Source organism: Patiria miniata, unplaced genomic scaffold (assembly GCF_015706575.1).
Source record: "Patiria miniata isolate m_02_andy unplaced genomic scaffold, ASM1570657v1 HiC_scaffold_7, whole genome shotgun sequence".
NCBI classification, from domain to species: Eukaryota; Metazoa; Echinodermata; class Asteroidea; order Valvatida; family Asterinidae; genus Patiria; species Patiria miniata.
Genome location: NW_024037074.1, coordinates 20625349 through 20763104, shown reverse-complemented (window position 1 = coordinate 20763104; position 137756 = coordinate 20625349). Strand labels below are relative to the sequence as shown.

The following is a 137756-nucleotide window of genomic DNA, read 5'->3' as shown; positions in this document are numbered from 1 at the left end:
ATGCATATGCAACACCATCTCTATGCATATGCAGCAACATCCCTTGACCAATCAAAGCAGCCAATTTTTGAAGACTCGTTTATTATTTTCAGTAGGTAAAAGTTTAAAAAATGTAATCTGAACTTGTAGATTTCAAACACATTATATTTGGATGATAATGCATAGATCAGCTGCTCTTGGGTTGAATTTATTGAGAACATGACTTTCAAATGTTATTAAAAACAAAAGGGGATTTTTATTGGGGTTAACCTGTAAAAGATGTTTAGATCCATTGATTCCGCTGCGTGTTGTGCGTACTCAGCTGAGCCGCTACAAAGCATTCGAACGTATACGCGTGCGTACCCGTGTATCTGTTTCTACTCCTCACATGGGATGGGATGCGAAACTTTGGATGCGCGAATACGCAGACAACTATGATTTTGCATATTGACTAATTCGCCCCATCATCTCATCTCATCTAGGCGCTTGCGTCCAATAGATCTGACATCGCGCTCTCTATAAGTGTCCTCCGCTGCTCTCTGTCTGATGCCACGTGCCAGGTGTGTCGATCTTTGATGTTGACCCCCGTGGTTGTCAGGCCCTTGTTTACTCTCTTCAGCCATGTGGTTCGTTGTCCCCCTCTTGGTTGCTTGTTCTTGCGGATTGCCTCTAGAAGTGCTTGGCAGGAGTTTCCTCAGGTAGTCTCAGGAGATGGCCTGTCCACCTAAGACGTCTTCGGGTAATGGCAGTACTCCAAGGGATCTCGTTGGTTCTCTTGTACAGTTCTTTATTGGTGATTTTCTTTGGCCATTTTATGCCAAGGATTGAACGCAAGAGCCTTCTGTGAAATGCATCAATGTTCTCTTCTAGTGACTTAGTCAATGTCCATAGTTCACTGTTGTATAGAAATACAGATGCTATGAATGCGCGGAATGTTTTGAGTTTCGTGTTGTTAGAGATTGCATCACTGTTGAAGACATTCCTGAATTTGTTGAAAGATGCCATCGAAAGAATTTTCCTCCTGGTAATATCTTGCTCAGTGTCGAGTAAAGATCCCAAGTATTTGCATTTCTTCCAACTGGTGTTGTTTCCATTTCTACTGATGTGGTGTTTCTCTGTCTTAGACATGTTTACTGTGAGGTTTCGCTCTTTTAGTACCTCGGGTGCCTTCCTCTCCACAGTTGCTATCGGGAAATATTGTTACTTGCCCAAGTGATGTCATCAGCATACTGTAACCCCATCTCAAAGTATACCGGTGGGCAAACAGCGTAGCTGTGGTTCTCGAGTTCCACAGAAAGGGATTGGGACTGTGTCTGCGTGCAGTAATATTGTGATCATGAGAGTGAATGGTGTCTCGGGTGTTTCCTGGTCAAGTTGTCTCAGTGCTTTTGCCAGGTATAGAGTGAAGAGAATGGGACTTAGGCAGTCTCCTTGAGGCACGCCGATGTTGGTTTTGAACGGCTTACCCAAGACAGTTCCCACTCTGACTTGTAATCGGACGTCTCTAAGCAAGATTGCTAGTAAGTGGAGTTCGTCTTGCTCTAGTATCTCTTTGAGATCCTCAAAGAGAACTACTCTCCTCACCGAGTCAAAAGCCTTTGACATGTCCAGCAGCAGTAGGTGACGTTCATAGCTATCGGCTGGGATGGCCTTCTCTGCTAGGATCTTTAAGGCAAAACTGCTCAGTGGTGCCTCTGCCGTGTCGATAGGCTGCTTGGGAAGCTGGTATGTGGTCGTCTAATCTGTCGGCGATTCTCTTCGTCAAACAAATGACCATTATTTTCCGGATAATGGTCAGGAGAACGATTGGCCTTATGTTAACTGGGGGTCCCTTTGGTTTGCCTGGCTTAGGAAGAGGAACGAGAATACCTTCTTTGATATCGTCAGGGTAGATGCCAGTGCTAGCGGTTTCATTCAGAGTTCTGGCAATTTCTTGAGCAATCATCTCGGGTCCATACTTCAGCAACTCGGCACTGAGATTATCTTTTCCAGCACTTTTGCAATTTTTAAGTGATTAGATCGCCTTTTTTACTTCTATCTTGGTGAAGGGCTTGCTCATCATCCGTGGTTGAAATTCTTCAATTAGGCCTATATTCATCATCCAAATCAAACTTGCTTTGAAACCAGTTTCTGATGATCTGTTCTTGGCCAGCTGTATCGATGACCATGTTACCGCCTTCGTCTGCAACCAAGATCCTATTGGGTTGCCTCTGCTGTATATTTCTGATAGCCTTGAAATATTTAGAGTGTCTTTCTGGTTTTCAATTCCTTCAGCTTTTCTTCTCAGTTCTTGTTCATGTATCTCTTTTTTGTGTTATGGAGTTTGGTGAGGACGCTATTTCTTTCCTTCCTCAGTTCGTTTCTTTTATCCTTGTTTTGTGTCGCCTGAATTGTTTGAAAGAGACTCTTTTGCTTTGACGACAGTTCAGTGATAACAGGGTGTGTGACTTTAGTAGATTTGCTTACATACCCAAGGGTCTCAGAAGCTGCTGACAGGCATGCTTTCTTGATGTTGTTCCATCGTTTGTTGCTGTCTGTTAAGTCTCTGCCCTCTAGAATTTTCTAGTATGCCGGGATGCTTTCTTCTTTGGAGACAGCAACAAAAGAGTTCAAAATCTAATGAAGGATACTGAGCAACTAACCTGATGAAGTTTCAGCTAAGCTTCAGCTGTATATTCCGAGAAAAACAGCATTCTAAGATCTCAATTTCAAATCAAAAGTTACTGAATCATGTTTTGAATTGTTTTGAATTGCAGCTATACGCGATGTAGACTTGACTCAAGTCGGAATTGCCTGAAGTCGGTATCTTATTATTTTTTTTAAAGTAGCAAAAATCACTTAGTTTACGTCTTTCCAGAAGCCCGACAAGCAGTGACAAGGTACACTTCAGCGCGCGTTCCACTTCAGTGCCGTAAAACAATGCGCACACACTGTATGTACATTGTACAATACGCGTATTATACGTACATGTGTGTGCATGTGTTTCAGAGCATGTGCATACATGTGGTGCAAAAGTTAGCAATTCCGACTTGATCAATCTGCCATCAGCACCCCCCCCCCTCGCGTGCGCGCGCCTGTATTCATCAGTGCATATGCAACACCATCTCTATGCATATGCAGCAACATCGCTTGACCAATCAAAGTAACCGTCTCTTACCTCCGGGTGTTTTTCACTTTTTGGAAGTGTTGGAGCATATGCATTGATGAGATTAACAGTTGTGTCATCGTTCAAAGCAATAAAAGCCGTTGCTATCCGTTGACTTGTAATGTTGATCTTTGCATCGAGGCCGGAATCAATGAAGAATCCTATTCCTTGGTATGAATTGTCCGATGGTCCCGTGTAGAAAAAGTTGTATTTGTTTCTTCCATCGCTGGTAGTCACTGCGCGTGATCCAGAATCGCGTAAATGCGTTTCCTGAACTGCTAGTGCACATAGTGAATATGTTTGCATGTCATTTGCAACATATTCCAGGCGATCATGCTTCAGAATTCCTTGCAGGTTCAAGGTTCCAATGTTACACACTTCATGAAGATAGCTTTCTGAGAACAGTGGAATACTCAAAACAGAGTAAAACTGCCACAACCGAAGATGGCCGCGTATAATACGAACGTTCTACGCGTATATACGCGCGCGTTGTATCAATAGTTGACGCGCATTTTGGTCACGTACACATTATTATGATGTTCTAAAAGGGACACATTTCCGTAGTGATTATTATTTCCAAAACGCCGAAAAAGAGAACTGCGGCATTAAAAAAGTAAACCACGACGTTACAAAAATTGTAAACTTTGGTCAGTGGTGGTGGTCATAATAAGTCAAGTGAACCGCGATGTTTACGAAAGAAATCATGCTGTCTATAAAGACGGCAACTTGTCCTTTGTAGATCACCAGCCGGTCTCACCGGTCTCACCAATATGGCGTCAAATTCATTCATTATGCGGCTCTTTATCACTGATATCTATATAAAGACTGGATAGCGGATATCAATACACCGTTCACACAGTAGACTTTGCATATTGACCAATTCGCCCCCCGGTCTCACGAAGATGGCCGCGTATAAAATACGAACGTTCTACGCGTATATACAGAGATCAGTGGTATATACAGCGCGCGTTGTATCAACAGTTGACGCGCATTTTGGTCACGTACACAACGATGTTCTAAAAAGGACACATTTCCGTAGTGATTATTATTTCCAAAACGCAGAAAAAGTGAACTGCGGCATTAAAAAAAGTAAAACCACGACGTTAGAAAAATTGTAAACCTTGGTCAGTGGTGGTGGTCAAAACATAAGTCAAGTTAACCGCGAAGTTACAAAAGAAATAATGCTGTCTATAAAAGACGGCAACTTGTCCTTTGTAGATCACCAGCCGGTCTCACCGGTCTCACCAAAATGGCGTCAAATTCATTCATTATAGGTGGCAGACCAGTAAATAAACTTCCATAGACCCCAATGGTAAATGCTCCCACTTCAAAAATTCGGGAAAAATACTCACAACTCTCCAAGGTGTTCGAGACACACATCAAATTAAAGCTTATTTCATCATCTTTCATTTTCTTTTCAATTTTCGGGGGGTCAACTGATGACTTTTAGGAGAAATTTCCATCTGAAGATGATCACCCCTGAAAATAGTCCTGAAGCCCATCGCCATTTTGAAAAACGATGCCTACTCTCCATTGCAAAATAGAGCGCTTTTAGGATCCAAATTACATCAAAATTACACAGAACTGCAAGCTCCCAGTCCTGTGCACGGCTTCCACTCATATTTTTTACAAACCCTCAAGTTCATGGCCCACAGCATGCTCAAATACCGAAGATTTTGAGGGCATGCAAATCGTGATTTGGCCGGCGCAGGCAATTTCGGACCCATTTACTGGTCTGCACCCTTATGCGGCTCTTTATCCGCTATCCAGTCTTTATAGAGATCAGCTGGGCCCAATTTCACGGCGCTGCTTAACAGTTAGCAGATAAGTTGTGTTTAGCATAGTAGAAAAATGTGCTAACCTTAAGCACTATTTCACGGCGTGTGTGTGCTAACGGTCGCGCGTGCATGGAGATTTATATTGTTACGTCACTAAATTTGTCCTCTGAAGTAAGCGTGCCTTTTGCTGTGCTTATGCTTACGGTCTCCATGAAATAGACGGATGCTCTGTTAGCAGAAAACAGAAAATCGTGTGCTTACCAGCGCCGTGAAATTGGGCCAAGTGCTCTTTCATCCGCTATCCAGTGAACGACATCCGCGCATGGTTGTTTAGCGCCCTCTACGATACTTTTATGATACGCACGCAGGTCAACCTCGTGCCCCGTGGGTACGATCTTGCTGCGCCATGTTGTTTTCCATCATGCCTTGCGCGATCGTAACCCCTGGAATTGTGTAATTTAAATGTGTCAAAATATGGTACATTATAATGAGGCTGCAGTTTATCCGTTTTACGCGCCGACGCCATCTTTAAAATGTTGAAAGTTGTGTTTTTGAAAAATCAATGCTTTCAAACATAAGGTTTGGACATTGTGTTTTTTAGCAAATATTTGTATCAAAGATACCGTCACCGACACCACGAACTGACACCCGGTGTTCAGCGTTGCAGAAATACAAATCGGAGAAAACCGCTTTTTAAGGTTTGACACGAATTTACTCAGTAAAATATTCCATCTATCTTAGAGGTTTTAGTATCACTTAACGTAAAAATGCTTACACTACTCAATTATAAACTTTATATTGTAAAAATATGCTTATTTAATAAGCAATTAAGTGATTAAGATTGGTGTCAGTTCGTGCAAACCAAAATTTACGTGTAGTTTTGGAGAGTGCGCGCATGCGCGCGCTCTCCAAAAACACGTCAATTTTCGTTTTCACGAACTGACACTCCCTAACGCTATTGCATGCGCGCACTCTCCGAAAACACGTAAATTTTGGTTTTCACGAACTGACACCCTGTGCAGGGTCACTTCTTGGTAACCAAAAATACCAGAATGGACCAATTTCTTGAAAATTCATTAGTAAAATTTGCTTATTTTAGATGATTTCAGCAATTTTAACCTCGTCATGTTAAACTTCATGATACAACCTGCTAATATGTGCACAAAAAGAAAATTTGAATTTTTAAAATTGTTTGTACACATGTGATGCAGAGGGTGTCAGTTCGTGGTGTCGGTGACGATACGTACCCCTTTCGTCCCTTTACAACCGCAGATACAGGTTTTTGTTAGCAAAAAAAAGGGGCTGCCATAATCCATAACGTACAGGCATCGCACAGTTTTGAATATTCGTACGTGACGAGACGTGCAAAGCACGCGAGCGTATTATGGGCGCGGCGCGCCCGGCGTGCATTCTTCGAAATGCGCGCGCAGTACGCTCTGAATAGCCAGTCAGCGTCATTTACGTCATCACGGCCAGGGGTTAGTGTAAGGAACGCAGCCAACGCGCACGCGCCCCTGGAGTCGAGGCTGCACGCAGGTATATAATTATTTGTTTTCCCCTGTGCGAGTAGTGCGACAGCTCAGTCGAAAGAGGATAGGATTTTGCACCGCGAGGTTGCGGGTTCGAAATTCAGTTTTGCACCCGAATTTTTTTCCTTTTCTAACCTGAGGCTTTGGGGGATTTTTTTTGAAAGGGAAATTAAGTCCGAATTTCATTAACGTTCAAATTCATTTTTTTCCCCTCATTTTATATTTTCTTCTCATGTTTTTATAAAGTCCAAAACGCCATAGTATGAAGCCCGGGAAGGGACAGGGTGGATTTTTTTTTGTAATTTGCTAATTCGTTCCCACGAATTGCTAACTCGTTCGCACGAATTGCTATATCGTTCGCACGAATAGCTATTTTGTTAGCACGAATTGCTATTTCGTTCGCACGAATTGCTATTTCGTTCGCACGAATTGTTAATTCGTTCCCACGAATTGCTATTTCGTTCGCAAGATTTCCTAATTCGTGGGAACGAATTGCTAACTCGTGCATCCGGGAACGCGTTACTAATTCGTGGGAAGGAGTTGGTCATTCGTGGGAACGAATTAGCAACTCGTGGGAACGAAATAGCAATTCGTGCGAACGAAATAGCAATTCGTGCGAACGAGTTAGCAATTCGTGCGCACGAACTAGATTATTGTTTGATTCCCCCGCCGCTGAATATTGTCCGATTTTCCTGCAAAATACTGTCCGATTTTCCTGCAAAATACTGTCCGATTTTTCCTGCAAAACACTGTCCGATTTTTCCTGCCAAATACTGTCCGATTCCCCGCCCTGCCAAATATTGTCCGATTTTCCTGCCAAACGCTGTCCGATTTTCGATTTCCTGCAAAATACTACCCGATTTTTCCAGCATAATTATACTGTCCGGCAGGACGTACGTGCGCCCTTGTGCTCGCTCTATCGACGCCGCCCGGACACTATTTGGCACAGGACGGTTTTTGGCACGAGACCGGCTGTCACTAGCCTTTCGCCAAGGCCACCGTTGCTTAACTTGCTGGCATTAGACAAAGCGGCGAAAACTGCGAAAAGGTAGCAAAATTCCAACCAATCAGGGCGCGCGTGGCTACTACCCGGATGCGCGGGGGAGCCCCGGATGCTTGCACAAAAATTAAAAAACAAAAAATGCGAGTTATGTAAGTCTAGTTTTCCACGAGATCGTGACTGCGTCAGTGTTCTTTCATTATCTTATTTTAATTTTACTTATAAAAGTATTTCAAGAAATAATTCGAGTGTGTGAACTTATTTTTTCATCTGAACTTATAGTTATTTACCCTTACGTTTTCATTACTCACCCTTCTTTCACAAAATTAATGGAAGCAACTAGGCAAAACTCGCGCTGTGATTGGTTAACCTTTCAGCACTCTACTTTTTTGCATAAACAATATGAATAATTCAACAAAATCAAGTTAGAATAGGCCTCGTGGCTTCTCCACTCGTCCGTGCTGACTTAAAGGGAATGTACAACATTTGCCTTTGCTGCAATTTTCAGGAAAAAATGGATTTGGAGGACTCATGTTATAGCAAATATTGTTAAACTGACTTGTTTCACTTTTTGTAGTCTTTGGGCTTGTAGATGCTGGGAAAACCAATCATATTCTTGTAGTCTGGTTCCCTGACACCGTAAGATGAAACGGAGCAATTTATAGACTTTGGGGAATTGTAAGGTATATAGAATCAGTCTAGAAGGCTTGTACCCTTTTACTAGGTGTGTAATCAATATTATTGCAAACAAAATGCGGAATAACTAAACATACCTGCGTTGAAAAAATACAATTTTTCTTGAAAATGTCAGCACACCAGGAGCCACGATTTTACAGGATGCTCTAGACTGTCATTCCCTAACAATTCAGTAAGATATTCCATGATACATTTTGATCATTTCGTTTTTTGATGTTTGCAAATATTGTATCTTCCCTTTAATCTTTGCTCAGGTCGCTTCATGCTTTCGCAGCTCCGCCGCTCTAAGCCACAATGGCCTTGGCGAAAGGCTAGGCTGTCACCGGCCGCGAATCTTTTTTTCCCAAACGACATCCGCTTTCCATCTTCTGATTGGTCCATTACATGTATTCTAATGCCTTGTTCTCCATAACACAAACCCAAGATATGCTTCACGTCTTGTGAGAAATGTTCCTACCTCACTTTAGTTATTTAAAAGGAAAAATAAGAAGTGAAAAACGCTCACCGAGATTCGAACTCGGATCACCTGATTAGAAGTCAGGACTTCTTCCAACCAGTCCACGAATGAGCTGCAAATCTTCGGTGATTAAATACTATTATTCCCTGTTATTATAACTTATTCTCAAATTTCCCTACCCTGGACATCATGAATGTGCATAACGCAGAGAGAGCGCCCTCTTTTGATATTGTCCGATCTAGTTTGGGAATTTCGCTCGTATCCCCCCACTCTGTTTGCACGGCGGGGGGTACGAGCGAAGTTTGGGAATTCGCTCGTACCCGCCGCCCGCCCTGCAAACAGGGCGCTCGGAAGGGCAGATGAGCTTCACAGAATCTTGTGAACAAAACAGCTCAATTTTATAGAGTTTCCTACATTATTATGCTTTTCAACCCAAAAAAGGGCGCCGCATTTATGAATGGGAATAAAAAAGTGACGAATGACTCGGTCTTAACGGCCGTTTCAAACCTTGCAGGGTCGTGGCCGTGACGCCTTGCCGGTCACAGGTCACGCAAAATCTATCCAATCAGAGCGTTAATCCGTCAGCCCTTCCCAGGCCCAGCGTCCTGTTTGCAGGGCGGGGGTACGAGCGAAGTTTGGGAAAAGAAGAAATTTCGCTCACCGGCCGCGTCATCAACGACCCCTGTCACGGTCTCACTCACTTCTCCGGTGTCACGGTCTCACTTCTCCGCGGCGTGCTAGCTTCTCCGAAAGGGAAATTTTGCTTCAACACGCATGCACAATGCGCAGTAGTGTATTTTTTCGTCAACTTTATTTGTGCGCTGAGTTCTTCGGGGTTGTATGTGAAAACAGTAATCTGGACACAGACGACATGATACATGTTTTTTGGGGTTCTTTGCACAAACAACGTATACAATTTGGGTAAAAAAAAGTGAAAAAGGGCATATATCATTTTTTTGAGGTGTACATTCGATTCTTAAAGAAAGACCGAAAGAAACGGCATGGATCAGTAGGTAGAGGAAAGTATATACGCTTCATTTTCATGTGAAACACGTGTAGGAGACTTCTAACGTTTGGTCCAAATCGCCGGTTGAAAAATGAAGACTTTTGCGAGATTTCATGATTTGCAATCACAATGTACACGTGTAAACGAACGTAAGTACGCCGACGTACGTTGGCCTGAAAACATTGTGGATAGCACGTGCTAACGCGCAATGAATGAATTATGAATATTAAACAGGCCATACTGGAGCTCGACCAATCAGTGGGCGTATGGGTCACAAGGTCACACCAAGATAGGGTTCCTCGCTCTATGCTTTACAATGGCGACGACCTTTTCGCGTTGTGAAAAATGGAAGTTGTTGGAAACATTAGGTGTCATCGAATTCTTAAAATATTAACGACATCGCGTTCACGAGATTTTTTTGTAGATGAAGGGTCACTCTTTCCTTTGATTACCTCAACATATGGGAGACTTTCGTCGTTCTCGAAAAAAAAAACCACGGAAATTTTATAACCTAATTTTTAGTCGATTTGTCCGTGAAATAATATCGTCAAAATGCATCGAAATCCTTTTTTTGAGAAAAAATACCTTGATGGATGTATGAAGCAGGTCTTTAACTACCTAAAACAACTTTGTTTGTTTGAATCGGTTGTGGTTTGCCATGAAAATTGCGAATTTTCTGAAGCTCTTTTTACGGCCATCGTTCGCTGGCCTCGTATTGCTGTCAGTTGTGTGGACGAGAAAATAGAGCAGCTACGCGTGACATGGCAACTGACTGAGTATCCCAGCGTCCTGTTTGTAGGGCGGGGGGTACGAGCGAAAGTTAGCTAATGCGCGTAAATGCTATCCGAAAACTTTCTTATAGAAATGTACACAATCCATACCGGATGTGATTTCTTTTTCTTTGCGGACTATGTGGATACATTTTGAGCGTCGCATAATGCAGTCATTGACCGTTCGTGAATTCAAAACGGAGCCTGAGCTGAGCAAGTGACGGGAATAGCAAATTTACAACACATATAAGTGTTACAGATTTTCCAACATTATTACGCTTAAAAAAAAAAGCATCTATAAATTGGAATAAAAGAGAAATGACTTCAGTCTTGACGGCTGTTTAAAACCTTGCAGAGTCATTGCCGTGTGACTTGCAGGTCACAGGTCACGCAAAATCCAACCAATCAGAGCGTGAATTCATCAGAGTATCCCAGCGTCCTGTTTGCAGGGCGGGCGGTACGAGCGAACGATAACGGGTGATATGAGAGTACCGAAGTGTGACGTCATTTAGAACTATAAAATGTAGTGCAAACGAATGGAGTATGCGCGTGTGTTGGTTGACGGACCGTGAATAGGGCGCTAATGGACACATTTTGTGCGCGTGATGTATTCACTTCGGTACTCCATAGGGCTCGCTCAAAACACGTACTGCACGTTGTGAATAACAACACCAAGTACACGATATAAATCCATTTCTAGCCACTTGCGGTATCGAATCAGGACACAGGAAGAAAGTGACCAATGCTGTCAAGCCAAGCTTTTTCCCTGAACAAACGGAGTCCGGCAGCCGTTTTACCCTACTTGTCACGGCACACGTATACCGCGCGCTTTGCTGGTACGTATTATACTGTACATGTACACAGGCGCACGTTTCCGGTACGTATCCAATATACAAATATAACATGGTTTGAGGGTGGACAGTCGATATTCGCTCCCCGAGGTATTGGAAGTTTTTGTCAACTTCAAATACCGAGGAAACGCGGATGTACTGCACCACGCTTCTGGTCTGTGTATCGCTTGTACTTTGTCTGAGTACTGTGAACGCGATCACGAATATCAGCTGGTTCTTCTTGGCTGATCTCTGTAGGTCGACTGTTCAGAGTAGTTGTCATTCGGCGACTGTGCAAGAGTTCTGCTGGCGATTTACCTGTAGTTGCATGAGCGGTGGATCTGTATGCTATGCTGTCAGTAACTCAAGCGTTGCAGTTTTCGGTCGGTGTTCGCGAGTTGCGATTTGGAGAGTTTGTTTGAGAACGCGATTAAATCGCTCGACGAGTCCGTTTGCCTGCGGATGGTAAAGTGAAGTGCGGATGTGCTTAATTCCTCGCTGGATCAAATATGACTCGAACTCTGTGGAGACGAACTGGCTCCCATTGTCAGAAACCAACTCGATAGGCAACCCTTCCCTCGCAAAAATAGAATCAAGCATGGGGCAGACGGAATGTGAAGTGGCATCAGCGGCAAACGCGACTTCCGGCCACTTACTGTAGTAGTCCATCAAGACGATTGCAAATCGGCAGTTTTGTGGACCATGCTCAAAGGGACCACAAATGTCAATGGCAATCTTTTGCCATGGATGAGCTGGAAGAGGTACTGGTTGCAATGGTGGAGTGCGAATGTATGCTGTCTTATCACTAACTTGACAAGCTGCGCATCATGCAGTGACGAACTTGGTGTTCTATCTGTTTGTCCATGCCTGGTCACCAATAGCAGTCACGAAGTCGTTGCTTGGTGCGTACAATTCCCTGATGTCCTTACACTTACACTTAAGGTATGATGGGAATAGAATAGGCTTAAGCCTTTAAGACCCCATATCCGATTTGGCTCCAGTAGGAATCTAGCTTATTCTTGAATAGGTTGATTGACTTGGCATCCACTACATGTGCTGGGAGACTGTTCCACTCGTTGACTATTCGGAGAGAGAAAAAATTCTTCCTGCAGTTCAGTTCCTTCTTTAGTGCTGGCTTGAACAATTTGTGACTGTGACCCCTGAGCTGATTTGCATTCCTAGTAAATAGCTTGCCTTCTTCAATACCTTCCAATCCATTGAGGATTTTGAATGCCTCTATCAGGTCTCCTCTTATTCTCCTTCTCTCCAGAGTGGTTAGTTTTAACTCGGCCATTCTCTCGGAGTAGGGTTTGGACTTCAAACAGGGAATTAGCTTGGTTGCTCTGCATTGAACCTTCTCTAACATTTCAATATCCTTCTTTAAACTAGGTCTCCATGCTTGGATGCAGTACTCTACGTGGGGTCGTATGTAGGTCTTATATAACACAGCAAAACATTTCACGTCAAAGTGCTTGAAGGTTCTTATAATTATCCTTAGCTTAGCCATAGCCTTGTTTGTGGCCGCTGCACACTGTCTGCTGGTTTTGCAGTCTTCTGTTATTATGACATCCAAGTCCTTCTCTTCTGTGTCATGCGGTATTATTTCCCCTCCAAGTTGGTATTCTTCCCCATGTATCGTTTGAGTGACCCATGTGCATTCTTTTTACATTTGCTTGTGTTGAACCTCAACAGCCAAGTTTCTGACCACGTTTGCAGTGCATTGAGGTCGTTTTGGAGTATGGTCCTGTCTTCTTCCTTTTCAATGTGTCTGTACAACTTGGTATCGTCAGCAAACATTTTCACCTTGGACTTAACATTCTCAGGCAAGTCGTTGATATACAGGACGAACAGGATGGGGCCTAATACCGAGCCCTGTGGTACTCCACTAGCCACTGCTGTCCAGTCAGACTCCACATCCCCTACTGTGACCATCTGATTTCTTCCAATGAGGAAGTCCTCTATCCATCGCCATACTTTCTTCTCCACTCCATATGATCTTAGTTTGGACAGCAACCTCCTATGTGGGACCGAGTCAAATGCCTTGGAGTAATCAAGGTACACCATGTCGACGCCACCTCCTTCATCTATCATGCTTGTCACTTCCTCAAGGGTCTCCAGCAAGTTAGTTAGGCAAGATCGGCCCTTCATGAATCCATGTTGGTCTTTCGAGAGCAGATCAAGCTCCTCAACATGCTTCAAGATTGCTTTTCGGACAATTACTTCCATTATTTTGCATGGGATAGACGTTAGACAAATAGGCCTGTAGTTTCCCGGTGACTTTTTGGATCCTTTCTTAAAGATGGGGACCACCCTGGCTGTCTTCCACTCCTTAGGTAATCTTCCTTCATCTAGGGACTTTCGGTATATGATGAACAGGGGTTTGGCCATCTCTTCGGCACACAGGTTCAAGACGCAAGGATGGATACCGTCTAGGCCAGGTGATTTGTCATGCTTCAGCCTTTTCATCTGTTCCTTGACGTCATCGGTGGTAAACTCAAGGTCGGTTAGATCTGTTTCCCCATTCCTTGGTTCTAGCCCTGGAACATCTCCATCTGGTTCATGGGTAAATACAGATTCAAAGAACCTATTCAAGACATTCGCTGCCTCTTCCTCTGTCTCCGTTAATTCTCCGTCCTCTCCTTCCAGTCTGGAAATTCCAACTTTAACTTTTTGTTTAGCTCTTACATAGTTGAACAGTTGCTTCGGCTTCTCCTTGAATTCTTTCATTAGCTTTCTTTCATAGGCAGCCAGGCCTTTTTCCACTATCTTCTTTGTTTCATTCCTCTGCTTAGCATATTCTTTGTAGTCTTTGTACCGTTGAGTCATCCTATACTTCATGTATAGTTTGTGTTTCTTCTTTACCGATTTCTTCACATTTGCTTTCATCCATAGTGGCTTGTTTCTATTCCTAGGCTTTCTTGTTGGGACACATTTCTTGACTGTGCTATGATATTCCTCCTTAAAAATATGACATGCTCCTTCGCAATCTGATGCTTCTAGCTTGGAATCCCAGTCTATATTGGCAAAATTTCTCTTGATTGTTATATAATCACCTTTGGCATAGTTCAGTCTTTCTCTACTTGAGCAGATTGTGTCAGAGTGGCAAATATATGTCCAAAGTAAGCTGTCATGGTCACTTCTGCCCACTGCTGCTGCGTGTGTAACACTATCGATGGAGTTTTCGTCATTGCTGAATACAAGGTCCAGTAGTGACGATTTTTGACCTACTCGGCTTCTTGTGGCATCTTCTACATGTTGAACCAGCAACAGATCTTGCGTTGTGTCCATGAATAGCTGTGGTTCGGAGTTAATCCCGGCATTGACGGCATTAGTGGTCCAGTTTATTCCTGGATAGTTAAAGTCTCCAAAGACTAGCTTGTGAGTGATATGAGGAATGGATTCCATCATCAGTAGCTGTTGCCTCAATGCTTCATTGTTTTGGTTGGTACTGTTTGGGCTTCTGTACATACCCCACTAGCAGATTCTCCTTCTCACTGAGCTTTACCTCACACCATATCGATGTTTCCATCTCAATCTCTTCCAATTTGTAACACTGTGCCGCATCAAGGGATTTGTGAATGTTCAACAAGACTCCACCTCCTACTCCATTCCTTCCTTCTTTATCTTTCCTGAACAGATTGTATCCTTCAAGTGTTATTTCACTATTGCACCACGACTCTACAATTCCTATGACCTTTGGTTGGTAGATCTCAATATTTGCTTCTAGTTCATGTCTTTTGTTTATTACACTATTGGCATTTGTGTAATAACATCCTATGCCACATACTACGTCTTGTATATCCTCCTTACCGCCTGTGCTTTCAGGCTCTTTGGTACCTGTACTTTCAGGCTGCGTTGCCTCATCAAGTGTATCGTGCACGGTGCTATGTGCATTTCTTACGTTGATATGGAATGTGCTGTGGGCTGTCTTTTCTCGAAGGCCTTTAGACCTGTCACCTCTGCTTGATGTGACATCTGGGATTGGTCTACTCCTGGTAGCATCCTTGGGTCTATTTCTATTGGACTCCGTTGTGTGCTCTTTGTTATTGCTGTGCTTCTTTGCATCAGCAATTGAATCAGACCTATAGCTTTTAGGTACTGTAGTGCAGGTCCGTGCAATAGGTGCAATGGTACTCTTTTTGTATGTACATTCCTCATGATGACTTGATTGCTGATTAATCTTCTGCAGACGGTGTGATGTCTCTCCGTCTTTCAGATGGCTGCCCACGAAAGGATTGGTCACTCCTCACAATTCTTCCATTGCGGATGACGATGTCATTCTCTCCCCTTTCTCTTCTGGTAGCCAACTCTGCACGTAATTTCCTGTTCTCCTCCCTCTCTTTGTACGTCAAATCTGGAGTAATGAATACTTTGTTCCATGACTTATTATCACTTGTCTTCAGTTGTCTGGCCTTAGTTAGTGCTAGTTTCTTCACTTTTCCATTACTGACTGTAACTCTCAGCAATCTAGGTTTCCCTCGTCCTTCTGCGGTAGTCACTCTCTTGCCTAGCCGGGTTGGTTGCAATACCTCGGTGTAATCTAGCTCAAGGTCACCCAAGATATTTTTAACTTGATCCACATCATGTGACTTTCGGTCATCTATGTCATCACTTTCGGACTCTGGAATGTTATGGAATATTCGATTACTCTGTCTATCTTCCCTCTGTTTTTGTTCGTTCAAATACTTATTCACTTTCTCTTCAATCAGGTCTTCCATTCTGTTTTCTTTGGTGACCATGGCTTTCTCAAGTCGCATGAAACCCTCAATCACTGCATCCAACTTTTGATTCATGTCCGTACTGCTTTGTCTTGATCTTGGTGACATCATAGGTGATCTATCTTGTAGGAAACGTGACCACAGGGAGGCACGCGTCACAGATCCATAGGAGGTTGTCCTTGTTCTTTTTTGTCAATGTCTTGAACTCTGTCATGTTGAGGCCTGAACAAACTTCTTTTTGACATGCAATATGTAGACAACTTGCTATGTTACCTTCTGCCTGGGTGGTCTTTTGTTTATTTTGAGGATCAGACTCACTATCATTCTTAAATGCGTGGCTCTCGGGACTCCCACCGGTACTGGCGGTAGCATTGTTTACATCGGCCGCCATCTTGGATTTCTTGACTTTGGTCTTGCCATGGCCATGATGGCCACCTGATTTTTTCAGCATTTTCAGCAGTTCCAGAGGCCATCCTCGATGCCGAACCATTGTTAGAATATGGGGTCTAGGCTAAGCACTAATACTACACCACACCAACCTTTTTGGTCCTCTTCTCTCCTCCAATCTTGAATTTTCACTCACTCAACAGCTACAGTCTACAGCTAGGGCCAGCTTATATCATCATTATTTGGTTCAGACTTTTATAATCAGCAAGAACACATTGAAAAGAAAATCTCACCAGTTTAGCTGGCATGATCTTGGATCGTTAAAGGTCTAAAGTTTGCAATGGTAATCAGGCTAGACTGAAGAGCAGTAGGTATGACAAAACGGTCACCTCGCATAATACAGTTATCAGCAACTGAAAGTTCATCCTGGAGGTGGAAGTAGGGTTGTAGTTCAGTTGTAATGTGCTGTTTAGCAGGCCAACCTGGCCTCTACTTTTAGTACCCATTTTGTTCAACATTGTGAGATTCTTGCGCCTTCTTGAAGATTTTCAGATGCTGGATACGCCACAAGAGGTCTAGAGCAAAATAAGACAAATGTATTTGTTCCATTTTTTAAATGTTAGTGAAGGGCTGGGGGAGGGGCGTGCATCCCCGGCCCCCCAGTACAAAACTGCATCTGATATACGACATATGTCATACCCTGAAGAGGGACAATGGAGAAAAAAATATTTTGGGTGTTGTCCCTTAAAAGCTGCCGTGAATTTAAATTAAAGGACAGCGCAACAACTGCGAGAATATTCTGTTTGTTGATGAAGAAAATAGCACTCAAACAACTGGATGCAAGGGTTTTTTAAGCAACGCGCACCAGCATTTTAAAACGGGAAATAAATCCGAGAAATAAAATGGACCAAACTTCGAAATGAACATGCAGCTTGATAACCCATTTTGAATTTTGTTGGGGAAATAACTGCTACAGGTCAAAAATATCACTTTTACGGACATAACAATATATCTTTCCATACAAACCTACGGGTAAAAAGGTGCGCGTTACGCAACTTTTGCCCCACGCGCTAAAAAAATGGCGCCGCCCATGGCAGAACGCGCGTCTGTACGCACTGCCGATCTAGTCTTTTTATTCTAAATTTTCAACTCCCGTCAGTTGCTCAGGCTCCGTTTCGAATTCACGAAGGGTCGAAATGCATATGATTCGACGCTCACAATATTGTCCACATGCAGTGGTCGACCGCAATGAAAAAGGAATCACATATCCGGTATTGTGTGTATGCATTTCTATGGCAAACCTTTCGGATAGTATTTGTGCGCATTGGCTAACCGCAGTCTACAGCTGCAGCCAGTGCTTTTACACATAGGTCATGATAAATTACCCACAATGCCATCCCCACTTCCTTCACAAGATCCTGTGAAGCTCATCTGCCCTTTCCAGCGCCCTGTTTGCAGGGCGGGGGTACGAGCGACTACCCAAAAAGCACGTACATGTATATTTGTTTTATGTACCAACTTGCATTTCATTAGTAAATTTGTTTTAAAAAAGTGCAATGTCGTGTTATAAATTATTTAAACCTTTGATGTCCGTTCTAGTCCACTGTAATATGTCTCATATGTCTCACTAACGAAATTTCGTTGCACCAAAAACAAAACAAATCTGCAAAATCGTTCAAACAAAATGCGATGTTGGGAAATAAATTATTTACACCTTTGATGTCCTTTCAGGGCCACCATACTATCCAGCTGTTGCCTCGCAACGCACACACTAGTCGTTGGTCGTCAGATATACGTACTGTCGAGCGCGCCATGTGTACGCCGCGCTGCGAGATCGGTGTCGAAAGTACCTGGACCTGCTAATTGCTAATTTTACTGTGTGGAATCAACCAGAAAACTTAGTGAAACTTTGATGTAGACTTATTTGAAATTGTTCATTATATTAGCTTGCATTTTTTTTTTTACCATCAAGCCGACGAATGAGATACCCGTTCAACACCGGCAATCTATGTAAGTTTCTAGGAACTACTGGCCCTAGGGCCGGGCTAGCCCAGGTTGGACTACCATTTTTGTTAATTCAGAATGTGTTTTGGATGTGTTGACGGTGTGTTGACGCTTCTGTCATGTGTTGACGTAGCCCCACTAGTGTGGCCGTCGGTATGCTGCGCTGAACCTAAGGCCACACACCGTGGTCCGCGCACTACTGAGGACGTTTTCATAAAAATTGCAGGGAATTTCTTACATATGGTTGTATTCTACGATGTCCCATCTATCACTTCTGGGATGCTTAGGTGTAATGATGTTCAATTTTCCGAGATATTCTTGAATCTTTCTGAATTCTGGAGCCCATATGCACTCGTGAAACGTCCGGTGATGGCAGCCATTTTGAATGTGACAAGAGATGACCTCAAGCTGTGACGTCGCGTTTATGCAAATTGCTTGTCGAGCGAGCGCGCGAGGGCGCGAGTTGCAAATGCGACGGCTGTTTCCTGTACCATGCATTTATCGTCTATCTACGGCACAGGAAATAGCCGTCGCATTTGCAACTCGCGCCCTCGCTCGACAAGCAATTTGCATAAACGCGACGTCACAGCTTGAGGTCATCTCTTGTCACATTCAAAATGGCTGCCATCACCGGACGTTTCACGAGTGCATATGGGCTCCAGAATTCAGAAAGATTCAAGAATATCTCGGAAAATTGAACATCATTACACCTAAGCATCCCAGAAGTGATAGATGGGACATCGTAGAATACAACCATATGTAAGAAATTCCCTGCAATTTTTATGAAAACGTCCTCAGTAGTGCGCGGACCACGGTGTGTGGCCTTAGGTTCAGCGCAGCATACCGACGGCCACACTAGTGGGGCTAGTGTTGACGCTGTGTTGACGCTTTTTAGTGCGACCCCTACCGTGCTGGCGTGCTGTAAACCAGGACATATGATCTGATGTACATGTATTATGTTGGAGACGTCCATGCCGCAGAGAACAAAGACCCTTCACTACATTGAAAGTTTTAAATCTCCTGCAATCGAGGACGCCTATTGTCTCTTTTTTGTTTGGGAGACCTTTTCAGGGAGACCTAGTAGCCCTGGTGGACTCACTTTCCTCCCTACGTATTGCAATGAAGACTTCGTCCAACCTGGGCTAGGAGACCTAGCTATCTCCCACATGTTTTGTACACGATTGTAAATATGGGACCTCTCGGGAATTGGGGACCCTATTGTCCTCTATTGTTCAACATCCCATACTGAATGCAGAAACGAACTCATGTACATGTATGTATTTTGGAAGATGTTAAGTACCTTTTTTGAAATACATGTATTTTATAAATCAGATGACTGGTTCTGATCACTTTATTTAACGTGTGGTAAAACCAAACGAAAATAATTATTGTATTTCAACTTTTCCTCTGAAAGCTGTTAATTATATGATCAGTTTCATGTGTTGTTTTGTCCTGAAACAAACTGCAAGTATTAAATTAACTCTTTTCAGCCTACTTTTACTGTCCTGGCATCCATTAATTGTTGAGGTGTCATTTTTAAAAAATATTTATTTCATCAGCAAACACAAGATTTTTTTGTTAGTCATGGGTTTTCATAGATGTTTAGCAACGAGCATGTCTATTTATGATGTAGGTTTATAAGAAAAGTATTACAATATTTTTACAATTTTATAAGATGTTTAACATCATCTTGTAAGATTTTAAAAACTTTAAAAGATTTTTATAAGATTCTGTGACTATTCTTATAAGATTGTTATAAGATTCTGACAAGATTCTTATAAGATTCTTATAAGAGTATTTTGTAGACCACGCCTGGATTCTTATAAGAATCTTATAAGAATCTTATAAGAATATTATAAGATCTTACTAATTTGCATATAAAATACTTATAAGAATCTTATAAGATTCTTATAAGATTCTTATAAGAAGGTTCTCAGATTCTTATAAGATTCTTACAAAATTCTTATAAGATTCTTGTAAGATTCTTATAAGATTCTTATAAGAGTATTTCGTAGGGGCGCGGCTATTGTGTGATTGATATGGTCAAAAGCTTTGCTAAAGTCTACTGCACATAAATTTACAAATTTACAAGCCTTATCAAGGCCATTGTGAATAGTATCAAGCATGCTAATGAGATAATGGTCAGTGGAGCTACCTTTCATATTCCCAAATTGTTGTGTATCAATAGCCAGTCTAATGTCCCTCATAATCCAGTCTGCCAAGAAACCTTCAAAGATTCGGCTATCACAGACGTTATGGAGATAGGGTGAAGTTGGTCGAAACTGGTGACTCGGGTTGTTTTAGGAACAGGGCAAACTGAAGCATTTTTCCAAATATTTGGAAAAATCCCAGAACTGAGACAAGAGTTAAAAATAATGGTAAGTGGCTTAGACAGTTCAAATGCAAATTCCTTCAAAAGTCTTGTGGGACAGTCATCAGGATGAGAGGCTTTGGATGTGTTCAGCTTACCAAGAGGAGTGTATATCTGATTCCGGTGTATTACAGGTACAGGCGGTGCTGGCAGGTATGGGGTTAATGTACATGTAGAAGTGTCAAGTGGAGGAAGCCTTGAACATATCTCAGCAAAATGGAAATTGATCTCGTTGGCTACCTGTAGGGGTGGATTGTTGCATCCAGGAAGGCATAAAGGTCGTTTAGTTAGCCCTGTCAAATGACGGATCTGCTGGTGCCACTATTTCCTGGTTTGGATTGTTTCAAGTGCTCTATTTTACGACTGTAAAATTGTGTTTTGCCAGATCTAATCATCCGTTGGACTCTATTCCTTAAATTTCTATAAGTACCATCTCCTCTTTTAAAGGCTCTATCACGTTGCATTATTAGCCTCCGTATAAGTGATTGTTTATCCAAGGTTTGTCATTTTGGCGCCGTTTAAAGCTGACAAGTTTAAAATGTTGTCGGTATCGGCCATTGATTAGTTGTCGAAAATGCACAGTCATGCGGTCAGGGTTTTCATTGAACTCATATAACACTGACCAGTCCATTTGCGTTATCCATTGCCCAAACTCACGGATGGATGAATCATGAAAAGGTCGAAATGAGATTGTAGATGGTTCTATTGGGGCAATAGTACGAAAGGGGAGAACCGTTATCACCGAATGGTCACTGGATGAGATTGGAGCTGAGATGACTGGATCTAAGTACCTATCATGAAGATCGGTTAAAAAATTTTCCAGAATCAAGTTACCTCGGGTGGGTTGTTTGACGATTGGTACCAATGCAGTGTGTCGCTCAATCAGGTGTGTTGGGAGGTCATTGAAGTCACCCATAATGATAAAGGAGGCATGTTCATTTGTCAGTCGGATGTTGTCAACCATAGTAATGATGTGGTCGTGGAGTTAATCCTCGTACTGTGACTGAGGCGGCGAGTATAAGACACAAATATAAATGTTTCTCATCAGCCGAGTAGACCTTGATGATGTCAGGTTAACCCATAAGACTTAGATGGGGAGGAACGATGTCGGCAAAAAGTTCCCTTGCATTAATGCTGTCACGAATGTAGAGAGCAACACCCCCACTGATGCGTTCGTCACGGTCGCGGTGGAATTGTTGAAATGACAACAGTTTGCATGCAGAGGCAGGGTTTGTAGCAGAAAATCAGGTTTCAGTAACTGCGATAACATGGGTGTTGTTGTTCTGTGAGATGAGTGTGGCTTCAAAGTCATTGAATTTGTTGCTCAGTGATCGGGCATTGAACAACATCACGGATGGTAAACATGGTTGGATATTCAGTGTTCGGGTGTTAATGAGCACTGATCTATTAGACAGTCCAAATCTTGGTCTATTCGATTGCACAACAGGAACGTGAGACTGCAGGTGACTATCGTTATGTTCATTTGCATGAGTTCGGCGACCTGCTCTTTTTCCTCTGTATCGATGTAAGCCATTGTTTTTGAGTAATTGAAGAGTTTCATGGCAAAGGAAGGTGCGAGCCAGTCTGCAGTATGCAAATAGTTGATCACGACAATATGTGATACAGTGACTGTTATGCAGATCAATTAACTCAACAGGCTCAATATTACAAGGTCGGGGGTTAATCGAAATATCCATGAATATATAGTGATATCTGTTGGGGGGTCACATCCAGGTACAAGCAAGCATGTTTGTCCCCGTTTGGTCCATTTCATTATAGGAATTCTTGTAGGATGAAAACCGATTGGGCATAAACCCAGAGTTAGTTTGGGGTGATGTATACAAATTGGAGGTTGTACATACCAGGGTTGAAAGGCACTGAATGGACTGGTGAAATGTCTTTGTGGTAATGCTCCATTGTCAATCTTATTAAAGATGGAGATCCTTGAAGAAGTTCCAAGGCAAATATATAGTAGCACAACTAGTCGCACAGAAAAGGCAGCCATGATGTGTTCACAATTTCACTCACATGGTTGGCTGGAAATGAAACTCACTCGAAAAGCTTGCATTTCCAAGATAAAACTACTGTCAAAGTTACTCAGAAGATCTCATAAAGTCCTCAGTAGAAATGTGGTTGTAAAAACTAGGATGGATGATGACAAAAACAGGTGATAAAACTCGATTAAAAATCAGAAGCTACGATGCAAAATTGTAAGATATGGCAGCTATAAACAGCGCCCTCTATTTTTATTTTTTTTAATTTTTATGTAAGAACAAAGGATCACGAAATTAAATCCCTTATAGTACAATCAATTATTTTGTGATAAAATTCAGTAAACATTCTATGTACACATTTAAGTTATTTCTGGCTTGATGACATCATTATTCAAAAACGGGAAGTGAATACTGATTTAGTTCGGAGAGTATACATGTTCATTGTGCAGAAGTTAAATAATGTATGAAAATATGAAAAATGTAAGTGTATGCATTCATAACATCTAACTTCCGGTTTGATATCACAGTATTTGGAAGCAAAAAATGAACATTGTAATGGATATCGTTATTTGGGCTGCTAAGATATTCGACATGGATCGAATGATATAAAAAAGACTGAAAATGCGGGTAGTTTTCAAATTCTCAAGTAATTACTTCTGGTCTGATGACTTCATGAATTTGAAACCTTGCCAAGTTATTTGTGGTTATTCGAAGAATATCACAGGGCGATTTGATAAAATTTGAACAGATGGTTTTCAAATTAAAGAAAGCAAACACTGTTTTATGTGCCGCTAGGGGCGCCCTTTTGAAAGATGACGTCATCACACTGCGTTTTTGTCTGGCATTCTTCATTGAACACTTTCATAATTTATATTTGTGTGGTAAAATGGTTTCGCTTTTGAGTTATATTCGGTTTTTATTGCACTTCCGGTAACACCGGAAGTGAAGGTCAAGCGGTTTTGTGTCCGGGAACAAGAAATGTTTCTCACGGCATAGTCTACAACCTCACGAAAAAAATGAACACGATTCTCCATTTAGTTCAAAAGATAATGGGCAAACTATTTTCTCAAAATATGCCCTTAAATCGCTTGTAATCTGATAAATATGATGAAGTCATGATGACGTACGTGTAACAAAGTTTATAACATCTTTGTTACATGATACGAGTTCACACTAAGTTTTATGATCATACCGTAAACCGTTTGGAAGAAATTTTGCTTTGTTTTGATTTCAGGCTTAAGTCTTCGATTTGAATTGACCTAACTTTGACCTTCCAGTAGACCCGGAAGTAAAGGGCAAGCGAGTTCACGTACACGACATAAAATGTTTATCAATTAATGGTTTATCTGACTACATGTACAAGGTTGGAAAATAATTGATAATTTTGTTCAAGAGTTATACGTGAAAGAATATCATTTTTTCAACGAAAATCGTTTGTAATTTGACACCTGATGATGTCATCATGACGTAATCATGACATCAGAGTAATATGCACCACTAGGGATGAAGGTCGATATATGTTGAAAGTTACAAGTTCATACCATATACCGTTTAGGAGAAAACCAGCGGAGAAGTATTGTCCGGAAAAAAAAGAAAGATTTATCAGAACAATAACAGAGAGTGGTCGGGTTGTGCCCGACCACTCAAAGAAAGAAAGATTAATCGTAACAACTCCAAAGAGTGGTCAGGTTGTGCCCGACCACTCAATTAGAGCTATACGCATGTAAATGAATTGCCAAGTTTTGCCTCATACGAATTAACTACAATCTGCAAGGATTGAAAATAACAAAAATGAAAGCGCGATTTTTATTTGGATCTCCTGAAAACTTTTTCTCTACAACATTGCTTTTCCGTTGAGGGCATGTGTGACGTCACTATTGAAGAAAAACAAGTCACGCTTAATCAATGACTGTTTTATGTTATGGTATGTGCCCCGCGCCAAAAGCCCATACTGTCATACGGCGAGGGACACATGTCACTACACATTCAGCGCACTTATTTTTCTTCGATCGCCGACGGTGACGTCACACACGCCCTCAAGGGAAGAGCAATGAAATGGATGGAACAACTCGACAGATACATTTAATTGTGAGCAGTAAGTTTATCAAGAATTTTGGTGTTTTTTTCAAAATTGCCACTTGTTGGGATTAGGCCAAAAAAAAAAAAGTCTCCGGTTTCTGGTATGTGCGCGCGTCGCCGCAGCCATGCGCGTCGGCAAAATGAAAAAGTTTTTTTTTCAATACAAGATGATGTCTCAAAACCGCCAAACTCACTGGTTTGACTGGAATCCTGCTGCTGCGCAATTTTAACGTGTTTTTAGATGGGGTTATGATCGAGAATAAGCTTTATGTGGCCTCTCTGGACTCCCATATATTTGCACTAAGTTTAGTCGGGCACCATTTGCAGTCATCAGCCGACATTTGAAGCCAAAAAAAAAAAAAAAAAACAGGTAAAAAAAAAAAAAAAGCCGCATCGCCGCACCACTTTTGGGGCAAGCTCCATACCAGAAACCGGAGACTTTTTTTTTTTGGCCTTAAAAGGTCTTATGGAATGTCAATTTCATGTCTATGTATTCTATGTGCCCTTATCTACGGGAATGGTGGGTTGAAAACTTCCATAAGCCAAGGAGGACAAAATAATCCAGGAAAATAAGCTCCAAAACTACTTCAAGTTGTGTCATGGTTGTAGACTAATTTCATCCGCTAAACAGAGTTCGTACACTGTGCGTATGCAAACCTAGATTTTATCTGTGCTTCGTGTAACGCAATACTTACTGTATCAGTTTGATTAATTACAATGTAAAGGAGCTTTAAATACCAGTGCAAGTTTGTAGCTTTGTAAGTTATTTTGTCAAATTGCCTATCATCTTTTCAAGTGAGTACTGGGATACATGTCAGGCTGTAAATGGATTTTTCTTACATCTTGAAGTTTCCTTTTAAATTTCAGGAAGTCCGAGTGCTGTATACATTCAAACGTGTCAAAAGTGCCAAAACATGAGCAGTAGGCTGAGTACAAAGCCCTCCAGGAAGGACAGACCTCGCTCTAGTGGTAAGTATAGCTAAAATGGTTCAAGTTAAAATGGTCGCTCACCGTGGGGTGGGGGGGGGGGGCCATATAGCGTACGGATTAGGTTGGACCATGGAGCTAAGCATAGCTACCAACTATTATGAATTTTTCGTAATTATTACAAATTGTTTTGTTAAATTATTAAAATACGAATTGCCACCAAAAAATTACGAATTTCCCATTTTCGCAAAAAAAACAACACTTGTTAAGTATCGTTTTTGTGAATATTCAGATAAAATCACGTACACTGATAGTCAAAATAAAAATCGATACCAGTACCGAATATTTTTGTACATGTAGTCATGGTTGTATACTTTAAAAAGATGTTTTGACTAACCGAAAAGATTTGTAGTTCTCGAATAGTAAGAATTGATATTTTGTCAATAGGGGTTCCAACCTGTGCAATGTTGTAATGGGTAATAAGAGGAACTAGTTACGAGTGAGACTCGCATTTCAAGATGGCGTCCAAAAGATTGCCATGTGAGTCCGAAGTTTTCATCATGTTTGTAGTATTCATGAAACATTTTTCGAACTTTATGTGACATCATCATGACTTCCAAGACAACAAAAAAGGGCCAATTCTTAGTAACAAGTACTGAACAATTTTGACACTTGGCCGTCAGACGCCACGTTGAATTCAAAATCATGACATTGTTATGACAAGTAGAAACTTGTCCATGTACACGTGAGCGAATAAAGTGTAGGCTGGTGTGATATGAAAATCAGACTCCAATGAAAATCGGACTCATTTTCCATTATTGGTGAAATCCTCTCACGTAATATGTATGACCGTGCGTAAGTAATATCCCAGGAAAGAGTCTATTTATTTATAGTGTTTGATTGATGATCCTTCATACAAGGTGGATTACAGAAATCAGGCCTTCACCTTTAAAAGGTATTATATAAATCTAAACCTAACTTTTTATGGAGAAATGTTACAATGTACATGTAGGTATAAGACTATCAATTGGGACTTTAATTAATACACCTTCAGGTGCAGGTTCAGTTAAGCCTACACCAGCACAGTTGATTCACAATATTACTGTAATTACCGTACATGTAGATCAAGGAATGATTAAAGCAAATGTGAGTTTGCTGTCTTCAAACTTCAAAGAAAAACTTTTAAACTCAGATATTGACTATAATCAAAACAATGATATTGGGTAATTATGCAAAACCTAAATGTAAGTTTAGTCGCTGCTGATGAAGGGGTGTTTGAATGTGTAAACAACATCTTACACCTTGGAATTAGGTGAAATCAGTTGATTTAAATGATTAATGACCCTCAATTTATATATTTTGCCAAAAATAGACTTTACAAAAAAAGCGATGTATATCAGTGATTTTGTAAAAGTAATCAGTTGATTTAAATCCAGATTTAAATCAGTATGTAAAAAAAGGAATGTTTCTTTTAATTAGACAAGCTGAAAGCTGGACGAAAACGTGATGGAACCCCTGAGAAACCAGTGAGTCCCAATCAATCTCAGTCACAAATGGAGGAAGACATTGTTCCTGTCAGTAAGAAGATTCTAGACGGTGAAGACATCAGAGCTTTGGCCATTGATCATCAGGAGTTGGCTAAAGTAAGTACAGTACTTACATGAATTTAACTTCTCAAGTCATTAATTAATGAATACATTTATGATATTTAGCCAAAGTCAACCTTTCTGTTGTGCATAATACTGAGGTCGCTGTGCATTTTATCCAAGGTGAAAATAATTTAATAGTTACATGTAAATTCACAATTGTAAAAGTGGAGGTTTTTTATAAACCTTTTCTTGTGCACACTTGTGTATTGTGTGGCCCTTTTTAAACTCATTGATAACCCATATATCTATTTCTTTAAATGTCCGATTTTTAAAACGTGAGGCAGCGGAATAACTCACGCGGAATAAGTCATGACCATAATGAGTACCGGTAACTGTAATTAGAAATAAAATTCCAAAAAATGCAGTGTAGGCCTAGTCCCAGAAATGAGAAATCCCTAGGTTTTGTGAACCCCCCCCCCCAAAAAAGGAGAGTGACGAAGACAAGCAAACTTAACTACCACAGGCAGTAACTATGGACCATGTGTGGATGTCCATAGATATAGTCGTAAGTGTATAGGAAGTGTCATGAATCTGTGTGGGAAAAATTTACTTGAAAGACGAAATGCAGTTTGTGAGAAAAGGCAAAAAACGACAAAACCTGAGTTAAAAACATTCGATTGTAAATAGTTTGGGACAATTAGTTGAAATAACTGTTTAGCTGTACATTGAACTTTCGGTAGTTAGCCAATGGTTATGTTTTAAAAGATGGCAGGTTTTGTTGTGTTTTTTGTGTGTGTAAGAAAGTAGGGTTTAATATGAAGACATTGATGAAAAGTCACGGCACAAAATAAAGATGGTGATATTGCTGAAACAACGGATTTGTGCCTTGTCAGTGCCGTTGCACCTTCCAACAACTGCGACTGATTGTTCAGTATTATTCAGCACTCTTGGGCATCGCCACCCAATTTAGTTCATCATTGCGATTTGTAAAGCACGTGCCTCCGTAGGAGTGGTATACAACAGTATTAATGATCTGCAACCTCTGAAAATATCGCTACATGTGGATTTTACTCTAGCCGCAACACACGTGCAAAAGCTGGCCAAAACACCGCTCAGGCGCTGACAATATCACACAACACACTCTAGATGAAAGATCGCACGTTGCGCACATAGTGGTCGACAGACAGGTTGTGGCAGTTTAAGCAATGAATGTCACCCCTCTGTACCTGTAAAAAAAAACACACACCTGCACACTGGAGGGAAAAGATTATCGGAGGAAAAAGAAAAGAGTTACGTAAGAGCAGCATGCACCACAGACCCTTTTACGGATAGCCCGGAAGTGTGCAGTGTACATGTAGGCTTTTGATTGGTTACACCGTGAGCACCATGGACCCTTTTACGGATAGCCCGGAAGTGTGCAGTGTAGGCTTTTGATTGGTTACACCGTGAGCACCATGGACCCTTTTACGGATAGCCCGGAAGGGTGCAGTGTAGGCTTTTGATTGGTTACACCGTGAGCACCATGGACCCTTTTACGGATAGCCCGGAAGTGTGCAGTGTAGGCTTTTGATTGGTTACACCGTGAGCACCATGGACCCTTTTACGGATAGTCCGGAAGGGTGCAGTGTAGGCTTTTGATTGGTTACACTGTGAGCACCATGGATCATTTTACGGATAGCCCGGGAGTGTGCAGCGTAGGCTTTTGATTGGTTACACTGTGAGCACCATGGATCCTTTTACGGATAGCCCGGAAGTGTGCAGTGTAATTGAAGCAATGCATCAACAGTGTTGTAGAACTCGTACTCGGTACTCGTACTCGAGTACTACTCAAGTACTTTTTTTCTCGTACTCGTACTCGAATGTCAAAGTATTCGTACTTGAAATGACAGTACACATGTCGAAATTGTACTTGATCATCAAAGTACTTGTACTCAAATAGCAGAAATGATATAGCTTGACTTTATATACCACGGCCTTATTTCATCGATACTTTCAGTTTGAAATGGTTGATTGGCTTGTGGAGAAACACCGGACAAACACATTTTACAGCTAGCCGTGAGTGGGTCCGTGTATCAGTCTGACTGGGCTTGGGGCAATTACGCACAATGAACCATTTGCCGTATGGCCGTATTTGGGAAATACAACTACTCGTACTCGGAAGTACAGTACTCGTACTCGGAAGTAAGAGTACTCATACTCGGAGACCTGTTCTTGTACTCGGAGGTACAAGTACTCGTACTCGTACTCGGCAACCTAAGTACTCGGCAGTACCGGTACTCGGTACTCGGAAAAAAGTACTTGACTACAACACTGTCAGCATCGATCCCTCGTTGATCCCAAAACAGTTGATCTCAAAATAACGCAACACTGAATTGTACGTGGCGGGCAGCAAACTGACACAACGTCAGCCATGGTGGAATTAACACCACTCACACGCATCATCATGTATGCAACATACCGGTACATTGTATGTTCATATTGACATGGCGAGCACCATAGACCCAATTAACCTCGTGTGTCAAGCAGTAAGCGTTGCCATTGACCATTTTATGGATAGCCCGGAAGTGTGCAGTGTATGGCCAAGGTCACTACTGTTTAGTGAACAACGCCCAAGTAGAACACGGAAATGGAACCCATATGTTCAAGCCGTTGACCACGCACAACCTTGACTCGCAGAAAAGCAAACACAAAGGGCATCCAGGCAATCAACGTGAAAGTGCACACGAAGGCCAAATTGTGGTCTGCGGGTAAAGCTGCAGGTTGGGGGTTTGAGTCCTGCCTGGGGTCATGGTGCTGTGCTCTTGGGCAAGGCACTTTGTCACTCATTGCTTCTCTCCACCTAGGAGTAAATCGGAACCTGTGAGGGCAGAGATGGTTATTGTGTTTGATTTAGCTTCCTTGCGCCTAACAGGCAGCTTAGAGCTGTATACTCCCCAGGGAGCTGACATGGTATTTTGAATGTTTCAGCAGGGGTAATGAGCAGGGGTAATAATGATGTAGCGCCTTGAGCACCAGGCCTGGTGGATACGTGCGCTTTATAAATACCCACTATTATTAAATACCCACTATTATTAAATACGTACCCACTATTAAAAAACGCAGTTACAAAAAATTTACAAAACTGATCGCCCATTTGGACGCAGAAATTAGGACAACCTGAAAGTCTCCGAACCTGCGGAAGACACCCTCCACATTTTTCCACGGACGTGGAGCATATTTGGTGCGCGGGAGCCGGCACTCTCGGATGCTTTGGGAAACAAAAGGAAGATCCATTTAAAGGACATGCAAATGTCTGTCCATTTTTGTTAACATTAACTAGTGTTACAATGTATGTTAGTCTTATGATTGTACGTATAACAAAGATGTGTGCAATGCAGAAAATGTGCAGTGTTAGAAAAGTTTGTGCATTTTGTTGAACGAAGAATGAGAAGTATGTCTGTCCTCATCTCATGGGAAAGTGACATACGTGATCTTACATTGTATAGTGCATGTATGTGTCTGTCCTTGTAATAATCATTGTCTGTCCATGTTACAAATGTTATTCAGTGAAATAAAATTATAAGGTTGCAATCTAATTTGACAGATCCATGTACAATTATTATAGTACTACTGTACCTCCTTCAAGTACCGGGGTACAGTGTATATATATCTTTTCTTCAAAACAAGGATAGAGAAACCACCTATAGAGTACATAAGTGTGACATCATTTAGAACCAGGAAGTGTAGTGCAAACGAATGGAGTACTCGCGCATGTTGATTCACAGGCTGAATCACGCGCTGACAAGTCTTTTACACACATAATTGTGCGCATGATGTATTCTCTTCAGTACCCTAAACAGAGGGAATGGCCAGCATCTGAAGGTCAATACTTACATTTCAAGCCATTTTCTCCAGTCTTTGTTATATTACTTTTCATGCCAATTTACATATCTGGCAAGTCATTTTAGTTTTGTGTGCCATGGAACATCTACTCTTTAATTCAGTAAATTAGGACCAAAATCACCAATTTTGTTTGGATGGCTCTGGACTCAAACAGTGACACAGCAGTGACAATAATTGCCTCCCTCAAGTGTTTCAGATTTGTCTATATTTTCATGATAAAAAGTAGTTTTTTATTTTTTTTATTTTTTTTAAATAGTCCTACCGGTACCTACACACTTTGGGGGGGGGGGGGGGGGGAGGGGCAGTGTAACCAGAACAACAGGTACATGTGTAACCAGGACAACAGGTACATGTAAACCCTAAAGTTATTAGAAATTGTGATAATTAAAATGAATTTATATATCTCTGCATCAGTAACTCTGTACCATACAAGATTCCAATCGAAAGGAAATGCAGCACATGTACCTTGTTACCAAAATTATGATCTCGAAATTTAAAGTGTGTGATATCCATGGATGAAGATCCTGCGTGTATATTTGAAAGACCAGTCAGTTCCATATTGTGGAACTTTATCAGGTAAGGACATGTTCACTTTGTTATATACTGTGGAATTGACCCTAAACAAAGCTTTGGTGAAGGGTATTGTGGAAATGTCTTTCTGGGCTTTCTTTTTTGAGAAAGATGAAACTAGGGTTGAAATACCAGCACCTAAAACCTTTTCATAACCAAACACACAGATACGTGCAACCAAACAACTTTCAGCTAGCTACAGCAAAGAGATTGTAAGCAACAAAGTCACTGTGCGGAAGCTACAGCCTCAAGCAGAGTCAGATAAACCAAGAACAAAAAACATCTTGATTGCCAAGCCAGCTCCACCTAATGCTTCTCTCAAACAGGAGGATTTCACAGGTAAAAATTTGTAATGATTGTGATAAGCTCATGTAACTCTTTTTTTTTATGGATTTCTAAACTTATTTTGATATTGCAAAACAATTACAATGCAGAATCAATGTGTAATTAACAAGCACGAGTCTTAAAAATGTACACGTACTTTGCATAGCCATGGTGGAGCCATGGTGGAGCCAGAGGGGGCCATGGCCCCTGCCTGTTCCCTATGCCTTAAAAAGACGGCTGGCCTCGGCTATTCGTTGTGCACAGGCTGTTTTAAAAATAATTGCAAAATCCCACCGTACCTACCTTAAGCATGTACAAGAAGCCTTACTGTATATCCATGCTATCATGTATGCATTCTCTACGAACACGTGCAGTACGCGTACGATGTACTTCGCTGGTGCATGATATAGGTAGCCACTCCACATCCCCTATGCATATTCTCAGCTTGATCATCATCATCGACATCATCGTCATCTATGGTGTATGTTGTACATTAAAAAGTGATATGGTGCTTCCTTCAAGTTGTGCAAATTACAATCACTGATGATTATATTCTGTTGGACACCAGAAGTAAAGCCTACACACACTAGTAACAATAACTCTTGCACAATTTGACTGCCAATGGTTTGGCCTAAAATGAATCTGAACCTAACATTAGGCATTCAAATTTAAATTGGACTGAATTAAAATCGAGAAAATTTCAGGAACTTTTTTCATGGAAACATTTCATTTTTGTAGTAATAACATGGCTAAAAACTAGTGTTAAGATGTGCAATGTTTTGCTCTTCTGCTTTTACTTTGATTTAAATTAGGGCCTACACTGATTTTGACAAAACATTGAGAAAGGGATTTAAAGATTATGTCAAAAATATAATCCTTTTTTCCAAAACTAAAACTATGGAAATGGAAAATGCTTGGTTTATCTGGTGCAGGCAGTTTGTGATCGGAGTAGGGCTTTATTGGCAGTGTGTATGATTCGAGCAGAATTTCCTTTGATCACCCCTGTTGATTGGCTCAAACGTTCACCGAGGTTTTCACTGATGGTGGGTGGAATGAACGAGCATTGAGGTATTGGTCTGTATGTGTAGGTTTCCTGTATACAGAGTGCCCAAGTGAACCATCGGCCCGTTTGGAAATGAGTACATCAAGGAAAGGCAATGAATCGGATGCTAAGCCTCAAATCTTATATCATTATTACTATGTTGCCGTGACATGATGAACGCTATCACTTCAATTACATTATTAAACGCACGGACCCGGTTTGTAAAGGTTGGCTGGACTTAGCCGCCCTTGTTTAAAATTCCTGTGTGGACCTTAAAAATTCAAGAAAATAGTATTGTGAAGTTACCATATTTATCTTCTCTATGAGCACTTAAACTCATTCATCTGTGTCTGTAAGATTTCTTTCACTTGTCATTGTCATTGATCGAGAGGACTTTGTCTTTGCTTCATTATTACCAGCATACTCTCGAAAAAGTGGCCGGCCACCATTCTATACCAAACCTCATTGGCCGTGGGTTTTGTGCGTAAACCTTATCAGTCAGCCGATCACACTCAATTGACTTCGGCACAACCGCAAGTTCCATCATAAAGAATAAGTTAACCTGACCATTTTTTACGAGAGAGTGTTTCTAATGGCTATAGTGGGCTTTCAAAGAGAACTTTTGCAAATGGGAAAGACACTTCGGAAACATCCAATCAGTTTAGATATTAACAGTATTTAATTACTATTATTTTTCGGTGTGGTGGTGGGGGGGGGGGGCTAGACAGACGATATATTCGAATGGCGCAATAAGACCGACAGCGGGCACAATAAATTCGCGATTGATTTGGGTTTCAAAAATTTCTACGTGAGTCATTTGCATAAAAAGTGACCCCACAAATTTTTGTGAAAAAAGAGACCGTCTAGTTTAAAAATCGGTGGAATCGTGCAAATATAGCCGAAGATCCTCTCCCTAGCTTTTGGGCTATTATGTAAGAGCAAATTTGATAAAATTAAGGTAAAAAAATGGGTCCTATTTGCACGAGAAAATGTAGGGATGCCATTGGTGAATTTGGCAGCACGCAGGCTCAGCCATTACCAGCATACTCTCGTAAAAAGTGGTCCGGCCACCATTCTATACAAAACCGCATTGGCCGAGGGTTTTGTGCGTAAACCTTAGGCCGAAAAAAAAGTAGTTCTGCTCCTGATTACATGCCTTTCAAAAACAGGGTCGGTCGGTCGGAATTTTTTATATTTTTTTTGGCCAATTTTTTTTTTTATGCAGATTGAATGGGATATTCAATTATATGCGAAGTTTTAGCCTGAACTATTTCCATTGCACTACGAAAGCTATACACACAAAATGGGCACAAAAAGTGAATAAAACCTACATGTACCTTGATTATTGTCAATATATTTAAGTTTGTGATTCTTTAAAAATAATGGAAAATTCAGGTCGTTTGCACCATATGCACAACGCTAGTCCAGACGTGCAACTGGCCAAAACTCCGTAGTGTGTGATGCACTGTGCATGTGTGGCGTGCGGCCGACAGACCTTGTTTTTACTGTCGAAAATTTCGGGAAACACGCTGCATGTACATGTACATGTATCAATCCAAATACGAGTAGTGCGATCTCAAAATGAACTCTTGAACACGGAAAATACATACACAGACAAGCTAGATCAATTCTGTGAATTAACTTGCAAAAATGTTCTTTCTCCATCGGTGTTTTCTTGGCATTTTTACAATGTCGAATCCGACCAGTTGACAGTGCACCGGCCTGCAATGCATAGCCATGCTAGCGCTATAGATCGCATAGCCATGCACAGACTGGTTACCGCATTTTCATATTGTCTTCTATATTGGCCCCTGCGCGGCGCGGCGGGAACCAGTCATCCCTGCATTGAGCTAGGTTTACGCTCGTGACTATATAGTCACCGTGACATCGAATTGCGAAGATGTTACATCGCGAAGCAAATTTGTAAAAATAATGGAGCTTTCTTTTGAAAAAAAATAGCGAATAAGTAAGAAAACAAATAAATACAAGCATTTTTGATGCAAAAGGGTTGTTGAGAGGTATTTTGTGAAGACAGAAAAGACAACAAGATTTTATTTTGATTAATTCAATCATTAATTTTTTATATTTTTTTTTGGAATTTCCGATAAAATTTTTTGGGTCGCAGCCTAAAAATAGGGTCGGTCGGGTAACCGGAAGCCGAAGTATTTGATCACACTCAATTGACTTTGGCAAAACCGCAAGTCCCATCATCAAGAATATAAGTTAACCAGACCATTTTTTACGAGAGCGTGTTTCTAATGAAGATAGGTTTACATGGGTCTTGAGGGGAAGATGACTCAATTAGCCAAGACTTCACATCTGAAGGTTTTTTCCCCTAACCATAATTATTACTTCCTTTTGGTAATATGTGTTATAATTTATACTTTAACTTAAAAAACATTTTCTTCTCTGCTTTGCTTAGTCATTGTTTTACACATTGTACCAGGTCTCACTCTTAAACCTATTGTCCTGTCTTAGTCCGTGTGTAGTTGTTTAAGTTTTGTCCTGTCCCAGGGAAAGGTACAAAACGGTGCTTCACCTTTTTCCTTTATGTTGACTGTTCATTTAATATTTACACTTAATTACATACTGTCTGTGAAGAATGTTTTGTTTATACATATACTGTTTTCTGTCTGAATTGTTACCGAGGATGTCAATGTGAAAATAAATGTCAAATTGATTTGATTTGAATTGTGGATAAGGGCTTTGTGGATACATTGCACATAACAGTGACAGAATAACGATTGTTATGGAATGTTTGTCTATTTTGTAGGTTGTGTAGGACCTCGGTTTAATAACGATGGTGGCATCATTCCACATAGTATTCTTGGAAAAGTGGAAGACTTCAAGCTAGAAGCTGTGAAACATGGTCATTTTGAGGTATGGATTTTTCAGTTTGTCAATTAAGATCGTGTACATGCGTTTTCTCAGAATGTGTGTATACATGTGCAATTGCCTCATGCACTGTATTATTGTTGCCTGAGAACAAGAAAAGAATAGGGGTAGATAAACAGTGTATAAACAGGCTCATCACAAGAGGTCGGTGCCAATTTTAATAATTTGCCTCTATCATGTAACCATTTGACATGTCCATGAACAACCAGAAAAATGAATGCACAGTGATTGACATGTGTGCACACTTTTTCAATACATGTACAAGTTGTAAACCGAATGGATGCATTTCAGACAATTATTGGATGTAAATTGCAAATATTTCCACATACTAATCTTAGAAAAAATGCAATTAATAAATTTCTTGTTGAAAAACAACTGAATGTTTGCATTCGTTTTGGGGATTAATTATTTCGTTAAAAAAAACACACAAAAAACAACACAACAATTGTGCATAATGTACAGGTGATGTGTTATACAATGTGTAGTGAAAATTGACTGCTGTAACGTGGAGCTCAATAAAACTGTTCATCCAAGTGATCATTTGTAGAGCATTCTATTGCCCACCTGCTAAGTGAAAGCATGGAACAGTGAGAGGGGAAAATATTGAGAGAACTTCCTGCTTGTCAACTTGACCACGCATACTGAAATTTGTATCCTTGTGGAGACATTTCTTTGCTCTCATGTTCTGAAGTTTTCGAGTTTGAATGTACAGTTTTAAAATGCTCTTATTTTAACCAATATTAATTTCCTTGGCTGAAATTCGGACTTAATATCTCTTTTCTAAAACTCTGCCATTTGCGACAGATCAATACACCGTACCTTGGAAATTCCTAGTTTTTAAGTAAAATCCATATATGTATTTCGTGAAGACCTTGTGGAGATGTATTCATCTATAGAAATTGCCCTGTGGAGACGTATACAATCTTTTGTTCCCTATTGTGTGCATGTCTCCAGAGGGCACGGTGTATCAGATCAGCTGTGTTCATTAAGTTTGTACACATTTGTTTATTATATGTGTTTGTATTTGTGTTAATTTAACTAGACAAAGATAGACTCCATTCCAATCAGGCCAAAGACTCCAAGCTTGAAGTATGAGAAGAAACAGAAGAATGAACCTAAGCCACGAGACCCCTTCCTGGATGAAAATAATGCCCTGGTCAATTGGCAACTTAAGATGATAGAGAGGAAAAAGCAACAGGGCTTCATATCAAGTGAGAGCAATAGCATGATAATTTGGTTAATGCAGTTACATTATGCAGAAGAATGCTGCTTTACCTTATAACTTGCTTTTGGGTACTATTTTTCGTGAAAGTGGACTTGGACGAAAAGTGGAAATTTATGACATTTTCAGAACTACATACATCACAGCCTTGAATGTGGTATCAAATATTATTTGTGTGGTGTGCCAGTAAGTTGAACTATATAAAATAAATCCGCCAAATTTGTTTTGGCTAAATTAATGCGGTTTTAGGTAGTCATTTTGGCAATCATATTCTTTGTTTAAATTATTTTCTCTGTTTTTTGTGTGCGTTTTTTTGGGGGGAGGGTGTTTGTTTTTATTTGGCTTATTCTTGTAATTTATTGTCTCGCCCGAACGGAGTTCAGGAAAGAGACCATGCAATCACTACATGTCTGTACGTATGTCTGTACGTGCTGACCATAACCCGCATGTGGGGTGATGGTCCTTTCAGAACATCACCCCACTTGTGAAACCTATAGAAAAACATCACCCCGGATGTGAAATCTTTAGAAAAAGGGATAAAAGGAACACAATGCCATCACCCCACATGTCCTTTCCAATGAGTCGTCTGTATGTCAATATGTCCTTCCGTATACATTGTACATGTATGTGTGTGGTACATTGGTTAAAAACACACCGGTAATTTTTCCATTTTTCTAGCATCATATTGAGCATGTGTGCTTTAGAAACATGAAATACATGTTAACAATTGAAAAGGACCGGTGTGTTTGCTGCCACCACCATCTCAAAAGTCTCTTATTGGAACCAAACTTGAGTCATAGATGTAATATGGCAATCTTCATGATAATACTGTCAAAGGTCACATACCAAGGTCAAAGGTCATCTAAGGTTGAGTTGTCCACTAGACTGAAAATGTAAAATTGGTCTCATTTGAAAAGTTGATGTCCAATTTGAACAAAACTTAAGTCGTAGCAATGGCAACCTTCATATGATAATTATGTCAAAGGTAACATGCCAAGGTCAAAGGTCATTTGAGGTCAAGTTGTCAAATTGGTAGAAATTGTAAAATTGGTCTCATTTGAAAAGTTTAAGTCAAATGGGAACTAAACGTGAGTCATAGATGCAACATATGGCAACCTTCATACGATAATGATGTCAAAGGTCAAATACCAACTTCAGTTTTATTTTTACAGACCACATTCTCCAAGCTTAAATGTGCCACTTGATTCTCCACTTCTTGCTGCAGTTCACCGCAGTTCACTGTAATGTTTCCATCATGAGCAGTTCATACAATTCCACCCTCATTATAAACTAGACGTGTTGATTGTTTACAAACAATGCAGCTGGCTTTTCTGCCTTTCAAGATGTTAATTATCAGAAATACTCTTTCATTCAAAAAAATGAACACAAATGATATATACGGTACGTTTGGAAGATCATAAAGTTTCAGTTAAAATGTGTCAAATCTACCGATCTGCAGAATATTATCATGTCAGAAAACTAGTTAAATAGATGGACTTTTTCTTTGACATTAAATCTCATTAAAACACATTGATGGTGTACGTTTATCACAAATTTAGCAGTAAATTTTCCAACATAAATCGTGTTAGACAATGTTCAATCAGAATTTTGAGCCAATCAGACTAATAATTTCCTCAATGCAAGACTTTCAGATTTTGTGCAAGTAAACTCCGGCTAAACGGACATCATACAACTCGTCAAATCGTTCAAGTCGGCCGTCTGAATAAAGTCCCGATTGTCCGTAATGCATTTCCATTGAATTTTTTATTTCTAAGTTTGCATTTATAAGTCGCCATTTCGCTCAAGACGTCGTGTTACTGTCGGTCCCGTTTCCATAAAAAGCATTACAAAATCCTTTGCGTAAGTCGGCATTCAACAAATCACGCATTAGCATCGACTTCCTGTGCTGCGGTTTCCAAGAAGTGTCTAGTGAAAAGTGGTTTGGCACGGCCCGTGCCGTGATCGCTGCATATAGTGCATGTATCGGTGTCGAAAAAGGGTGTCCTACTGCATACATCCCATATATGCATTGTGAGCATATCAATACCAGTACCCCCTCTAGTCTATATGCATGCGCTCTGTCCATTTTGGGGGTCATCTTATGGAATGACTAGTGCTGCAGTCAATGCGTGCGTGGTATATACCGGACCACGCACGCATTTAATTTGTTACATGCGTGCACGTACATATGTTCGTGGTCTCCACTATATCAATACCCCAAACGTGATGATACAATTCGAGGATTAATTTGCTGGATTCAACTCAAGCATTACCCTTACCAAACTTGACTGCAGTCATTTGGCATTCCTTTAGCATGCAACTAACATGCGAATGCTATGAGAACTGCCATTTGATAGCATTCACAAAAAGCCATGTCTGTACTTCCTAAAGCATTTTTCATAGCATTCCTTGAGGATAGCAATCAGATAGCAGTTTTATAGCATGTCAGAAGCCCGAATTATGTAAATAAGCTGTAGCATTCGCATGCTATGGAGAATGCTATTTAGGCATGCAAACGTGAATGCTATAACAGCATTCGCATGCTATGAGAATAGCATTCGCATGCTATGAGAATAGCATTCGCATGCTATGAGAATAGCATTCGCATGCTATGAGAATAGCATTCGCATGCTATGATGCATGCTATGTGAATGCTATCATGACTGCTATATCGTGACATGGACACGGGCATCCTACAACATACATTTTCAATGTCACAATTTATACCAAAAATTACTTGTGTTATATCAGCTTTAATAATTTCATGTATTGAACCATATTTAACACAGCTAACACCATTTTGAAATTTAATAGACCTATGTATACAGACTAGCTGTGATCAAAATATATGAAATAAGAAAATTGTTCTTTAAGACTTTATCAGCCTCAGAATTGCTGTACAAACATGGGGACACTCTTTGTTTTTGTCTAACATTGTCATGCTTATAAAAGCAATGGCCAGAAATTTAATGCATCAATTCTCTGCTTATAATTTGAATTATCTTTGAAGCAACCAGTAGTCACTTTTATGCCAGTTGGCATCACAATTAAAAACATTTATCATCCGATATCCAGCTGATTCAAAAATTCAATCAATTGGATGAAGGAATGTTCAACATCACATACACCATGAACACTAACATACTCAAAGCCAGAATAAAATTGTCTTTATCTAGCCAAAAACTGAATACCCACCATGTAGGAATATAGACCCATTGGTAGAACAAACTGTAGACTTACCAAATACAAGCAATTTGTGAGTGTGTTGCATACATGTGTATGGAGGCTCCATATTGCTTGGTTCAACTGTTGCTTTTAAGTTGTCAATTCCAAAGACTTTCAGCCAGTCATCCAGTGTATTTTGTCATGTACATGTACAACAATGTACAGGTTGAGTGCATGCATGTGAACATGAAATTATATCCACAAGCATTCATGCCATAAGGTAATGTCCATGCTTTCTACAATTTCTTGCAAAACTATGTGCAGCCTATACTGCACTCTGCACTGACGATATTCAACTGACTGCAGTTTTCAAATTTCCCACACTGACTGTTAATCTGTGGAATGCACAAGGCCATCACTGATCATGTGACTTGTAGTCCATGATATGATTGGCTTATATATTGAAGTGCTATTGTGCAGGCTATGCTTAGCCACGGAATGCTATACTTTAAAATTATTTTACAATTGACTGCTAAATTGGAATGCTGTACTCAATTTGCAGTCCTCCCTCTTTCACTTGCATGCTATGCAGAATGCTTTGAAGCCCGCATGCTATTTGGAATGCTATTTTCATTCTGCATGCTATTGAGAATGCTATATGGACTGCTAAAGTTAGCAGTCATCCAGTCATCATCTTCTGTGAATGCTATGTGGATGCTATAATAGCATGCACATGCTGTTTAAATGCTATTGAACTGCTATGCACATGCTATTATAGCAGTCTAGTTTGGTAAGGGTAAGGAGATACACCAGGGTAAATCGAAGCCAATTAGTGCAATGAATCATGTGTGCAAAAGGCCATTCATATAAGTCGGCAAAATGACGACTTACAGCAGATCTCGGCATTAGTAGCCGTCACAATTTCTCAGGTCCCGAGAGTGCCGACTTAGCCGGAGTTTACTGTACTATTATCTACCCACCCAATTGGATACTGTTTTGGGTCGACAAATATTTTGTCTTTGTCTGATTCGTGACTCTGGAGGATTGTTTTCTTTGTATAAACTCATACATTAAAAAAAACCAGCAATCAAAATCGTATAAAATCAATCACACATGTAGGTGTAGCCTAACATATGATGACGTCATCAAGATGACACTTGAAAACAATCACACGTATAATTTCTTAGTTTGTGTCAAATCTGGTCTTGATCTGATGATCAAAGCAGTGGCAACTTTCCTCAGCAAGGTTTCAAAATCATGACGTCATCAGACCGGAAGTTACTTGCAGGGAGAATTTGAAAATGATAATTTGTTATTTAATTCTATCATTCGATCCCTGTGTTATGATTATGTTCCCAGTCAAAATAATGATCTGTTACAATGTTGATCTTTGGATCTCTAATGTTGTCTGCCCGACCACTCTGCATTTGTAACTCAACAAATGCGAACCTCTTGTTTATTATGATGTTTCAAAATGGTCAGTAGGCTTTGAATATAGTAACTTCCATTACAATGACGATGTGATAAGCCATTTGCGAGTGACCTATACCCTTTGGGATTTAAAATTGAAAAAACATCTGGTACACCGACTTGCTCAGAATGTTTGGCACATTTTAACTTTGAATTCTCCAGACCAAAGACACTGTTTCTAAAATCACATGATTTGGGGCAAGCTCTTGCATAGTTGCGTAAGAGACGCTCAGCACCAATACATCGTTCACAATGGGTGAGAATGGCACAAGACACCAGAGCATGCCAGAGCTGAGGGTTGCTAGCGTAAGGCTTGCCTTGAATCACGTGATATAGTAACAGTCTCTTTGGTCGGCGGTCGGGAGAATTATGCAAAGTTTAAACATGCAAAGCATTGAATGAAGTCAGCGTTCCAGATTTAATTCAAATTTAACTTGCAAATTGCTTATTGCCCACTTGCAAAATGTCACAATACCCATGTTATCAACGTGCATATTGCCATGAATTATGTTTAAAAGCTTTTACAATTGTAAGAAATTTAATGTATTCAGTGTGTGTGGTCCAACTTCAAGTTTTGACAGTTATTAAGTTTTACAGGAATCCACTTTAAATCCAGGCTTCTGGCAGAAGTGAGATTTATGTCAGTTGTATTTTTGGGGATTTATAGTGGTTATTAACAGTCAGTAACATTGGGCCAAAAATGGGGATTGACATTGTTGAGTGCATGTGGTTTGAGTGCATGTGGTTTGAGGAATCAGATTACTTTCATCAAGATATTAAAAACTGTGCAAGATACCAGGGTAATTTACAGTTGTGTTACGCTAGCATTGTGTTCTTATTCCAGTCTCTGCTAGATTTAAAGTAGTTTCCTAAAAATAGGTACGCAACAATGATTCAGATTTACTTTTTGGTGAAATGTAATGTGTGTTTCTTAAATTTATTTTTCAATGTGTTAACACAATTGTATGTATTTACAGAGTTACTAGAGAAGCCAGTGTCATCTTTAGTGATGAACCATGGTGATGATTACCGTAAAGTACAGGAAGATCGCTACCTCATCGAAAGGTCAATTCCAGCAGTAGACTATGGACGAGGATGTAAGTAAACATGCACAGATGATTAAAAAAAAAAGTCCAATTTTCATTTTGTCCACGGTCTTTATTGTCATTTATTAGGAATGTAATGGATTTGGGGTGAGGGTAGTTTTGCTCTCTGTCGTGTTTCTTTATATGGTTCTTTTTTGGTTTTAACTCTTTTTTTTTTAACAATGGTTATTTCTCCTTGTGGAAGAAATATTAGTCCTGAAAAGGACAGTTTGGTTAAACTTCTTACGTTTACTCTTCTGCTCTGCCCTCTGTTAGTAGCCTCTTTCAGGGATGCAATCTCCGGCCCGTGTTCTTATTGCAGCAGTCAAATATCACTCGCCGTGGACAAAATAAAAAAAACGGCACTTGTTTTCAATTGGCCAGATATCAATAATATTTATCCAATTAGAAACATGTTTTCGTTGTTAAAAAACTAATGAACTATACACATACTCTCCAAATGTGTATTGATATTTGTGATTTATCATTTTATATGCTGTAAAAAAGATGGCACTTTGAGGGGTTGGGGGGGGGGGTTTGGGGGGGACACTGAAGTGCAAAAGGCACAATTTTGCAGTGGGTGTTTGATGCAATTCTGTGAGCTGCTGCTATCACAAACAGAGCCATCCTTTGTTAAAAGCGATCTAATAATGTGTGGGGGGGGGGGGGTTGTTTAAATTGAGGGACTAAGGTTTTGCTTTAAACATGTGAGATAAAGGTATAAATTATATTAAATTCACCTCTTGGAAAAATTTGGTGTTTTGTTATGCAGTCTGCAAATTACAGGTAATTGGCTGTAATTGTTCATTCTGTAGGTGGATATTTTTTTGAGTAGGTACTAAATTTCAGTGCCTGTCCTTCTTTGCTAAAGGCTTTAGAACTTCCTTGATGTCCAATGTCCACAACAAAAAACTATTTGTTTGTTTCAATGAACTACCATTGGACTACTGTTTGGTTCCATCTCGATGATCATTTACTAGAGTGAATGGGCAGTACTAGGAGAAACAGAATTGGGTCTTGCAGACAAGGAGCTGCCATGATGAATGATGATGAATGACTGGGCAGAGACTGCTAAAGAGTTTTGCATTACCCTGGACAATGATAGCACACAATATTCATGACCTGCACCCGATTTCACGAAGCGCTGCGACGCGTCGCAACTCGAGTTACGACGTGAAACACGTCGCAACTCGCGACGCGTCGTATCTTCCATTTCACGAAAGTTGCGATGTGTTGAAGGCGTCGTAAGTTCCTTGACAACGGCTTAAAACACGTCGCAAGTTAAGACGTGTCTAGTGGTCGTCGCAAAATAAGAAGAGTCATTTCTAAGCCAGTTTTATGCCATAAACATTACATTAACGAGATTATAATACCGAGGCAATGTGTGTAAAGTTGTAAATAGAAAATTCATTGAATAATTATGAATTAGACCGGAATATTAGAATTGAAATTTCAAAGTAGCTATACAGTCCAATGAGAGTTTGTTTTCCTTCAAAGTTGCATCGCACGGCCGCCATTTTGTTTTACGTTTTAACAAATTTCGAGCTGAGATCCGACGACTGTTTGTTGAATATCAGACGACTATTTACTGTACGCTGACTAAATACATAAAACAGTCACCGAGTTGTGCTATAAATACACCTACGACGCGTCGCACTTACGACGTGTTTTGTGAAATGGATCGCAGGACGCGTCGCAGCTGCGACGCATCGTAGAGATACGACGCGTCGCATCGCTGCGATGCATCGTAAGTTACGAAGAGTTTGATGAAATCGGGTGCAGGGCTCGTGGATTATGGCTCCTGAGCTGTTGTGAAGTGGCATTGTGTGCGAATTATCTTGGCAGAGTCTTACGGGCATGGATATAACAATACTGAGAAATTTAAGAAACCATCTGATAATTGAAACAAGCCTTATATTTACATCCACATACCGGTACCTTTTGTATCTTGCCACTCAGGTAAAATGCAACAACGATTTAGAGGTTGTTTAGCAATAAAATTGTTAGCTCCAATGTTTACTTAATTATACCTTACTCCCTAGTGTCTTTTACTGGGAACTGGAGCAAGTCCATAAAAATCCATCAATCACTGTGGTTCCAATACAAAACTGTGCATGACATAATGGAATCCACCGACCCACTGGTTGACATTCATGGACTTGCTACACATGGCTTTTATCACAATAGCAATACAGGAAGCTAGATAAAATCAATCGATACCCCTAGCACTGCTTCAGGCCATTAGGCCCAAGTCCATCATACTCCATCAATATTAAGTTACACCAGGCCTGCAAAACCAATGCCCCCAATTCCACCAAAATGTGGGGATGGATTTGGATGGAGTTGGGGTGGTTAGGGTTAAATAGGAATGCACAGCCCTAATGGTTGGCTAAGCTTTTGATTTAATAGGATTGAAGACACCAGTCCATGAGAAGTCCTAGCCTTTGATTTGTTAACCCTCCTGCTGTTTGAACAGTCACAGACAGTAAAAAAATATCATTCCGCTCCCCTGCCATGCCTTTTACACAGGCAAGTCACCAACGGTCAGATCATATTTCATACTGTGACTAGTCAAATTCAGTCAACAGACAAAAGCAGGCAAGAAGAAGGCACAGCTGACTTCAATCACCTACAGTCAAAGCATAGCTGTGTCAAGTTACAAAACAGTCATAGCAAATCAGTTCTGTTTAAAATGTAGTCTTGGAGTTCTTAAGGACAACTTTGCACAGAATGTATGTTTGCATAGGAGGTGTTAAGGTTTTTTTTTTTATTGTTACTAGAAAGATGCGTAAAAGTGGAATAAAACAAAAATGACTTGAAATTCATTTTTTTAGAACATGTTTGACAATGTTGTTTGACTTTGTAGATCGTATTGGCAGTGAGTTCTGGAATCAACAGGAAAGAATTGGAGATGACATATCAGGGATTCAGTAAGTTATATTCCGTATACATTTACAATGGGCAATTTTTTTTTTAAAAGGTCTAATCGATGGGTTGGGTGATAATTTCTTTGCCTTCATGAGTCGGCCATCTTGATTCGAAAGTGCATGAGGAGCTCCCGTTGGCATTGACCTCAACAATACACAACTTGGCTATGAGCTCTGGTGTAATTAACGAAAACAATACAAACACCGTTTGTGCAGGTACGGATCCAGAGAGGGAGTTTTGGGGGTGGACCCCCCTCCCCCTGCTCTGACACCCAAAACAATTTTTACTGGCAATAATATATGCCTGTGCACACAATTCAGACAGAGAGGGCTGGGTGACGGGCATATTTGCATGGGCGTGTAAGGGGGGTATTTAATTATTGTTTTTAATTTCACGTCTGTATCGCTCTGAAAAGCACCATATATTGTCTGTTAGTGTGCATAATCGTCCTCCCCCCCCCCCCCCACTATATTATTTTACGGAGGCAAAGTGTCTTGAAAAAAATAACGTGTCTACATTTCAGTATGGATGTGCAAGTGCCCTTTTCAAGAAATATTTATCCCCTTCCCTCAATAAAAATGACCTTGCTACGCCACTGATTTGATGACACTATTCTGTAATAAAGTGTTAATAATTGTTGGATTTGAACACCACCCCTATTGAAAGTATGGTATAAAGTATGGTACGCCGCCACCCCCACCCCCCCCCCCCATTCATGTAAATGAAATCATTGAGTGTGCGTGTATGTTTTGTCTAAAATGCTCGTGTATTTCTGAGTATTTAATGTTATTGTTTGTTGTAACAAATGTATCCCGAAAAATGAAATAAATGAAATAAATGAAATACATGAAATACATGAAATACATGAAATACATGAAATACATGAAATAAATTAAATAAATTAAATAAATTAAATAAATTAAATAAATTAAATAAATTAAATAAATTAAATAAATTAAATAAATTAAATAAATTAAATAAGTTAAATAAGTCAAATAAGTCCAATAAATCAATTAAATCAAATAAATCAAATAAATCAAATAAATCAAATAAAATGAAATGAAACTCTCCGTGTTCCAAGCCATATGCTGTGTCACGGGGTGGTGGATCACGGTGTGAGCTTGCCACATGCATGTGCTGCCGGAATGTTTGGGGAAATCATGCAGACTACTCAAAACATTACAAATCCGAGTTTCATTAGTGCTTGGAATAAATACATAGAAACAGAAAACAAATATGTGCACTAGCTGAAAAGAAATTTTCCAGTATTGTGAGATTACTAGCTGAATGGAAATTTTACTTTTAGATACATGTCTTTGTATTTTTCTGGCAGTAGATGTTGTTGCCAAGTTAGACTTGAAAACAAGTTGGTGGTTTGCCAGGTTTAGTGTGCGTGCTGTGCCGCGTACCACCGGCATTGACTATACTAGCCGCATGCTTACGCTCTGGTGTCAATTGTATATTACATTAAAAGAAGTGATTCACAATACCGCTTAACTGTCGTTAGAGGGCTCAAATCAACAGAAACCCACATTGCATTGTGGGAAAAAGTCAACATCATGTGACTCTGTTCTATAGCAATCACGTGCAGCACTAAAACATCATGCCTTGTCCAAGCTTTCTCAACCAAATCTTGCAACTCTCCCTTCTTGTCATTACATGGGATGCCGCAATTATTCCAATATTTCTTCAGTTCGTTGACTCACATCGATCTTACTTGCTGAATGTCTGCCATCTTGAAAGTGCGGTAATGCGTTGTGTAGGCCCTAGTTACCAATGTCAACCTGAGAGCCGGAAATGCAGTTTTTTTGGGATCATATTGGGGGGAAAGGGGTGAGGATGTGCTGGGGTGCACTAGAGAACTGAGCAGCTCCTTCTCCACTGAAATAACCCATTGCATAGCACAGCGTCTCAAGTCCTACTGTCTGGCTTCCCGTGCCGACGCTGTTTTTACTGAATGATGGAGGATGCAAGCGGGTCCCTTGCGCTATAACCAGGTACTCCGGGTAGGTGGAGCTCGTTAGTCTTGGTTTACAATCCACCTAGGAGAAGGACAACTCTGTTCACAAACCCGAGTAGGTAGAATTTGTCAGTCTAGGTCGGCAGTCTGCCTTGGAGAAGGAGAACTGATCGAGGTAGAACTCGTCAGCCTTTGCAAATGCCACCACCTCAAAACCCGCTGTCCTGTGGGATAGGTGCAACACAAAGGGCGGATGATTGCCAGGAACCCCCGGCATCCTCCGGCTAGCCACTGCAGGGTCTAAAGTTCATGCCTGTCTTGACATGTTCTTGCCAGTGTGAGATAACTCTAGCTCCAAGAGAGAGTGCTGATCGTAACTTGCAAAAGCTATCAGCACTTTAACATTCTTGCAAGCAGCTTTCATGAAATGTACAAAAGCAATTATCTCCATACCAGCTCGGTGGGTATGGAGATAAGCTAGGAAGTAAAACATTCGGAGAGGAGAATGTCTCTGAAGGTTGCTCAATGGAACGTTAGGACTCTTCTCGACAGAGAAGCAACTGGCCGACCTGGAAGACGTACAGCATTGGGTAGCGATGGAGCTTGAGAAATACCAAGTTGACATTGCCGCCTTATGTGAAACACGTTTTTCTGAGTCTGGCAGACTCAATGACCTGGAGTACACCTTCTAGAGTGGCAAGTCTGATGGCGAATGCAGAGAATCTGGAGTTGGATTTGTCATCAGGAAAGACATAGTATCCAGACTTTTGCCTAAACCAGTGAGTGACAGGACTACAATGATGAGACTACCACCAAAAAATAACTGCAGTGCCCCTATAATCAGTGTATATGCACCAACTATGACAAACCCAGATGAATCAATTTTTTAGGAAGCCTTCTACAACCAGCTGGCTTTCATGCTACAAAACACCCTTTGCACGGACAAGCTGCTACTCAGATTGGGGACTTCAATGCCAGAATAGGAAAAGACCACAGTAAATGGTCCATGGTCATAGGTAAACATGGTATTGGCAGTTGCAACACGAATGGTGAACTCTTACTAGCTCTTTGCTCTGAATTTAAGTTGATAGTAACAAACACAATGTTTAAACAGAGGGACAACCACAAAACCACCTCGATGCACCCTCGTTCCAGACATTGGTACATGATCAATTACATCATTACAAGGCAAAGAGACAAGTTGGATATCCATAGCACCCGAGCTATGCGTGGAGCTAATTGCTGGACTGATCACCAGCTTCTAAGATCCAAAGTCAGCTAAGAAGCCAAAGACAGCTTATTACAGGAAAACGTTAGAACAGGAGATGGAAAAGGCACTAGACAAATGGGAGATGCGAGAAAGTTTGTGGCTGGACCAGGAGTGGACGTCTCTCAGAAAAGTTGTGTATGACCAACACATATCTGCTTTTGGTAAAACCAATCAAAAACATCAAGATTGGTTTGATCCTGAAGATTCCACACTGAAACAACTTGAGAAGAAAGACCAGGCCCACCAAAGAGTGTTACAGACTAGAAGTACTAGATCTACTGTGACAGCTTATAAAGATGCTTGCAGGCTGTTACAAAAGTACACTAGAAAACTGAAATCAAACTGGTGGGAGCAGAAGGCACAAGATCTACAGCGGGCAGCAGACAGGAATGATATGAAATATTCCTATCAGGAACTCAAAGAAGTTTGGGGTGCACAGAAAAAAGGCTTGGTTCACCTGAAGTCATCTGATGGAAAGGAGATCTCAGACAGTAAGAGAGTCCTAGAGAGATGGACGGAGCATTTTCAGAAGCTACTCCATGTACCTGGTGATATTGAACCCATACATGGCGATCGTTCTATCCACTCTTTTGTATGGTGCTGAAACATGGACGCTGTACAGAAGACATGTGAAGAAACGTACTACACACCTTTATGATGAAACACCTCAGATCAATAATGAAAATCACCTGGAAGGACATGGTAACAAACAGGGAGGTCCTCGAGCGAGCAGATCTGCCCTCTATGGAAGATCTCCTTATAAGAAAGAACCCCCGGTGGGCAGGACACCTGCTGAGAATGCCACATGAACGGCTACCAAAACAGATCCTCTACTCTCAACTCCCTGTTTGGGTGAGAAGACGAGGCTGCCCTTGCCTACGTTACAAGGATACTATCAAGAGGAATCTTGAACAGAGGAAAATTCCTGGTCATCCACCCAAAGAGATTGCTGAAGAGCGGCTGTCAAATGATATGGAAGCAGTCTTTGTCGGTACGCCACTGACAGCATGATGATGATGATTGGGGGCATGCCATATTGTGAATTGCTTGTATTGGCAACATTGCACAGAGAAATTGGCATAAATCATATGGAGGGGAATCAAATTGGTGTATAAATCTTTGGAAAACTTTTTTTTTTTAGCTGCAAAAAAATGGTTGTAACTTTTTTCTTAAAAAAGAATTTAACCCCTCAAAAGTATGCAACAAAAACATTTGCAAAAACAAACTAAACAGCACTAACGTGACTGCAGACGTTATGAGACTTTCCAAGAAAAAGAAATTACACTCTAGATTTCAACAATATGACACAAGAAATAATGTCAGCATGCATATGCTTCCTGAAAAAGACCCAAAATGGGAATGTCCCGTGGAGCTTATCCCATTTGCCACACACTTCAACATTTCAACAACAATGGGGCTTTTTTATAGTTACTATCAGTGATAGGTATGTAAAGTAGGGTATGTTAACTAATAACATCAGAAAAACCCTTATCACTTCAAAGGTTGGTTTACCTTTTTGAAAAGCCTCCTTTAAACTCAAGGAGAATTTTCACATGGTGCTTCTGTAAACTTCATCCTATTGCTGTCTTCACCATGCAAACCTTATCTCACATTTATCAGCTTTAATTATAACCATTTTAAAAAAATATTGTAAAAATTGTATTGGATTGCAGTGTTTGTAGTCGAATTGCTTGAGTCAAGTGTGAGTGTCTGAGTCATTTAGTTCTAGTCCTAGTCACAAGAAGTCATGAGTCATGTTTGAATCAAGTCCAAGTCCAGCCATGACAGTTCAAATATCCATGTGCGTGTAATGGTAATGCATGCAAACTGCAAACAATGTACACAAAACCCGAAGTGATACTCATATCTATCAGCACTTCTGCTTAAAGAAGTATTACACTCGATCCAGCAAAGGGGGATCGGATCCTGCAGTCGCAATAAAACCACAGGGAAGCTAACTGCAAATAAACTGTACCGTGTTTACACTCGATTCCGATCTTGCTTCGATCCCCAATTTTACAAGAGAAGGAAGGTCATTGAGTGTACGCAGAAGATTTTTCGCGCGTGAATCGGTGCAGAAACATATGATTGTTGTTCATTATTGATGATGCTATTGCAACTCTGTTGCTCTCATTGGTTGCCTACTGTTACGGTGAATCAAAAAGGCGGCTTTAGTTAGTATTTTAATCACGATGGTCCCCCGAATTTTGTCCTAATCTTCATCAGTCCTCCACCCATTGTCTACACTAGTCCTCGAATGACATCGCTGTACCGTGACGTAGAAGCCATGACCAAATGACAAAGTTCAGTTGCCTTTCAGAGCACTTGTTTATACACTATTTAGTGGTATTTAACTCCCCCCCCCAAAAAAAAAATTCAACAATTTACTGGGAATATAAAAAGATCTAGCGAATCAAATCACGAATCTAAAACAACATACATGTGGCATAAACAGGAATAGATAAATTATCAGATTTGGGAACTTGTCGTGGTTAGCGATTTCATGACGATTGTGTATAGTTGCGGGCCCCGTTCTGGTCTTAGTAAAGAAAACGTAAACCACATATCCAGGCTATTGGAGTTACCCTACTAGTAGTCGATTAGGGTTTGAATTTAGGGAGTCTTTGGGGGTAAAATAGCGACGAAGATGACTAAACGCAACACAAAAATAACTAGGCCCTAAACCGCATTGCTTCGCATGGCATCAACAGAAAAATGCATAAGAAAATTGCTTTTTCTACCCAAGGATTATGTTCAAAATTACAAAAAATAGGTTTCACAGAATTTTAAAAAAGACAACTTAAGGTTGCAGAAATCATTTTGAAATGACCAACACACTTTAAGGACTAAAACAAAAGATGCGCCTATCACTACACATTCTCCGGTTTCATGCACGTGGACGAAACACAGATTAATTCCAGCAAAGTGCAACCATGCATATTTACTGTGCACAGACCATCGCAGCACACACCTCCCTGGGCGGTTCAATAAACAAACTTTTCACTGACTTTTTCTATGCTGACCCAGATGGTTGTGGCAAATTGCAGGGTCTAATCCACCAATTGAGTTTATACTTAGACATTGCAAGATCAGATCTGGATCTGATCTTTCCTGAAAGGGGTATCGAGAAAGGTAGATCTTTCCTGAAAGGGGTATCGAGAAAGGTGGATCAGATCCGGATCAGACGATCCAACCTCGTGGTTACATTTGCCATGAGATCCCCCTTCAATCCCCCTTGCAGGATCCAGTATAAACGGGGTGTGAGTGTAGCATAGGCTCGTGGGATGTTATTGATCACTGCCCATAAACTCAAGCTGAGCATCAAAAGCGAGCCTGGCCTGACCACATCACACCACAAAATGGGGACCCCATCAATCTTGAGTAGGCCCAAAAGTCATATTCCAAAATTAAGCTTATAATCATAATGTCCAATATTATAATTACATGTGTACAATCAAAAGAGCCATGTTCTTCCAGTGTTTCTTAATTCGATCTTCAGTGATCTTGGGATATAAAATGTAGCAAACTGGAACATTACGTAGATAACTCCACACAGTGCAATGTCTCTGTTATGTACACTGTTATATCACAAACATTTGGTCATTACAAACATTCATTTAGTGTCTTTGATCAGTTCAACCAAAAACACGGTTTTTATTTTAGAGTAGGCCGTTTCCCAGTCCCTACATTATCCAATTTGATAGGGGCAGAAACTTGTCTTCCCTTTTGTACAATATTTTATTAAATTATAACAATTTTTGTGTTGCAATAAATTGAAATTTTAAAAAGGCTGACTGCGCTGATTTTGTTCTTAATTTTTATTATAGCATTATGCTTGGTATTGTGGTCTGCTGTTAAAAACAATGCACATTTTTAGTGTTCCCAGTTTCCACATTATCACTTCTGAAAAGGGCAGATACCTATCTACCCTTTTGTAGAATGTTTTATTAAAAAGTGAACAACATTTGTGTTGCTGCAAATTAAAAAAAAAATTGTAATCACTGTGCTGATAGGAGGTTACAAAGGTACAAATACAAAGGTAGAGGTTATTAAAATTGACATTTGACTAACATGCAGCAAATAATGATCTTCATTATTGTATTTATAGCATGACACTTACTGAGACTGAGAGGGGTTACCCCCCACCCATTGAACATGTTGGTCAGCCAGCAGCTGTTAAAATGGAAATGGGTAAGTTTGAACATGTGATGATTAGGGTTTTGTATTTGAATAGTAATACACCCAGCCAATTTAAAAGGTGTTTGAAATGAATTTTTCTTGGGAATATATTTTGTGCAACTGTCTACTCTTAAATGTATGAAAACTATTTGACATCCCTATTCGGTGTAATACTTTTATTGAAAAGTGCATGTCTTTAAACATTTAAAATTGTCCATGATTTCCGGAGGGCGCATTTGCTATGATGTCATTTCAGAAAAACACTGTTCAGTTTTTAGGGGTTTTCAATTTGTGAACCCCAAAAATTGTTCATTAACCCTAACTCCCTAGCATGATTTACTAGGAACCATACCCATCCTGGCAAATTTCAACACCATATGGGAAACTGTGCACACACATTTCTGACTTAGTTTCTGGAGGTGTGCCAACCCAATGTAAAAGACTGTCAGTTTAGGGGTACTGTACCCATCCAGACAGATTCCAACAATTGTACATAGGCCTACTGTTGGGGCTTGATGGGTTGAGTTCTGTTAGGGTTGAAACACCTGGGAGAAAAGTTTGCTCACTGGCTTACCGCCATGTACAGATGAATCACCCCAGAAAAGACAATTTAGGACAGGAAAATATCAAAAATTCTGGCAACTTTTTGTGCTGAAATACAGGTAGTGTAACATTTGAGGTTTCTGCCTGATATATATGACTCAAAGCTTTGCGTGGCGGATGAGATAAATTATAAAGTTTGCGGGTAACACCTAGTCTGAGTATCACCCGTTATCCATGGGCCAAGTCTCCTGCATAACGTCTGATATGTCAAAGCATTGCAGATTTGTGCAATCTCACGCTTCAGCCAATCGGAGTCGACTTTACTAAATTGTGATGTTATTTCATTCCCAAATCAGGACTTAAACTGTGATTGGTCAACTCGCGCGAATCCAGTGTTTCCAGTGAATCGCGTACGTGTCGCGTAACATAATAGTGTGTGACCAAAGCCATTGTTGCTGTGTCTAGCGGGGTTATTTTTATCCATGTCTAGAAGCGACAAAGGTGAATGATCGAACACTCGACATAGAAAGCGCCCACTGATTGGTAAAAATCTAGAGGTCAAGATGCCGTTGTCTTGACTAATTAATCAGCAAATCAGTTCATATGTAATAGACCGTGGCTTTCCCCACGGTCAATTACATAGACTAGGTAACACCATGTGGAAAGAAATCTCTTCTTGGAAGAAGTATTGTTCAGAAAAGAATCGATAAGTTACGGACAGTGTGCTCTGTCCGTCCTCAGGCCCAACCTCCTGACCAACCAGTTCTTTTCAGCACCACACTTCTTCCAAGAAGAGATTTCTTTCCGCATGGTGTTACCCGCAAACTTTATAATTTCTGTTTCTGCCTGAAATGACATCACTCTTTTGCTTATTAATATGATGATGTCATCAAGACATCACTTCAGGGGGGGGGGGGGCATGAAACCTTGTCGCCCCCCCAGTCGCCCCCACTGAGATTTTGAGTTTCTAAAAAAATTATCATTGATCTACATGAAGCCCCCCCCCCCCATGAAATGTACCAGCCCCCCCCCCCCCCCCCCCCCCCCCCAGCTACGCCACTGCTATTTTCTGACGTAAATGTAATACCGGTAATGCATGAGATAAAGGAAATGGATGTACCAGTTGCAGATTCTTTTTTTAATTGAATTGAGCTCACTTTCACAACAAAACGAGAGCCACAAGATCGGTCAATAGGCTTTATTCACTGGTCAGCCATATTAAATTGAAAGCGAGGTAAACTCTTCATTTTTATCCTCTTGGCTGTAAGCTGGAGGGGGATATTGCGATAGCGTATACATGTACATTCCTTCTTTGTGTATATGTGTACCAACCTTGCCATCTTTGTTTGGACCTAACAGCAACAGGTCCACATAATGCAGGTTGTGTTAACGTTAGGTGGACTAAGCCAGGTCCAAATGAGGTTTCGCCCTCTCTGGAAAACAGGTTTAGAGGCATTTTTGGGTTAGGGTCATTTGTTGCAAAATGAAGAGGAACACCCAAAGAAATCAGGATAAATATTTGGTTTGAGAGAGTTTACAAAGTGTGAGTAAAAAAATTTTTCCTCCGGTTTTCCTTTAACTGTGCGAAAACAAGGGAATGTTATGGCTACCGGGAACAAAGGGCAACATTAGGGACAATGGTACCCTGCAAGTACGGTCTCTAGAAATTAAGGTACATGTACCCCATAGCCCTAAGGCTATGTACATTGTATTTTGAGATTTCTAAGGGAACAAAGGAGAATAGAATAAGGGAATCAGGGTCAAACAAAAGTGATACCCCATAAACCCAAAATGCTATTAGTGTGCATTTGTTTATGGTGTAAATCGAGGACACACACGTGCAACATCATTGGTGAATCTACCCCTACCCCTTCCCCCTACCCCCTCCCCCTCCTCGAATCACTGTTCTGCCTACCAGTATCAACTCATGATGATACCTGCTTTGCATCCTCTCATCCAGCATAGATGCCCTGCCACACCTCTTGACAAGCAGCCATGCTGCATTTCCCACTTCACTTAATACTGCCAAGGATCCTGTCTGCTGCAAGCCCCTACAAAAGTGTCCTCCAGCATTGTGATCCCTCTACACCGGCAGGAGTTCAGTCTGTGTTTTACACACTCTCCATGCCCCATGACCACTAGTTTCACTGAATTCAGCGGCTAAAGCCCCACAACACAATATTGCTACTGTCCCTGCATTTTTCAGGGTGCAGTCTTTGGAGCCTAAAATAGTAGCACACTTAGGTCAGCCCAGCATCGGAATTGAGTCAAATTTAGTCCTTCCACAACATCAGCGGTACGTCGACAAAAAACATATTTTCCCGCCCATGTTGGTTCGACTTCGTTAAACAGGGAATATGCAAATCCCGCCTGCGTCGGCTGAACGTCAGGCATCCGCTGTCGGCTGGATAGTGGACCGGCATTGCACCAACCTCACCATTAAAACTGTGGCCCGACATTGATACGATGTTCAGCAGACATCACATTACCGTCCTGCCGACAGAGGCCCTACTTAAAACCGACGTTGTCATACCAACCACAAAACGACTTTCTAACGACGTACTGACATGACAGTGGCCGGACGTCGGTAAACGGGGCATATGCAAATCCCGCATCGGCTCAACATCAGCATCCGCTGTTGGTTGGATATTATTGGACCAATATTGCACCAACCCCACCTTTCACACTGAGACCCAACATCAATACTATGTTTAGCCGACTTCACATTTACATTTTCCTGCCAACAATGGCCCTACCTATAACTGATGTCGTCGTACCAACGTCAAAACGCTTTCAAAATCACGACTTTGTATGGACGTGCAGATCAGCAAACAAACTACGTCGGCACAGTGTATTATAAAGACACACTATCCAACTTCCCCCCAACCTCGTTCCGACTTATTTAGCCCATTTACCAACTTCCAAAATCCATTGGCTCTACATTAATGAGACCCCTTCCCACCTTTCCTCCAACGTCGTACCTATTAACATATTCAGCCCATTTACAGACTTCCAAAAACCGTTGGCCCGACATTAAAAAAATATCTTGACACCTTTCCCCTGACGTCGGCCCAACTGCAATATTACTAGGCCCGACGTTTAAAAGACCCTTTCCGATCTTCTACCCGACGTCGGCCTGAGCTGACTGTGTGATTTAGCCCGTTACACTGACTCCCTAATCTCTGCTTCCAACCTACATCACAGGAACAATGGAATTATATACAGCAACAGATTTAACATTCGGTATACATACAGATTTTAACAACCATAATAATCTGAACATGTTCATTGCGGCGAGATAACAAATGTATCCGTGGGAATTTGTAACACTTGTATTTTGAATTCTGCGTAATAACAGAAGTTGCTCACAATCTCTTTCTCATTTTAAATCTCACGTTGAAATTGATTGATATGCCTGACAAACTTTACATTTGTCCACAATCATTTACAATATCCTTAACCCTCACCTAAATATGCCCATTCCAAATCACAATCCTGCCTGGGATGTCCTCTATTTAAATGTTCAAGTAAGTCCATAGATCGATAATTGTTATGAGCGGTTTGGCCATTCTTTGGCTGCTCAGGATTTTGTTTGCTGCGGCTTAGAAACATTTTCATTTGTCAACGAGAAGTGTACTAGCTTGTTACATATTGAAAACAATTTTAGGATCAAAACTTGGTCACACCTGAGAAATTGCACACAAAGGCTACACTTTTCTTTAGACTATATTCCAACCTGGAGCTAACCCAACTACGTTGCATTTGCCGGACAAAAAAACCCAATCTTATATAGACCAGAGCTGAAAAAATTCAAGCCGGAGCAAAATGTGAGCATTGAGCATTGACCATCCTTCAACCACACCGTAAATGTCGAAGGTGAATCTTCCAATTATTAGGGAAATGCATATCTATTCTGCCAGTTAGAATTAAGATTGGTTGGTTATGGGCATATCTAACAAAACTGAGATGTCAGACACCCACAAATAAAGATTCATCAAACAACTAGACAAATGCGAAAATTAACACGCATACCAAATAAGAACATGTAGTTATAGTGACTACTGCTCAGTTGTAAATATATCTGCCAACTTCCATTCACCATAGCCTTCGGAAGTGTCGGCTGAATGATCATCCTGTCCTGCAAGACGTCAGCAAGATGCTTGGTATATGATGATGCCTGGACATCATAGCACCAGTGGCCACTGGCTAAAAGGCATGACGGCAAGACGTAATTATGACTGACGTCGCCAAGACGTTCTAAAGACAAACTAATGCAGCGAGGCTGTATTGGAAACACAGCCCGACATCATTACCTGGATGTGTCGGATGTAAATCTTCCTGCCGATGTCGGCAAGATACCTACCAGGTATGACGTCGATCGGACGTCATAACACCGGCGCATAGGCCACCTGCCAAAGGGCATGATGGCAAGACACATTGTCACCAACGTCGGCAAGACGTTCTATAAGACCGACATAGGTTTCAAGGTTGATCTTGGAACACTGCCTGACGTCGTTGCTTGGACGTTTCAGCTGTAAATCATCCTGCCGACGGCGGCAAGAAACTTTAGATATGACGTCTGATGGATGTTACGACATCAACGTAGGCTGGCCACCTGCAAAAAAGCGTTACGGCAAGACGCATTATGAATGACGTTGGCAAGATGTTTTAAAACCAACGTAGGTTGCAAAGCTCTTCTAGGAGCTTGGGCCGACGTCGTTGCTTGGACGTGTCAGCTTTAACTCATCCTGCCGACGTTGGCAGGATACCTTAGTTATGATGTCGAATGGACGTCACAACACTGACGTAGGTAGGCCACCTGCTAAAAGGCACAACGGCAAGACTCGCTATGACCAACGTCGGCAAGACATTTTAAAACCGACATTTGCTGAAAGACAAAGACAGATAAACATTTCTGGTGACTTCCTCGTCTAACATCAGTTTTTACACAAAATATTAAATGAACAATTTAACTAGAGCTGTATGTCTGTTTGAAAACAGAACACAGGGCTTTTTCGCATTTTATAAATGCTATGTTTGTCCTTTGCAGTCACTTTTTAGAGTGTTTAATACAGTTGAAGGTTGTTCACAAGGCTTAGAATAATTTAAAAAATAAAGCTTTATCACATGACGTCACATGCCCTGCGATGACGTCATCTTGAAAACCCTTCTCAATCCACATTTTATCATTGTGGTCTTGGTTTAAACCAAGTATACAGTCAATCCGATGAAAGGAAGTGTGCAATTTTGGAAGCAGAATAAAATTATAAATATTAAAAAAATCATAAAAAAATCTACCGATGACGTCATCGTGACGTCACTTCGGACTTTGCATACTAGTACCATTATCTACCTACCCACCAAGTTTCATGACGATCGGATGTTTCCTTATATGTGTTTTGAAAAATCACATTTTTGATGACGTCATGATGACGTCATACACTTTTCAAAATCATGTGCAAATACCTATTACCTAACGAACCAAATACCAAAAGAATTTTGAATTTTTCATGTTGCATTCGTGAGATATGGCTTCAAGGTCCAAAAATTCAAATATTCACATTAAATCGCATGATGACATCATCACGACGTCACATCATTTTTTACCTACAACAGATCCCGGTCTACCCGCATACCAAGTTTCAACCCGATGAAAGGATGTGTGCAATTTTTGAAGCAGAATAAAATTATAAATATTTTTAAAAATCATAAAAAAATCAAACGATGACATCATCGTGACGTCACTTCGGACTTTGCATACTAGTACCATTATCTACCTACCCACCAAGTTTCATGACGAACGGACCTTGCCTTATATGTGTTTTGAAAAATCACATTTTGATGACGTCATGATGACGTCACTCATTTTTCAACATTTTGTGCAATTACCTATTACCTAACAAACCGAATACAAGAAGAATTTTGAATTTTGCATTTTGCGTTCTTGAGAAATGGTTAAAAGGTCCAAAAATTCAAATATTCATATAAAATCGCATGATGACATCATCATGACGTCACCTCATTTTGTTTTATACCTATAACACATCCCAGTCTACCCACATACCAAGTTTCAACCCAATCGGACTTACAGTTCTGTAGATGTGATGACGTCAGGTGACTGCTGATGACGTAATCATGACGTCACTCTTCAGGACACAACTTTGCCATAAGGACAATGCATATGCTTAATTTGAATGATGTATGACAAAGATGCCAAAAAAGGCGTGTACTAAAATCGTGTACAAAGTCTATGGGATTTTGCATGGAACAAAAAGAAGAAAGTAGGGAGAAAAAAAAATCAGAACAAAAACAAAGGCTTTTTCGCAAATTTGCGAAAAAGCCAAAAATGTAACTGGTTGCACAAAACAAATACACAAATCTACACAAATGAAGCTATCCTGGTAAATCTGACATTTACACACAAAAAACTTATGAAACTGAATACATTTATAGAATACTGAAATGTAAAAGAAAATGCAGTTCACGCCAAAAGTCTTATGTAACGGTATCTTCTCTTCAGCTGTATTGTTGGACTCTCTTCCCATCTGGTATCATGCACTGAGGTTGGTCTTCATTACAGCATCTATTGTCAGACCATAACGCTGTACTCTTGAGAAAAGAGGAAAGGCCATGGTATGCGGGCTGCAAGGTACTGTAAGAAATGAATCTTGGGGAATGGGCTGTTTCCTGTAGGGAAATATTGCAAATGTAGTAATGCTCTACGGATAAGTTCTCACTAGCAGAATTAGTTCACACTACTGAAGGAGAGAAATTATATGCATTGTCCTGTATTTAGAAACTGATTGCTTTATCTCTCCTTTAGGAGCTAAGTTGGATTCCTCGAGACCAGGAACTCCTGTAAGTTATCCTTGGCACCAGTCTAAGTATCTAAAGGAGCGGAGACAGCAGCTTAACAAAGTCATGCAGAATTTAGATCCATACATACCTGTAAGTTTTATTGAGTTTTTTTTTTTTTGACACGGCTCAAACCTGATGCTTGAGTTTAGCCCATCGAGTTGGCCGGGGTTTCAGAAATTAAAGATTTTAGAATGGGACTACTTCTTTTGAGAAATATTTTTATCACTCTATTTATCTTATTTTTTTTTAGTTGGGTTCCTTGTTGTGTCATGAATTGTCTCAATAAGAAAATCTACTTGACAGGGTATATGGAACTCAAATTGCATGGGGAGAGAGCCTTTGATATTATTGTGTTGACTACTTTCCCTCTCTAGGTTGACCTTATATCAACTCTAGAGCCATACAAATCATGCTGAGGTCATGTCTACTATGTCTTCAAAGTAACGCTATGTATTTTTTAAAGCACTATCGAAGGAATGATACAATAATAATTGTTATTCAACAAGAAATTGATTGATTTTTAAATCTGCCATGTTTTGCAACCCTCTGTCCGATTTTGTTCCCAATTTCCTGACACCACCTTGCTTGACTTCTGGACCAAATTTTATTATCCTTGAATTATGCACCGGATGTCCATAGCAGATTTCATTACAGTAATTGTACCCTGAGTGAAAACAATTTGAAGCTCTTTAAAAAAAAATAACAGGAAAGGTTGCAGTCGCAATGCTAAAAATCGTACTACACGTATATTATGCATAATACGGACTGCCGTCTTGATGGTGTCATTTGAGCGTGCTCCTAGGATTCTTGGTAATTCCAATTTGTGATCTAGTCAGGGTTCACACTTCCCGAAAAAATACCTAAATTACTGGGTGCGTGTAGTTCGTTGCCGCCACTTACTTTGAAATTTAGGGTCAATCTGCTTGCCTATTATGCATGTGTACTCATTTGTTGAATCAATCTATTTTGTCTTTTTGTATTTCTAACTTATTAGGAGCTGAACAAGTTGCAGATTATCGGAAGAAGCAATCCTTATGAGTTGCAAATGGATAAGCCATCCTGTGAAAATAAGATTCCAGAGACAACGGGCTTAAATCCAGATGTGTAAGCTTCTTGTGTTCTAAATCTTTCAATGTTTATTGACAAAAATGGCAAACGTTTGCCATGTTGGAAGGTTTGTTCAAAACGTGTGAAGCAATTGCTTCTTTGACGTGTTTGAATTAACGCATATCATACAACATTTTACAAAATCTCAAATCTTACTCAGTTGTAATGTAATTGGGAACCTGAATTTGCAAATGTAGGACGCCACAGCAATTGGTTCTGCAAATTTAGTAAGTACAGGTAGAACACATTTTAGCAGTAAATATAAATGTAAATGTATTGTGATGTCACATTCTTTTCAAATTTGCATTCACATTAAGAAAGAATTTGGCTTAAAAATAAAACCTACATAAACCATGACTTGAACCCGCTATCTGTGTTCTTATTATCACAAGTCTTGACTTGTGCTCTCAAATGTTCTGAGATTGCACTGGTTGTTATGTACCTAGTTTTCAAAAACACAGTTCATACCTAGCTGTGCATTATGTGAATATATAAGCTAATCCCATTTAGATGTTATAAGGATACCACATGCTGGCCAGTTTCTGACTATATCTGAGAGACATATGGAGGCTGTATGGTACTGTTTAAGACTTCTTGACTTGTCCTCTCTATCATCATAAGTTGAAAACAAAAACCTTATGTCCTTACTGACCTAATTCCATTAATAATATGATTTAAAGATTTAATTCAATGAGAGAGTAATTTTGTCAAAATTCTGTTTGATGTTACAGAAATCCAGCTTCGTTGGATAATGAAGTGAACGATAAAGGACATACCTTGGGACCATCCTTACAGTTTGATAACTTCATGGCTGCTTGGAGTGGTGATAGCCACAGTAACAAAGGCCTTGTGGCACATGGAGCAAGAGTCACTTTCGAAGTGTATGCTGGTGAAAGAATCACCTCCTATTTGAATCTGGTAAACAAAGGCACAACTACTGTCTACTATGATTGGAAAGTAAGTAATCACAATATTTTTAGTGTTTGGAAATGTAACAGTTGTTGTCTTGTTTGAATATTGCAGTGAAATGAATGGATTTATATGTACATGTACACATGGACATGAAAGTATCAAAATAACTCTTCAAGTTGCTTAATGCAATTATATACATGAATATCACCAAAAACAACCACCACCGATTTATATTCATGTCCAATACATTGCTTGCCATGTGAAAATGCCTGAACCAAGCAGACACTATAAATCGGATCTCTGTTACAGTCCTTCATTTTTAAGGAGCGCGATCGCGCAGGCGCTCCTACTGCGCTCCTCGACTGTCTCGAAGGAGCGCGAAAAATAGAGCTCCTCAGAAATCCAAAAGAGGGCTCGTCAAACACGGGAAGTTTAAAAATAAGAAGTGATAAAAACGCAAAGGATTTTAAGTCTTAAGCTACACGTATTTTTCGTTGGTATAATGCCCAAACTCACGTTAATATGCCGCTGGACATCGCTAAAAATGAACGAACACCGAGCTCGTACGTACTGTTATAAGATCGTGTGTGTACAGCGGTTGTATACTGTGCGTGCACAATCTGCATATCGCATAGAGCTGCATGAAAACACGTGGGCCCGTACGTACGTGCGAGTGCAGCAATGACTGGTTCCCGCTGCGCCGCTCACTAAATCCCAATGAAGGCATGATGAAAATGCGGTAACCAGTCAATGTAATAGTCACGCGCGGTGCAATGCACTGCCTGCCGTACAGTGTTTTGCGTGCAGGCCGGACGGAATAGACATCGTAAAAATGCCAAGAAAATAACGATTGAGAAGGACGATCTTTGCAAGCTTATTCACAAAACTTGATATTTCTTGTCTGTGTATGTATTTCCCGTGTTCGTGAATTTATTTTGAGGAAGTTTTACTGGTATGTGAAGTGAAACGATGCAGCGTGTTTCACCGAAATCCTATACCGTGAAACGAGTCTCATTGCCGGCCCACCACACACAGTGCATCACAAACGCTCGTACTAGTGCGAAGTTCAGACGTTGTTAGCCAGTTTCTCGTCGTGACTAGCATTGTGTATATGGCATACTTGACCTGCATTTTCCATTATTTTTAAGATTATCGACGGCAGATAGTTTCGATAAAACTTAAGGCAAGTTTGTGTCATTTTGAGGCCCTTTTTGTATAGCTTTCGTAGAGCAATTGAAATAGTTCAGGCTGAAAATTTCATATAATTTTAACAAATCTGAAAGCAAATTTTCAGTTGCTTTATGTGCCGTTTATTAACTCTCCATTTTCCAAGTATAATCAAGAGATGAACCAACTGACAACTGTATTAAAAAATGAAAGCCTAAGCAGTAGTCAAACCTTTTATTAATCTCCATTTAGTTAGTTTTTTTAAAATAAATTTTACCTTGTCTTACAGTAACAAAAACGAAAAAAGTAATGCAACTTGAGCACATGTTATTATGCAAAGACTAATAATAATGCAGCCCCTTGAATAAATCCTTATATTCAAAATAAAACAAAAACAATGGTAACCCGTCCTTTTACCGCTGTATATCCGTAGATTTTAAGGAGAGCGATTTGCTCTCCTCAAATATTTGAGGAGAGCGATTTATAGCTCTCCTGGATTTTCTTTAAATGAAGGACTGCTGTTACCATTCGGCATCCTCCTTTTTTTCATTGGGCTTCATGTTACTACCTAATCAGATGTTTCAGACCTTATTTCAAACACTGGGGCGGATTGCAATAAGCAGTCTTAAAGCTGTCCATAGGCCTTTTCACACTGTCCAAATTCTCCGGGTTGGAAGCTGTTCCAACCCCGAGATTTTGTTCAACTCTTTTCCCACTTCTAAAATGTCAACCTGGTTCTGACCCGGGTAGCATGCTCTAGCCGGATCTAAATCAACCCTGGCAGGGACCTGGTGTGCGCTCAGAAAGTGTTACAATGTAACTAAACTGTCCCACATGTGTATGTACATACACATAGCACAATAGCTTGTGATGCACAACTCGTAACTTTTTTCAAAGCCGTTATTCTCGAATTGAGGTCGCGGAAGTTTTGCGACGCACTACTGACTTTCTCACGGCATATCTTTGGAATTAATTGAGCTACAGACATAAAGTTGGTATAATTAGAAAGCTACAGTGTTGCTCTTTTACATGGTATATAAAATTTAAAAAGTCAAGGCTTGGGGTTATTCCTTTGAAATGTATATCATCTTCAATGCTAAGTTGATTTGATGACCTATTTAGTGAGCACTGTGTGCCTCTTCCACTCTTGAAAAAGGGATGTGCAAAATCATGACAAAAAGTATACACTTTTTACAATTAATTCTTAATGCTGTCTTGTTTCTACAAACGTTATTTAAGCTTTTGTTCTACATGTTTATAAAACATGTATATTAGTCGAAAGACCAATTCTAAAAAAATCTGTGTTCACTTTGTTCAATCATGCAGTGAATCCTGCACACGATTATGAGCTCGAATGCACTTGCCATAGATGATAGTAGCACCTTCAATGACGTCCCATTTAATAATACCCGCACAAAAATGATCTATTCTGTGAAAATGATTTTTAACATTTTGTTTTTATTCCTGGAAAGGATCATCAAAGGTCTCGTCTTTACTCTGTAGTCGTTTAAAGGAAATCTGTCAGTTCAACATGACCGTTTTTTGGCCAAATTTGTGAACATGATAAAAGTCAAAAGGGTTTATCTCAAACAGTAGTATCATTGTATCACAGTCTGGTGCCTGGCAGAACAAGTTGGCCGTAATGTTGTTCATAACTATGACCTCATAACCATGTGGTAGGCATGTTCCAGAGTACATGTACATGTACCATGGAAACAGGAGTGCGAATTTATGAATAGGTTTCTGCAATCCAATGTGACAACAATATGAATATCCAATCTGTACGTCCTGTACAAAAGGCAAAACCAGCAGCAAACATTGTCTACTTACGTTATGAACAAATCACTGTGTTCATTTACACATGTATTTACAGCGAATTGCTGAGCTGGAGTCTATGAACATGCTTGTATTCTGAGGAAAAAAGTTAGTGTCAGGCGTGGGCCGGCCAAATACCATACGGCCTCAATGAGCCAGTAAATTTTTCTTTGAAGCTGCAAATCGCTTTGTGGATGAAGAAAAATGAAATAGGTCCATTAGGCAATTGCCTGAACTGATCGCCAGATTTCTCTGCCGTGGTTTACAGAGTGACACTTTGCCACATTGCTTCTTCTTCGCCAACTAAGTTCTGCATAATTAGTGTAGTGTCTTACATGTACAATGTATGTTAATTTTCTAAAATCGTTAGCAATTAAGGTAAAATATTAGGAATTCTGGGGTTTGGCATTACATTTGGATTGACGCATAAGTAAAATCATGATCACCATGCTAGCCTGTTATACGACTGTATGTATTGTACATTCATTGTTGACAAATGTAACGTGTGGTATTGTGACATATGTAATGTATGTATATCGCAAGAATGGCAAATTCTTCTGACCCTTGGGCAACAACCTTCTGGCCTCCCTGAATGTGACCTATCAAACCTGGTACTGGGTGAATCAAAAATGCGGAACCCAAACCCCTAAAATTATATTTCATATTTTAAAAATAATATGTAGCACCAAAATAATTATGACTGGCAAGCCAATTTCATAAGCTACTTTTAGATGAAAAAAAAACCCTCCATCTCCATTTAAACACAGTAACCCTATTGTTTGCCTAACCAGGGTTATTAATAAAGGAATTGTGTATTACAGTTGTTGATAGTTGGTGAAACAAGTATTCTGTGTCATTTTCTTTGTTGTTCCAAACAATAAGAATACACAATAAATTGCTTTTTGTGGACAAAAGAGGTTTAGGGTCATTGCGTTTAAATGGTGATATTCTTTGAACGGATTGAGCAATTTCAGTAATTTTATCATCTTAAGGTAGCTAATATGAAGTTGGCTTTCCAGTCATTATTATTTTTGGTGCTACAGATTGTTTTAAAGATGAAATATAATTTTGGGGGTTTGGGTTCCGCTTTTTGGACTCGCCCTGTACAGAATGATGAATTTACCATGTTTTGTTTCAATTGGAAGATACAAGTTTTTGCTCCTTAAAAAATTCATATAAAATGACACAGTGACACAAATTATTGTGGGGGCAATTTATATTGTGCAGTTCACAATCGTGCACTGAGTACATGAAGGCCTACAGTGCAGTGCATTTGTGTTGTGCATGGTCATCAAAAAACTGGCCCAATTTAGTGCCCTTGATTGTTTGCTACCGGTAGTTACGTATTTCAAAAAGTCTGGGTCACAAGTAATCGACACAGTTTTTTCATTTGAGAAGAAAATCATTTTGGCCTTGCTTATAGGCCTATTCATTTCCAGTATTGATTAAAGCCATCCAATTATGAGCAAAAGCTGTCAATGTCACAATAGCATCATGTACAATGCATACCAAGCAGGTGAATGTTCCCTGTGGGGAATCAAGGATAACAGTACGTGTGTTCGAAGCAAACATTTTGAGAAGAAAAAGTTTGATTTTGAGGACCACATTTTGAACCCCGAAACAAAAACTCCAACTTTAATGGTTACTAGTTCTGTGCAAGTTTATACAGTGATCTTTTATATCTGTATAATCAATTCAGCGTAAATATGTTTTAGAGCCCAAAAAAGCACATTCTAGTCAGAATTGCTCCTTTAATCCACTTACCCTAGCACAGCATAGTATACTTCCTCCTGTGTTACTTCAGCCTGCCTATTGACCAAGTATAAAGACTTGAAATACTTTACATGTACTTACAAGTTTTTTGTGTGCAGCCTATGGCCTAATACTTCCAGTATTGGAAGGGACTTTACTCATTTCTCATCTGACCCTTTCACAAACTTATATCGTCAGACAAGCACTGATTTTGTCGTGTGAATGTATTCTTCCACAGAAAATTCCCAAAATTAACCCATTCGAGGGATGTGCCTCTCCCAAAGTACAGCACTTTTACTTCAACACAAGCAGTGGAGTTCTGTTACCAGGTGAGAGCCTCAAGTTCCCGTTTGTCTTCAAGTCACCAAATGCTGGCATCTTTTCTGAGACATGGCAGTTGGACACAAGACCAGTTTTGTGCGGTGGTGCTGTTTTGCAAGTAACACTGCGTGGAATAGCTCTTCAGGAAGACAAAAATAAAAGACAGCGGTACCAAATTGAGGTAGAGTACATTGCTTATTCATCAGTATTTTTCATTTTGTGGGATTGTTTATCTGTTTACGAATATAAGGTTGCTGGGTGAATCCTGGCACGGTTACACTTTTGCCACATCTAGGCAAGTATCGGTAACTCTCTCCCTATTGGTCACCCACCCTCTAATGGTCACCCACTCTCTATTGCATGTATACCGTCGGCTTCACACTGCAAACGTGGCAATTGCCTGAACTTCCAAGATTTCTCCTCCCTGGTTCAGAGAGTGACACTTTACCACATTGCGGCCACGGGCGTCGCTACGTTGGGGGGGGGGGGGGTCGCACCCCCCACTAGTCAGTTTTGTCACTAAAATTATGGTGCTGTTGGCAAAATAGAAAATGTAGAATGAAGGAGGGGGATGGAAGAGGGAAGGAGAAAAAAGAGTGAATGTACATAATAAACACTGCTGCTCAAAACCCTGCAAAGCAAATTTCATGATGGCACCCCCCCCCTTCAAAATGGTATAGCGACGCCTGTGTTATTGTTATTATTAAACAAAAAGAATCAGGAAGAGTGGGAAAAGTGCAAGCACTATAAGTTGCTTTACAGCAACCCCCGCACACCTGAAGCGTCGGTGAAGAAAACAAGTAACAAGACAGCAATCATGATCGACTAAAAACGATGATGCAAGCCGGCACATACAGCTCGGGGACATGATCAGGCCTTGAATTTGGGAATTTTTAGGGCAAGGCCATTTTGGCCTTGAATGAAGCAAAATTATAGAGGGCACTAAGTGCAGTAGGAAGGGCACAAAGGCCAAATAATATCTGTCTTTATTTTTGTGTTGCGGTTTGTCGTTGTCATCGTCATTTTACCTCCAAATTCCCCTCAAAATTTAGAAACCCTTCCCTCTATCTATAAGCTACCTGCAAGTTCTTAATATGGATTAAAATGGATTTTGTCAAATGGATTTTGTCAATGAGACAGATATGAGATGATGCAGCAGATGACCAAACTGGAGCACAATTAATACTCAAGAAGTGGAGGGACGAAGCACTGGAAACAGCTAGCACAGATGGACACATCGTTGAATATTGTATAGGCCTTCCTCATCATCCCAAGTTTGCGAGAAGGGGAACTGACAAGAGATTGAATATGACACTCAAAGGTTAATTTCAGATCATACTTGACACCCAAGATTTTTAATTCATCGCAACCATTACATTGAGAATTGAACCGTCAAGGAATAGATCACCGTGTGGTGGATCGTGAGATGCACAAGCTACTTAACTTCAATGTGTTCAACTTCATGTTCCACTTGTTGCACCATCTACACATGCTACAAAGATCATCATTTAATGGATTCGCAGACGGCATGATGCGACTGAGGTGAATCAACTATCGCATCAGAGTTACATCCTCAGTTGTACGTTTAATTCTTAGCGATCTTGAACAGGTCGATTGTGTAAATGTTGAACAACAAAGGTCCAAGAACACTTCCTTGAGGAACGCCTGAATGGACATTGTGTCAGTCACAGAAGCTGCCATCGACACATTCACGATGTGTCTGTCTCCTCAGAAATTGAGTCAACACTGACAGCACTGATACGCTGACCCCGACACTCCGTAACTTCCACAGTAATCCCTCATGATTGACTCGATCAAAGGCAGCCAACAGGTCCAATTGGACAACCCTCAAATCATGACAATAATCAAGAGCTGACTGTACTTTGTAAGAGATTGTGAGGAGAGAAAATCTGTTGTACCAAGATTCTTGCGATAAGCAAACTGGTGGGATGACAACAAACTCGATCATTCCAGAAAGCGGGAGAGACGAGTAGACACCAGGTGCTCAAAAACTTTGGAAAGTATTGGTGTGATGAATATTGGCCAATAGTTGGAGACGCTTGGTGAAGGAGACCCTTTATAGGGATTGGCAGGCGTAGGGGTAAACCCCAACCCCACCCCCAACCCCCCAACCCCAGCTCTGTCAACAATTTTTTTTTCATAGAAATTACTTAAAAGTAAAGTAAAACTATTCTGGTAATAACGTCTGCCTTTGCACAAAATTCTGACAGGCAATTTTTTGTTTGTTTTGGTATTTGTACACTTTTCTGTAACATAATGTTAATAATCGTTGGATTTGAACAGCGCCCCATTGCAATTATGGGATGAGCCCCCCAGCCCTTCCCACCCCCACCTTTTGATTTTCGGAGGCCAAGAGTCCGGAGAAAAAAAAATGTCTACATTTCAGAATTTTTGGGTGATGAAACATCATCCCCCCCCCCCTGCAAAAATTCCTGGATCCGCCCCTGATTGGAGTGATGTTAGCTACCCTCCAACACATCGGAAAAGATCCAGATGGCATGAGGCGTCTAAACACAGCACTCAGCTTGGGAGCAGCACTCTGGAGGTTTCTTTGAGGAACAATGGAAACCGAAACATCCAAAGAGGATCAGTCCCGCCATTAGGATGAAGTGCATTCAGCAGCTTTTCCACTTCTCTGGATCTGAAGGCAACATTGGTGAATTTTGGCTCTACATCGACTTTGTCATCAAGCTGTATTTGTGTTCGGCTGAGCTTAGAGTCAAAGTGAGTCATCAAAAGATCAGCATTACCCTTTGGATTTGTCACAAGCTCCCCACCACCAAAAAGCAAGGGAGGAAGAGATGGGCTTTATCCAAAAAAGCCGACTTCAATGTGGACCACCACTTGTGACGATCAGAATAGTTTGACATCTTTCTACGAATGAAACTAACGTGATCTCTCTGAGCATCGCGGTACGTTTTTTCCACAAAAGACCTTGCGTGGATACATTTTTCACAAGACTCCCTGGAACTGGTGTCTCTTGCAGCTCTACATTCCTTTGAAAACCAGGCCTTATCTTGAAGGGGTAAGAGACTATTTTCATGGGATTGCTCTGAGAAATGATAGTCATAATTTGCTCATTGTCCTTTACATTATTTTGCTGCTCAGTGTCCATGACGACCCTTCCGCAGTTTCTGCCAATTGGGAAATCATCACTATTATCAGACCAGTGTAACCCCACCCCACGATCCTTTGTGGATGGGGGGGGGGGGGGGGGGCCCACATTCATATTCGATTGGCTGTGTCCTTGGTAAAGTACATTAGTAAGTCTGTGTGGGAATGCCTTAATCCATCACTCTTTTGGCAAATGAGATATGCTACAGGCTCGCCACTCACCAGCCATCACCCAGTGGCAGTTCCCATATGCTGTCTTCTATCAGAGTGAAGCAGCTGTGCAACATTTTGATTGGACATCATTATGCCTCCTACTGGTTGCAAGGCTGTCACACTCCACCAGTCCTTGATGTTCCAATCATCCTTGGATTACACTGCTGCCCCCAACCACAGGCTGGCTAGCAGCAGTCAATGTATCCCAAATAACCGATGGGCTATTTGACCCATTTCCCTTGGTATTGGGTCTAGCTATCCTCTGACCGTTGATACTGCTAGTCAGATGTTGTTTCAGGGTTTTTGAAAAGGAGTACCACTCAGACAGTATTGCAGAGGCACAATTTCCCGTGCCTATTTCACCCTCGGTTCAGTTTGGTCTCTTGCCTGGTACCAAGTTTGCATCATGTACCCCAAATGAGGGTATTGTCCAGGAGGATACAGCAAAACAACGGTGGACTCTCACATGTACTGGCAGGGCAGGCCCATTCCCTGACCCCTGCTTCGCAAATTAGAATTTATCAAAGGACAAAACCATTAGTTTCTACATCTGCTCCTGTTTTTCAAAGTGCCCTTACTTTCCCTGATTTCCCCTCCTGAGTTTCAAGAAAAATCCAGGAAGTCCGGGTCAGAACTGTCGCTTGGCGAATATTGCCACATATAGCAGCTTTCCTGGTAATTATTTCTCTGTGATTTGGCTGCCCATGCACATGTCATTTGGGCCTGGTTTTATACCCCCAACTCACCCTTCATTTGTCATGGGTCCTTGCGCTGGTTTTTACACCAACTCGGGCCCCTTAGAGCCCCTCAGTATGGCTGCTCTCCTGGACATCTCCTTTGGTGACGACTTTCTTGCTTGACTTTCTTACTGCAGAGCCAGCTCAGCGTAACTTATAACCCAACGTTTCAATCCTTCAGAACCAGGTTGTGTATCTTGCACCCCATGGCTCTCCTCTCATGGAAAACAAGTCATCTGTGATTTCTGACCATTTTGATACCGAAATTCAAGCTTCTCTCATCCATTTCAGATGAGGAACTTAGGGTCTGTGGCTACCTAATGTGGCGGTGTCCGTCAGATTCTGTGGGAAGGTACTGTGGGAAGGTACTGTGGGAAATTAATCTTAGCAAATGAATAGCGCTCTTTAGGGGATATTGCGTTAAGTAATAATGCTCTATGGGTAAGTACTCGCTAGTAGGAGATATTGCTTTATAATAATGCTCTAAGTACCGGTAATAATGCTCTTTTAAGTAATAATAAGGTAAGTTGTTGCGGAAGCACCATGTGGCAAAATATCTTTTGTGAGTACATGTATGTATGGTTCTGAAAAGAACCGGAGGGTACTCAACGTTTCGGACAGCATACACTGCCCATGGTCAGGAGACTGAGGGATTCCAACGGTAAAGTGGGTTTATATGGTGCCTGGAAGCGATAAAACGTGAGAGGGATGCAAACCAAGGGATGTGGGATGCAGGCAGTGAAGCGTGAGAAGGATGCAAACTGAGGGTGCTCATGCAGGCCAAGGGGATGCTGGAAGATCAATGAGGCATGTCATTCTGAAGGAAGGGAGCGAAGGGGAAGGTTGCCAAGGGTATAGGTGACCCATAGGCTGGAGAAGTTGTCCTAGAGTATAGGAGACCCATTGGACTGGGAGGTGAGGATGGGGTGCCAGATGTCGCTGATGGAGAAACCCATGTCTTGGGGAACCGTGTTGTGTTTGAAGCTTTCGATGGCTTCTCTGATGCGGCGGGGGTACTAGCGTTCGGTGCTGGTGATGAGTTCTGACTGGTTCCAGTTGATCTGATAGTCTTCGGTGTGGGATTTAATATTAAATATTATTTTTCCTCAGTAGGTGCATTACAATCTGTTTAAAGGTGGGTCAAAAATGTTGCCAAACAGCATCAAAACTATCCATCCGGTGTGTCACAACTCTGAGGGGGTGTATAGATTCCACCAAAGGATGACCCACTGTTGGACAATGACACACCATTCCTGGGGGTCATAGGGTGCGTCATACAATTGATAGGTGCACTGTTTATGTTAAACAAACACAGTCAGTGTCATGTAATTTTTGTAATGTTCATATTTTTATTTAAACTTTTAAGAATTGTGGACATTAGTGTATTGTCATAATTCATCCTGGCTGGCAATTGACTCTAAAATTGTACGCCCAGTGCACATGTTATATGTCCCCACTAGTTTGCATGTAGCCTATGCACTATGCAAAAACTGTTGATTAAATACGAATTGGAAATAATTTGGCCTTGGTGTCCATTCACTTGGCCTCGGTGCCCTTTGAATGTTTGACAACACTAAGGCTAATGTGGCCTGCCCCCTATTTTCTTAGTGTCAAGGCCTTATAGTTGATACAAATAATTGTCCATTCAACCATGAATCATGTTAGTTACCGTAATTTTCGGAATATAAGCCGTGGCTTATACGTTGAATTTGACCGTGAAAATGTTTACTGCTGCTTATACACAGGGCGGCTTATACACCGAGCCTTGAAGAATAAAAATGAGATTCAAATGTGTATATTTAATGTACTGGTACAAAAAAAAGATTCAATTAAGAAAGCCATTAACAAACCGAAAGCACGTCCCACGAAAATATACCAAGCGGTAAAAATGGCAGGCTGGCAGGCTGGCTGGCCATGCATGAGTGAAAGCTGTCTTTGACAACCAGCCGACTGTACCTGATACTGCATGCATGCCATGCTGCATGCATTCCCCATGGACCACACCATTTGTGGTAATAAAGGGGTGTACTTTCTTGGGAACAATAATTACCAATATGTTAGCTGTTTAAAAAAAGAAAAAAGAACAACTAATACTTTTTATGGAGTTCAAAACATTTATTCAATAATCAGTTGTTCAACGTCACAATATAATTTTTTTCTTGAAATGTATTCAAGAAACGATGTTAAACTCAAAACAGGGGGTAAATCACCCCTTACAAAATGAATGGATTCATCCATAAAAATGTCAGCATCGTGTTGACTGTTTTCAAAGAAAGTTACGATCGAAACTTGAAGTTTTGACGTTACTATTCGTTAGTGATCACAACAATTTGATAAGTTTTGTCGTAAAAGCGGACCTTTTTATTCTTAGGACAAACAAGTCAGCATCTGGTGCCACAAAGCAAGATTTGTAGCGCTGCAGTCAGACGACACATGGGTGGGTTGCATTCTCTCTCAAGTGCTGTGAGAAAATGTTGTCATTCGCGCCGGCGCAGGCTGCCGGGCCATGCTCTAACTTTTAGGCCGGGTACCGGACTGGCCAGCCGGCAGCAATTCCCGGTGTTGATTTCTCATCATCAATTTCCATATTTGTTTGTAAGAGTATCGACTGTAAATGATTTGATATAACTTTTGTGGCCCTTTTTATAGCTTTCATAGTGTAAATGGAACCTGTCAGAGCATTTTGACTAGAATTTGGAGGTCTTACAAAATTAAAACTGCTGCGGTCGGTGCGGCTTATACGCCGGTGCGGCTTATACGCCGACTTCAAATCTGAATTTGCAGATTTTTGCGTGCTGCGGCTTATACTCCGCACGGCTTATATTCCGAAAATTACAGTAATAACTGTATGTTGTATTGACTTTCAGCAAGATCTGTTTACTAAGCAAGCAGTGTTGACAGCTCAACGCATCCTAGATGAGTTAATTGATGGGATACGTACACCAGAAAGACCATGTTCACCAGTGGATGCTTACATAACTCAAGAGGAGTTATTCCAGCAACACAACAAAGGAGTAAGTCTATTTTAATTTATTGCAAGATTAACATTGAGTTATTTTGATATTTGATTTGAAAAAGTTTGCAAAGCAATCAAGAACCTTTCCAACATTTGAAGAAAAAAATGATCAAATAAAAAAGTACATTACCTGGTGTCTTTTCACCTGCTGTTTTTTAATAAGCTGTTTACCTTAATTATATGGTCATCTAGATTCACTTTCTGTGTGTTGCTTATAAACAGGCTAAAAAGGGGCTGTCCTGTGCTGTTATGGGCATTACAGCTACTTCCGGCTGCTTTGGCCACAAAAGTAGCCGCTACATTTAAGATAGTGTTTTGTAGTCGACATTTTTATATTTACAAATTACAGTCGAGCACAATTATTACGAGCACGGTTGGGACAAGAACACAGTTACCACAAGCATATTTCATCAGTCCCGACCAAAATGTTTTTATTTCTATTGGAGAAAATTGGCTTAATAAGAGCTGTGTTAGCAAGAAAACACGGATATAGTCCGAGCATTTTTATTAGCCCTGTTGTGTAAAAAAACGTTGTTATCAATGTCTTTACAACAAATACAATTTGAAAGCTCCTGTTTCAGTTACCCAATCCCTGTAAATCCTGAAGAAAGGTGCCAATAATTATCGTGCTAAGGCTAATGTGCTCTTTAATCTGCGCTGCAGTTTTAAGAACGCCTGGTAAGCCCTAGCTGTGTGTGGTGTCCTGCTGGCAGAGCTTTTACAGCGAGTGTTGTGCATGCAGATTTTGTACCGCCAGAGGGACTTTCATTACAATGAAATGAAATGAAGCCAATAGAAGGGTTTTTAGTGCAAACTAACAACGGGTAAACCTGGCTTTCGTTTGAACAGAATGCTACCCAAGGTTTGGTGCAATTAAACAATTGAACAAAACGATCCCACTGCCTCTGACTTAATTTCTTTTGTAACAGCAAGTCCGAGTTTTTTTTTCCTAATGGGGCGCAGTACAATCATGGGCGCAGTACAATCAAGTCAACTATCCAAGTTCAAGTTCAAAATTAAAGCTTAAAAGTTAAATACATTCAAAGCTACATACTGAAAATTAACCAGATTTACAAAAAAAATGACCAACGAGCAAAGTAACTAACCCACTGACTGATCAGCCGGCAAGATAAGTCTTAAGACATGATTTACAAACAGTCAGGGAATTTAATTCCTGTAAGTTGGTAACTTGTTCCATAGTAGACTTGACTCAAGTCAGAATTGCTTTAAGTTGATATCTTAAAACAAACAATGAAACAAATCACAAAAATCCCTTACTTTACATCCGCACGACAAGGTACACTTCAGCATGCATTCCACTTCAGTGCCGTAACAATGCGAGCACACTGTAAGTACATTGTACAACATGCATATTGTACTGATTATACACGTGCATACATGTACAGACCATGTGTATAACAAAAAGTTCATAGTTCTTGTCTTGGTGGGTGTTCTATGGTGACTCCGGCGATGAGCAGCAGGAGAAGGGTCCTCCCGTTAGTACGGTCAGCATACGCCGTACTCGTGAGTTCACGCACATTGGATCAGTACCTCCGTGAAGTGACGTCAGGGTCCAGAAACTCAGACCGAAGTCTCTTGTCCGACGAAGTCGCCAAATAGTCCGTGGGACGAGAGGCCAAAAACGCTTTAGTTTTCAAGATACGCAATCTGGTCCCCCGAAATTTATAAAACTTAAATGTAGATTATGATGTACCATATCTAAAAAACTTTGTTCCCCGATCCACAGTTTGTTTAATGAGAAAATCTGGGATAAAAACGCCTAAAATGTTGCATGAGAAAAAAAACATAAGAAACAGCGCCCTCTATTGGCACAGTCAGAAACCTTTTGTCACGCAATGAGCGCTTGCCAGATAATACTTCTTTCAAGTTCCATTTGAAGATCATTACAGATCAAATTCGTCTATTAAGCTGTTGCCGAATGGCAGCATTCAGAAATCGAATTCGTTGTATATAAATCAATTAGACGAATTTCTTTGCTAATAAGGTTGGTGTAGACTAGACGAAAACGTGTACTTGTTGTTTGAATCGCTTGAACTGAATTTTTTAAATTGTCACACAAAAGATGAAATTAAACATCAGAAGTGCACTAAGTCGATGGTGATGGACGAATATGAATATTAGAAATGGTGAATTCGAATGATAAACATTTTAAAATAGCCGGGAAAACCTATATAATCTAATTTAATCCATTTATTAAATTTTTTTTGGGGGGGGATTTAAACCTGCACAGTTGTTACTCACACAAGAAGAATGGTATTTTGATTACATGGTTTGTTCAATCTGTACTGAAAGAGCATTACTTGTTAATTTTCAACTAACCAAACAAGATTATGAGCACATGTACACGTTATAGGCCGATTAGATGAGTTGTTGTATAACATATCAAAAGTCTCATCAAATTGAAGGACCCACTTTTTTGTTTGCAAACGTTTTTAAGAAGAGAAAATTAATGTATATTCCCCTGTTTGGAAGCTGTGAGTGGCAGCAGAACTGCAATTTGTTTCAGCTGAAACCGTTTTACCAATTTTATTATTAGCTGTTTCGGTGTACACACCGAAACAGCTCTTGTTTTCGTTAAGATTTTTTTTTTTTCTTTTTCTTTTTAGCTGTTTCGGTGACACACCGAAACAGCTCTTGTTTTCGTTAAGATTTTTTTTTTTCTTTGTTCTTATTTTTTTTCTCCTTTTTCAGACTTTTTCTCCATAGGTGTAGCACACGTTTCTTCTACCCATACACTTTGGCACTTTCGTAAATCTGATCGACTTCTGACTTGGCACACACTTAGATCACCACCCACAGATGGTCCTAGAAGAAATTCATGATCGTGACGTCATCAGGTGTCGGGTTACGTCACATTAAAGATGCACTTTTCCCCATATGTTTTGTACACGTTTTAAACCACTCCACTTTGGCCACTTCGTAAATCTGATCGACCTCAGACTTGATACATACTTAGACCACCACCCACAGATGGTCCTACAAGAAATTCGTGATCGTGACATCATTAGGTGTCAGGTTACGTCACATTAAAGATGCATTTTTCGCCGTAGGTTTTGTACACGTTTTAAAACATTATACTTTGGCACTTTCGGAAATCCGATCAACATTAGACTTCGTACACACTTAGATTACTACGTACAGATGATCCTAGCAGAAATTCGTGATCGTGACATCATCAGGTGTAAGGCTACTTCACATTAAAGATGCATTTTTCCCCATAGGTTTTGTACACGTTTTTCTTCAATTCATACTTTGGCACGATATGTCTGATTGACTTTTCTCTTGGTAGATGACATTCGAAGTGACTTCATCAAGTGTTCATCACGTGCACAGAGTATTTCAAATATCCGAAACAGCTTGTGTTTGTCCACAAACACATTTCTAGTTTTTTTTTTTTTTTCTCCTTTTTCAGACTTTTTCCCATAGGTTTAACACACGTTTCTTCTGGCAGTCCACTTTGCCACTTTTATAAAACCGATTGATTTCAGACTTGGTACATACTGAGACCACCACCCACAGATGGTCCTAGAAGAAATTTGTGATCGTGACGTCATCAGGTGTCAGGTTACGTTACATTAAAGATGCATTTTTCCCCATATGTTTTGTACACGTTTTAAAACACTCCAGTTTGGTATCTTCGTAAATCCAATCGACTTTAAACTTAATTTATAATTAGACTACCACCCACAAATGGTCCTAGAAGAAATTCGTGATCGTGACGTCATCAAGAGTCAGGTTACGTCACATTAAAGATGCTTATTTCCCCATAGGGTTTGTACATGTTTTAAAACGCTCCATTTCGGCACTTTCGTAAATCTGATCGACGTTACACTTGGTACACACTTAGACCATCACCCACAAATGGTCCTTGAAGAAATTCGTGATCATGACGTCATCAGGTGTCACGTTACTTCACATTAAAGATGCACATTTTCCCCATAGGTTTTGTACACGTTTTAAAACGCTTCACTTTTTGGCACTTTCGTAAATTTGATCGACTTTATACTTGGTACACACTTAGACAACCACCCACAGATGGTCCTAGAAGAAATTCGTGATCGTGACGTCATCAGGTGTTTGGTTACATCACATTAAAGATGCATTTTTCCCCATAGGGTTTGTACACGTTTTAAAACAAAGTACCTTAAATCGTCACGTGTCATACCTAACACTTTCTGTCATCGTCTCATCATATCGGTTGTTTCGTTTCAGCTAAATAACTGATTGAGTTGTAACTTCTTGTTATAGTGTCATACGTGAATTTAATAGTGACATCATGACGATGTCGTCACAAGTCGACGTCTCTCCAAACAGCCGAAACAGCTGTGTTTGTACACAAACACCTCTAGTTTTGAATATTGTTTTAAAAACTGATTCATTTTTTGTTGTTGCTCCATCCATTCTGTGAAACCACAAATCACCCAATGGCCCACCTGCTTCATTTTTTGAGGCTGCATCAGATTTGTATTACTTTTTAAAATTTCAGGAATAACACTTTTTAAATATGTTTCAGAAGATCAGATGCTCCACCAGATGCCACACACTTATATTATTTTTGAAAACATGTTACCCTGAGATAAGAGTTCAAAAAATTATTCTGATCTGTGGTTTAACCATACCAATCGATGTTCAGCTAATACATAACAATGTTAACGTACATGCCCCGACCTTAAATTTAAAACGTGATCATTTCATGTTGAACAAAACTGTAACGAAGATATTTTGGTATCCCGATGAGAAATAACAAAAATCTAGAAATATAATATGAAAGAAGTGTCATCTAGCAAGCACTCATTGGCCGAGTTTGGGCGGGTCTTGTTATTGACACGGGTATATCATTATTGCAAACATCGACGGATAGGTGTGTGAGATCCTGTTCCGAGTGCAGTGTTCGTGGGTCATGTTCCCGCTGTTCGAGCGCGAGAACAATAATAAATACTTGCGTCAACTTCAGAACAGACTGCCGGAACTCGGAGTCGGACAGCCATTGCGTGAGAAAAAGGTTTCTGACTGTGTCAATAGGGGGCGCTGTTTCTTATGTTTTTCTCATGTAGAATTTTTACCGTTTTTATCCCAGATTTTCTCATTCCCGAACAAACTGTGGATCGGGGAACAAAGTTTTATAAAATTCGGCAAACCAGACCGCGTGGCGAGTGAAAAAAAGGCCTCGTCCCACGGACTAAAACCAAACCAGGCAGCACCTTATGTGGTGCAAACTCCAACATGCTTGAAGCTCCAATCTGCAGTCCAGTCGACGAGCGACACAGGGGAGATCATCAGACAGCAGACTCCCGGTCTTGGTCTTCAGGCATGTGCCCTGGGAAAAACTCCCCAACAGCCGGCATTGGGCACAGTCGTGAAACTCACGGTCCTCTCCGTCCGATGGTATGGGATGAAAGGCACACCCCAAAGTTCGACGATCCACTTTATACGGGGACGAACATTCCAGGCACACCCAATGCATGCCGTAAATTCTGACTTCTCGCTCTCCAAGTTTGACAATTGTTCATGCTCGCCCCAATTGGGTTAATCTGCTCGCCCCTTTGCATAGTTTAAACTGTTTAAGACATGTTCTAGTCACTATTTTGTTTAACAAGAAAACAAATATTATGTAATACAGTTTTAAATGCCACCAAATAAATAATACATTACTACAACTCTGGAATAAAATCATAACAGTGTTCATTATTTTCAGTAGGTATGGAAGGCTGGATAACATTTGTAGATTTGAAACACATTCTGGTGATAATCCTCAGACATATGGGTTGCCTTACCCCATTCCTGGCTTTGTTGTAAAGCCTCTGTTTTCTCCTAATGTCTCTTTTGACAGAGCTGTTCACCCAAGGAAAGGAGAAGCGTCTAGAGCTCAGCTTCGATAGTGTAATTCTATCTATATAGCTGAAAAGAGCTTCTTTTAAACTATCAAACAAGCTGTCAATGGTACTTGCGTCCAGTATGTCTGGAGTGACAGAACTGTTGAAGTTGGTTAAGATCAGCTGTTCTCGGATTGATACTAAAATGAACACAGTATTCAAATGTTGTTCAAAACAAAAGGGAATTTTTGGATATGGTTGTGGTTAACCAAGATGTTGAGATCCATTGATATCACCACGTGTTGTGGGTAGAAGCCAATCACAGCGAAAATTAATCTCCAAAGACTGTACAAACTTGGAGCAAACGAGCGACTGACCAAGTCTGCGTTGCTGCATCACTTGAAAATAACATGTACATGTACATTATTAACATGATGGGCGGGATTCGACGCATGAGGGCTCGTGTTATACTGTACGGACATACGTATGTATGGGCTATGCGTGGATTTACTATAGGCACAGACCGAGCGCAACCCAGACTTGGCCCAAGTCTAGTTCCATAGCTGTGGTACCATCTTGCAGATGTCGATCACAGGGACGCACGGTGAACACGTAAGGAAATCACATTTTCTACCCCCAAAAAATGGTCAACATTACAAAAAATGAGGTCATTAGAATTAAGAGAAGTGTGATTTTGGTTGAAAAAAGTTGTTTTGGATTGATCAAAACACATCTATAATTTGATCAAAACTAAAGAGAGGCCTACACTTCCCAATTGCTGGCAGGATCTTTATCACTTCATGTCAAGCACATACGATTGAAACCAGTCCCACGTGCTAAACGTGACGGCTAAGTTGCCTCTTTTCCTGCCTTAAAGGAAACATGCAGCGGAAATTCAGCTCACCTTGTTTTCATGCACATTACTGTGTTGCAACAATATATACAAGATTTTAATACTTGTTTTAATTGAAGTGACAAGAAAGTGGTAATTTTTCAATTATTTGCAAATCCTTTCATCAAATGTAAGAGGGCGCTATGTCAAATATTGCATGTGAACAGTACAAAAACTAGTCCTTCAAAACTTACCCCAAAAAAAAGTTTTGAAGAAATATTTGCCACTACTATTGTCCCAACAAGATGTTTAACATGATAAACAAGTAAAAAGTGGAACTCCAAGAAAATGAAGAAAGTTTGATATATATTTGTACACAAAGCTATGGAGACACTACTGTTCTGCCTTGAATGACATCACGCGTTGGCTCGTGAATGTGGAAATTTTCATTAGCATAAAAACTAAAATGTTGTACAATACATGTACTTATGTGCAGAAGTGGGTAGCAGTATGGTGGACGTGCTTGATTGTGTCTGGAGTCAATCTCAGCCGCCCACTCTGTCCAGTTTGGTGGTGTTTTGTTTGTTTTCCTTATTTTATCACTTCTCTTTCATCGTTATTTTATTTATTACACATTACAATTCATAATACATTTACAAACATTTAATAATTTGCAACAAACATTGTAAAAGGCTTGAAGCTGTATACCAATAACGTACATGTGTTCATACAAAAACAATAAACACACATACACGGCGTGCGGATAACTTGTGCTCCGTGCATAAATGGGAAAATCATTCGATGCATAATACGAGGTATGGGATAAAACAACGGTTTTTTTTATAGTCCTCTTGAGCTGTAATTAACAGTGTTTGACTATAGACTTGTTTACTGTTATTCAGTGTTTCAATTGAAAACACTTAACTGTAATACAGTTATGCGCCCCTCGGGTGTTCAAAACGTCATATCCCACATCACCGCAGTCAACAATTGTTTTATTATACCTCTGTCTTGGATTCGTTAGATTGTGAAGTAAAAATCAGGAAAACAAACGGCAGAAAACAAACAGCAGGAGTGCATGTTGTGTGCTCGAAGCAGCTGATCGTCTGCTTGTTCGCTGCTCCCACTCGTGTGTGAAAATATGGTGAAAATAGTGTGGGTACCAACGATACCAGCGTTTCACACCCTACGCACCGTACGTACAGAGTCATATAGCACACTCCCTGTGGGATATCACGTACGCGATGACCCACAGGGAGTGTGCCATGACTTTTGTAAACTTAACTTCTAGGCCAATGAAAATACAGTTTTCAAGACAGAGGTACCGGTATAACAACATAAACTAGCTGATTTGTCAAATGAGTGAGTATTGAGTGAGTATTCAATACACTGTAGTCTATGAATGAACATGATTTGAAACTGTCACACAGCACACGACAGAAAAGCTTGTACCAGTATTTCATAAAATGGTGTCAAAATGTGCATATAGCCACAAATTTTCACTGCAGCATGGATTTTAGGTTTCATTGCTTTATGTACAATGTAGGCCCTATATGTAGGCAAAGAATAATACCATTATGTATTACCATTACTAAAATCCCCCAATTTATTAAATTTTTACTATAGATGCACTATTCAAATGAAATAGTAAACCAGTTAAGTCAACTCTACCTGGAGCAGTTTGATGACGATGACAAAGAAAATCATTCCTGGGATCTGTCTATTCATAGTATGAAACAGGTAGGAATTCTGATCATAACAATAAAAATAATAGTACAGTAGAGCATTGCTACAATGAAAACTGCAGTACCGAACATTTAGTTATAATGAACATTACCCTTTGGTTCCCAAATTTTGTGTCTGAATTGTTCGGAAAATGCATTCATATTGTCCATTTGTATCACCAAGAACACTTCTCAGTTGCATTCAATTGTTAGACAATAAAAATGTTGTGAGAAGTTCATTTGTGAGGTTTTGATGCTCAAGTTCATAACGATAGAGCACTGCGATTTTTGGAAAGGCTGCTGCTGGTGGGTGCACTAGGCGTAGGTGGTCTACGCACATTTGGACCTATTTGCTACTCAGTGTGTTGGTCAATATCACTATAAATGTGCATGGCTTCATTTACAGTCAGTTTATGAAATTTAATGAAAAACTGTTTGATAAGACACATGCTGATTTATTGTTATGTTTGTCAATAGAGCAGACACTTTAGGTAAGAACAGTATAAAATCTAAGTAAAAATTGTGATTTTTGACAAATACACATTACAATAAATAAAAATAAGGAAATTTTGCAAAAAATTCTGTTCACTTCAAAGCGAGTTATGATGGAAGTACATGTATTGTACACGTATGTGTACATGTACATCAAACTTGATTGTAGAAAAATTGGGAACCTTGCTTATTAAACTCAAACTCCGGATACCTCAAATTTAGTATCCATTCCCCTGAGCTTATAGTTATTTGGATTTTTCTTTACATGGCATTAATCATAAACATCTATCTTAATGTTTGTTATTAATTTTAATTCTTTGATTTAAACTCTGAGTAAATTTGATTGTTTATAGGACTTTTTGGCTCTTGAAGATGAGACCAAAAGGGAAGATCTGTTAACCAAGATGAATGCTGCTGTGACTTGTCTGTATTTCCCGCCACTTAGCCCCATTCAGCAAGAGATGTACAGGGTTGGGTAAGCTCACATTTTTACATCTTAGAAGTATACAGATGCCCAGCATTGTGAATACATCACATGGAAACATTTGCCAGCTTCTGTCTCATAAAAGTTTTTTGACCTTGTGTGTGTTGGCTGCACACAGGTCACGGTTGCCTGGACAACCCTCACTGTAGGGTGATACCTCTGTCCAGTATGGGTGATAAACCATGCGGGGGGGGGGGGGGGGGGGCCTAGGCATGAAGAGCCTCAATCTGGCAACTTTACACAATAAATATATCCGGTTCAGTGATTCCCATGTATACACAGGAATCACCGAATCCCAAAACGGGAATCACTGAACCGGCTATATTTATTGTGAAAAGTTGCAAGAACGAGGCTCTGCATGCCTATGGCGGAGTGTGCAAAGAGCGAATGCGACCCCTTTCTGACCATGGAGAACAGCCCGAGATCAAAAGTGTTGGGTAGTTTTTTTTCAGAGAGCCCGGAAAAAAACGTTGTGAATCAGTGAACAACTCTACTCGCATGTGGTCCAAGCCGAGAATTGAACCTGGGCCACATTGGCGAGGGGCAAGTGCTTTACGTACTAGCCACCCATGCCACTTTATGTAGATTTAGATTTTCGGAATAAATGTTCGTTTTGGAGGTATCAAACACTCTGTTTAAGACCGGTTGGAGTCTGGCTGCTGATAATTACCCCGAGCCAAAGTTGAGGAAAAAAAAATAACAGTTCTGCTTCCAGTTAGGCCAAAAATAAAAGTCTCTGGTTTCTCATCTGCGCGTGCATCGCTGTAGCCATGCGCGTCGGCAAAATTAAAATGTTTCTTTTTTTTAATGTAAGATGATGTCTCAAAACTGCCAAACTCACTAGTTTGACTGGAATCCTGCTGCTGCACAATTTTAACATGCTTTTAGATGGGGTTACGATCGAGTATTAGCTTTATGTGGCCTTTCTCGCCTCCCATATGTATTGCACTAAATTTAGTCGGGCACCATTTGCAGACTGTGTTGTAATCTTGTAATTCTGCGTCTGGAAGCCAGTCTGAGGGAGCGATGGTAGTGTACCTGGAACCTGTAAACGCTTTCTACTCAGCACAATATATAAGGGTGCAGCCTGGCAGCACGTGCCTGATGTCGACAAGGGCGTCAATTGCTTCTCAAAAGTTAAGGGGGGGGGGACATGCCTTGCCGAACACTAAAAGTGCAAAGCTCAGTAAAGCAATTATTCCCGATGCTCACATCTAAATTAGATTCATCAGAAATAGTCAGGATCTTTTGGTCTGGGAACCAGACTAGATTGCCTCATTCAATTTTTTTCACTTTTCACTTAAGTTGACACTTCTTGCAAACTGCAGTGCTAGGCTGGAAATCGATGCCAAATTACCAATGCGTGATTTTTTGAGTGCCGACTCACACAAAGGATTTTGTTACGCTTTTTATAGAAAGGGGACCGAGAGGGTCCTTACTTCAAGGGTTACTGGAAGTGAAATGATAACTGAATTTAACTCAAACACAGAGCCTTTTAATAAACAAATACATTAAGTAATGGATGTAAAACAAAAAGGCATGTTCATATCAGCATTCAAAATGGAACTCTTTATTGGTACATGAAAGAAAGTTGATCTATTCATTTGAGAACAATTCTTCATAATAATGCTCGGAACTCTCACTTCTTTAGAACAGTACCAAATTAATTCACAAAGTTTTTAATTTGAGTCAAATTTTCCTTTTGCTGTCTTTTGTCAAATGATAAAATTAGGGCTGTCCCGAATATACCGAACATTCAAATATTCGATCATCAACCAAATGTTCATAATTAAATGAAAACTACGCATGTACGCAGCCCTGCTAGTACGCACACGAATGTTGTGTTATTTTCATCGTAATGTTGCAAAAGTGAAGTACATGCCAATGTTCACCATCAACCAGTGATGCCACATGTGGCAGTCATGCCACATATGGCATCACTGTGTTTCAGTGTTTCCATGTTGTACTAACCATATCATTTTCTCCTTTTCTTCCTTTTCTATGAATAACACCGTTTGTACTTCCACCAGCTGAGAAGTGAGAAGGCGCTACACTATTTTACCATCACGCTGACTACCCTTTTTTTCTCCCTGTCTTGATTTTCCCCTACAGGTTTGCAATTGTCGCTCCTGTTTAGGTACCTTTTCGAAATATCTTCAAAGGAGATGGAATCAAGCTCTGCACAGTGCCTCTATTAAACTCATCAATATCCTCTCTCAACAGTGTCAAATTGCACTTCAGGACCTCCATTAGCAGGCACAGATCCAGGGGTGGGCCGCAGAGGGAAGGGGGGGGGGCAACCTTCTTAAAAAATACAGGCGCCGATATTAAGCATCAGCCCGCAAACATTGCGTTCTGGCACAGCGAGCTCGAGAAACTTTGAAATAAACCGCGATCCCACCATACGTACCCCATACGTAATAACACTTCAAAACCGTTGTTACTATGTACGTACATTGTACGTTGTACATTGAAAAGCACGTGCAGCTTATGTGTGTAGCTAGCTCGACATACACGTTGTACGCTGCTCTTTGGACCACACCATTGGTCAAGGGGTGTGTTTTCGCAAGAACAATTTGCCACTATTTCCACGCGCTTTTATTATACTTTTTACGGAGTCCAAAAAAGTGTTCTGTTTTTTAAATGACTTCTTCAACCTCACCATATATATGTCGTAAAGACTTTATTTGAGAAACGATGCAAACCCATAAACAAAATTGAAACACTCCTGAAGATAAACATGGATCCATTTATAAAACATCTTTTTTTACGAAGAAAGTTGTGATCCAAAAGTTGGGTTTTGATGTTAATTATGCGTTGCTGAAAATACAAATCTGATAAGTTTGGTACTTTAAAGGGATCTGTTTGTTTTTAAAGACAAAAGCAATCAGTAGTTATTGCCAAAAGGCAAGTTTTAGCACTCGAGACATGTTCTGGCAAGCTAGATGGAACACGGTGTGTTGCTTTCTCAAGTGCAAGCGAGGAAAATTTGAGCGTATTTCGCCGCTGGCAGCACGGGCCGGTGACTGTGCCGGGGGCCGGGATAGGTACACCAATTCCCGATGTCTATTATTTTCTCAACGTCATCATCTACAATAGTTATTTTATACAATTTGTCATGCTGTGCGCGCCGCTGATCTGCCGATGGTTTATTTACAAATACATACCGGAAGGCACTAGAAATTGAAACTGGACTGAATTAAAACTAATAACATTTCTGTAAAATGTTTACGCAAAAATATAAAAAGGGGAGTGAGAAACTTGGAGGACTTAGAGTTACTGCGAGTAAGGACTCAGTCTGTCTGAGCAGGGAGAAAATGTGAATGAAGTGCCTCTGGACTGTTGAACCACATGGTCTCAACATCCAACAAGGCATCGATTAATATTTCCATTTTTTTCCTCAAATGTCATTTGTTTCAGATTATCTTGCCTGACCCTCTTGGGGTTTTACACCTCCCCTTTCAATTTCACCCTTTTCCTCATCCACATGTTTCGCCCTCATGCCTCCCTCCTCTCCTCCCCCATTCACATGTACACCACATTCATTACTACCGTGACGTCCCACCCCTCGGGTGGAAGTGATGCAGCAAGGGCGCCCTCTCAACATGGGGGATGGCACGTACCGGAAAGTCCCTGAGCGGCTAGAGATGAGTCCGTTGGGATGGAAATATACCGTCCCAGTATTGGCAGCGTACTGGGTCGTGGTGGGATTCTATTGGACTTATGATCTGTAACCAAGGAATTATTTATGAAGACCAGGAACACCAATCAACCAGCCGAGTGACACAGAATATGCATGTAGGACAACACTTGATAATGGTTTATTTAAAGTGCAATCAACCCAACTCTTAGCAATCAACATTATAAGGCGGTCCAATAAATAATATAGTGCAATAAACAACGAAAGACAACCTTGGACTAAATGAATTATTAATGACGATAGAGGGCACTTTTCAACGAGAGACTATGAACCAAGACAAATTTATCAGCGTATTTTCCTATGCACGCACTATTATTCAAGAGCTGGTAACAAGTCTAGGACCCAGTACCCTGGACCCCACTCAACTACTGCTGTGTGGGTTCCGGCAACAAGCCCCAGATTATCTCGCACTACCGAACCACATGGTAGTAGCCCTTCGATGTCTGTCCTTGCTGCAATTTCTGTAAACTGATGGTTGTGAAGTCTACGAGCCCGTGCTGGTTTGGGGACTTTGGATGATGGGTTTATGTGAACTGTGTTATGTATTATTTTGTAGAAGTAGGTAAGTTGGTTAACTTTCCTGCTCTCTTCCAGTGAAGACCAGCCTATAGGGTTGTCAACATGTCGGTCACACTGCTCAGTCTGGAATAATCTCTCATTACAAAAAGCGAGCAGCTCTCCGTTGCACTTTTTCCAAGGATGTTATGTTCTTAGCTTTGAGAGGGTTCCAGGAAATGCTACCATATTCTAGGTGTGCACACGCGTGTGGTCTGAGTAGTGCTAAGTACAGCTTTTCTTTGACTGATCTGGATGCCGAATGAACATTTCTTTTGATGCAGTGTCAATATACAACTTGCTTTGGAAGTGACATGTTCTGTTTGAGGATTCCAACTTAGCCTAGGTTTATTATTCTGAATGATTATACCCAAATATGTGATATTGGTTTTCTCTACGAGGTTGGGTCCTAACGTGGTGCAGTTAGTTTTGCCAGGAGCCAGCTTCCTGGAGATTCACATGATGTTACATTTGCTGAGTTAAATTTCATTCCCCAGGTTTTCGCCCAGTTGGCCAAGTTGTCCAGGTCTTTTTGGAACATTAATTTATCAGTTGATGAGCAGATCTTCCGATATAACAGGCAGTCGTCGGCGAAAAGACGAGTTGTGCCAGTCACTGATTTGCTAATGTGGTAAGCCAATGTCGACACTTTGCCATTTTGAAGATTTACCATTTACCACAACTCTTTGTGACCTGTTGGTTAAGAATTCCTTGATCCATCTCTGTGTTTCCGTTTATCCCGTAGTAGTCTAATTTTTGGAGCAGCTTTTGATGAGAAACTACTTCGAACGCTTTGGAGAAATCAAGTACTGCCATGTCTGTCGTGATTTGATTATCGTAATTGTAGGAGATGTCATCTAGATTTGTTCCTTTGTTCCCTTATCCCCTTTGATCATCAACCACACTGGTCTGCTGCTCCCTGCCCCCCTCAATCCCTCCTTTGTGTTTCTCCTTCCAACCCTGCATGCGTGTGTGTCCCATACATGTTTGTTTCTTGTTCCTCTGACATTTGCCGCTGAAGAAGTCCTTGCTAAGGATGAAATATTGGGCCACTTTAATTTTTTGAACAATTTAATTGACGGGACTGGTGCAGTCTGTGTCGTCACTTTGGTATTTGAAGTAAACACCCATACCTGTATCCCGATCATACCAGAGAAAAAATATATTGATTGTTGAAATTACGGAAGTCCTCATGAATTTTCCAAAAGTCTTTGGGGGTACATGTAATGTGTGCTTCGTTTGACTTAAATGCCATCCATCTTTACCAGTGTTGTAGGTCTTGAGACCAGTCTCGGTCTCGAAACCAGTCTTGAGACCACTTTTTGCTGGTCTCAGAAGCTGTGGTCTTGGTCTCGGTCTCGGTCCCCTTTGGTCTCAATATTTTGGCTGGTCTTGAGTCGAGACCAGCAATATGTAGCATTTACAGCGTGATCAATTACTTTGTACATTCAATTCGTTCAGTACAGTTGATTGCTAAAACGTTTGCTATCCCATAGATCATGTTGTCAACCTTGTTAACGAATAGTTATATATCGTGGATTGCACGTTGGAAAATCCCAATAGTACATGTAAAGCTGCAGCTATAGCTGCAATAAGGGCCCACCATATTCAGGGATTGTGTAGTTTAGCCCACCCCTGTGGGTGTATTCACTTGTATTTTTTTTATTCTTAAAATAAATGAGCTGCTCCAAATTAGTGACCTTTGACCCCACGCAATCTTCTCTTTGATTTGGGACAGTATTCCTGATTTTCCAGCAATGAATTCACACACTTTTACCAGTTATCACTCACTATAGCCATGAGACTCCATTTTTCTGGCTGCTCATTTGAAGTACCCCATTTCTCAAAAAGCAAAATCCCGGTCAGAAAAAAGAAAAAACCCAAATCTGTTTACCACCTCGCAACTTGTGGGTCTATGTATGTACAAGTCTATATCCCATGACGAAAATTTGTAAAAATAATTCAATATTTTTTTTAAATCAGGTTCACAAGTCTTGGTAGAAGTTAAGTCCTATTTTAATTCAAGAAAAAAATAAGCCCAATGTGAAATTGAAAATGCATCTTTATATATCCGTTACTAGTCGAAGCTGAAACCAACGGGTGACTGTGGAGTTAAGGATCTGAGGTTCACCGATGAAACATCCACCTTTAATTTGTTACTTTTGTCAAGTTGTAACATTGCAAAAAATAAGTAAACATTTTCCCACAGTGCAAAAAAGCTCACTTATTTTTTGCAATGTTAAAACCTCGCACTCCAAAGTTAGAGTTTCTTAATCAGATTTAAAAAATAATTAAACAAAATATTTTTTTTAAAAGTGGCAACAAGATATGAAGTTGTTTCCAGTTTGTGTAATTGATTCTGCCAACAATAACAAATTCTGATGCCATGTTGTAAGTTAAGGTATGAAGCAAACATGAAAAGCACTCGCATAACACAAGCAGGTACAAGTTATTCCTTGCTTTCAATCACTTCCTTCACATCCCCATCAACACCATCATCTCAAGGACGGACTATTCAGCCGTAATTATGTGTCTTGTTTTTTATTTAGATTATTGTTATTTATTATCTGCGGTCTCGGTCTAGGTCTCGGAACATACCAGTCTCGGTCTCGGTCCGCCTTGAAGGGGCTGGTCTCAGTCTCGGTCTCGAAACTTCAGGTCGCGGTCTTGGTCTCGGTCTCGGACTATCCGGTCTCGACTACAACACTGATCATTACATATGTACAGATTGCATAGTTCTCTCAACTGATGATCAGGGAGCGTGTTCACCGTCCACCTGCTGTGTAGTGTTGGGTGGTTCCAGAATTTCTGGAGCTGGTTAGAACCAGTTCCAAGTTGGAACTGGCCCGGAAAATTCGATAAAAAACATAAGCCCTTCAAATTACATGTAAAGTAAACAGTGTCACCTTGTAAATCTGTGCTCCATGGATTTTGGGTTGCAATACATTTTGTTTCACCACATTATTTGGTTTCAAATACATGTCTTTTTCCTGTGAAACTATGGAGACTGTGCTATTAAAAAAACAAACTTTTTTATTAACTTTCTGTTCCTTGCTTATGATTTTATTTACCGCGACTGTGCTGACTGAGAATGATTCACTGCACACAATACAAGGCAGTCCCAGCCTTCAATGCACATTGCACAACTGTGTATGTATACTGTATACGTATACATGCGTGAGTGAGGACCTTCATGCGATTGAATTCATATTTATGGAGCTTGTTCTCAGCTCGAGGCTCTGTACGCAGAGTTTGGGTAATTTAGTCTGGAATCAATCCTCTTGGAGCCGGTGTAGCATGAATTTAGGTTTTATGAATTACTGACTCCTTGGTGGTATTGTACATGCTCATACATAGATGATTACGAGAGGGATCGGTCAATTGAGAGGGTTTAACCAGTAAAAGGAAAAAAGAGTACAATTTTCATAGGAGTCAGATTTTCATATCACACAGAACCGAGCAGAGCAGGTTCTTGGTTCTTGAGAGGATTGGTCTCACGGTTCCAGTTCTCATACTGGGACTGGGTAGAACTGGTTACCCGTCGGAACCGCCCAATACTCACTGTATGCCCGATAGGTACATCCACGATTTGCATAAATTTACATATGCATTTAGGACTTCAAAAAAACAAAGTTTCAAAGGAATTGTTTATCGGCTTGTTGACAGAAAGATATTTGAAATGATATAATCTTGGGTACAAAAGTAAAAAAATATCTTGAACACTGTGAGTATAAAGTACACTGTTTTTGTAGATCTTAAAATTAATGTGGCCTGACGTTGCGAACTTAGCAAGTTCTTCTTCAGAGGCTAAAACAGAAATGACAGAGATACATACATTAACATGGGGGTGCACACAAACATGCAGGGCTGAAAGAAGAAACACAAAAGGAGGATTAGGAGGGAAAGGTGTGGAAAGATGCAGGGGAGGGTGGATGAGAGAACAAAGAAACAAAGGGAGATGGCAAACCACAAGGGGTCTGGTGTAAACAGGGGAGGGACCAGAAAGGGGAAGGATCAAAGGTCACAGGGAGTGGGAACGGACAAAAGAGTGTGAGAGTGAAGGGATGATGGGGGGGGGGGGACAGTATAGAGGTGGAAAGGGATGAAAGATGGCGGGAGATGTGTAAACGCAAACAAGGAAGACCAGATGGATTATCTGTAACAGAGGACAATGGAGGAAGAAAAGGATTAATCATTTCCAAGTTGGATGTTGAGACCATGTGGTTGAATAGTTCGAAGACGATTCATCCACACCTTCTCTCTGCTGAGGCGAACTGACTCTTTGCGATGGCCAAGAGATTCAATGCCCTGCAAAATCATATCAGAAATGGAGTGGTTAGGCAGGTTGAAGTGATGACCAACAGGGGTGTCTAGTTTCTTGGTGTTGACCGTTGACCGATGGGCATAGAAACGCTTCTTGAGCGTATTCTTAGTCTCACCTACATACTGCACTCCACAGACCCTGCAAGAAATGAGATATATGACATTAGAGGTGTTACAAGTGATGTTACCAATGGTTCTGTGGGTAGTGACAGAAGAGTGGCCAGAAAAGGAGTCAGACTCCTGGATATGAATCTGGCAGACAACACATCTGGAACTGCACTTGAAAGTACCATGCTGGGTGGGAGGGGATGCATCTAAGGATGGGACTTCAGCTCGAACAATCAAGTCCCGTAGATTTCGAGGACGCCTGTAAGCCAATGTGGGGCCGTTGGGGATGGCGCGGGCAAGGCGATCTGAAGTATGGAGGATATGATGATTGTCATTAGTGATTTTGCGGAGGGGAGGGAGATTGGGGTGAAACGTGGTAACCAAGGGAATCATGGGTTTGGCCATGGCATCAGGGGCCTTTCCCGTGAGAGCTTGATTTCTGGGGATAGATTTAGCTCTGGCAATGGCACGATGAACTTGGCGAGAGCTGTGACCCCTGGCCACCAAGTTGTTCTTCAGTATCTGTGTATGGCGGGAGAAATCGGAATCATTAGAACAAATTCTTCTGAGTCTGAGTGCCTGGCTAAACGCTATGCCAGTTTTGCAGTGCCTGGGGTGACAGCTGGAGGAGTGGAGGTACTGGTGGGTGTCTGTGGGTTTGGAATACAGGTCAGTGGTTAGTGAGTTGCCTTGCTTGCGGACGGTGACATCCAGAAAGTGGGTTTGGTGAGCCGAGAACTCCGATGTGAATTTGATGGTTCTGTGGAAGGAATTGATGTGGTTAGTGAAGGTCAAGAGACTGTCCTCATCACTGGTCCAGATGAAGAAAACATCATCAATATATCTCCACCAGATCCAAGGGCGACATGGGGCCGAGGCAAGAATGCGTTCTTCGAGGTCACCCATGAAGAGGCAAGCCATCGACGGGGCCATGCGAGTGCCCATTGCAGTGCCGTGTACCTGTAGATAGTGTTCACCAAGGAAGGAAAAATTGTTCTTCGTTAGTATAAGTCTCATGAGGGTGCCAACATCACTGATGGGAGGAGTCGTGTGTCCTGCCTTGGCCAGAGCCAAGGAGCAAGCACGAACTCCCTCCTCATGTGGGATGTTGGTGTACAGAGATGAGACGTCGAAAGTCCCAATGATGGCTGTGCTGGGAATCTGGTCCTTGATTCCTTCAAGCTTGCGTAGGAAGTCTGGGGTGTCGTGAATGTATGACGAAATCTGTGGGACAAGGGGTTTGAGAAAACTGTCAATGAACAGGGAGATGCGTTCCGTGGGTGAGCCATTACCGGAGATGATGGGTCTACCGGGGTTGCCAGCCTTGTGAATCTTGGGTAGCAGGTAAAATCTGGCAGTCCTACAATCACAGGGAGAAAGAAATTTGTGAGCTTTCTTCGACAACTGGTCACGTGATCGCATATCGTCAAGTACCTGTTGTATATCTTGACAGAAAGTGCCTGTGGGGTCAGAGTCAAGGCGGGTATAGTTAGTGCGATTATCCAACTGGCGGTGGGCCTCATCAATGTACTGCTGACGATCCATGATGACCACAGCTGAACCTTTATCTGCTGGCTTGATGATGATGTCGGTGCGAGAGCGCAAGGAGTTGAGAGCCAGGCGCTCCTCTCTGGGGAGATTATCATGAGTCCTGTGGGGGAAGTTGTCCGGGTTAGTGACTTGGGAATTGATAACTTGAACGTATGTCTCTATGGCTGGCACACGATTCTTGGGGGGTACCCATGAACTCTTGACTCGAAAAGGCTCTGGCTCACACGGTTCACTGTCCAGGAAAAACTCACGCAGGCGGATTCTACGGTAGTATTCCGTGAGATCTTGGCTGAGCTGAACCTGGTTCACAGAACGGGGAGCGGGACAAAAATTGAGACCCTTGGAGAGAAGTTTGTGCTCTGCGTCAGATATTGATGAGTCAGTTCGCCTCAGCAGAGAGAAGGTGTGGATGAATCGTCTTCGAACTATTCAACCACATGGTCTCAACATCCAACTTGGAAATGATTAATCCTTTTCTTCCTCCATTGTCCTCTGTTACAGATAATCCATCTGGTCTTCCTTGTTTGTGTTTACACATCTCCCGCCATCTTTCATCCCTTTCCACCTCTATACTGTCCCCCCCCCCCCCCCCATCATCCCTTCACTCTCACACTCTTTTGTCCGTTCCCACTCCCTGTGACCTTTGATCCTTCCCCTTTCTGGTCCCTCCCCTGTTTACACCAGACCCCTTGTGGTTTGCCATCTCCCTTTGTTTCTTTGTTCTCTCATCCACCCTCCCCTGCATCTTTCCACACCTTTCCCTCCTAATCCTCCTTTTGTGTTTCTTTTTTCAGCCCTGCATGTTTGCATGTTTGTGTGTTTGTGTTTTTGTAGATGTCACAAAGCGTCTTACAATACTTGTCTTTGATTCCTTTTGCAAAAGTGTTGGAAAAGCACATTGGTTGACGCCAACTGCCGTGTTTAGGGTTCATGGCTTAATACATTCCCTGCTTTTATAAACAAGATATTCATAAATACCTCAGACAGTTTAGCCATTCCTATTGGTCGAGAGCCCGTCACGTGGCTGGTCTAATAAACGGATGATAAAGACATGGCTAGCTGGTCTTAAACACTTTTCCAGTGTCACATAGAATGTGGACTCCTAAAAATCCAGTGCCTCTTACCATTTTATTGGTTGAACGTTCACAGTCCTCACGTAGGCATGCACAACACTACCAGTTAGTCAGAATTTCATAGTTCTAAATTCAAAACGCACGCCCCAGGTGCGTTCTGCGCGACATCACACAGAACGTGCCACGCGCGCGTCAATCTCCATAAAAGGGTTGTTTACATCTTAATCGCCAGCTGAACACTCCGTTATTTAGCTAGAGGGATGTTTAAAAAAGCATGAAGTGAACTTGTTGAACAAAATCGGGATTTTTTTACCGATATATTATATTTTTTTGACCGAAAAGGTATTTATGAATGATATTCCGGCTCGGGTAATTATCAGCACCCAGACTCTAAGCGGTCTTAAACAGAGAGATTAAAACCTCTCGAGCACACATTTATTCCCTTATTATTATCTCCACCTCTCTTTCCGATGATCCTTCTCGAAACAAATAAAATTTTCAAATCAATAACCAAACCTTGCTTATTACTCACCCAAAAATAAATTCCATACCGAGTTTGCGGTATTGTTCAGTTTTGAAATAAAAAGTGACTTTACGGTGATTATACAAATAATGAATGTTTGTGAGTGCAATGGAAGGAATATTTTCGTGAGGTGAAAAATTGACTGTTCCATTCAACGAGGCGTAGCCGAGTTGAATGGAACAGTCAATTTTTCGCCGAATGAAAATATTCCTTCCATTGCACGAATTAAAAAACATTCATTATTTGTTTTTTATAACATCTAATTAGATCCTTGTCATTTGATATTTTTATAAACAATATACAATGTACTTAGGGTTACCTTCAATTTGACTTTATTTCAATTTGACTTCGTTTCCATCCAGGCATCCACAACATATTATGTATCCATAAGGTGGTAGGCCTTAAAGTTCCAATCCAAACTGTTGTAAACACTTCTAAATTTCAACTCCGAAATTGTTGGAAAAAGCAGTCTATATAACAGATTGAACGGTTGAACTGTCCAAGCACTAAACAACACATATACAAATTGAATGAATGTCCACATCATTTGTTGTGGAATGTGACAGGTCCATGAAAATGGAAGTGCTGCACTGAAGAACATGATGTTGCGTTCTGGATGCTGAAGTTTGATTCTTGTAGAATCACTTGTTCTTGAAAGAGTGTCAAGAGCAAGTCCAGTGTTGGGTCGTCCTGATCTTCAGTTTGGCCTAGGGCTACAGGCTCAGTAGGCAGTGCTGGACTACAGCTACTGGTAGGCCTACTTGGACTTTTGTCTGCATCATTTTGCAAGCGATTTTGGCACTGATTTCCTTTTTCTTATCAGCACTAGTTGTTGCATAGTGTTTTAGCGAGGATTCTGATTTGTGACCAGTAACAGACATGATGTCACGGCTTGCGAAACCAGCATGGTCTAGGACGATCACTGTTGTGGCTCTCAGGCTGTGGTTAGTGTATTTCCTGACACAACCAGCTACCTCAGCAATAGTTTTCATCTTGTTACCTAGAGTGTTGATACCCAACGGGGCAGTGCAGTACCATGGTCCCTCAGCTGGAGCTTTGTCTTTAGGTTGTTGCCAGAAGCAGTCCTGTGCAGGGTTCAACATAGCCTTGTATGGCAGAAATGAAGAGACCGGACAACTGGAAGACCCTGGGATCTCGTACATATACCCACTATAACCTTTGTCATCATTTTCTCTTCTTGATTTGGTGAGCATGTCCCGGTGCACGACGTAGCAAAGATTCTGTGCATCTGTTTCAATCACAAAGTCATCAACTTTCATGTCACAGAGGTTTTCGCGCCCTGGATTAGCAAAATATATCATCACATCCATGAAAACTTTATTCTGCAGACCTGATGGTGTTGCAATGTCAAGGGCATCTGAAGCAAAAATCTTGGCCATATCTTCCCAACTGATTGGATTCTTGTGCTTGACAGACCCTTTCCCCTCCTTCTTCTACTTTACCATCATTGCTTTGTATGTCTGGTTGCTCCGATGACACTGGTCAGACTTGGATACGTCAACATCTTTCACGGCTTTGAAATGACGATTTACTCCGTATTTGATCCAGTGCATCGACTTCTTCGTGTATAGACTACCGTCTGCTTTCCTCAATCCAACAAAAAATCGGGACAAAAATTTGTCAAGTTCTTCAACTGTCAGCGCTTCGACGGCAGCTAGAGTTGTCCCAGAAAAGACTGCATATGCCTCCAATCGGCTGACGGCGTACTGAATTTGTTTCTTGGTGTTAACAGCGTCAGAACTGTCCACAAGCTCACTTAAATCGTCGTCCGTCACCATCAAAAAACCCGCCATGTTTTTTGTTGCTGTTCATGCACGGCCGTGTCAAAGGTTGCACTCGATACGTGTACATGCATAATGCATAGCGCATATATTTTCGTGTACGCTCAACGTGTAGCAGCAAACTACAGCACCGCGATCCATAACGAGGCGCGCGTGCAATGGGGCGAAACGAATGGAACCGAGATATGCACGGTAATGGAACCAATTTGCACGGTAGTATTTTGTCAGTGAAATGGGACAAATGATTTAATGTCATGGGACTAAATTCCACCAATCAAATGACAAGGATCCAGTTAGGTGTTATATAAACTAAAATATCGCACTACCAAATGCCACTTTTTTGTCAATGGCAATTTTTTTGTCATCAGCGGTTCATTGTTCCCATTCTTTTAGCGGGTTAAAGCCCTTGACAATTATAAAGTATTAAATTATTGCAAAACACTGCAGTGTCCCATGATATCGATCACTGCATGCAGACATTAGCCGGCGTACTTTGCGTGCAACTGTAGACCGGCGCGGCATGCAGTTGCAGCTAGCGTGTGTAGAACTTGATCGGAAACAAATTTTTTTGAAAATGAACAGCCCTAGATAAGATGCTTAATCTGGTCAGTTTATCAGAGGTTCATCATTTTTTCCATTGTTTCATGGACACTCATCACTGAACAGGAACAATGGATAACAAAATTCTAGTAATCGTGCCCCATCACCCTGTTTTGTCACAAAAAACTCAACACCATACGTCTATTGTTTTCATTGCTGCATTAATGATCCAATTGGTATTTAATAGCAATTTCACCAACTATAGTTTGGACAGTTACGACTGTTGGAGTAGTCCCAACTGTAAGATCTTCCTTACCGATGAGTGTACGACGAGTTCTCACAGATTCTGCCACGTTCTGCAATACCTTTGAAGACAGACTCCAAGCTGTTGATATCCAGTAATTTATTGATCCAAACAGTAAAAAGGCTAAAAACGGCTAAAACGGTAACAACAGTAGAAAAACGGTAGAAAAACTGTTTCCTTGCGTATGAGTGTATGATGAGTGCTCACAGATTCTGACGTAGTTCCACTGTTACGGCTTTGAGTTCTCTCGTATAACCGTCAGTCGGTTCGCTATGAACGTCTTGTATCTTGTGGTTTCATTCTGGATGTATTTGATGACAGTCGTGCTATCCGTCCAGAAGAAAATCTCGTCTACGGGTATGTCTAGTTCTCACAGGAGCTGGTTGTTTACTCTCATGGCAACGGTTAATTGCTGCTGTTAGTTCGAGTCTTGGTATTGATTGTATACCTTCAGTGGGGCAACTCTTGCTTTAGAGGTTTCGAAACTGCAGTGCACATTCCCACGACTGTTTTGTAGTCTGAGATAGCTGACGGTTCCATATCCCTTTTCACTCGCATCTGCAAAGTGATGGAGTTGCACCTTTTCAGGGTCTTCAAAACCTCTTGGCTTGAAACATCTTTCCACTATGATGCCTTCCAATTTTGGGAGGTCAGCAAGCCACTGGTTCCATCCTCTTAAATGATCTTCGTCAATTTGTGAATCCCAACTCACTTTCTGTCTGCATAGGTCTTGGAGTAATATCTTTGCATGTAAGACGACAGGGCTTATCAATCCCAATGGATCGTAGATAGAGCTCACCATGGATAGAATTCTCCGATGAGTTGGCTCACGTTTCTTCACATTTGTCTCAAACCCGAAAGTGTCGTTTTCAACACCAACTGTAGATGGGATGACATTGTAGTTGGTACATACATGTAACATAATCACCATACGTGTACATCTAAGAAATGTCTCACTTATTTTGAGATGACTTATTTTGTTTTATCTTTGTTTTATTTCATCTTTTAACAAGACTCAAACAGTGAAATTTTCAGATATGTGAAATCTCTGTTGTTTAGCAAATTTCCGCTTGTTTGTTGAGTGTGCCAGATTTTGTTTTTTTCGCTTGTTTCTATCGATTGTCCTGGTGTTTACCAGCTTTTTCGCGAAAAACACAGTCGATCCGCTCTACAATTCACCCATATGTACGCGTACTAACATGTGCCATTATACGATGTGTATGCATTTTTCAGCTCAAAGCCACATGTGTACTATGTATTGTACACAATGCAAACAGCATCCGGGGAACCAACAGTCATTGCGCTGTGATTGGCTGCAGATAAATATCAATATGCACACATGCGCCATGAAGCGCGTTGGGACTCTTTGCAGCCGTTCCTGTGTCTGTGTAAGTAGTGACACACAATGATCTCCGCAATAACTTGCTGTAAACCTCGAAAAGATCACTTTGCACACTTCTCATTGCAACTATAAAGCTTTGAAATAAGACTAGTAAATTGTTGCTAGCCAATAGAGGGCTTCATGATGCGGGGCAAAGTTCATGTTTGCATTGCATCCACTGATACATTCTGCACTGCTGCTAACGTTAGTGTGTCGTTTCGTACCTATTTTCAAACAAATTTTGACATTCCGCAAGATGTCGGTGCAACACCAATGCATAATTGTCCAAAGAGATTCGGAATTTGATAGGGACATTGACAAGACAAATCCGTGGAAATGGACGTGGATGGAACACACCGGTCATAGGCAGAAATTAGGCGACATGATCCGAAAAATCCAAAAGCCTGGACATGCGATGTGCATTCTTTGCAGCAAGGAATTGAAGATGGCCAAACAACATGAAGTTTAAGTAAGAGCTAGATTTAAAAGAAGTTCATATTTTGCGGGGCAGGGCTTTGGCTGACTCACACGACAGTTTAACAAACCTCAGTTTTAACACAGTTTTCATATACAAGTTCCATTTAGGCAGTTTCAAGCCAATATGAAGGAAAAAGTTAACTTAAAAACATGCATACATTTCAAAAAAATTTCGAACCAGTAGTTGACCCAGGAGGCTGTAAAATGCAGCACAGAGCATCTTCATTTCAAAATTTTCCAGTGGGCCCCTGACCCCACTCCGTATGAGCTTTGCGCTTCGTGCTCGCAGGTTCAGCTATTTTCAGCTATTTTTTAGCTATTTTCAGCTATTTTCAGCTATTTTTTTAGAGCTCCACTCACACCCCTGAATTTCATAAGTCCTAACATTGATTTAAAAATCTTGATATTTTACAGGTACCAGTTGCTTATTGAGGCAGCAGATAACATTGTCACACTGTCAAGTGTTATACGAGATCATCTTGGATTGCCAACAAAGGATGTAGAAATGCCAGATACGGACCAGAGTAAGTAGCCATTAAAGCTGTAACACAGTGTTAATCATATCTACAGAACTGTAATCTGTGGTTGTACATACACTAAGCATCGTTCAGACAACGTTTTAAATTCCGTTAAAACTCCGGTTGAACTAAAGTTGGTGTAACTTCATTGCTAAAACAATGTATGAACCGTTTTTACACCAAATTGAGTTCAACTTGCCGCTAAAACAGTAAGTTAAAACCCCTCAGGGAGGGTATAGCGCTTCTAAACCAGAATGACTTTATCTCATAAAAGATATATTAATCGTTTTTAGCTGAAACGCTTCCTGTTTTAGCCAGTGCAGGTTACCTGGAGTTACGTAACACCTTTTCAGTGGCCTGCTTTTGTTGTAAATAAACACCCTGGGGCTCGACAGTGGGCAAAAAAGCACCAGTGAATTTCCAAATTCTGCTACCATAAGTCAGCCATTCATGAAAAAAAAATTCAAATTCCAAGCCTAATCTCCACACGTTTTCTGACCACATGGCGCGAGTTTCACATCGTGCTTGCTCGCACACGTACAATGAAAAATATGCAGATATCAATGCAACAACCTCTGACTGGAGAGTAAATATAATAAAATTATGTCAATTTGCACCACTAAAGCTACAAAAAATATGAAGGCGATGTACAGTACTTACAAAAGGGAAAATCAGGAAGGGAAACCATCCAACATAGTCTTTAGGCTATACGGCAAATGTACAGCGTACCCTGTGGTAGAGCATGGCCACAGTGAATGTTTACTGCGCATTGCTCAGGCTGCGATGTAAACCTAGTACTTGGCAACGCGACCGTAAAAGGCTCAGACTACCTGTAGCGAACTGGTCAAACTGGACAAACTTACAGCACGGTTTGGGCCGGGGCGGAAGATCTTCTTGACCACAGAAACTGACATAAACCTCTTCCAGCTGAACTCGCTGGGGAATTCCGCCCCCCCCCCAAACTTTTTCCGTGACAGCCTTAAATAAAAACATTCGCGACCAAAGCTGTTCTGACTTTTTAGCCTCGAGTGTTGCGCATCATTTGATACTGACCAGTGCACCAGTACCTACGTCGATTAAGGGGGAAGGAAGGAGGAACGGTCCTCTAATTAAAGTGGACGAGTGTTCAAACAAACTATGCAATCACTATAACGACTATGATTTCCTGAGCTTCAATAAATGTATTCCTACAAGACTTCAAGTATTACCAAGCCCGTGTGCACAATAGAAAATGACAGTAAATACAATGTATGTCAAAGACAAAGTTCAACACATGGCTGGATAGTGGCTGTGTACAGATGCTGCACACTCTAGTACAAAACTACAATGCAGTGAATCATGTCTGTCCCAAAATACAACTTCTCTCACAAAACGATTAATACTCACTGGGAAGTTTCTATACTCACTGGGTACGTAGCACCTGCCACAACCACCCTCCTTGGAAGTGGCCTCGCCTAATTGGTCATGCACTGCGGAGACCTGAGGTGCCTCTTGCTGTCTTCCTGAACCCCAAAAACCAACCATCAGAGCCCTTCCGACAGGAAGGAAGCCTATGTCGTGCACTACCTCTCACAGATCATAGACGACCTTAATGCCATCGGCCTCAAACACGATCAGGCTGTTCATGCTGCCCAGGATCAGGCTGGATGGCTGAGACGAATCGCAAACATTAGATAAAACAATTAGTCAGAACGTAGACGAGTCAAGTACAACTCCAGTAGTGTCAACTAGTAGTAAGTTTCTGTAAGATCACCCTCCCACAGTGATATATACCTCAGGAGCATGGCAGGAGCCATGCTCCCTCTAAAACAAAAGAATAGTTGGACACAATTTTATGTCGATCTTCTCTTCTCATAGCCCACCGGAGAAAAATCGTTAAAAGTTGCCTTTGCGCGGGGAGCACAAAGGTCACACTATACAAATCCAAGTGTTTCATGAAAGTATGCAAATCACTTGGCAAACTTTTGGACGTACAACAACTGAGGGCGCACTTGGTCTCCCTACAGTACCAAAAACATAAAATTTGGACCACGGGTTGCCGCGCAGCGAAATATTTTCCGACGCGTAGTAAAAACTTAATTTCCCCGTGGATATACATAGTGTACACAAAGCAGAATTACCATTCCTGCATATGAATAATTAATTAGCTATAATTCCAAAACCCTATGACCTATAGTCATGAAATTTCTTTGGTATGTTTATGATAAGTTGGTCTATGCATGTACTGAGTCTCCTAATTTTTCGTTACCCGATGGCTGAGATCTTAGGTCTTGTGATGTTCACTCGTTCAGGGATGAGTGTAGCTTGAAATTTCGAGCGTTTCTGGTCTTTGGCGTGACATGGGGAGATTTGCTAGGAGAATTCAAACAAAGCCCCTGACTTAGACAGCGGTTTTTGCTTTTTTTTGGCCGATATATTTTCAATTTCTGTTCAAATTACAAAGATTTATAATGTAGCAGGGGATCCATGCAAATTGAGAAAAGAATCAAGTCGGATAAAAGAGATATTTTCATTGCAACTCCGGTTGTGTACAACAGAATCCCTGGCTCATTAACGTACACACATGCCGTGCCTGCACTATGGCTGTATCCAAGGATCATTCAGAACAGCCAATCACAAGGTGCCTCAATTATTAATTAATGCCGATTAGAACATTCAATAGCCATTGGTCTTCGGACTGCACTGTGTATGTAGAGGCCGGAAGGCTCCGAGGCCAAGGCCGGCCTCGAGACCTCCAACACTTAAAGAGGTTGTGGAATGCTGAAAATCGTTTTGTTTTTTATATTTTTATATTGTAGAGTAGACCCATATATAGCATAATGACAAACTCCCATTCTTTTCTAATGTGCGTTTATATGTTTTTAAAACTGAAATTCATCGAGTAATTTGTTGGTCGGCGAGCGCATAATTGAAATCAACAGTCGTTGGGCTCTTCGTAAAATCAGAAAAAGCGTGACGTAATAAACAGGACTCGTTTATACAACGACTGTTTACTGCTGCCCAAACCCGCCCTGTCAGCACGTGTGACTCGCAGTCAAGCAGTGAAAAATCAACATTTTGTAAAAGACTCGCGGAGATTAATATTCCTTCCCATCGCTTAATATTTGGATGAGTATATTGAACAAGGACACGGTGACCTCTGAGCTGTTCTTCCATATAAATTTGAGCCCCAACTGCCCGAAAAAGAGACCAGCGAAAACACAGATACTGCAACTGGCCAGCTGAAAACGCCAGGCAATGCGGCTCTGATGATCTGAGTGGTAGGTCTGCGACGTTTGCGTGAAAAAAACAGCTGCGTTTTATCCAAGGACTCAAAGTATTATGTTCATGATAACATTTTTAGATGAGCATCAACAGTCCTACCGCAACTTTCTTCATGATTTACAGACAATCTCAAACGTTATTCTGGTGAATATTCAGTCCAAAGAGACGACAAATCGTCAGGTTGTTTTCGAATTATACGCGTACGGCACGCATAACGCATCACGCGATCACGGCAGTGGATGTGGTCGACCGTGTCCAGAACTAATGTTGTACGGTTAGCAGCGTCGCGGGCCCCGGTCAAGTTCCTTGCGTTGCCTGGTGCTTTTTATGTATACGTTCGCCACAAAAAATTAGTCCTCTTCTCTTTTCTTTCCTTGTGCATTTTAACCCTTGTTTTAACATCCTGAAACGATAATTACGAATTTACTTGAATTTTGAAATTGTTAACTTTATTGTCTACCAAAGAAAAAGCCTTAAAACAACGCCAGGAGACAATGGGACTAAAAAAAGTACAATTCATAAATCATAGTCATGCTCCGTTCATAAAACAAAAATCTCTGGACTTATGACATGTTTGGGATCCCGGTTGAAAACAAAATTCACTGGTCCCAAAATTTAACAAGCACTATCATTATTTTCAGTACCTAATTAAGACTTTATTCAAGAAATTCCAGTGGCAGAGAATTTGTCATTCGATCAAAAGAAGTTCTAGGGAAAATGGAGGCCTGTCACATTAATCAGCACTAACGTAAGGAAAACTACGCGGTCTTTTTTCTACGCATTTACCTTCAATTTGTGTGTGACAACGCGTGCGCGTATGCTGCGCAGATAATGGAGGGTCGAGGATACATTTGAACGGGTCTACGATTCTTCAAGATTGGCAATGGACAAATGGTCCAAAACAGTCTTCCCTATAAATCATTAACATATCATATCTCTATTATTTCTTGTCCAATTTCAACAAATCTCTTGAGAAAAGAAGACTCTTGCCGTACAAAATATACAGTGCATGATCAGCGCTCTATCCGTTAATTTGGCTGAAATCCGATCTCGTGTTTTCGCACGGTACCCTTCGGACAAACTGCATGGCTACGGAGGATTCTTATTCCTCCATGCTGACACCCGGACGGGAAAGCTGGAAATTTATTGCAAACAAAATGTGGTGTGATTACAGCCAGCGACTGACACAATTATAGGCATATAGGTTTGCCTTGGCCTAGTGCGTTCGCTACCCGTACGCGTATCAACAACGAATTATTTTGAAATTCCAACACCGTTTACCGGTGTCAAAATCTACGGTCCCAGCGGCCGGGCCAGCGGCACAAGTACACCCGTGAATTTCCAGCCAGCTTTACATAGGCGCGTGTCACGGTGATGCGATGTGCATGTGAACGATCGAACGATGTTTATGTATTACGCAGACATTTCTTACTATGGTTGGCCGTTGGGGCAAACACAAAAGAATGATCCCCGATCTATAAATAAAATGATGTGTAACTATCAAAACACTGAATAATCAATAGAAAGTACCAAAAAGTCAATGGAGATATCTTCCTATTAAATTCTGAACTTGCCCATTAGAATTTCGGGGGTAAAAGCTGTTGCCAACTACAGTTGAATTTATGGAGCATGTGGCTGCCCATACAAAATGTCGCTCAGTGTAATTGTAAACAAAGTCATGTCGTTGCGCGGAGTGATTTGCAAAAAGTTTCGCTGGAACTACGCTGCATCGGGAGTCCTGTTTATTACGTCACGATTGACTATGTTTTGTTTGCTGCCCCCAACGACGACTTTTACACAAATTGCAAGTTCGGGTCGAAACAGGACCTGAAAAACAGCTCTCAAAAATACCTTTTGTATTCATTTCATGACAGAAACAATAGTCGTTTTTATTTCATCACACCCTAGGCTACATATACCCGAAAAATGACGGAAATGTCTTCGAGCATTCCACAACCTCTTTAAATTATTATACTTATTATTATACGTGTAAAGGTACCACTAAGGAGACACGTTATCGTAATTTCTTCGCACGATGGGAGACATCGGTCATGAGGGAGACATTTTCATGTCTCCATAATGTCACAGCCCTCCTTTAGAGGCACAAATTTTTTGTCACAATTAAGTTATATTTGTTGCTCGTGGTCTAAATAGTAAACATACCGAAATACGTGGAAAAAGGACTAGGGAAAATTGGGTTGGGGCACATTTAAGTTTGAAAAAATGTGTGCACAAGTCTATGTGGAAGTCTCCCAAATGAGCAATCCAGGGTAATACTTATTATTGGCTGTTTTGGCAACCTGCCGAAACAGCCTTTGTTTTCGTTAAGATTTTTTTTTTTTTTTTTTTTAATTTTTCTTTTTCAGTCATTTTGCCCATAGCATTTGTACATGTTGTTTCGTCCAAGGCACTTTGGCCACTAAAATCAAATCTGATTGCCTTTATACTTGGCACACACTTAGCCCAGCACCTGCCGCTGTGTGCCGAACATTGACGTCATTATGACGTCATCACCAGTCACGTGACGTCACAATATAGGTGCATATTCTGAAGGCCTATATCTCCAAAACTACAGGTCTGATTTGGTTGAAACCTGGTATGTATCTAGACCGGGATATGTTATAGATGAAAATGGAAGTGATGTCACAATGACGTCATCACATGGCATGTGACGTCATATTATAGGTGCACATTTTGAAGGCCTATATCTACAGAACTACAGGGCCAATTGAGTTGAAAGTTGGGATGTGTTATAGATGAAAATTGAAGTGACGTCACAATGACGTCATCATGGGTCACGTAACGTCACGTTAAAGATCAATAGATGTTATCTTTGAAAATCAATATAAAATCAACCTTGAGAGACCTGAACTTGACATTTGCGGGAATTGATAGAATAATCCAGGGTTTTCATTATTGATATTACATGTACATGCAAAATCACGTGACCCTTCCTTCCGGTTGAAACCGGAAGTGCCTTGTAGTTTAAAATTGGTAAAAAATGTGAACTTGCCTTCAACGATGTATGCTCTGGCTAAGTTTTTCTTTACAAAAACATAACAGTGACGTCATAAAAAGTTAGAGCGCCCTCTAGCAGTAGGTTAAGGATGATTATAGATGAAAATTGATCTGACGTCATCATGACGTCATCACGTGACGTGACATTATAATTAAAAGCCATGAGAATGTAATCACATATTTATATGCCACCATTTATTATAAACAGAACTACACATCCTTTCTGTATGGAACTTATACTTAAAACTTTACATGTCACATATATGTCACAAAAAAGTTACCGAAACAGCCCTGTGTTTGTCCACAAACATAAGTCTAGTTATTATTATTATTATTCTTCTTATTATTATTATTTGCAATAAGCACAACCAGATAAGGGATAGTATCCGTGTTAGAAAAACTCGGCTCAATCTGCATCTCGCATCCTCAGAGCTCGAGCGTCTTCTGTAGGATTCTTATTATAATTGTTATTTACAATATGCACAACAAAATAAGAGATCTAACGCTTATCCGCGTTGGAACAACTTGACTCAAGCTGTGTCCCGCAGCCTCAGAGCTATTATTATTATATTGAATAAAAATGAAATAAAACACTTTAGTTCACTGATCAGATATTGATGGTTTTTTTTGTTCTATTATTTCCTCCTGAACGGATAATTGCTGTGTACCACACTGGCTACAACTGCATGTTGCTGACACAATTTAATATCAACCTTGGCAGTTCTTGGCTCCAATGACAATCTAAGGGGAGGTATGTATTAGTCCAACAACTTTCTCTTTTGATTATTGCAATGTTTCAAGAGTTTGTAACAGTATGCAGGATCAATTGCTATTTGTTTGTTTTTTGGTTTTTTTCGTTTGCAATTTGGTGCAAGTTTGGTGGGTAGAATGGTGGAAGCTTAAGAACAATGGGAAGTGCTCTATTTGAAGTTTTCGAATTTTGTAAAAACAAGAAAACATGTACATGTAGGTTTGGCACCCCACACCATACTTTTCATTTCATTTTATTTCTTTTATTTGTCTCAAATCGTGGCCCAGAGGGCCAAATTCCAAAAGACAATTGCATTAAAAACAATCTTAAAAACAATTAAAACTTGCATAATAAAAAAAATGAGTAAAATAGGCAGGCAATACATTTAATTTGTACGTAAAAAAATACCACATAACCACGGAAACAGAACTATACAAGAAAGGAGGGACAACATGCAGCCCCCCCCCAAAAAAAAACATTTTTGAGTTGAGTTATTTGGTTACTGTTCCTAAGGTTCCTACCATGACTTGCTAGCCTCGTGGGGGGGGGGGGAGCAATTGAGTGAGTCGTTCTTAAAATTAGTGCCAAGTGCATTAGCAAATTTTGAGCCTTTCTCTTATGCTATCTAGTGCATCCAAGTTACATAGGTTGAGCGCATCCAAATATGAAGTGTACTGATTCCCCATAATGGTCCTACAAACTCGTTTCTGTATCCTTTCAAGTCTACTTCACTCACTTACCTGTAGAGCCACTACATTTGCATATTCCCCTTACCGCCAGGTTCCATTCGCTAAGAGTTTATACAACAGCGCCCTCTATAATGCTACCCACACTACCCTGTGCCACGAGCGCCATGTCGGCTTCCTCTTTTCTCTAAGGCCAAGAAAAGTCTCCGGTTTCTGGTATGGAGCTTGCCCCTAAAGTGGTGCAGCAACGCGGCTTTTTTTTGGGGGGGGGACTTTTTTTTCCTTCAAATGTCGGCTGATGACTGCAAATGGTGCCAGACTAAATTTAGTGCAAAATATATGGGAGTCCAGAGAGGCCACATAAAGCTTATACTCAATCGTAACCCCATTTAAAACACGTTAAAATTGTGCAGCAGTAGGATTCCAGTCAAACCAGTGAGTTTGGCGGTTTTGAGACATCATCTTACATTGAAAAAAAAAAAATGTTTTCACTTTGCCGACGCGCATGGCTACGGCGACGCGCACGCATACCTGAAACCGGAGACTTTTTTTTTTGGCCTTATAGCAGGACAGATAAGACGTTTCTTACAGTACCTTACTGATAATTGAGTACTTCGTCTTTATCTGTATTCCTATTTTCGTCAATCCCAATTCCTATTTTCGTCTTCTGTGCTTGGCTCGGCAGACAGTGACGTCTTGCCATCCCGCCAGACTAGAGACCAAGCAGGTCGGGCAGAGCACGTTAAAGATTTGCTTAATCCGACTGATGCAGTGGGAACTGAACAAAAAGAGGAAAAACGGGGCGGCAAGGGTGGCAAGACCAAGGGCAAATCCCAAGCTGCTACCGGTGCTACTTGAGTTCACGCTTGAGGTTGTCTTGGTCACAGACCTCAAAGGCTCTCTGTACTATTTTAACAGTCTATACCTCCTATACCTTGGGTATAGGAGACCCGTTGGTCAGGTTTGCTGATCATGATGCGGTTGGGTTTGTAGCCGTTCCGTTGTAGTGATGCCTGGATGTGCTTGAGTTCACGCTTGAGGTTGTCTTGGTCGCAGACCTCAAAGGCTCTCTGTACTATTTTAACAGTCTATACCTCCTATACCTTGGGTATAGGAGACCCGTTGGTCAGGTTTGCTGATCGTGATGCGGTTGGGTTTGTAGCCGCTCCGTTGTAGTGACGCCTGGATGTGCTTGAGTTCACGCTTGAGGTTGTCTTGGTCGCAGACCTCAAAGGCTCTCTGTACTAGGGTGCGGTTGACCGATGACTTGATGCTGGGATGATGAAACACCGCTGTTGGAGATAGCGGTCGGTGTGGGTTGGTAGCCACAGGCTCGGCCGAAGATCCGCTGTGAGGAGGGAGGAAGACTCGAACTCCTCCATAAAGATGTCGGCTAGGACCGGGGATAAAAAAGATCCCATGTAGGTCCCAGTCGTTTGCTCGTAGAACTTGCCTTGCCACTGAAAACAACTTGAAGAGATACATGTTAGTAACAGATCATGAATTTGGTCGGGGGACAGGTCTGTGCGTTCAGCAAGAGTGGTATCATGTTCAAGTCTTTCCTTAGCTAGTTTGCAGGCCTCGCCTGTGGGGACATTGGTGAAGAGTGAGACGACGTCAAAACTGACAAGCAAGTCAGTGGGTTGGACAGTGAGGTTTCTGATGCTGACAAACTGGGAAGAGTTCGCCACATGGTGTGGTGTGTGACCCACCAAGGGTCCGAGGATTTTGGCTAAGTGTTGGGCTGTGTTGAAGGTGGGGGAACCTCGAGAAGCAACTATGGGGCGCAGAGGGATCTCAGGTTTGTGAATCTTCGGTTTACCAAAGAACCTGGGACAGATCGAACTGGAGGGTCTGAGTCGTCTGTAGAAGTTTAGCTGGGCGAGCCTTGCGGAGGACTTCATTCATCTTGATGCGGACGCCATTGGCTGCTGTCTTGTTGAGGTGTCTGAGGGCTGGCTCTGTCGACTGGATGATGCTCTCGATGAGTACGGACCTTGGAGGAACAGCAAAGTTCATGCCAAGGGACAGAACTTTCGTTTCTGTACTGTTCAGCTGTCGGCTGCTGAGGTTGACTACAGTATGCTTGGTGAAGGTGTCTTGACTACAGAGATGAGGTGGATGGCGCCAGGATATAGGAGATCCAGATGGCAGGTTACGCGGGCGAGAAGACTGACGCCAGGATATAGGAGATCCAGTTGGCGGGCTATGTAGGCGAGATGGACGACGCCAGGATATAAGAGATCCAGTTGGCGGGCTACGGTTACGGTGGAAAGGAGTCGGAGTATTCCGTTCCTTGCATTCCAGGCGGTAGAATTTCCTAAGTTGTTTCTTACGAGTGGTGGAGAACACAAACTGGCTAGAAGAAGTAGTGAGAGAACAAATCCTGTCGAAGTGGACTGGTTCCAAGGTGGAGCGGAGATCCTCTTCCGTGTCGGTGATCTGCTGGTCGAGAATGGCGAGTTGTAGTCTGGTGAAGGAGATGCATTCTTGGATGAGGGCGGAACTGGCTCTCCGGAGGATGTCATCCGACCGGTTATTGCATATGGGATCACGGATACGCAGACCGGCAGGAGTTATCTTAGAGTCGCGGCATCGCTTGAGGAAGGTTAAGTTGTTGATGAGTTTAGAACGCCGAATTGACGTCCGTTCATACAACCTAACCTGGTTGGTTACCAGCTCCCCGTAGAGCGAAGATAAGTAAGATTTGAGGCTTTGCATGGTGGAGATACTAAACAATGAATGGTTTGCGGAAACAACATGTGCGAATAATTTCTCACTAACAGAATGGTTCTGAAAAGAACCAGAGGTATAAACTCGACGTTCTGGTCAGTATGCTCTGATCGTCTTCAGGAGAGTGCCTTAGCAAAGGCGAAGTCAATGAAGTGTGAAGTTGCACCCTGTGAGGATGCCAAGTAGACAGGATCCTAGAACAAGCTTGGTGCCCACTGAAGTGGAACAGTAGGGTTGCAGTGTCAGTAGAGGGAGGACCTAGGGTATAGGAGACCCATCAGTCTAAGGTGGTAGCTGAGGACCTAGGGTATAGGAGACCCATCAGTCTGGAGAAGTGGGAGCCAGATGTTGTTGAGGTGAAACCCGATGTCTTGCAGAACTGTGTTGTGCTTACGGATCTCGATGGCTTCCCGTATGCGTCTTGGATGCCAGAACTGGATCGGTGCGATGAGTTCGGCCGCATCCCAATCAACTTTGTGGTCGTTGATGTGGGAATGTTTGACAATGGCTGATTTTTCAAAATCCCCTCGCCGTCCATGTGCTCTGTGTTCCTTGAGCCTAGTGGGAAGGTTCCAACTGGTTTCGCCGATGTAGACTTTGCCGCATTCACATGGAATGCGGTAGACTCCCGCCTTGGAAGAGGAGTCCTTCTTGTCCTTGTGAGTATGGAGGCTGCCTTGGAGCTTGTTGCCAGATGAGTGGTACACCTTCCCGCAACGGTTTCCTACACTGTTCTCCTGCACAGTGATTGGCCAACGTTGCTTCAATGACTGCGAGACAGAACGGACGATAGTTCTGCGAATGCGTATGTACAAATGTTCTCAAGTTACTGACGGACGGACTAAGACGACAAGTACTAAATAACTACTTGAAATTGATGAAGAACTACATGATGAATTAAGGTGAACTCAGCACTTCTAAAAAAACGTAAGTTCGACATTCATGACGTTAGAAAAAGGAAACATCCTTCGCACGTGCTCGTAACCAACAAAAAGTCTATGGTAGAGCTCATACTATGTACAGATACCAGCGACTCGCGAAAGTGTGACGAAATGTTGATAGGTCAAAGTTGGCATGGGGGTGGTCACCACAACAGCCTTGATTATTCTGTAACTTCCAAGTTTTGCTGTTATGTCAATGAGAATGAGCTGCTACGATCAAACAACTCGAGGCGGACTTGAGTGGCTATTTTTTTACTTACATGTTGTAAGACTTAACTTGACTTTGGAAAATGACTCAGGACTTGACTTGACTTTAATAAATTTGACTTGCTGACACGGTTGAAAAGAATGCAGATATACATGTACATAGCGAATTAGCAACCAGCATGCGATAGTTGGCATCCTGAGCTTACCATATGTCAGGGACATGACTAGCACCATGCACGTGTTATGGACAACGTATCATACTTGACCTAATACATGCAAGGTGAAGTTTGTGCTGTGCATAATCTGAGTACCATCCATTAATGGATATAGAGTGGTCATTCCTTAGAGACCATAGGCTACACCTATGTACACATTGAGTGGTTTGCCGTAAGCGTGCTAAATGCAACTAGGGTTTAAATGACTGCAAAACAGCTGCTACCCCCAGTCCACCATAAAGCAAAAAGAATTCACATCATGCATTGAACGAAAACGTTCGGATGGACATTTTGTCAGACATCCTTCAAACATTCAACATGATGGAACAAGTTTGAAAATATATCAAAATGCATTTTTAAGACTCTTTAGATACAATACTTACTTGATATACGATGCACATTTTGATAACCCCATCCCCATCTCTACTAAGGCTCCATCGTCGAACACATAAACTGGTTCCTGTACGTAGTATGTGACTATGTGCATCTAATATTTAAAACAAAAAGACTCGAGACTTGACTAGACTTGAAAAAAATTGATTTTGGACTTGACCTGACTTGTGAAACATTGACTCGAGACTTGACTTGGAAAAAGATTACCTAAGACTTGACTTGCTGAAATGTGACTTGGGTCTTGACTTAGAAAAAAATGACTTGGATACATCTCTGATAATTGGCCCTTGATTGAATGTGCTTTGCTGTTTTAAAAAAAACACGTCGTTGTCAAGGTTTATGGCTTACAAAAGCGGAAGACTTTCTCAAAAAGGAGGGCGAATAGCCTGTGAAGCGGTCAAATTGCGGCAAAGCTGCTTAGTCCTCAAAGCAGGGGAGGCAAAGCATGGGCCCAATTTCATAGCACTGCTTAATAGTAAGCAGAAAAGTTGTGCTTACTATAGCAGACAATCATGCTGCAGACAATCATGCTAACGGTTGCACGTGCATGGAGATTATATTGTTACGTCACTGATTTAAGCAAATTTTTCTTCTGGGGTTAAGCGTGCTTTCGCTGTGCTTACTGCTTAACGGTCCCTATGAAATAGATGGAGGCTCGGTAAGCACAAAGTCGGCTGTTAAGCAGCGCTATGAAATTGGGCCCTGGTCTTTGATATGTTGAGGAAACCCAGTTGGTCACTGTGTGTCTCTTGTGTGCCTATTAAAGTAGTTGCTCACCCAGAGGTGAGATGAAATCCCTGCGTTTATCTTTTTTACAATGCGATCTGTGTGTGACCCCTTTTTTCACATAGTGTAAAACTTACTCAGTTCTCCTTTCCTGACTGGCGCTAAGTGGCTTCATGTACTGAAAAAAGGTGATTCTGTGCTGTCTCGAACTGCCTCTTGTTTGCTAAAGATGACATATGGTACATATAGTTCATCCTGGTGTTACAAACAGCTGTTAAAATGTCTAGGTTCCTATGAAATCTGATGTTGTGTCCCACTGTACGGTAGATAGTGTATACCATTCCAATCAAGTGATCCTTCTCCTCTGAACGGGCTTTGAGCAACAAGCTGGACAAACTGAAAAAACAATGTAAGGTAAATCAAAGCCATTCTCAGTGCCCAGCTCACACAGCCCATCCTGATAATCGTCAAGGGCATCGCTCAGGAAGATGGGTGTTTGTCACAAAAACATTTTCCTGTCTTTACAGCAAAATGTTGTGTCTTCCAGCATATGCCTACAAATACCACCGCCTTTTGACATACAGTGTCTTCTCTTTTCTGATTTAATCAGCATCTCCACTTATGTAGTCCAGTGTAGTTATGTGCTTTCCTCTTTGTGACATTGATTATATTCATGTAATGCATTTACTTGTGAAAAAGTCAATTTGAAACATTGTTGCAGTTGAAAGCGCACAAAAAGAGTACTTTAATTTTAAAATTATTAATCTATCTGGATATATAACATTCCAGGTGAAATTAAGAAGAAAAAGAAAGAACACAAGGAAGAAGAGGTGAAGAAAGATGGTAAAAAGGACAACAAGAAAGGCAAGAAAGAGGTAAGACTAAAGCAGTGTTCCCATTGGACTTGTTTTGGTTTAACCTACCGCGACTTTCCTGTTGAATGAGAATATCAAGTCCAATGGGGACAGATGGTAAAGTAATGTTCCTGTCAAATTACCGTAACCGTGATGTGAAACTACCTGGCTGAAAGTGGTCATGGAAGAGTTCTGCGCAGCCACGGTAAATATCTGGGAGCTGAAAAGTCCAATGGGAACAGCCCTGTACTGTAAAAGTTCTGCAACCATACTGTAAAACACTAACCAAACAATAGTGCTTCCTGTAGTACTTCAATCCACAGCGAACACCAACAACAGCACTTGTGAGAAAATGAAAACGGTTCCTTGTCTCATTAATGTGTATGGTGTAACAGACGACTGTATACAGTGCATGTACCTTTTAGTTTGTTTTATAAGTCCTTATTAAGGTGTTTTTATCGTTCTAAAATGACTCCTACGACCTTAGGGCAATTCCACGGTTACTAACGGCACCTTTTTGATGTACTTTTGAGTTTCTTTGGGCGGTAATTATAGTCCCTGGGATAGGGCCATTTAATCTCAAAATGTTATGATTAATCTTATAGTCAGGCAGCTTAGTGAATGGATGTGGACATTCCGGACAAAAGCGCCAAATTTTCCATACATGCTCCTTAATGCCTTAGCTTTCAATTTTTGATAGGAACCAACTTATCCAATGACATTATGGCAGCCATCTTGGATTTTAAAGATGGCGGCCATTAAAAATCTATATCTACCAATATCTCATCTTCTAAGCCACTGAGGATTAAAGTTTTGGTGTCTAAACATACATTTTCAGGGTCAAGGAATGCAACTGTACCATTTGGGATAGTGTTAAATGGTTAGTTTATCCAAATACAGTGTTGTGGCCATCTTGTATTTGAAACATGGCCACCATTTAAAACCTAAATCTCCGAATACGTGTATTGCATCTTTAAGCCACTAAGGATCTAAATCTTGGTGTCTACCCATATATTTTCAGGGTCATGGAGCGCAACTAAACAATTTGGATTAGTACTACATATATTTCAGATCGTGTCAAATGGTCAGTTTGTCCAGATACTTAAAACGGCGGCAATATGGTTTGCTGTCAAAGGACCAACACTGGCCCGATTCAGGCTATGTACCCTTTTGCCATTATGGTTTGACTTGAAAGGGCCGGCACCGGTCACATTCAGGTTGTGTACCGTCTTGCCATTATGGTTTCCCATAAAGGGACCAACATCGGCCCGATTCAGGACTTTTACCGTCTTGGTTTATCGTAAGAGGACCTGCAATGGCTGGTTCAGGCTGAGCGCCGTCTTGCTGTTATTGTTTGCCTTAAAAAGACCAGCACTGGTCCGATGCAGGCTCTGAACGGTGTTACCATTACCGTTTGCCATTTATTAGGGCGCGTTTTGGCGCAATCGAGCCAGCATTAGCCCGCTTCTGGTCTTGTACCGTTTAAACTGTATGGTACTGCCATAACAAACCCATAATTAGATGGTATCGGCCCAATACCGTCCTGTTTACTGGGTCTATGCCATCTTTGAACCTAGGCAGGTAGAAATCTCTGGCACTACAGGATGTGATACAACTCTGCCTCTCCACAACTACATGCAGCTGAACCACTTTTGCAGCTCCATTTGATTAAGGCGGGTCTGTGATCGGCTAGTCCTGGTTCTCAAGCGGCTGATAGTTTTCCATTGAACCCATGTCGATGTAGTACCTGTGGGGAGGTTTTCCGCCGTTGTTATAGTCTAACCATGACAATCGGTGGGCGTTTGCTCCCAGTCGTTGCTTCCAGTGTTGGAGTCTTGCCACTTCCCGGGCAGGCGCGGTTCTAGAACCAATATTTGGGGGGGGGCTAGCACGGTGGATCCAGAATTTTTTCAGGGAGGCGTGCTGAAATGTTGACCAGTTATTTTTTCCAGACACTTACGCCTCCGAAAGTCAATAGGTGGGGGGGGGGGGGGGGCCTATTTAGAGTTTGCTTATTAGCCCCCCCGTAGAACCGCACCTGTTCCCGGGATGTTGTGAAGCAGTGGACATGGCTGAGGAAGCTTTTCTTGACTTCAGCCTTTTGTGCCGAAGCTTGCCGTCCCTGGAGGAGGCGACACTCGTCATTTATCAGTATTTGGACATCTGAGCTCAGCTGGCAACTTCTCTTCAGAAATCCGAAGAGGAAATGCCAGTAAGGAGGTGCAAATTACTTGTGTTGGTGGGCTTCAAGCATCCAGTGATCAAACTGCATGTTGTTTAAAGCTGGATCAGGTTTCATGGTATGGGCTGATCTTTCCCAGAGGGGGCACGCATACTCTGCTGAAGAATGGCGCGGAGCCAAAACGGTTCATCTTAGGGTGTGTGGTTTGGCTCCCCTTTCGGAGGCTGTTCAATTTCTTCATGATGTTGTTACGGTGAACTAAGTTTGGATGACTTGTATGACAGGATACGGTGGAGGGTCACCCTAAGGTAGACAGGAAGGCTACAAGGGGCCAATGGTGTTCCGGACCATTTGATGTTAAGGGGTCGGTTGGCTTCGCGGTTAACGTTCCTGAGATGGAACGAGCAGACTTGGGTCTTAGCGAGATTGGTACAAGAGGTGATTGCGCTCATAGAGACGGCTAAGTGCTGAGGTAAGTTTTGCTTCTATGGCTTCAAACGGAATCTTTTGAGATGTAACACAAAGATTGTCTGCGCAGATGAAACGCTCAGTGTCCTGGTCTCAATGAAATTGTGATATTTTTGTGTAGACGTACAGCAACGGATCTAGCCCAGTGCCTTGAGGCAGGCCGATTTTTTGCCGTCGACAGCGTTTTTTTTGTGTGTTCTGAACAACAAACAAGCATCTGTCTTTGAGAAGGGCTCCGATATGGTCCGTAAATGCGAGGTATTGGGACAACTCCAAGATCTTTTTCAGGAGGCGGCAGTGGTAATTACAGTCTTATTGTGACCGAAAGATCCACCAAAATAGCTCCACTTATTTGTCGTTTTGAAACCCATCCTCAGCGTGTTGTGCCAGATTAAGAGTTGGCTTGTTGTTGACTTGCAATGTCGCAATCCAGGTTGCTGAGGGATAAGGGATGTTTCAGCAATGGGGACAAGCCTGTTTAGGATCAGGCACTCGAACATGAACAAAAACAGTAATGGGTTCCTGTCTGGACCATGTTACCTGTGGCCTCCAAAGCCTGCAGTGGACTAGTTAATGTGGCTTCAAGAATCAAAGTGTATGCGGTGCAAGACGTGCATGCAACACCTTGAGAATTAGGGCGAGCACTTTTAAACTGTAAACTTTTGTGAGTGATGACATTTATTCTCACATAATGTTGTTTTACTTATACTTCATACAGTATTTTCGGTGACTGCAGTATATATCAACGGTATTCTGTTAGAGATGTTATCTTCAGTTTGACTATTTTGTGTGTATAACTAAAATCATCTTTGTCTCTTCTGAATAAAAGAAATTTCTGACCCTGAAAATGTATGTTTTGACACCTAGACTGTGATTTGATATGGGGTAGTAGCTGAGATATCAGTAAATGCAATTATTATCTGGCGGCCATCTTCAAAATCAAAGATGGGCACAATAGTGTACAAACTGACCATTTGACACTGTCATAAGTGGTATAGTTGCATTCCTTGACCCTGAAAATGTATGATTAGACGCCAAAATTGTAATCCTAAGTGGCTTAGAAGAATGATATTGGTAGACATAGGTTTTCAATGGCGGCCATCTTTAAAATCCAAGATGGCCACCGCAATGTATCTGGACAAATTAACCATTTAGCACTAACCCAAATGGTTCAGTTGCGTTCTTTGACCCTGAAAATATATGTTTAGACACTAAGATTTCAATGTTAAGTGGCTTAAAGATGCAATACATGTAGTTTTCAATGCCGGCGGCCATCTTCAGAAATGAGATGGCAACAATACTGTATCTGGACAAACAAACCATTTAATACTATCCCAAATGGTACAGTTGCATTCCTTGACCCTGAAAATGTATGTTTAGACACCAAAACTTTTCTCCTAAGTGGCTTAGAAGATGAGATATGGGTTGAAATAGGTTTTCAATGGCAGCCATCTTTAAAATCCAAGATGGCCGCCATAATGTCATTGGATAAGTTGGTTCCTATCAAAAATTGGCAGCATGACTCAGCCCTTTTAAAATGATGACTCCGACGGCCGTCAAGGGCCAGATCTGTGATGCTCCAATATCCACATTTGTTGATATGATATTGGTCTATCTCTGTACCAAATTTGGCACTGTTATCATAAAATGCACAATAGGTTTGCTATATGCCACCCACTATACAGCCGTTTTGAGTGATTTAGGGGTAGGGGAAGCAAAAATGGCCATGGCCAGCCCAATTTTCGAGACAGAAAGCTTATCTACTACTTAAATTAAAGCTTGTGGTCTCGGGAAGTTTTTAAATTATAAAGAAAGTATGTATCTTTGGAATAAGTGTGAGTTTCAAACTCATTTCTGTCCCCAAACAGGGCAAAGTCACAGGATTTGGGGGGTGTCCGCAAAGCAATATATGCCCTGGGAACACGAATACGGATAAACTTGGGACCAACCATATTTTTTCTTGTTTACCCATCCTATCAGGATGGTAAAAAGTGCAAACAGGTCACGACGGGGCCATTTTTGTGAGTGCAGAGGCCCAAAATATGATTTTAGCCCTTTCTCAAAAATAAGCTCCCAAAATATCAGTTTTTTTAAGCTGGAAGGCAAAAATACCGGCTGTGCAACTTAAGAGCACCATTTTCGGATGTCCCAAGGTACCCTACAACAGAAAATAATATTAAGATTAATCATACAATTTTGCGATTAAATGGCCCTATCCCAGGGACTATTACCTTACTGAAAAGGTTTAATAACTGTTTATCCCCATGGTAGATAAGAGTACACCTAGACCTACCTAAGCACCAAATATGACATCCAGAAAAATGTATTAGGTATGATAAACAAGACACACAAAATTGATTACTCACGTTACATTTTCGGCCAAGCATAAATAAAAAGCCAACATGCTATGACCAAAAAGTGTCCTGATATAGGCAACCTGTGGGAACTTCTTTTAATTGGATAAAAGACCATGCCATGAGGCACACATAATAAAAGTAAAACTAATCTTCCAGAATCTGTCATTTTTTTGCAATCCACAAAAAACATGGTTACTCACGTTACTATTACTTACGTTACATTTTGTCCACCCATCTCAGAATTGTATGGCATTATGGTTTTTTTTTACTAAATTGTCATAGTTAATAAATATGTTTCTACACAGTATGCATCAGAACTACTAAAAACCCTGACTTAAATTTGCTTTTTGGATCTCCAATGGCAAGTACTCCGAGATAAGTTTTCATCTGACATTATTCTGATACTATTAAAGTGCCTACTGATCCCCTAGCAGCAATTTGTTGTTTCCTCTTAAGTCCAGCTGTAATTTAGGTTTTTTTTAACTAATTATGCTTGGCCATCAGAACATATTATACATACAAACCTGTCATGTTCTGAGAGTTATGTATGCCACTATAGGCCTTTTCACACTACGAAAAATCTCCATGTTGTACACGGGTCCGACACGTGTAAAATAGACTAACTTTTTCACACTACAACATTTGAACACGGCACTGACCCGTGTAGAGCGCTCGACCCGTGTCGAAACTAACCCTACTTAGGAGGTGGGTTGAGAATTCTCGATCCATGTCAAGAAGTCCGACACGTGTTGAAAGGCGTAGTGTGAACACTTCTGAGTTACGTTCGACCCGTGTACAGCCGCATATCGACTCATCCGACGCGGACCGGCCGGAGTACGAGAGTGCGTGCATGCGGCATCACGCTGTAGTTGTTACTTTTTAGCATGCAACGAACATACTAATAACCTTTGACCTGCTGCCCTGTCATGCCACCACCGGTGTGATATGAAAATCGGACTCATGTGAAAATCTGACTCCTTTTCCCTTTTATTGGTTAAACCCTTTCACATGACCGGTCCCTCTCCTAATTATCTATGCATGAGCATGCGCAATACCTTATTGAATCCGTATTTCATAACACCTGATATTCACGCTACGCCTGCCGACCGCGCTTGGTTTTTGTGCGTTCTTCGCAAATACTTTCGATGGTGCTTGAATTTCAAGTCACAGAATATTTTATCCTCCAACATAAAATGGGCCCGAAATCAGAAAAAAAGACTGACATGAAGTCTGGGTCCTTGGTTGGGCTGACCATCCATGGAGCTACAAAACACATGTAGGGCGGACGGCCCTAGTGTAGTGTGTAGTGTGAAACGATCGCACAATACACGGGTCGAAAACATTACACGTGTGGCAAAAACGCTGGGTTTGCGATGAGAAGTGTGAAAACGTAGCGAAATTGAACCGTGTTGAAATTTTTAGAAGTCGACCGTGTAGATTTCGACACGGATCGGACGTTCATAGTGTGAAAAGGATTATTATGGTAGAACAGAATATAGGGCCCATGGAAAGGCCACAATATCAGAGACCATGATGTGGAGAGTTTGGTTCTAGGGTATACCAGTGCCATTGTACCGGATGGCTTAGCATGGAGTTTCTGCATGTAATTCAAATTTTAGTTTTGATCCAAATAAACATTTTAATTTCAATGTATAGGGACGTACATGTGTTTTCCTTATTAAACTCAACAACATAAAAACTTGACCTGGATTCAAATATAAAAAGTTCTGTCTCAAAGACCATTTTGCACCATAAACTGCACAAAATACATGTATGCTTAAAAGTATCTTTATCGCTTGAGGTGCTTTGGGTTCAGGTAAACAGTTGTCAATAAAATCAACATTATCAAGCAAAAGTCAATTTGGGTATAGTTTGGGTGACTTGGGATAAAAACCTTGGTCGCTCACAGTACATTTTTGGTTACGCAAGTTACAAAAGTTACTCACGTTACCAAATTTAGTTGCCTTTTATCTAAAATGTGCGTATTAGTATCAACAAAACACTTACATTTATATCAATGTTCATGTGAAGTAGGAAAATCCTAAAAACCAACATTTAATTCATCAGAAATGTTGGTGAGAAAAAACTTTAATATCTTTTCTGTCTCACATTACATTTACCAAAAAAAGGTATGAAACCCTACTTTTTGATATTTAAAAATGGATGACGGCTGAAAATGACATTAGGACTACCATACATGTATGCTAGAAATAAGGTTATGATTTAAATATCTTTAATTGCATTTATAGCAATCGAGGTTGAAACTTTACCAAATTTTGAGAGTTCTTCGTAGTAAAAATTTATTTTTCACTTTACGACACTATTTCTCAAACAAAATTTGATAAAAGAGGGTTTTCTTTGTTAATTTCATATACAGGGTGAGTCAAAAAAAGCGGAACCCAAACACCAAAAAAATGTATTTCATATTTAAAAAAATATGAAGCACCAAAAATAATAATGAATGGAAAGCCAATTTCAAAAGCTACTTTTAGATGAAATAATTACTGAAATTGCTCAATCCGTTCAAAGAATACGACCATTTAAACGCAATGACCCTAAAACCTGTCTCGTCCAAAAAAATCAATTTATTGTGTGTTTTGACTGTTTGGAACAACAAAGAAAATGACACAGAATACTTGTTTCAACAACTGTCACCAACTGTAGCACACAATTTTTTGATTAACAACAACTAGGCAAACAATATGATTTATACAATCTACTTTTTTAAAAGACGGGCCTTTAAAAGGACTTCGTTGCATATTGTTAACGTTTAAACTAAGATTTCATCGCTGGTGATGTTTGAAGACAATTGTGTCGACGATTGTTGAAATCGCATTTTTGGGACGAGACAGGTTTTAGGGTCATTGTGTTTGAATGGTGATATTTTTTTAACGGATTGACCAATTTCAGTAATATGAAATATAATTTTTTGGGTTTGGGTTCCGCTTTTTTTGACTCACCCTGTACTTGAATGTATACTCTGTAATAAAAATGTGAAACTGGGTTCAAAAAGAAAACTTTTTTTTCCTAGCCATGTCCATCAAACCGTGGAATTGCCCTTAGTTAATCTTCTTTTAATTCTGCTGACCCTAATTTTGCAATTTTAAACAGAATCTTTCCATAGAAACTGCAAATTTCTTTCAAACTTTTCAGTTGAACAACCTGATGTTATGCAAATCAACACGCATCGTGAATTCACAGTGTGTCGCGATGAGTGCCATCTTTATTTTCATGTTGTGGTCTTTATTGTCGTTCTACCAACAATTTCCCTCCTTAAAAAAAAAAGAATCAAAACCTTGCCCTTGATACACTCTTCTTGGTTTTAAATATTGCTAACTTTTAGTTGATGAGTCCAGGAACCTAAAAATGGACTTTCATTCTCTCTCTTGTTTCTGGAACCTGTAAACGCTTTTAAATTAGCGCAATACGTAAGGGAGCAGACTAATGACCAGCCTGGCAGCTCATGCACGATGTCGATGTCGCTGTATGGTCTGACGTTATGGTTTTCCCGGATTTTTGTCTTGACGACTCCAAATTTCCCGAAAAATGGTGTCGGTCAAGATCGTAAGTGAGTGCAGACTTCTCAACTTCTCAAGCCAATTGTGGCCTTACTGAGGTCACCTCAATCTCCACTCTGAAAGATATTTTTGAGAGTTTTAAGGTGATCAAAGCTTCATCTGCAACATAAGCCGACATTTGAAGAGAAAAAAAGTAGGGTAAAAAAAAAAACGCGTCGCCGCACCACTTTTGGGGCAAGCTCCAGACTAGAAACCAGAGACTTTTTTGGGGGGCCTTGGGTCAAAGGTTCCGTCGGTGTTAAAAAAAGTCCAAGTGGGATCACATGGCACACAATGCGAAGGAATGTCGCGGCAAGATTCCCTGTGATAGCGGAAAATAAGTCCAATGGGATCACAGCTTATAATTAGGTCCAATGCCCAGAGCATTTCCTCATAAAATATTTCATCCACAGCAACTCTTTGTCTAAGCTGTATAGTTTATGCATGTTTCAGTAAATTAACATTATTGTTCATGATACTATGAGTAGTATAGGGATGATTAGGGCAGGCATTACAGGGGCTGTTTACATGGTTCAGATTCTTCCAAAAGCACCAAATTTGGCCCAGATGTCATCCACAACATCCTATTTTGATTTTTGACGGGCACCAAGATGGACGGCCACGGGGCCGCCATATTGGCAAAATCCAATATGGCCACCAACCGTGTGAGAGGTCAATCGGAGTTAAAAAAAATTAAACGAGCAAGAATCATAAATAGGCTAATACCACTTTTAACAGTGGACCAGCCAGAGTGGAATATTATGCTTTGGTCGGCATTTTTGAGTAATAGCAGGCAACCATGACAGATCAATCAGTCAATGGATAGAGAATAAAATGTAGGATGAGGTTTAATTTTTAAAAAAAGTCCATCTTTTTAACGATTTTTCGATTGACACATTTTAGCTTAAAATTTACAATCTTCCAAACACATGTAACATTTGTGTTCATTTTTTTTTATGAAAAAGTATTTCTGATAATTAAAGTCACAGATATTTAGCTGTTTCGGTGCACACACCGAAACAGCTCTTGTTTTTGTTATTTTTTCTCTGTCTGTCTTTTTTTTTTTTTTTTTTTTTTTTTTTCCACTTTTTTTCCCATAGGATAACACGTGTTTTCGTTCTACACAGGACTTTGGGCCTTTTTTTTTTACATCCGATCAACTTTAAACCTGGCACACACTTAGACCACCATCTGAATATTAAGGGCCGAATCATGGCGCCATCGTGACGTCATCACGTGTCACGTATGTCATCCGAAAAGTGCATATTTTAAGGCCCTATATCTACAGAACCAGAAGTCCAATCAGCTTCAAACTTGGTATGCAGGTATTCCGGGACATGTTATAGACAAAAAAGCAGTGACGTCACAATGACGACATCGTGTGATTTTATATAAATTAGTCATTTTTTGACCTTTTACTCATATCTCATCAACGGAATGTGGTAAATTCGAAATTCTTTTTGTAAAAGGTTGGTTAGGTCATAGATAGATGCACCAAATTTCGTAAAATGTGTGACATCGTCATGACGTCATCAAAAACCTGAATTTGTATTCACATATAAGGGTATGTCCGATGGTTATGAAACTTGGTGGGTAGGTAGGCATTGATACAAGCATTCAAAATCTGAAGTGACGTCATCATGACGTCATCATCTGATTTTTTATTCATTTTAAAAATTTTAACATTTTCTTCTAATTAGCAAAAATTACATAAAATAGCTCGATCGACTTCAAACCTGGCACACACTTAGACCCCACCATCTAAAGATTCAGGCCGAATAATAACGTCATCATGACGTCATCACATGTCAAGTGACATCATCCTAAAATTGCATAGTTTAAGTCCCTATATCTACAGAACCAGAGGTCCGATCGGGTTCAAACTCGGTGACGTCACGATGACTTCATGATGATGTCATCATGTTATTTTATTTGAATTATTAAAGTTTTGGACCTTTTCCTCATATCTCATCAATGGAAGGTGTTGAATTCGAAATTCTGTTTGCAAAAGGCTTGTTAGGTCGTAGATAGATACAGAAGATTTCAAAAAATGTGTAATGTCACCATGATATCATGAAAAATGTTGGTTTTTTTTACATCGGATCGATACTTAGACCACCATGTATAAAATGCTCATGTACATGTTCATTCGACTTGGCTGAAACTCCTTTACGGCAGTTATTGCTAAAGTGGTCGAAACAGCTCAGTGTTTGTCCACAAACACATTTCTAGTTATGCATGACACTGAACATTTTTAAACATGATTCTGCATGGACAAACAAAGTATAAACTCAAACTTCTGGAAAGGCAGAAAAGCCAGTTGCATTGTCCGTAGACAATCAACACGTCTACTTTAATCCTCCTGTTACTCTGGATACACTCAAGCTGGGCTGGTCGAGGGATGATATTTGCTTGAGCCCAATGTTATCAAAATTCCCAAGCCACACACTCTGTTGTAGAGGTAATTTGATGTATATGTACATGTTCAATCCAGTTCCATGAACAAAATGCAAGTTGCTCATTTCCAGCTCGAAAGCTAGTTTGCAATTTGGAGGAGGAGCTGTGAAAATATTCTGAGTCATCCTGATGCTGACACTGATTTGGAGCAGACGGAGGATTAATATGATTCCAAGCTTGGCATGATTGCTGAATAACTCTTTGAATCCACGAAGGATAACCCCTGACTGTAGAAATGTTTCTAAAGCTGTTTAGGGGTGGACTAACTATATTGATCACAATCTTTTGTGAATAACCGCTGTTTACTGAAATTCTTCTTTTGTGTGCTTTGAACTTTCAATGCATTGATAATGATTTTGCTGTATATTCCCATTAGGAAAAAGAAAGAGACAGGCCAAAAAGCAAAGGTGGCAAAACCAAGAGTCGTTCTGCAACAAGTCCACCTGCCACCCGTGAACCAAAAAGAGGAGCAGAGAAGAAACAAATACATGCACCTGTACGAAGTCTAACACCACCATCAGAATCAGGGGATCCACATCTTGATGCTAAGTACAGAAACAAAATGTATATCCAGGTAAAAATTTCCCTTGAATTAGCAGAATAATTCTTAAAATGATCTGTAAAATTCAACCATTGTCAAAATAGGGATGAAGTTATGGCACAAATTACTAAAATGTTTACTAAAGACAAAGTGAAAACTAGAGAATGTTTTTGATTGACAGTACAAAATGATGTAATGATTTTTCCAAAATTTCTTAATGACATGTATTACAATTGAAATTATAATCTTTATTCATAAATACCTCAGACAGTTTAGCCATTCCTATTGGTCGAGAGCCCGTCACGTGGCCGGTATTAAACGGATGATAAAGACATGGCTAGCTGGTCTTAAACACTTTTCCAGTGTCACAATAAAATGTGGACTCCTAAAAATCCAGTGCCTCTTATCGTTTAATTGGTTGAACGTTCACAATCCTCACGTAGGCATGCGCAACACTACCAGGGAGTTAGAATTTTATAGTTCTAAATTCAAAACGCAACGCGCCAGGTGCGTTCTGCGCGACATCGCATAGAACATGATACGCGCGCGTCAATCTCCATAAAAGGGTTGTTTTCATCTTACTCGCCAGCTGAACACTCCATTATTTTGCAGGAGGGATGATTCAAAAAGCATAAAGTGAATTTGTTGAACAAAATCGGGATGTTTTGCACGAATTATATGATTTTTTTTTACCGAAAAGGTATTTATGAATGGGAATAAATATGTACTCCGTCGGTATTTATCACTCTGTTTAATACCACTTAGAGTCTGGGTGCTGATAATTACCCTCGCCTCCGGCTCGGGTAATTATCAGCACCCAGACTCTAAGTGGTATTAAACAGAGTGATAAAAACCTCCGGAGCACACATTTATTCCCTTAATAATTGCACTTCCGGTACAACTGGAAGTAAGGGTCACATGACCTTGACATTCCAGGAAGTGCATTTTCAGTCCAATATGAGTGTGCAAAGAACTAGAATCATAACTTATTGCATTGATTGTTGAAATCTAGTGTCCAAAAAATTGCCTCATTAAATATTCACGAAGTCTTAATATTAGAATAATAAACTGTACAGTAATAATAATGCATTATAATAATCTTTGAATGTTGCTTCATACTATTACCAGGTATCGCCCCATCATATTTATAATGCATTAGATATGGCAACTAGAGCTTCAAATTGCAATTCCAGTGATACCAGAAGTTAGGGTCACAGGACCTTATATTTTACATATATTTTCATCTATAACACTTCCCTGTCTATACCGGATTTGAGATCAATCAATCGGCCCATTAGTTCTGTAGTTATAGACTGTAAAAAATGAACATTCCAATTGATGTCACGTGACCCCTAATGACATCACGATGACAAAACTGTTCGGCATACATCTTCAGATGATGGTTAATGACTGTGCGCAGTTTAAAGGTGATCGTATTTTTAAAAGTTCCCAAAGTTGCCTGTAGAATAAAAACGTGTACAAAACCTATGGAAAAACTGGAAAAAGAAACTAGAAATGTTTGGAATGTTTGGTAACCACTGCCACGTAGAAGTTTCATCCAAATCGAATCTAGGCTTACATTTACACTGATGTGCATTAGAAGAAATAAAGGAAATGTTAAAAAAAAATTAAAATTCATAAAAAATCAACTACCAACCCACCAAGTCCATAACGATCAGACATACCTATATGTGTTTCAAAAAATCGCGTTTTTGATGACATCATGATGACATCACATTTTTCAAAATTTTCTTTATCTATCTATGACCTAACAAACCTATTAGAAAAAGAACTTTGAATTGAGCAAGTTCCATTGATGAGATTTGACTTAAAGGTCCAAAAATTGAATAATTCATGTAAAATCACATGATGACGTCATCATGACGTCACTGCAATTTTTGTCTATAACACATCTCGCAATACCTGCATACCGAGTTTGAACCCGATCGGACTTCCGGTTCTGTAGATATACTGGTAGGGCCTTAAAATATGCACATTTTAGATGACGTCACGTGAAACGTGATGACATTATTATGATGTCATGATTCATCCTGAATCTTCAGATGATGGTCAAAATGTTTGCCAGGTTTAAAGTCGATCGGATCTTTTTTTTTTATGTAATTTTGGTAATTAATTGGAAGAATATATTAAAAAATGTTGAAATAATAAAGAATCAGATGATGACGTCATGATGGGGTCACTTCAGATTTTGAATGCTTATATCAATATGATAATAATTATATCATAACGATCAGACACACCCTTGTACGTGAATAAAAAAATTCACGTTTTCGATGACATCATTTTGATTTGGCCTGAATCGTCAAATGGTGGTCTAAATGTGTGCCAGGTTTGAAGTCAGTCGGATGTGAAAAAAGTCCCAAAGTGCTGTGTAGAACGAAAACACATGTTATCCTATGGGAAAAAAAGTGGGGAAAAACTAGAATGAAGACAAAACCAAAGGGTGATAGCCAACAACACTGGTCGGGTTGGAAAGCTCATGTCAGCATTAATGTACAAGATGTCCCGAAAAAAAGGTAACCCAAATACAAAGGGACATCAAAGGTGTGTTTGTTTCACTTTGGCAAAGGTCACAATAAATGAATTATTTTTAAAAAAATAAGATTTTGTTTTCAAATGTGTAACAAATTTCCAGTTTGAGAACTTTTCAATAATTTGAATTTCAGTGAATTTTCCTTGAATTTCAAAGGTTTTAGCAACACTTTGTCTTTGCTGTTAATAAAGTGACATTTTTTTACACTCTTCTTGAATTGGTTATCAAAGAAGCTTATATGCTGAGGTTGATAAGATCAGATGAATGTTAAAGGACTTGATTTATGTTATGGTTGTCAAGAGTTTCTTCTCTCGTCCAAAATACATTTCAAAATACCTGCCATATACTTTAGTATACTTTATTAATTTTGCTTTTTGTTAACATTTTACCAAATTTCTTATTGCATTGTGATTTTAATGGCAGGTGTATGGCTTGTTGTCATCAACTATCGACAAAATGACAGAGCTTTTTCATGATATCCAGCCAAGAGAGTGACATCAGATGGTACAACAGACCTACCAGCACTTAGTTGTTACAGTGAACAAGGATTTACCGCTGTTACAAAGAAATGACAGTGCAAATCACCAATAAACTGGTGATTTGCGATGTCATCTCTTTGTTATGATGAGTAGGTGTTTTGGTTTAAGTTAGGGTAACATTAATAACAATTTGAAATTAAGCATTCTATTTTAAACTTAATTCTTTTTCTAATTCACAAGATTACTCCTTGATGTTGAGGTACTTTCCCACATTATCCTAAATGCTTTGACTTCCTTGAGTTTGCTGGAGTTCCAGTTTGTTCAACTGTAAACCACTTGCTCTACATTTTGTCACAGAGCTAACATACGGTACCGGCAAATCAACCATTTTGGCGAATTTTGAGATTTTGTTATTTTTGAGGTGTTTAAAGGTTGCTCCTTTATTAAAGTATTTGTGCCAAAATTCTGAATTCTTGTCTGTATTTGGAGATTCGGAGCCCCGCCTGTGGCGAATCAGTCACATTTTGACATAGTGACGAATACGGAATTTTGCTGGTAACCAGCTAATGCAAGGTGTACGTTCAAAGTACCAACGAATGTTGTTTGTCGGATTGCGGCACGGCGCACATGTGTGCGCAATCCGACAAACTGACGAATAGCATACAAACTGTGAAAAACAACTGGCTATTAGAGATTTTGTAATTTGACAAACGGACGAATACGTTTACAATCAAATAAAAACAAATCACACAACTTCTCTGATTAAATAAGTTACCTGATGGATACTACGTTTCCTATTTTATTTCGAGTGTACACAAAAACAGTAATTATCAAAACGTTAAGGATAAAATACGACGCCCAGAAAAATGTCCAACTTCAAACGCAAATTACTCGAAACAGGGTTTTCGCTTATTTGTCGGTATGTCAGCTCTACGACGAATTATTTGTGATGTAACAAATTCACATTAGCACCCACTTTTGTGCTGATTGTGAACAGTCGTGAAGTAGAAATGTTTTGCCGAATTTGTTTTGAAAGGTACCATGTTACTACTCAGCAGAGTTTTCAACAACAAAAAAATCTTAAATTTCCGCACAATTTGTTTGATGGTTACAAATTGTTAAAATTTGTATAAATGTTATTGTGAAGGGAGCTTTGAAATTTAATAAATATTGATTTTGAGTTGTACTCGTCACAGAAAATGGTACACTTTATGGATCACCTAAACTCTTATTGCAGAATATTGCAAGGTGGGCAATACTCTCGTACTCTCTGTTGCTCTCTCTATATATACATAAAATGATAAAAGAATGTAAAAAAAACAAAATTAAAACAGTGCTCACCGGATAGCGATTGCCAAGCTTTCAGTGTGATGCATCTTTATCAGGACAATTTTGGCTTGTGATGTACTGCTGGTAGAACAAATGGACAAAAATGTATCTGTAACAGAAGCTGTGTATCCCCATTGCTGGAAGAACCCGCTCATCGCTGGAGCTCTTTCTCAAACTCAACTTCCTCAATACAAATTTGGCAGAGGCGAAGGAAATGACTATTGGGGTTTGGGGATACCATCTTTGCACGTTTTGGGATATTACTGTACCTGATACATATTACTGATTGAGAGCCAAATTCTCACTGGTTCATTCACCATCACATCCCAGATGCTATTTTTGCTGTTTACCATGTGTGTGCGCGAGTGTTCACACGCAGGCATAGTAGACTACTGGTACCATAGATATAGAATAAATTATTCCATATCTATGAACTGTACGTGCGACAGCCTACTATGCAAATCGCTTCACAAATTAATCGTGGAACTGTCGCACGGGTATAGTACACACAGGAATAGTATGCATCTTGTTTTCCTTGATTCTCAAATGACTGTGAATAAGTAATATTACCTTAGAATAATGATCTAGCAACTTTTGCTGTACTGAGAACCTTCATTGTCAAATGACCAATGAGTCTTGGAATAAACATGTCAGCTCTATGGTTGTGAAGGCAAAGCGTCTGCCGTTGATAACCAAAGCTAATCCGATTATGTACTCGGATGCTATAACTGAGCAATGAAATTCATGTGCCCACTCCCCCCCCCCCCCAAAAAAATGGCCTTTTTGAAAGTTGTGTTTCTTAGAAAATTCACTCAGTATGATTGAAATGTTAAAGTATAACGGAAGAAGAAATTCTTAACTTCATGTCAGTAAAAAAATCGTTGTTATCAATGCCAAAACGTCAATACTGGTTACTGGTAAAGCTGGCCTTAAAGTCGGGAAGAAATTGTTCGAAAACATCCCAAAATCTGTGTATTTATGTCGATTTCTAGGAATTTCTCCAAGTTGTTATTTCACGAGTAGTTGGACACTTATATATCATCTAAGTATATTCTGAATTTTAGCTTAATCTGTCACGGTTGTTGCAAATGCTAGTGTTACACCTTGAACTATCTCCAAGGTCAATTTCGACAAGAATTTTTTGCCCCCAATCCATCTGCATGGTTCAGCAAAGCACCGTAGGCGCTATATGGTTGACCGATTGCGGCCCGGCAACACAATGACGAATGCATATTCATTAGCGTCACTCGATGTGACTTGGCAATTGTGATTTATCAATTAATAAATCGTGAAGGAGGCTTTTCTCCAAGTTTTTACTGCACACCATAATGGATAGGAACCTTATTAATATTCGTGAGGCTTGAAAAGATTGACAGATGTTGCAAACGCCATATGTAACAACTTTCAAAAATGCACGTAGCCAGGCCTATTTTTCCAATTTCAACGAAAAGTAATGAACATAATATCACAACGATTTTAGCACATACTTGGATCATTTTAAGGGAAATAAACCCTGACAGATGCATGAAGATGCGGTCTGCCAAACGGGAATATTAATTTTCAAAAATTTCGCCCACCTGGGTGAACATGTTTGTGTACATGTAGTTTCATTCGAAATAAAGTGTTACGTGACCTTTAGAAATCGCCCTTTGAGTCGCAACCACACGGCTGCATAATGTATGGTATAACCTCAAACACGAAGGTCATAATGCTCTATAGAAAACAATACACACTAGCTACAGGCACATTATTCCTCCATGGTATAAAGTACACAATGTATGTACAACAAGGAAAAGCTGAGCAATGAATTAAGTGTAAATCACAAATTGAGCACTCGGGCGAGTTAATCGTTATACAGAATGATCATTTAAAGTTCAGAAAGTAACATAGATAACCATAGAGAGTGATAATTATGACGAATGGGTAATTAAGAACTTATAATCTAAAAACACTCCACCGCTTTGTGGGAAAGGCACTCCATTTTGTATTATTTTGTGTTGTATTATTTTGTGTTTTGTGTTGTATTATTTTATGTAAGGTCACTTTAAAGATCAAATAAAGCATAGTTCGCACGTAACCTTATTGTCCAGCTCATCAGTTATAAAAGTTACACTCTTGAAGTCCTACAACTAGCGACAAGCATGGCCGGGATGTTGTACATTATCATGCACTGTTAAACGATTGTGCTCGTCCGCGTGTCAAAATTACCTTCACCAGCAGCGCACTGGTCATTATAATGTATGCCAGTGCGTTACTATCATTGGCTTGTGCTGGTAAACCTCTTTGTGGCCTTCAACGTCGTCGACGATAAACAGCTCAGTAATGGAAGACAAAGAAAGACAACAGACTTGAGACCTAAATTGTCGTTGTTATAATTCCAGGAATCTGTGTGTGTGTGTCTGTCTGTACATCGATTATCTCCAGAACCGGGTATCGTATGCAGTTGAACATCGGCGGATGTGTTGCTCGGGACCACAGAATGTGCAGTGTCAAGTTTGAAGTTGTTTGGACGAGCGGTTCTCGAAAAAGCTGCAAAAAAATATTATTTTCTGAGGCAAATGTGCCAGTATTATAGCCCAGACCACCATGCGCTGCCGTCTTTTTCAATTGTTTACGTCATTTTGAGCTAAAGCGCGCGTGCTCAATACTAGACTTCGCAACAATGAGAAAAGAACGGGCACATTGTAGGGCGATACCATTGTGCAGTATGAGTGAATGGCACTGCACACCATGTCTCCGTACGTGCATATACGTGATCGAGTGGTATGCACGGGCACATGCATTTTGTAGTCAACTGAGCAACCATCACTGCACTGTATGTAGGCGGTCGACTGAGCAACTCTTACTGTAGGGCGATACCATATTGTCCAGTAGGGGTAAATATCAGTGCCAGGGGATGACGACATTGTGTGCGTTTAATTTGCGAGTGTGCGTTTCACACCATTGAATAATGTGCGTTGTTTGCACAAGCTGCAGTTCTCAACTGCCCCTTCCGAACAGGCACATTTACGACTGGCCCTGCACTAGTTAGGTCAATTAAGATTTTAAATAATTGTTTGAAAGTATAGCCTCATCAGGTTGTAGGTATTGATATATTTATTCATTTTCACACACAAAAAAACCAACAAATTTCGAAAAACGATTTTCATGATATTCGCCCCTCTGTGAAAACAGTGACGATATGTGCATAAAGCAGTTAAGAATGGGAGAATTACTTCTTTCTTTAGAAAAAAACTTATTTCATGCATCTAAATTTATTAATTTTATATACACATACATACTTTCTTTAGAAAAGAAAAATATTTTATGCATTTTATTTATTAACTGTATATACATATACATGTATGCATATAAAATTGGATCCCTAGTTTTCTTTTTCATTATTATCCGTTAATTTTAAAATAAATCAACCCCTTTCTTTACTTCATTCATTCATTTTAATTGCCAACAAAAACAATACATGATACGTCGTACGTCCTACTCGCGTTGGAGTTATTAATCTGCGAACAATCGAACGTCGCTGGCATCAAGGCTACGGCTATATGGTTGCAGACCAGTAAATAAACGTCCATAGACCCCAATGGTAAATGCTCCCACTTCAGAAATTCGGGAAAAATACTCACAACTCTCAAAGGTGTTCGAAACACACATCAAATTAAAGCTTATTTCATCATCTTTCATTTTCTGTTCAATTTTTTTGCGGGGGGGGGGGGGGGGTTCAACTGATGACTTTTAGGAGAAATTTCCATCAGAAGATGATCACCCCTGAAAATAGTCCTGAAGCCCATCACCATTTTGAAAAACGATGCCTACACTCCATTGCAAAATAGAGCGCTTTAAGGGCCCCAATTTCATCCTAATTGAACTGAACTACAAGCTCACAGTCCAGTGCACGGCTTCCACCCATATTTTGTTACAAACCCTCAAGTTCATGGCCCACAGCATGCTCACATACTGAAGATTTTGAGGGCATGCAAATCGTGATTTGGCCGGCGTAGACAATTTCGGACCGATTTACTGGTCTGCAACTTATAAAGAAGCGAGGTTTTGAAAAATTCCCCCAATCCACTTGTACAGCACGAGGAAGGATGGATGACTCATATTTCATCAAATAATTGCGAGAAAAAAATCTCTGACTGCGATTTCTGGCCTGAAAACAAGCCCTCTGTTTGCGGCTGCCTTGCTGTAGGGCGCCCCCAACGGGAGTTAATTGAGTTTTTGCTCGTTCCAACCCCAAATTACCCCCCCCCCCCCCCTTGTTCGCTCGAAATTGCTGTGATCGGACGACGGTCCATCGGTCCCATTCAGATTTTGGGCGCATTTGTTGGGGAACCGCCATTGGTGACCCCTTTTGAAACGCTGCCCCCCCCCCCCCCGAAAAAAAACACTGTCGTGGAATGTAAAGCGCAGGCGAACACATTTGACAACAATCGATGGAAGGCGCCATTTTGAAATTAAAGGTTGCAGACCAGTAAATAAACTTCCATAGACCCCAATGGTAAATGCTCCCACTTCAGAAATTCGGGAAAAATATTCACAACTCTCCAAGGTGTTCGAAACACACATCAAATCGAGCTTATTCATCATCTTTCATTTTCTGTTCAATTTTTTTGCGGGGGGGGGGGGTCAACTGATGACTTTTAGGAGAAATTTCCATCCGAAGATGATCACCCCTGAAAATAGTCCTGAAGCCCATCACCATTTTGAAAAACGATGCCTACACTCCATTGCAAAATAGAGCGCTTTAAGGGCCCCAATTTCATCCTAATTGAACTGAACTACAAGCTCACAGTCCTGTGCACGGCTTCCACCCATATTTTGTTACAAACCCTCAAGTTCATGGCCCACAGCATGCTCACATACTGAAGATTTTGAGGGCATGCAAATCGTGATTTGGCCGGCGTCAAAGGCGGATCCAGAACACAATTTTAGGGGGCGCCCCCCCCCAAAAAAAATTTGGTCCCCCCCCCCCCAAAAAAAAGTGGGTCAAAAAAAAATTTGGATTCTAGATGCTCTGTGGTGCGATCTGAGGCAATTTCTGACCACTTTAACCAATGTTTTTTTGAGGAAAAGATGGTGGTGTACTCATTAGCTGCCTTTATTGCGATGTTACATAAAAAAAAAAAAAATGGTTTCATTTGGGGGAGGGCATGGCCCCCTTTGGCCCCCCCCCCCCCGGATCCGCCCTTGGCCGGCGTAGGCAATTTCGGACCTGGATAGCAAACTTTCTTCCTGTTTCCTGATTTGATACCGCAATTTGCTAGTAATGGATATATATCGTGTAGTTGGTGTTGTGTATTCCAACGTGCATTACGTGTTTTCACGATTATTGTAATTATAACGTCCACGCCTTCTCAAAAATACTACTTTCCTTTCAAGTTTGCTCATATTAATATGAAATGTGATACTGCATATTGGCGGGCCAGATTGTAACATTTTGCTTTAAAAAAATTCGTGTTTTCATAACTCACGGCGCGACGAATTTATGCTGTTTTTACCCCAGACACTGCATTCAAAAACAACGCTAATGTTGCGCACACACAGGCACCAGACTATTTCGCGTACTTCTCGACATCCTGGGGACGAGGTTGTGTGTTATGGGCTTGCCCAGGTTTTTCCCACGACATCCATATGGGTTAACCATTTTTTGGCCCATATGGGCTTGCCTAGGTTTTTCCCATATGACACCCATATGGGAAAGCCCCCCACAGGGGATAACCCTTATGGGTCCCTTATGGGTAATTAATCAGGGCTAAGATTGTGATTGGTCAATTTCGATGCCGCGTTTTTGTAATACAAGAGTCCGTGGGCCGAGAGGCCGAAAACGCTTTAGTTTTCGAGATAGGCGATCTAGTCCGCCGAATTTAATAAAACTTCCCCGACATGTATAGGCTATGATGTACCATATCCCCAAAACTTTGTTCCCCGATCCACAGAAAATCTTGGATACTAAAAACGCCAGAAATTCTGTATGAGAAAAAAAGAAAGAAACAGCGCCCTCTATTGACACAGTCAGAAACCTTTTCGCACACAATGAGTGCTTGCCAGATACTTCTTTCAAGTTTCATATTACATGCATAATCTAGATTTTTGTTATTTTTTCTCATCAGGATGCCAAACCCTTTTCATTACAGTTGGTCCAACTTGAAATGATCAAGTTTTAATATCGAATATCGGATTAACAACATAAAAATATAGTTTAACCGTACCCTAGAGAATTTAAGGGTGACATCTTTCAGTTCTGCTCCCACATTTTCTTTTTGCTGGAGGGGGAGATTTGTCTACAAGAAAAATGACCATAAATGAACTTTTTTTAAACAGACTTTCCTCCCTTTTCAATAGCAGTGAGGCAGAATTGGAAAAAGGGATAATATACATGTAACAGATAAGTTGAAGCGTCTTATTACAAAACCACTTAAAAATGACATCTCAAGTTCTCATACATGTACTTGTGGTTTTTTTTATTGCAATTTTATAAAATAAAATAAAAAGACTCATACAAATAAAAAACGGCAATAACTGCAAATACTGTTTGGTTCTTTTTATATACATTCCAGGCACGATGTGGCATGGTGTGACCAAAAGAAATTAAATTTTAAATATAATATAATTTTATTTTATTTAAGTCAGGCTATTTATTATTTATTTATTGTTTTTTGGATTGTTGTTGTTGTTGTTGTTGTTGTTTTTTTTTTTTGCTTCGCTTCCACATCAGCGGGATCATGGAAAAGCAATTTGACACGCACCACTTTACTTGTGAAGTAGATTTCTCAGCTCCAATTTGTATGCTGTCTGTCATCATGTTAAACCTCTTGTCTCAACGAACGCGTCGGGTCGGGGACTTCAGGCTCAAGGGTTAACAATAATTATATCAAATGGCGACTGCTGAAAGTGGTACATCAGTCTTAATTAGGGTTTCCTCGTTGTCACACTACATCGTGCCAATCAAAATAGTTGAGCGTGACAGTTCCCGTGAGAGAAATTCTTCAAGCTGCG

At 40.6% G+C, this 137756-nt stretch overlaps 1 protein-coding gene across 1 annotated transcript; it reads left to right on the top strand.

Annotated features, from left to right (window-relative positions):
- The first annotated feature begins 18073 nt into the window (after positions 1 to 18073).
- On the top strand, positions 18074 to 132837 carry LOC119745801 (MYCBP-associated protein-like). The gene is made up of 21 exons (XM_038222409.1): positions 18074 to 18305; positions 25611 to 25712; positions 27150 to 27313; positions 31879 to 32050; positions 35851 to 35957; positions 37015 to 37183; positions 42807 to 42926; positions 45781 to 45844; positions 53181 to 53263; positions 60618 to 60742; positions 61647 to 61756; positions 62491 to 62716; positions 67644 to 67907; positions 74679 to 74825; positions 83120 to 83233; positions 84063 to 84184; positions 100945 to 101054; positions 108052 to 108081; positions 114772 to 114857; positions 126234 to 126431; positions 129376 to 132837. The coding sequence occupies exons 2-21, from the start codon at positions 25658 to 25660 to the stop codon at positions 129445 to 129447; spliced, it is 2538 nt and encodes an 845-aa protein (XP_038078337.1). The 5' UTR covers positions 18074 to 18305; positions 25611 to 25657; the 3' UTR covers positions 129448 to 132837.
- The last annotated feature ends 4919 nt before the right edge of the window (positions 132838 to 137756 follow it).

Excerpts from the sequence above, each read along its gene's own strand:
- LOC119745801 (XM_038222409.1), top strand. The coding sequence starts at position 25,658 with ATGAGCAGTAGGCTGAGTACAAAGCCCTCCAGGAAGGACAGACCTCGC. Across the intron at positions 61,757-62,490 it reads ACGGGCTTAAATCCAGATGT|AAATCCAGCTTCGTTGGATA; the intron begins GTAAGCTTCTTG and ends TTGATGTTACAG. Across the intron at positions 84,185-100,944 it reads CAAGAGATGTACAGGGTTGG|GTACCAGTTGCTTATTGAGG; the intron begins GTAAGCTCACAT and ends GATATTTTACAG.